Source organism: Xyrauchen texanus, chromosome 26 (genome assembly GCF_025860055.1).
Source record: "Xyrauchen texanus isolate HMW12.3.18 chromosome 26, RBS_HiC_50CHRs, whole genome shotgun sequence".
Lineage (NCBI taxonomy): Eukaryota > Metazoa > Chordata > Actinopteri > Cypriniformes > Catostomidae > Xyrauchen > Xyrauchen texanus.
This window is the reverse complement of record NC_068301.1, coordinates 13,698,597-13,842,775: the sequence shown is the minus strand read 5'-3', so window position 1 is coordinate 13,842,775 and position 144,179 is coordinate 13,698,597. Positions and strand designations below refer to the sequence as shown.

The window sequence follows — 144,179 nt, the reverse complement described above, 5'->3', positions numbered from 1 at the left end:
CGTTAAAGTGGACTTTATATCGACATTTCCGTGATAACGAAATGACTTTTCTCCTCACAGGACCGTGCCGACGGGCTTTCGAGCTCCTCTCCGAGCGGCCGTCTCTCTCAGCTTTCCTCGCTAAACCAGGCTGCCTATTCCTCGGCTCCCCCTCTCTGTCACGCTCCGGCCTCTGACTTCCAGCCGCCCTACTTTCCACCTCCATACCCCCAGTCCTCGCTTTCTTACTCCCAGAGTCAAGACACCGGATATCCGCACTTATCGGATCCCTATCCGTCCATCAACTCTCTCCATCAGCACCAGCAGGCAGCGTGGCACTCTCAGCGCTCGCGCTCGGAGGACGCGGGGCTTCTGTCGCAGTCACATCGGGCGCTGGGTTTAGACCCGCGGCGGGAATATCCGGGCGTACCGCGGCTGCTCCATCATCATGGACTGGGAGAAGGAGCAGCTGGGCTGGGAGAAGGCCCTCTGGGAATGCACGCAGTGGGTCATCACGGTCTGGACGACATTCAAGTGAGTTTAACCACTTTCATCTGGAAATGTCTCCCGTTTAACAGACGATAATGTCAACTAGCGTAGGAGTGTCACTAGCTAGACATAAATATCGTTCTATCAAAACACAAACTTGTAAATCCTGGAATTATTTGTGTTGTTGAGATTAAAAAGAGAAGTCAAATCATCTCGGAAGTAGGCCTAGGTATAATATTATTATGTAGAATTATTATTATTATTATTTTAAGTAGCATATTAGTAATTCAACAGACTTTAATATATTTAGCCTATTATTTGAAAGATACACAGATTAGATTTTGTTTTTTGTAATATACCTAATTTTATGTATTTAGGCTATTTATTTTTATTTAAATAGATTAGCCTATTCATGTAGCCTAACTTTTTCTTAAAGGAGTATCTGCGTGTTCAAAAAAAAAAAAGTAAAAAAACGCGTAATGGAGAATAATAATTATATTTACGTTTTCATAAAATGTAAATTAGGACTACATGAAATGGTTAATATATATTTAAAGCAAAAAAAAAAAAAATAGGCTAATAATGTATTTTATAATTGTATTTAATATAAAACGGTTACTAAATGATATTATCCTATAGTGCCCCTTTTTCTTTATCGTGAAATTTTTTATATATATATATATATATATATATATATATATATATATATATATATATATATATATATATATATATATATATATATTTGCACGATGGCGGATAAAACCTTTTAGCGAATTTTGTTTAGTCTTCAAAAGCCGGTAAAAAAATACAAATAAAAACAAATAAAAAAATAGGGCACCAATACAATTAAAAACCCAGTTATTAGAAAGACTAAATCACAGATCCTGTGAAAACAAGAAATAAAATTACAGAAAACAACGTGCAGCCTAAAAGATTCAGCATCAGATTCAGATTTAATTCAATTGATTTTAAGCTGTTGCTTTATGAATTATGGCTGTTCTTTCACTGTTGTAGGCAGGTGCAGAATGAGTTAATGCACTCTATCTGTCAGGAAACTAATAGCGCGTCCAATCGGTTTACACGGCCAATTATTCAACAAACAACTCGACTCCCTTTGATGATATGCAGCAGCATTTCCGAGAACTGAGTTTCGACGGGAACAAGTGTCATAGTTTAACTCGCCATAAATAAGATGCAAATAAGCGTATAGCCTATTATTAGCTACTCGGTGAGTTGTGCGACTTCAAATGCGACAAATATTGGCAACAAATCGAAGTTCCTATTGTTTTACTCAAACAATGTTTTATATTAGGCCTACAGTATAATGTGATTTAAAAGAACATATTAGACCCGCTGTACACATTATGTTTGCAAAACTAGCAGTATTTTTTTAGGTTAAACAAAGGAACACATTGTCGGCTATCTTATATTTTTATCATTGTTATTTTGTCTTTAAAATCACGAAAGTAATATTTTGTCCTCTAAAAATCACATAAATTTGCTTTAAAAATAATATTTTCTGCACAACAGGATTCAGTAGCCTATAAGGGCTGTATGATCTATGACTCTAATAATGGACATAAACATGTTCATAGTCAGTACTTTTATGGAAATATTTTATACTTTACTGAGTCTTACCCATATATTCACCTCATATCTCAGTCTCAAATGCCCTCATGTGTATGTATAAGTGATAATTTAACAAATTGATAGTGACTCTGCCACTGAAGAATGACTGTAAAATCATAAAACTCTAAGAACCTATGGCATGCTATTTTGTTTTAACAGGGTATGGAAGAAGCCTCAGCTTTGGGAATCCTGGATCATTCTGTTATCAAGAAAGGTGAGAGTTTGTAGTGCATAAAGAGAGGGTGACCTCTGCAGCTAAAATAAGATTTTATGTAGTGGTGCTCAGCCATGATACATTAAAGGATTCAGTCAAACACACACACACACACACACACACACACACACACACACACACACACACACACACACACACACACACACACACACACACACACACACAAAATAATTCAGCTCTGCAATTTCATTTGAAGTCAAGAAATCCTGTAGCACTCTCTGCCTCTGCCTTCACCCTTAAGGCAGTTGCTGTTAATGAACTGTTCATGGTCATATGAGAGAAAGAGAGGGATTAGAGAAAGACGAAAGGGAGGTGGAGGAAGAGGGCAGATAATAAAGTTATGAAGAATTCAATGTATCACTATTTCTTTCCACTTTAAAAGAAAAAAATATATTTTTAATGCAGTCAATGGATAGTTAATAAGAATTGTTATTTAAAAACACTTTGTTCTGACTCAGTGCAATACAGCATGCTTTCATCAATTACCTTTGCATTGATTTCAGAGCAGTAGCCCCATAAGAATAACGCGTATTTAAGCAACAGAATGGATCAGTTGGATGCTCATGGGTGTATGGAGATTTCTCTGTCGAGAACAAACCAAAGCCCACATGAATAAGCGGATCTGCTCTCGGAGCTTATATGAGACGCATCCATCTCCGCAGCAGTGCGCTCGGAGCCCGTTTGTGTCCGCAAATCAGTGCTGCACAGCAGGGCGTTGCGAAGACGCGCACACCGCCCACGGAGAGTAGAAAGCCAATACTACAGAGCATTTTACCTCTACAATAAGAGATATAGATGATATAAACAGTAACACCATGCGTCATGTGCCAATCCGCGCAAAGGGGGAGGAGATATGCTCTGTGCACACAGTAAAAAATCATGCATGTACACCCATACAGCTGATTGTCCTAATACACGCGCAAGCTGCATTTTCACTATTGCTATTGAAGTGCGTTTGGAAATCCAGCCCACACAGATACGAAAAGAGGCGATTAAGCGGCTACACACGGGCTAATCTCATAAAAACTGATGTTTGGGGATGATGTAACAAAGATGTTTGAGCTCAAATTAAAAGCCAATGGAACTCTGTTATTCTGTGACTACTAATCGTTATTAGAGTTTCAATGAAGGTTTATGTCATTAAACATTTAATGGCTGAAAAAAAATCTTTATTAGAGGTAATGATTATAGCTATATACAATCCGCTTAAAAACGGTTAAATAGGTAAAATAGCTAAAAGCATCATTTTCTGTTTCTATTTTTCTTAAGTAAATTAGTTATTTTCTATAATAGAATCTTCACTCTTCATCTTTTCTATAATAGAATATTTGGCTTCATTTAAAATTCAGAATTGTAGTAAGGCAGAAAACTTAAATCACAAGTGGAACAAAACATCAAAATGGTTGTGTGTCCAACAGATGGAATAAAGCTTTTCCCCAATGGTAATGCAACACACGTTTGAAAATAAGAGTGAGAAACAGAAATTAAACACTGTCATTGAGACAACAGATGTCAACCTGTGGGAGAGCACACAAATATCCTACAGAGTCTTGCGACTAAAAAGGTTTCCATAACAGAAGGCTGAACCCAAAAGCACAAATTATCACATTTTTATAAATCCCATCACTTTGTTTTAAATAAGATAATTCTGGCACACATACTTAAGCAGAGTTTGGTGTAATTGGATTTCAAAGTATTTAGTTACTGTAATCTATTTACTTTTAGGGCACAACAAATATAAATCAGATTACAGATAATGACTTTCAATTTAAGTACTTTTAAGTATATTATGTGGGTTACAAATATTACAAAATATAGCCTATTATTTATGTCATACAGTAGAAATGTGAATTTATTTGTACGTCAGTTTGTGTTTCTGTGACTTCTGAAGACAATGAAGTAGAAAATATAAATTTTTCATTTTTGAGTGGAAAAACAAAATGTTTGTGAGTGTAGTAGAAAGTAACGTAAAAGTAAAATAATTAGTAATCTGATTAGGTTTTCAATTAAGTAATCAGTAAAGTGATTACAATTTTACTTGTTGTGGATTACTTTTTATGTACCCTACCCAACATTGTACCTATATGACTTTCTATCTCTTTCTACAGTTCCTGTCCCTTCTAAGTTAAATGGCTCAATGGTCTCTGCCTTGTCCTTCACTAAAGAGGGACTCGGCTTGGGTGGTGTGTCCAACCCTGCAGAAGTTTTCTGCTCTGTTCCTGGTCGCCTGTCCCTCCTTAGCTCCACCTCCAAGTACAAGGTCACAGTCGGAGAGGTGCAGAGGCGCCTGGCCCCACCTGAATGCCTCAATGCCTCGCTGCTTGGAGGAGTCCTGCGCAGGTAAATGGAAGGGAGGAAGGAGGGGAAGTCAGGCAGAGAGACGGAGAGAGAGAGAGAGCTCTGGGAATAATGCATCACTTATAAGTAAATTATGAATTAAGGGCATCAGACTCAAGGAATACAATTTTCAGTATCATTATCAGCAATGAGTCCCAAATGTTTAGTATAGTCATTTATAACACATGTATTATAAACATTTATAACATACATATACATGTATGCATATGTGTACATATACACATATACATGTATACATTTATATTAAAAACATGTACAATTCACAGAAACAAGGGATAGTTCACCCAAAAACAAATGTTTCTTTCACTATCTCTTTCTCGTGTTGTTCCAAACCCATTTGACTTTCTTTATTCTGTGGAACACAAAAGAGATGTTTGGCAGAATGTTAGCCTCAGTCTTTTTTCCATACAATGAAAGTGAATGGAAACTGAAGAAAATGAGGAATTAATGATGACAGGATAATCTATCCCTTTAAAGTAGCATTTTGCAAATATTGCACAAAAGCACACAGGTCTTCTACCATGTAAACATGCGTAGATTAGCAATAGGTAGGACTGTTGTTTTATTTTGTTTCATTTATGGTTTTCTTAAAAAAAATTATAATAAATTGCTCAGTCAATTGATTACCAGACCTACTTTAAACAAGTACATATAGTCTTTGAAACAGTAATGTTTTCAAATATTGCGTAATTTATATCAAATCAAATATTATAGTGGTAAAACTTCCCAGATGTCTTCTACAATAGGCCTACAATCTAAATAGTAGGCCTATTAAGGTCTCTATTTTGATGTTGTAAGGACATAGGTGTGCTGCTTAAAGACATGGCAGATGTTTAAGATACATCTGTGAGGTGTTAATCTTTTTACTTCTCTTCCCTCAGAGCCAAATCAAAAAATGGAGGCCGCTGTCTGCGAGAACGTTTGGAGAAGATTGGACTCAATCTGCCCGCCGGTCGCCGGAAGGCAGCCAATGTCACACTCCTCACAGCTCTGGTGGAAGGTAACAAAACATTTAATAAAATCCAGACACATTTATTATCAGATTATCTCTACAGCTGGCATACTGCCTCATACCTGCTACAGTAATTTTCTCAAACACAGCATACGCACTACATTATCAGTCACTTTGGTAAACAGATGTAGATGTTCATGTAAATGTGAAACCATAAACTTCCAGGGAGTGTTAACATATAAATATAAATTGTAACACAATGCAAGGAGTCATTTTCTAATGTTAGAGCCTATTATCACCTCAAGGTTTCAGTTAGCATGCTGAAGTTTCATTTTTCTATCTTCGCGCTCTCTTCTCAGGTGAGGCAGTTCACCTCGCACGGGACTTTGGGTATGTGTGCGAGACCGAGTTTCCTGCCCGGGCCACAGCAGAGTATCTGTGCAGACAGACAGACCCAGATCAGTTGCCCACACGACGCAGTATGCTGCTGGCCACAAAGTGAGTACTAGTGATAGCAGTAGGGGTTATATCACACTTAGTGAGTGGTGGTGGCGGAGTGGGCTAAAGCACATAACTGGTAATCAGAAGGTTGCTGATTCTATCCCCACAGCCACCACCATTGTGTCCTTGAGCAAGATACTTAACTCCAGGTTGCTCCGGGGGGATTGTCCCAGTAATAAGTGCACTGTAAGTCACTTTGGATTAAAGTGTCTGCCAAATGCATAAATGTAAATATAGTTTTACTTAATCAGGGTTTTTTTTAGGGATGGAAGGAATAGGATTTCTCTATAAAGCTAAATGTTGTGTGCTGCCATTAGAAAACTTAAGAGGAAGAAAAACCTTTTTTATTTGCATTAAGTAATTTAAATGGTATCCTAGAGACATATTTGAATGTTTAGATTATTTAAATAGAAAACCCCCTAAGCAAGACCTCTTAAATACTGACATCTTTTAATATCACAAAACAGTATTTAAGCTCAATATGAAACGACATCTGCAACCCATTTTACTTCCATAATATGACATATTTCCAAGTGCAACAGTATTCAACTATATATATATATATATATATATATATATATATATATATATATATATATATATATAAAATTTAGATATACAGGTATTTAAACTATTATTATAACTATTCACATTATTTTCCGGTATAAATGCCAAGGAAATCCGAAAACGAAAATCTTTTCAGAGGTGGGTCAAGTTGTTACATTTTGATGAAGATTACAAAGACATATATATTTTTCTTGTACAATACATCTACTGATGAATTGTGCACAATAAGACCAGGAAGTTGGTGTTTTGATATCATAGTAAAATAACTCAGGACTACTTAATGGGTTTCGATTCTCTAATTGCCACTTATGCGTTTGCAAATCATTAGCAGGCCATCTTTCAACATGCAATAATAATTTCTTTGTTATAAATAACCACCAGTTTAATGGTGATTTTGGGGGTATTGCAGTGGCGTACACACTCTCACTTCTCTTTCCATGTCTACAGGGAGATTTGCAAGGAGTTCGTGGACATGATGTCACAGGACAGGTCACCGTTGGGTGGCAGTCGCCCCACCCCCTGCTTGGAGCCCGGGGTGCAGAGCAGCCTGACCCACTTCAGTCTCCTCACCCATGGTTTCGGCACGCCCGCCATCTGCGCCGCCCTGTCGGCCTTCCAGAGTTACTTGCTAGAGGCCCTAAAACTGATGGAAAAAGGAGAGGGAGGAGGGAAGGGCCACCACGACAAAGAACTGAAGCACCGTAAATGAACAATTCGGAGAGAGACAGTCCTCCCTCACTTTTAGGAGTGTATGAGTGTATTTATGTGTATGAATGTGTGCTCTTCTGCCGATTCATATCTGGGCTCATTTATCAGTCCTCCACAAGATTTCGAGACACAAGTTTTATGGACTAGTTTTATTTGTCTGATGAAATCTGGGGTCTCCCGAGAGCTGCAGAAAATGCCACAATTCTTGATACGTGCCACATGTGGACAACAAACTCCCTCCGGATCTTTGGTGACGAGATGACTGACTTGTACAAGGCCTACATGGGGTCTCTATGTGTTCTCTGGAGACCGCAGCCCAGAAACCAATCAAATGAAAAGAAAGATGGTACAGACTATTAAGAATGAGGGTGGTAAAGTAAATTAGGTTTTGACAAATTCATTTGAAAAATTCATTTTGTACTTCATGTTGTATGTTTATTATCAATGTTACTGTTATTCTTATTGCTGTATTGCAATGTAAATGTAATATATTATTAAAGCAAAACAAACAAATGTATGCAACTGCCCTAGAATGTGAATCTTAAACATACAGCGGGGTCCAAGATCTAAGGCACATCCACACTAATCAGTTTTCTAACATCGTTTTTCAATGTATGCGGTAATGGAGAGCGTTTTCGAAATATTTCAGAGAGGTATAAACGTTAGCAAAAATCAATGCGTTATTATCAGCATAGACAAGTTTGAGCAAAACTTGATCCATTAGCAGAGTATCTGTGCAGACAGACAGACCCAGAACAGTTGCCCACAAGACGCAGTATGCTGCTGGCCACAAAGTGAGTACTAGTGATAGCAGTAGGGGTTATATCACACTTAGTGAGTGGTGGTGGCGGAGTGGGCTAAAGCACATAACTGGTAATCAGAAGGTCGCTGGTTCTATCCCCACATGACTTGAGAATATTTTCCTAAATACCTAGGTGGTTTTTATTGTGTATAAATTGACTTGGTGGTGTGGTACAAATCTAGCGTGATTACAAAATTAGTGTGATGCAAATTGAACACCCAGGGGAATGTTTGAAATTTCCATCCCCATTTGCTAAAGGCAGGGTGACATTACCCAAACCTCAATGTGACACAGTGGCAAAACCAGCAGAATTACCTCTGAGATAAAACAGACCACACCACTTACCCCCAGGGGTTCGACAATCACTACAGTTGCCGAATGCATCTAAACAGTTGCTAGTCTCTTTTACCGTTTCAGTCTCCTCTCACCCCATCTGTCACTCTACTTTTCTTCGTCTGCTTAGGGGCCTACATCTCCATACCTGCCCCCCTGCCGGCTCTCTCACACACAAACACACATACCATCCTGAGTGTCAATTCCCTGCTCCCCCTCTCCATGATCCCCCTCCCTCCCTTCATCTCACTGACACTCAGCAGGGCTGCTCTGCATTTCTCTCTGCCTGCAGGCAAACATATGCTGCTCGCCCCTTAAGATTCCGGTGTGTTCAGGATAGAGGGATTGTTTAATGTTTATTAATCACCTGTATGTGGAGGGGAGAGAGAGTGCACGCAAATGAACACGAATCAAGTGTAAAAACACTTGTGTACAAAAGGAGTGTGGAAACAAGTACACAGCCAAAGATAGCATAAGTGCACATCTCTGATTGTGGAGTACTTCTTTACTACACCACTACTTTACTACTTCTTTACTCAGATCTAAAAAACTTCAGAGATGGTTTTTGTATGGCAAAGTGCAAGCAGTGGTTCAATCTACAAAATCAAATTTAATCTAAAGAAAATACATAATGCTGAACTCGTTAAAGGGATAGTTCAGACAAAAATGAAAATTCAATGACTCTCTTCTGTGGAACACAAAAGAAGTTAGGCAGAATCTTTCATTGCATCTTTTTTCCATGCAAAGAATGTGACTGAAAATAACATTCTATTTGGAACATCATGAATTTTCACTTTGGCTGTACTATCCCTTTAAGAATGAAAGAAACACGTAATAAGAGGGGCATATAACTAACATGGGGTCGATGTTTTATTGGAGCACAGAGGGTTAAATTTGCAGTACAAAAGAGTGTGGCTAGAGGGGAATAACAGTAGCTGCTCATTTGGGGCCCACGGGAAGCTTCTCCATGTCATGGATGCCATCCTTGTCGATCAAACGGACAGTGAATGAAGGCAGGTTCAGGATGAAACGTTTGCTGAGCTGTCGGAGAAATATATATAGAAACAGTTACTAAAGGTTACACACAAGACCATATATTATGTAACTATAAACATGTTTATAAAAAAAAAAAAGCAGCTCAAAAGATAGACCATTTACCCAACTAAAACTTCCTTTAAATCAATTTCATTTCACACTGCAGATGATAGTAGTCTTTTCAATTACAATCTGAACCACTTTTATATGTTAAAAATATTGCATATGTGGGGGCCTGCGTAGCTCAGCAAGTAAAGACGCTGACTACCACACCTGGAGTAGCAAGTTAGAATCCAGGATGTGCTGAGTGAATCCAGTCAGGCTTTCTTAACAACCAATTGACCCGGTTGCTAGGGTGGGTAGAGTCACGTTGGGTTAACCTCTTCATGGTCACTATAATGTGGTTCTAGCTCTCGGTGGGGCACATGGTCAGTTGTGCATGTATGCCATGTAGAGCGTGAAGCCTCCACATGCACTAGGTCTCCGTGTTAAAGTGCTCATCAAGCCATGTGATAAAATGCGCGGATTGACTGTCTCAGATGTGGAGGCAACTGAGATTAATTTTCCACCACTCTATCACTATAGAGTCACTATACCACCACGAGGACTTAGAGCGCATTGGGCATGCCAAATTGGGGGAAAAGGGGAGAAAATCCAAATATATATATATATATATATATATTGCATATGTATCAGTCAGGTCAGAATTCAATCAAACTCAATATGTGTCATAATTGCGTAGTTGATTTACCCTTGGTAACATAATGAAACGCATTATATTATTAGTCAAAAAGGTGCAAAATCTACATAAAAAGATAATATATTGATTAATTAACTCTCAACACTTGCTTTGAATATTGATGAGTGAAGTTAAAATCTTAATACTAATGATCCATAGATTTAAAACCAAGGCCTCATCCACACTAATAAATTTAGTTTAAAAAAAAAAAAAAAAACATGTTAATTTTACTATGTTTCCGACTTTCATCCACACTAGAACAGTATTTTCCTTCATCGGAAAATTAGCATTTAAAAAAACACTCTCCATTACCGCACAATTTTGAAAATGATTGTGTTAGGAAACTGAAAACAGTGAAAACAAATTAGTGTGGACGTGGCCTTGAAGTTCAAAACTATTTCAATGTTCATATAACAACAAAATGTGATATTATTTTGAGATGTCTTTACACAGCAGTGTTAAAGGTGCTGGAAGCAATTTGAGCCATTCAGGAATTTCCACAAGCTGAGCCATAGGATTAGCCACGCCCCCTCTTTCCACACTCAAAATATACCAAATCAGCTTTAAGACAGACACTGAGCAGAAGCAGTTGACAAAAACAACAGCAGCAAAATAGCGCCCTCAACTGACAACTGTTATGAGAACAATGGCAGAAAAATGGCATTAACGGATTAGTTCACCCAAAAATGAAAATCCTCTCATAATTTACTTACTTTTAAGCCTTGCCAGATGTGTATGACTTTCCTTCTTCAGCAGAACTGAAGTGAAGATTTCTATAAGCACATTTCAGCACTTTTTGTTCATACAATGCAAGTAAACAGGTGCCATTTGACTGCTGGCTATTTGACGGTCCAAAAGGCATATTTAGGCAGCATAAAAGTAATCCCCACAGTCGAACGATTATCATCTTCTGAAGCAAATCGATAGATTTGTGTTAAAAAATACATAGATAATTACAACTTTAAAATAATCACTTCATCCCAGCAATTGATGCATCAGTGGCTTAAGCACAATGGCGCGATCAAAACGGAAGCGTGCGCTTTGAATACAAGAGAGAAATGAACATCATGCAAGAGTTAGGTCATTTCAAACAGCAATCCAACACTGGCTGGAAGCAACAATTTAAAGTTGAAAACATTTTAATTATCCATTTTTTCATTATTTTTTTAGTCGTGTGGATACATTTTATGCTGCCTAAATGTGCCTTTTGGACTGTCAAATAGCCAGAAGTCTAATGGCACCTGTTTACTTGCATTGTATGGCTTAAAGGCAAGTTAATCATGAGAAGATTTAAATTTTTGGGTAAACTAACCTTTAAGACTCATTAATTCACTGCAACTACAATACTATGAAAACACGCAAAATAATTGGCAGGCAGAAAGCATCAGAGACCGCGGACACATTTTTGTTTACAGAGTTTAGTGCTGTCACAGAGACCATTGAGATATCTCACAACACTTATGTCATTAACATCTTTCAGGGGTTAGGAAATATTTTTTAACATACTTTTCCATGAAAAAGAAAATGCTCTTTGTAGCAGTTTTTTTGCTTATAATTCTGTGTAAATTTGCAATACCGCATAAAAGCCAGACTAAATTATGCCTGCTCTGACCCAGCTCATGCCTTAGTATCAAAGGTAGTTTTGATGCTGCTTTGGTTCTGTCTAAATAAAATGCAACATTAGAGCAGCCTTAAACTTAGTTGTTGTTGTCATGATGGAGCATAGTATAGTTTCTTATTTAAAAGTCCAAATGTATATTTTCACTCACTTGATTTTTCTATAGTCATCATTTTATATTTAAATCATGAATCTCATAACAATATTAATGCAATTGTAATTGCAGTATAAATACATTCATGACAACTCTATAACAAGACAAAGTTTCTTGGAATACATGCCACTTCAGATGCAGCTTCTGTGCTTCCTTTGCAGTGTAAAGCTGCCTTTTGATGATATAATTCATTTTGTCAAATGTTTAGACCAGTATCTGATATGGGTCAAATTTAAAAGGTTGTGTGCACAACTTAAAACATTAACAGAAAATCAGAATTGGGCATTTTTGCTTTAGGTGTGAATGATGTGGTACAGATGGTATTATGACCTGCTAACTAGAATGAGAGGAGTTATGAACTCAACTATGTGGAGGAATAGACCAGCACATATAGACTGCATCTTACCTCCTCTAAACATTTTTTCAGCAGATCCATGGCCTCTTCACGAGTCAGATCTGAAGTAAAAAACATAAAAAAACAGAAGAAGGTTTAGGGTTAAAAAAAATACATCTACAATAATTTGACCCTCTCAAGTGAGAGTGTAGATCCACCTGGTCTGTAGTATCGGTCCAGGATGGAGAGGGTGAGGAAGGCACCGTATCCATGTGCAGCAAAGGGGGCTTTGGCAAGTGCTGACAGGTAGTCCATGTAATACAGTCCTGGACCATCAGTCTCATCATATCCTGCCAGAAGCAGGTTCACATGGTATGGAGTCTGAAAAAGACAAAGAGCTTTGAGTTTTTCCACTGTATCAACAACTTGTTAACAAATTAATTCAATAAATCCAATATGTGAGGGATAAATGTACAGTCAGACTGTCATTTTCACAAAAATAAATCCCGAAATGAAGGGGATGCATCTTGGATCACCCTAAAGGGTTTTATTTAGCAATAATGGTCGACTGACGGTAATCCAGCTAATTCCACAGCTACTTAAAATAAATAAATAAATAAATGGACATGACTGATATGAATACTGATTCGAGCTGAAACTATTTTATTATGCGAGTAGAAAGTGACTGTGGAGTGATATGAGAAACCGGCACAGCCATGTATGAAATCATTTGCCTGAGACAACGGTCAATTACACATTTTATCGGCCATTGTATAAATGTATTTGGCCACATAATGTCGCAATTGACAAATCAGATTCAAGTATTCCAGAGGGTGGTGTAATAAAAATAAAAAAAAGGACAATTGTATTAAATGGAAAATAAACATATTGCATACCCAAACTCAACACACATTTACTCTAATTGTTGCAAATGTGATTACAGCGATTCAAAATTAAATCATATACTCAATCTGAAAACGCCATCAACCGTATCAAGTTATCACCGGATGTTGCAGTAGAAGGGTAAGATGGAGAGAGCAAGTAAGAGGAGAGAGAAAGAGAGAGAGGAGACCAAAGGGAGGGGTGTGAAACAGGCGAGAAAGGGGAGCGAATCGGAGCAAAGGGGAGGAAGGGGAGTGTGGAGTGGTCTGAAGGGGGTCGCTGGTGTCACCAGCAGTGTGACATCTGCAGGAAGACGGCACCCCTGCTGCCGCAAGCACCTACCCACCTCCTCTCTCCTCCCCTCCGTCTCCCGCCCTCACCCCGATGCCCTGGAGCAGTGCCAGCTCTCATTAAAACTTCTTTTAGTCCTTTCCTCCCTCTATCTCGCGCTCTATATCTCTACTTAAACTCTGTTCAGCTAAAACTACATTCCCTTTCCCACATGTACGCAGTCGGCACAGCTCTCAGAATCTGAGATTTCAATCCACCTCCACTGCAATCGGCAGCTTTTGTGTTATTGGGTAACTTCAAAGGTGAGGTGTGTCAAATTTTTGAAGTTAAAATACTTTTACCCCAGTTTGTGCAGTCCAATGAATCAACTTCTGGTTTAACCATTGGTGTAAGACTGTGAGGGGACTATTGGTTTGTTTAACCAATAGCAAATCGGAGAATGGTGTTTGAAAACAGTTACTGTTTTTGCCACTGGTTTTGGTCTAGTGGTGGAAAATTAAAGTTGACATGAAATCGTTCGCAAACGATTTGATGTATTTCGGATTGAAAGGATATTTGACCAAAAAAATCAAATGTAGGGTGCAAATTGATTTTATATATTGGTAATTGATTGCATTGTGAAAAGTGGCCTCAATTTGACAGGTGGTAAATTGGACAGGAGTTGAAAAAAAAATCATCCGAAAAGGAAAGTCGTTTCAGAGAATTTTTCTTGGAAAAGTGATTAAAGAAATAACTTTAAAGTAAAATCATTAGTAATGTGATTATTTTATAGATTAGGGGATTTCTTATTTTGATTAACTTACTAACACCGCTTGTTAGTGGCAAAATGTCTCATTTATGCATTTTTTTAAGTTCGCATTGTAACCAATCATAGAGAAGTTGACCTTTTTTTGTATAATTTATTCCACATTTGAATAACAGTTCTGTTTAACATGCAAGAGGGCTAATGTGATGACACTGTTTTGATTTATTAATATACAAACACATTCACTGAGCACTTTATTAGGAACACCTGTACACCTAATTATTCATGCGATTATCTAATCAGCCAATCATTTGGCAGCAGAGCACAGCATAAAATCACGCAGATACAATTGGGTTCAGCAGAATGGGGGAAACATTTTGTCTCAGTGATTTCGACTAAGGCATGAGTGTTGGTGCCAGACAGGCTGGTTTGAGTATTTCTGCAACTGCAGATCTCCTGGGATTTTCACATGCAACAGACTCTAGAGTTTACACTGATTAATGGCCAAAAAAAAAAAAAGTCAAGTGAGTTTCAGTTCTGCGGACAGAAATGCCTTGTTGATGAGAGAGGTCAACGGAGAACAGCTAGACTGGTTCAAGCTGACCAAAAGGCTACGGTAACTCGGATAACCACTCTGTATAATTGTAGAGAGCAGAATAGCATCTCAGAATGCACAACACGTCGGGCCTCGAGGGAGATGGGCTACAACAGCAGAAGATTACATCTACCCTCAGAACTTAGAGAAGTTCAGTCTTTTAGTGTGTTTAAACCATGTCTAAAAACTTATTTTTTCAAAGAGGCTTTTAATTTATACTATTGTATTTAATACTTTCACTTTATTTACTGTGTTTTATCATTAGTTGTTTTGAGGTGCATGTTTTATCCATTTGTATTAAGCTCTGTATTGTTATATTTGTATTTTCCTTTCTATGTAAAGCGTTTTGAGAGGCGCTATTAAAGTTTATTATTATTATTTAATGAATATGTCAATGTAAATTCTACTATTTGAAATCAATTGCAATTACAGTATCAATGAAAATAATCAACAATTTAGATTTGTCATAATCGTGCAACCCTAGATAGAATCAATTACAATAAGATCAAGAATAAATATTTGGAAAATAAATAGGGTCGATTTTGAATTTAATGCCAGGGTTTTTATTTAAGCGGAATAAAAATGAATCATTTGCACTAGGTCCAGTTTCTTCCTGTTCTATGGCTGAGACTAAAGCAACTCCACATCAAACACACCTGAGAGGATTTAATCTGATCCGGGATGTCCCCTTTTCTCCGCAGGTCTTTGGGGACACGTTTGAGTGAGTAAACACCCCCTAGAGAAGCTCACCTGTGCAATATGCTTCACTCCCAGCAGGGAGGGTTTACAGGAACAGGGGGCTCGTTGAAAGACAAGATTTGAGTTTGTATGAAATTCCCTGGAGTGTCATCTACCCTTATCTGTATAAACTCAACACCTGTTTCATGCATTCTCCACCTGCCTCATGAGCTACTGTTCAAACACAACAGCCTTTCCTCTTAACTTAGTCCCAGTGTTGAAAACGAAAAATCAGAGGGGCACCAAATAAAAGCTTTGTCTGATGGGCACCGAGACTGATAGAGTATTGTATCATTCATCCTGCCTTTGTCTTTTATCCTCTGTTCCTGTGTTCCCATCCCTTGCCCACTGCCACAGGACATGTTCTTCTCTTCGGAATCTCTGCCCAATCTGCCGTATTAATTGTTCATCTGTAGCGGAACAGGGGAATGCCTTGCAATATGGCATCAGTAATTATTTGTGCCAGTGTGCTGGGAGAGAATAGGCTGCCAATAATGTTTCTCACGTGCCAATAATGGCAAACTGTTGCTAGACTGTTTTGTGGATAGCTTCAAGTAAACTCAGATGCAGCAGTAATTTCAAAACAAAAGCAAAACGCATAAAACAACCACCGTAAATTTGGGGTTGGCTGTAAAGGGCACGTTAAGAACAGTAACTCCCATATGTTGGTCTCTATGTGGATTTAACCATGGACAATGAAGCTGGCTCAGGTTAATCAGAAAGTTTCTAGTAGCCTACCTCTTCTTTTTTTGCCCCTACCATTCTCTTTCTCAGTAAAGATCCATCTGAGGACAAATTCACACTCCAGGGGAGCCCAGAGGCCCAGTTGTTTTTTTAGAAACCTGGCACTTAAAGCGTGCATGACATCTCTCTCATTTAAACATCCCAAAGGGTTTAAGCACAAGAGTGAAATTGGGTCTATACATAAAATCCTCACTTAAATAATAAAATCGTAGCATTAGTTTGCACGATTACCAATCATTCTCCATTTAAATAAGATTTTAAGAATTTAAGAAAAAGAAAACACTTCTGTTGAATATTTATACACATCAGGGATCACAGCAGTATCCAAAAATCAATATGTGAATAAAAGGATATCTACTAGCAAAACATTCACCGCTTTAAGGCAAATTAGAGAAAAAAAAAAAATATTGAAATGGACTAATTTATTCTTGCTCTGTGGGCAAGCATGTTTTAAGTTAAGAAAGGAAAAGTAGGCTGAGGCGAACTAAAGCGTGCTGACTTATGAACTTGAAGCACTTCCTCTGCCCCAAGAGACATCCCCTTCCACCCTCACCCCCCTTTGGATTGTACTAATTGTTTTTTGTAATCATTTTCTCCACTCTGCTATTGTGACAGGAGGCAGTTACACTCTTCCTAACAAATTAACACACACTACTAGACAAAAAAAGCTTAGATGGCGACAAGCCCATTTTTACACAGATGGGTGCACTCTATGTTGCCCTGAGTTTAACACACACACACACATTTGGAGAAAGGTCGTCTGAAATAGGCAGGCTCACATTACAGAGTAGGCGCAGGTGTCGACGACCTCTGAGACTCTGATATCACCACTAGTCATTCAAAACATATTGGCATCTGTCTCCAAACACAATTTACACCAGTTACAGGGAGGGCACTTGTTCAGACACACTGTGCGGCACACAACCCTTTGCTGTCTACATAGTAGAGATGGATTAGAATTGTTAACTAATGGGTTAGTGAGGTAGACTTATGCATTTATCTAGGTTTAAAAAACTTCTTGGCAGCATGTTTTTAAGGTGATGAATTTAGAGATGTACCTCTGAGAGTTTCATCATGCTGTGCTTTAGAGTGCCAACAGTAGCTATTGTAATTGCCAGCATGTTAAAACCCTTTTCAAGAAGTACCATCTCTAAATTCATCTACTTAAAGCACTGTTTGGTGAATCAATTGCGTTCAACAATAAATCAATTTAAAACAATTACTGTTGGACTTCAATTCACCAGCTGTGAGTGAAATTTTTGTTATTGTACATAATCTACATGTGTGAGAAGAATTATAGTTAATGTACTATAAATGGTAAGTAATTTAGCCTCTTTATTTGTGGATCCAGCAGCAATTTGGTGATGATCCATGCATTTTCCAGCATGATGGAGCACCATGTCACAAGGCATGAAAATGACCTCACACACGGAAATTGCTGCAAAGAATATTGCACCTGAAAGAACCATTTACTGGATCATCAATAACTTCAAGGAGAGAGGTTCAACTGTAGTTAAGTAGGCTTCAGGACGTCCCAGAGTGTCCAGCAAGCACCAGGGCCATCTCCTCCTGAGGAGTCAGCAACGGAATAGTGTCACCACCAGTGCAGAGCTTGCTCAATATTGGCAGCAGGTTGGTGTGAGTGAATCTGCACACACAGTGAGGTGAAGACTTTTGGACAATGGCCTGGTGTCAAGAAGGGCAGCAAAGAAACCACTTCTCTCCAAGAAACACATCAAGGACAGACTGAAATTCTGCAGGAAGTACAAGGATTGGACAGCAGAAGACTGGTGCAAAGATATTTCCTCTAATGAAGCCCCCTTCCGACTGTTTGGGACATCTGGAAAATCTATAGAAAAATCTTCTTCTGGAGAAGAAAAGGTGAACGTTACCATGAGTCCTGCGTCGTGCCAACAGTGAAGCATCCTGAGACAATCCAAGTGTGGGGTTGCTTTTAATCCAAGGGAGTGAGCACTCTCACAATTCTGCCCAAAAACACTGCCATGAATAACGAATGGTATCAAAACGTCCTGCAAGAGCAACTTCTTCCAACGATCCAGGAGCAATTTGGTGACGATCCGTGCATTTTCCAGCATGATGGAGCACCATGTCACAAGGCAACATAATATATAACATAACAACATAATAAACATAACAGTGATAATGAAGTGGCTCGGAGATGATTACATTGGAAATTTTGGATCCGTCGCCAGGCAAATCCCTGGATCTTAATCCCATAGAAAACCTGTGGTCAAACCTCAAAAGGCGAGTGGACAAACAGAAGCCCACAAATCGTGATCAAATCAGAGCACTAATATGTCAAGAATGGATTGCCATCAGTCAGGATTTGGCCCAGAAGCTGATAACCAGTATGCCAGAGCAAATTGAAGAGGTTATGAAGAACAAGTGTCAACACTGTATATATTGACTCTTTGCATAAATTGAATGTTTTTGCCAATAAAAGCTTTTAAAACGTATGAAATGCTTATCATTGTTTTCCAGTATACCATAGAAACATGTGAAAAAATAATCTACAACCATGAAGCAGCAAACTTTGCGAAACACAAAATTGATGACACTGCCAATACTTTTGGCCACAGCAGCACATGTGTGGATCAGAACTTTGAAGCTCCAAAAAGGAGATAAATTCAATATAAAAGTAATCTATATGACTCCAGTGGTTAAATTCATGTCTTCTTAAAGAGATATGAGGATGAGAAAAAGATCAATATTTAAGTCCCTTTTTACCATCAATCTCTACCTTCACATTTTTCTTTGTTTTGGCAATTTGTATTCTTCGTGCATATCGCCATCTACTGGGCAGGGAGGACAATTTATAATAAAAACAACCTTTTTTTATTTTCCCCCATTTCTCCCAATTTGGAATTCTCAATTCCCACTACTTAGTAGGTCCTCGTGGTGGCGTGGTTACTCACCTTAATCCGGGTGGCAGAGGACAAATTTCAGTTGCCTCCACTACTGAGACCATCAATCCGTACATCTTATCACATGGCTTGCTGAGTATGACACAGTGGAGACTCCGCATGTAGAGGCTCATGCTACCCTCCACGATCCATGCGCAACATTGAGAGCGAGAACCACTAATCACGACCACAAGGAGGTTACCCCATGTGACTCTACCCTCCCTAGCATCCGGGCCAATTTGGTTGCTTAGGAGACCTGGCTGGAGTCACTCAGCACACCCATAAAAAAACAGACTTAAATATTGATCTGTTTCACACCCACACTTATCATATTGCTTCTGAAGACATATATTAAACCACTGAAGTCTTATGGATTACTTTCATACTGCCTTTGTGCTTTTTAGAGCATCAAAATGTTGGTACCTATTCACTTGCTTTGTATGGACCTACAGAGCTGATTTTTTATTTTTTTTTCAAAATATCTTCATTCATTTCATATGACGCAGAAGAACGTCATACACATCTGGGAAGGGTGAGTAAATGATGAGAGAATTTAAATGTTTTGGGTTAACTATCACTTTAAGACAGCCTAGTCATTCAGGCTGTAATTTACTATTTTCCATGACAATACTACATATTTTGTGTCATATCAAACATTTATGGCTAAGGATCAACTAGCAAAAAAAATCTAATTGAAAAATGAATATTGGATTTTATTTGTGGCATTGTTTCATCTGTAGAATGATGGAGTATGAAAATTTAAAAAATGAAGCTAGCAAAATTTGAATAAGAGGTTCTGTACTCACTCGACTCCTCAGATAGTCTGCAAGGTTTTTCCTTGTGAAGTTTGCAGCAGCTGCTGGGCTGAGCTCATATCCTGATGAAGGAAAGTTTAAGGTTAAATCAGAATAAATCCATAAAACAGAAGAACTGCTGGAGCAAGTGGAAAGATCTATGCTATAATATTATAGAATAAAAAATTTAAAAAGTACACAAAGACTATACATTTCTTCAGTGTAATGAGAACTGTTTTATCAAATGCACAAGACATTTGCTACACTGAGTTGATTATGATTAATAATGCGACAACGTGTGTGGACATACCGACACATGAAATAGCTTTTCATTATCGGTGTCGCAAACAGCATAAACCGATCGAAATGGGTAGATTTCTGCCCATTACCCCGATTTCACCGCAGTTCTGACTGGCTTATCCAATGAATCCAAATTAATGTATGCATGCCTCTTCATGGTAACATGGATTTCTTCCTTTGTCGTGTTTTTAAATAGGGCTGAAACAATTAGTCTACGTTAATTCTCGCTGTTGAATAGTCGTTTGATCTCATTTAACGTAACGTGAGATCACATTAAACTCATATGATGGCGCATGAGAGCAGCACTGCAGTTCGCACCTGACTGAGTAGAGGAAGAATTACACAGCGTACAGTCCAGATGCACTCTAAACTTTCACAGCTTCAGGTGATGTAGATTGCAAAGTATGAGGAAATTATAGTGCAAAAATATAAAAAAAATATAAAAAAAAAAAAAAAGTTAATTCAGGAGCACTCTCGTTGTGGAATAAGCAGCTTTATTAAAGTTCAAATAATACGGAAGCAGATCATGTAAATAACTACAAACTACTAAACAGGCACTTCTCTGTGTGGTCAGCGCCTCTTCTATGAGTTGCGTGATGTGTCCTGATCTAAGAGAGATCGGAGAGATTGAAACTGCACCTGGCTGAGGCACACACTGTCATGGGGACGCTCATCCTAAGAGCGTGCACACTTAATGCAGCTAGATTAAACGTGATGGCTCACAACTTAGTGAATCATAATGTGTCACTACGCATTTCTTTTCGTAAAGAAAATTGACAATACACAGCTTTATAAATAAGATAGAGTTTGTTTTTTGTGAGTTAAAGATGGATTGAAGTGAACAAAAAGGTGAGAGAGGTTGTCTTCGACCCATTATACACTGCAACAAAATAAGTTTGATTTGTTTTTGTTTTGGCTTGTTTTCCAATATAAATATCTAAAACTCATTTAAAACTATGTACATTTTCTTTAGCAGCTATACCGCAGACGAAACAATTGTTATCCGAAAATGTTGAATATAATATAAAAAATACAAATATTTTAAAATATCTAAATTATTTTTAAAAAGATTCATTCAACTGAGAAGCAGCAAATAAGATCTCATAAGACTTGCATTTAGAGAATAGATCTTGAATACAAGTATATTTTGTCTTTACAGCACTCGCAGAAGTATGATCAAGTGAAAAAATACACTTATATTTAAGATACATTCTCTTAAAGTCTAAATATCTTATACATTGCTTCTCAAGTAAATGTATTTTGTATTTTAGACCATTTGAAATGGAAAACAAGACAAACACTTGATGACAATAGGATTTTTGCAGCAAATTTCTTTACTGAATTAAACTTAGTAAAAAGTATGTTTTTCTTATAATTAGGTGAATGCCATTTAGAGGTATATTTAAAAGATGACTTTGTCCTCTTTATTGTTAGTAAACACATTTAATACAACATTTTAAGTCAGGGCACAAGCTGAATAATCGGTTAAGAGCTAATTATTAATCATTGCAATAATCGACGTATGGTCAAATATTCGTTCTAATATTCGTTAGATTAATCGATTTTCAAAATAATAATTAGTAATTGCAGCCCTATTTTTAAAATTAGCTCATTTTGGGAGTTATGAGCGTATTGGAGTGAATGTAAATGGGCTCACTGAAATAAACAGAACTTCACAGGTAAATGATGTAAAGAAAAAATAAATAAAAAAAAGATTACAGCATACTTTCCACTACAATTAATAAATAACAGTTATACTTGAGCAGGAATGAGAAAAAGTAATGCTTACCATTTCTCATTTTGTAAAGCTGGACATTTTTCTGAATGTATTCTGCAAACTGTACCGTATCACCGGCTTCACCCACACACAGGAGCAAGATCTTTTCACTGAGCTTGAACATCTTGTCATAATCTGCCAAATACACATAGGTCACCTTAACATCCTCATTTGTTTACTAGATGATCAGTTTCTGCAAATACTCTACAGCAATTTCATTTTCAAGGTATTAGTGGTCTTGTTTAAAGATATTAGTTTTCCCAGAGGTGCTTAGTAGGATTATTTGCATAATTATGTGAACAAACTCTTTAGTTCTTTTGCAATTTTCTATACATTATTCAGCAAGTTGTCAACTTAAAAACATCAACATATTGACATGGAAAATGAGTGGTAGAGACTTGGCAACTTGGGCTGGACTGAAGTGTAATTGATGTAAAGTTAAGTTTAAATGTGGTAACATCACCATATGGATACACATTAATGTTTCCTTATGGTAAATCCTTTACATTTTTTTATTATTCTATGTAAATTTAATGTCAGGGAGGATTGACGCGCTCATACTTTCAATTTCAAAACAGAATCGCTAACTCATCCACTTATAACTGACACTCGAGAACAAAGACAGAAAACAACTAACATTTTGCTCCCAATTAAGGTTAAAATATAGTCTAAATAAACTTAAGCAGGCTAGGAAACCCTTGTTAAACCTTGTGCATCAGTAAAGAATAAATTACTCAGAGGTTCTTAGAGGACAAAAATGTCCATGTAAAACAACTGCCATAGTATTATACATTCATATTATTTTCCACTTTCCCTGACTTTATAACCAACATCAGTCCTGACCATAACTCCCAAACATTTATTCATTTTCAGGATTTTAACACTTTAAATGTTTGTTTACATAATGCCACTGTTGTGTTTCTGCACACAATGACATCCATACTAACACACCTAAACAATTTTAGCTTCATAATTTATTCAATTGGCCTGCAGTGCTCTATAATACAGCAAACAGAAAATAGGAAAAAAGCATGCATTTGCTCCATAGACTACATATGTGAAAAATGGCGTCATCTAGAAGCTAGGGCTCTGGAATGAAAGCATAAAATCATGAATTCTATTATATTATGCTTTAATGGCACTGATATCAAATATTGCAGTTTTAATGGTTTTCAATGGGGGCATTTTTGTCCTTAAAGACCTGAGTGTAACTATTTTGTGTACACAGTGTATTATTAATATTATTATTACAGCCAAAATGATCGAAAAGACAAAAATGATCCGAATGTAGCACAAGGGTTAAAATAAAATACTATGTAAATCAATTCAAGGCACAAAACGTGTTAGCAGAGTGCTAAGATAACTCGGCTAAAACTTATTCACAGTTCCTAACTATTTTTAAATGGAAAGACATTTAAGTGAAAATATTAAATAAATGTATAAACAGTAAATGCTGTTAATACTTCAAATCTGTAGCATTTGTATCGACTTATTTAAGTCGTTACCTGTCTGTCAGACGGGTTAGCCCGCTGCTAATATGCTGATACACATATGACAAACTCACCTTGTTTCATCTTGATTATACTGCTGGCGGCTACATTATCTGCTGCAACCAGAACAAAGTCTGGTCCTTGAATCCCGATCAAGTATTCCATGCTGTGATTTGAGTTTAAAATAAACCTTTAAATACACTCTGTTTAGTAAATCGTGTTGCAAAGCAGCTCAATCAGATATTACACAGCAAAAGCTGAATGGAGGTCAACATCGGCGCTTTGTTTAGACGTCATCAGAAAAGCGGCGATATGTCGCTCCACTCTTACGTGCTCCAAATCTGATTATGGACACGGCAAACTGGTCCTGAATGTGGCTCTAGTCTAAAAAAAGTGAGTTTCTAATACTATTGTATATATTTCGAAAACGTAACAGGGTTCCACTGGCACGGACAAGGAATAGGCTACCTGGGAATTTTACGTCTGTGATTTCCAAATCTTGAAAATTAATTACATCTTAAAAGGTCATTGATATTTCTATAGTGAATTGAAATTCAAAGCTCTAAAATAAAGAATTGGCTAGAAATTGATCTTTCACAGTGCAATCTCAATTCAAAAAATATATTATAAGAAAATCCTTATTCCGTAATTATTGATAATTCACTTTGAAGTCCTGGAAATTTAATTGGCATAAGTGTGGGAACCTATATCTTCTTTTTCATTAATTTGTTAGAGTAGATAGCTACCACAGTGGCAAGAAAAATGTGAACTCTTTGGAATTTGCTGGTTTCCTGCATTAATTGGTCATGATCTCAACTTCATCAAACTCACTAGTCTAGACAGACTCAATGTGCTTAGGCTAACAACACACAAATACATAATTTAATGTCTTTAAAGAACACAATCCTTTCCCCTCTAATCCAATACACTTTTTGTCCAATTGTGCAAATATCTCCTCACAGTCTGCTAGCTGTCTGTTCTGTAGGTGGGATGAAACAAATCTAGTATTTGTACACAGCCCTGGTACTATAAAAGGGACAAAACAAAGTGGATCAGATGATCCACAAACACAAATCTAGTCAATCAGCAACAGGGGGTGGTTCTTTTGGTCAGCAAACCAAACTGTTACTGTTGTTCCCGACAGCAGAGTTTCCATATGAGCAATGAATGGAGGGTGTGTTTGTTTTGGCAGTTGAGTTCGAATATCAGCAGTGTTTCTCAGGAATCACTGAGTGCACCTGTAAACATTCACAGTGCAGTGGAAAAAGTAGGTGAACCCTTGGATTTAATAACTGGTCGATCCTCCTTTGGCAGCAATGGATCCTTTACACAGACCTGTTATGATCAGTGGCGGCTGGTGATAATTATTTGGGGGGGGGGGGGCTTTTTTGTGGCCGAAAATAAATACAAAGGCAGTACCAAAAAGCATGTTGACCACTTGAACATAAATTTTGCTCTCCTTTCTTTCTGGCCAGCAAATTTCTCAATGACTCTCTGATTAAAGTCAGTCATCTCAATAACAAGTCTCTTTTCCATGGAGAGCAATGCCAGTGCATTCTGCCTCTCCTGGGTCATGGTGTTTCTGAGAAACGTTTTTATTCTTATCAAGGTTGAGAAGCACCTCTCAGCTTCAGCCGTGGTCATGGGTGTGGTAATGAGAACTTTTAGGAGAGTCACAGTTTAGGAAAAGATTTCTTCGAGATTATTCTCCGTAAACTTTGATTTGATTTGATTTGATTTGAAACAGCTGGAATAGGTCCACAGCACCACGGCAGGCTTTGAATTCTTCCTTGCTGTAGATGAGACTGAGCTCTGTCTTCAGCTTGCTTCCACTGAGCATCGGGTACGCTTTCATGGTGCTGCTCAATGCATCTTCAGGAAAGGTATCCTTGTACTCATCAAACCTGTCCCCCTGCAACAAGGTGGCACAGACAAGGTGGTCTGTGAAGGAGAAACGCTCCCTAGTGTGTCCCAGGATGGTGTCACAGACCTATAGAGTTAATTAAATATATATATATGTAAATGTAAGGTAGTAACCTGGAGTATGCCACTAGTTGTCACAGTTGCAATGACTTTCAAAATAAAAATAGAGCCATTTGTGTTTTTGTCCCATACAAGACAGTAGTTTTTGGTGGCTATATATTTCATTTAATCATTTATTTTTATGTTGCCAATTTATTATTTTTGGGATGCTGTTGTATGATATTAAAATTATAATTTTTGTAAGGATTTATACCAAACAAAAATGTTTTCTTGAGTCTGTAAAATATGATATGTGGGCAGGACATCTCTGCAGCACAACAATAATGTAAATTGGTAATTTGACTAATTTCTAAAACAAACTCACCTCTGCTGCGATTCTTTCGTGCTCTACTGACCTAAGGGCCCGGCGCATCTGTATTGGACAAGAACAACTGCTTTGCTCACCAATGTTTCTTTTTTTTTTTTTTTAGCGAACGCCTTGTGAAAGGTTTTTTTTGTAAATCAGTGACAGAGTTTGGTTTAGCTGCTGCAATTATCTCTGCGAAAGTGATCATCCTAGCAAAGTTTTGTCGGAGTCGCCTGCGCACTCGCAGAGCATAGAGCATTAAGTTGAATGACAGGTAACGAGAACCAATCAGATTAGATAAAATAACATGTATCCAATTCTGATTCGCCAGGGACGCAGCGACCTGCGCCCAGAGGAGAATCTTTAAGAAACCAATTAGAGACCAGCTTCAGGTCACATGCTGCCCGAAAATTTAAGGACTCAGATAGACATCCATTTGTCCGGCGTCCCTCGCCCATTAAACCGCATGAAACATATTGAAAAACATAGAAAATAGTTAACCGATTAAAGCCAGTTTTTATTAAATGCTGAGGCTCTTACTACCAGCCTGCAGATTGTACGAGTAAACTATTTAATTTTTTATTTTTTTTTATTTCCATTTTTATATAATTTTTGTATTCATGTATATTTCTGGAATTTTGATGGGGGCGGCGCCCCAGCGCTCTCTATTGACAAGCCGCCACTGGTTATGATGCATTTCCAACTTCTTTAACAACATAAATATAGCAAACTTTTATATTTCCAATTTTAGTGTAAATTTATAACATTGTACTTTTTGCTATATTACACATTTTAAAAAATCAGTTCCCACAGCTGCGATGAGGCTTCTAATACATCTGCTGAGGGAATGAGAGACAATTTGACCTGTTTCTCTCTTGCCCAATGCTGTATATTTTTATCTTCTTTTGTAAAAGCTGTAAAAGCATAACATTTTTTTCTTTTGCTGTTGGAGCAAACAGGTAAGCAAAACTTTTATTTGCTATGGTCCCCCATTCACTGTCATTCAAGTTTAACCAAATATGATGACTTCCGCTTCGAGAACGTGGACATGTGAAAAGGGTCCATAACCTCAACCAAGCATTTCCGGTAGCTGCGGTTCAGACCTGCACAAAGTTCAGAAGGAATTCTTGACCATTCTTCCTTACAGAACTGCTTCAGCTCAGCCATATTCTTAGGATATCTGGTGGAACATCTCTCTTGATGTCATTCCACAGCATCTCTATTGTGTTAAGGTCTGGGCTCTGACTGGGCCACTCCAAAAACGTGGATTTTCTTTTTTTTATACCATTATGTAGTGGATTTACTTCAATGTTTAGTGTCATTGTCCTGCTGCATCACTCAACTTCTACTGAGCTTCAGCTGGAGCACAGCCACCCTGACATTATTGTGTAGGAAATCTTGATAAACTTGGGAATTCATTTTTCCCTCGATGATGGCAAGAGGTCCAGGCCTCAAAGCAGCAATGCAGCCCCAAATCATTATGCTCCCCCACCAAACTTCACTGTTGGGGTGATGCATTCATGATGGTATGCAGTGCCCTTTTTATGCCATACGTTGTGCTGCTTGTTCTTCCCAAACAATTCATCATTAGTTTCATCAATCCACAAAACATTTTCCCAGTAGCACTGTGGAGTGTCACGGCACATAGCAATGTTTTGTTGGAAAGCAGCAGCTTCCTTCATGGTGTCCTGCCTAGGATACCATGCCTGTTTAATGTTTTCCATATATTACACCCATAAACAGAGATGTTAACAGTAACAATGATTCCATCAAGTCTTTAGTTGTCACTTTTAGGGTTCGTTTTAACTTCACTGAGCATTCTTTGGTGTGCCCTTTGAGTAATCTTGGCTGGATGGCCACTTATAGGGAGAGTAGCCATAGTACTAAATCATCTCTATTTATAGACAATTTTTCTAACTGTGAACAGATGAATATATAAGCTCTTCAAGATTACTTTTGAACCCTTTCCAACTTTATGCAAAGCAACAATTCTTGATTGTAGGTCTTCCGAGATCTATTTTTTGCGAGGCACGGTCAACGTCAGCAGATACTTCTTGTGAATAGGAAACTCAGAACATTGAGCGCTTTTTATAAGTCAAAGTAGCTACAACCTACACCTCCAATCTCGTTTCTTTATATGGATGTCAAGTGTGACTTCCATTCATGTTTATTACTTTAGCTCCTTTGTGTCCCTTTTCTTATACTGTGGTGTTCTAAGCCATTAACACACTTAAAGCTGCTGAAAATTAGCTGGATGTTTCTATAGTGAGACATACAGTGGAGTTCAATTGATCTAATAGGCAAAGGTCAGATTTCCTTGCTTCCACTGAAGCACACAAGATGCTCTTTGGAACATTCTCAAAATTGATCATCAGGTTTTGCACAAACTTGTTGAGTTCATGCTGTCATTAAAGCAAAATGAGGACAAACCAAATACCAATAAATCCTGAAATTCCTGTTCGTTTTTCAATTAGAATTTGTACTCAAAATGTTATGCTGATCATATAATTAGAAAATGAGAAAAACACGATATAGAAGCATTCTCAAAAGAGAATCCAACTGTATAATATTTTTTTTGTCTGGGAACTTACATTCTTTACCAATTTGTTCATAAGCTGCAGCTGTTTTTGTAATTTCACTGTAACATTTGTTATTTCTTTGGATGGTATATTGTGTATCCATGTGATGAAAGTATTTCTGTCTCTCCCTCTCTTTTTGCAGTTGTCACTGGTTCAGCCTGACTGCTTCGTTAGTACTCATCATTTGCATTCAGATTAATTATCTAATTACCGACAAATGTCCAGCGGCCACCCCGCACTCCAGCTCGTCAGTTCTCTGCCTGTAATTATTTTAATCATTTACTTTCATCTGGAGTGTTTCTGCCATACTCCTGTGTTTAGAGGCCATTCTTAATTACCCTGCCAAGACACTCTTCCACTCTTTTCAAGTGAGGCGAAGGGGCATAAAGGGAGAGAGAGAGAGAGAGAGAGAGAGAGTAAAGAGAAAGAGAGAGGGGGGTTGCAGAGAGAGCTCGATGGGGACAGAATGCAGGAATCTTGACAGCATCATAAAAGCTCAAAGCTCTGCTGGTTGTTCCCTCTGTTTTTCCCCCACAACTTCTCTCTCTCTCTCTTTCTCCTTTTCTCTGATTCCCCACCCCTCTGCCAACCCACATCCTTCTCTCGTTCTAACAATTTCTCTCTCCAAATCTCGTTCTCTCTCACTCCCCTCACCCCTCCTTCACTTCCTCTAGTTCCCACTTTATCGCAAGCACACACAGGAATCGCCTCCGGGGCCCAGTGCTCCGACTACTAATACACTCTCGCACACACACACTGTGGCATACATCATGCACCACGCTCCCTGCATACTATCTATTCGTAAAATCTATACACCTCACTGTCTGCAGCCTCTCTTTATTGAGGCACCATCAGCCTGGTTCATGCTTGCATCTGGTTTGTGTCTGGTTGTTGTTGGATCAGTTCCCCTCATGGCTGCTCTCACAATTGTGCCCTCTCAGCAATTGTGAGATACACTGCACTGGTGCAAATATATAAGCTGTAATTGGGACCCCTGGCTGTTTATGGTTTATTCCAACTTTGGAATAAATTTTATTTCCTCCCTGTTCATTGTCGCATGTTCTTCAACTGTCACAGAAATACAAACAAACGTAATACTTTATAAACATTTGATTTCATATTTTAAATATATTTTAAATAATATTAGTTTAGAAATATCTGTAACCACATTAATGTACTAAAAAGTGATTGCCTTAATTTACACTTAGTAACTGCAATCTGTTTACAAGAATCTAAAATGTAATGTGTACTTTTTTACTTAAAAAGTAATTTGATTCCAATAGATATTTACTTTGTTATCAGATTACACCCAACTGCTGTAAACTCTTTCTTCCAAATGACTCTCTTTCTTCTGTGGAACACAAAATTTAGTGGAAAGTTGCTATTTTTCATGCAGCCACTGTCCTTGGTCTCCATCCACTTTCATTGTATGAAAAAGAAAAGCTTGGGCATTCTACTAAATGTCTCCGTTTGTGTTCCTTGGAAGAAAAAGGCATACAGTATTGTCACAATATGAGGGTTTGAAAAGGATGATGGAATTTGAATTTTTTGAGTTAACTATTCCTTTAACAACATACACGGTCATACTGGTTTTCAATGTATTGTTAACAGAAAGCACAGTCACTGTTTCATCTAGATAACATTTGTATTTATTCACTCTATTGTCCTAATTTTACATCAATTCTTCACCCATAGAGAATCTGCAGAGAAAGAGCAGCACTGAGCATTCAGAGACATGTTGTTTCTGTCATGGCTCCAGAGGGACTAGTCTGAGTTTGGGGATTATGGACTCGTAGCCCTGGGGTACTTTGTTAAGAGTGGGGCATGTTTTGAACTCAGATTAAGGTGGTGCATACTGGGGAGAGACCAAATTAATAGTATTCATAGGTTTTGTGTGGGCCCGCTTCAATCAGGGAATGATAAATCTGGAGGTTGCAATCTTCAGTGTGATACATGGCTCAAAATGCATTGTGTGGGGGGGATGAGCACAATGTGTTATTGTCATACATTCATGTTTCTTCTTACTTTATCTTCACAAAACTTTAATACTGAATAGGTTTTATAAGGTACATTTCACCAGCATTAAAAGTGTGTTCGACATTGCAATTTCCACATTTGCATTCTTGGAAGAACGCTACACCGGTGTCACCGACATCGCTTTTTTAGTTTAATCTGCAATTTCACGCTGCTGAGAGAGAGCCGGGTTGTATGCATTGTTCCGGCCTGTCGTCGTTTAGCGACGCTTTGCTTTTGTTAAGTGGCAGAGGGCGTCGATTGGACTTGGGCACGAGAGGGACCACTTCATCTGAAGGGGTGAAAAAGAGCAAGCTAAATGAAAGTGACAGCCTCTGAAAAATTCTTTCGGCAGCTGGGAGGATTTGACATGGCGAGCTCCCCCACCACTATCGGCCCTGTGACCCCGGTGCCTGGCACACGCACCTGCCGCTCTGAGACGCGCTTTCACCGGCAGAAAGATTATCGCGGGGCGTGGTGTGGTCGACCCGTCTTCTATGAAGTCCTGTGAAAAACCCCTTATGCGTGAAAGAGCCCCATTCAAGCGCCTTTGTTCAACAGATTTTTATGGGAAAACATTGGCCATTATGAGGTTGCGAGATTTACATGGGACTCCATAGAGGGGTATAATCCTTTCAAGCAGCAAACGACTAAAAGTTTAAACCTGCTGTTTTCATATTTATTAGCTGGTTAAAGAAGACGAGGCAGCTGATCCCACTTCAGCTAACAGTGGACCAGGCTCAAAACCTTTATTTCTCTTCAATCCATAAATTCTTCAAACAGAACCAAAATCTTGAATCAATGACCTTAATCTTGAATTCATTTGTGACTCATCCAGTCTTAATAACATCAGTATAATTTTTAGCGCTAGTTTGTGGCAAAACAAATATTGTAATCTAGCCATCCATCCATCCATCCTTAGTCCCCAGACATGTCTTTCTCATGCATGGACCCCAAGGCTCTCAGAATCCCCCTGACTTCCTGCCACCCCTTCTCTGTCCAAGCTGATTGTTTCCATGCCAGTGGAGTGCTAGGGGCTACTTCACTGTCACACTGCATCATGAAGAGGGAAGGATGAAGAGAGAGGTAAAACAGACAGAGAAAGAGAGAGAGCTACAAATCTCAAGTCTTTGAGGGCAGACATGAGAATGGACATGGTTACCAACATTCACTTATAACTGTTAATGCCCCCTAGTGTTAAATAGTGTTTAATGCATTCAACAAGTGCAGAGGCTCGTTCAGTTTTACCTTGGTATATTAAAGGGATAGTTCACCTAAAAATGAAAATTCTCTCATAATTCACTCGCTCTCGCGCCATCCCAAATGTGTAAGACTTTCTTTCTTCTGCTTAATACAAACGAAGATTTTTTGAAAAATATCTCAGCTCTGTAGGTCCATACAATGCAAGTGAATGGTTGCCAGAACTTTTAAGCTCCAAAAATCATATAAAGGCAGAACAAAAGTAATCCATATTACTCCAGTAGTTGAATCCATATCTCCAGAAGTGACATGATAGGTGTGGGTAAGAAACAGATCAACATTTATTTACCATAAATCTCCACTTTCACATTCTACTTTTATTTTTGGCAAGTCGCATTCTTTGTGCATATCGCCACCTACTGGGAAGGGAGGAGAATTTTGTTAAATGAGTAAATGATGGGACAATTTTCATTTTTGTGTGAACTATTGCTTTAAAGCAGTGACACCTTGAATAGTTTCCCTGAGGAATAGTTTAACCTGGAATTGTGGCATTTAAACCTCTGCAAAAAGCCTTTAGTGTTGCAGTGTTAAAATAGCTACTTCTACACAGTGCACAGAAAGTTTTCTGCTAAATATTTCTACAAAATGGGCTAATAAGTATATTTTGGGAAATATGGTGAAATTTGTTACATCAAACATTTATAGCATACTTGGTAAAAGCGACTTTTCCTTCTTTTCCAAAAAAAATAAAAAATGAGGTTATGGGGCACTTACAATGGAGGTGAATGGGGTAACATTTTTGAGAATTTAAAGGCAGAAATGCGAAACAATTTTTTTTTTTTTAATAAAAGCACAAATTAATTCTTAGGTTAAAACTTGTGTAGGCCTATTATTTGATCTGAAAATTTGTCTAAAAAGACGTTTTTACCATCGTTTGAGGGTTTTAGGGCATTATGACAATGAAGTTGTAAAACTGGATATAAAGTTACAAAGAAAAGGTAAGCGATGTTATACCCCAATAATAATAATAATAATAATAATAATAATAATAATAATAATGTTAAGATGTATGTTGTTTACGTTTTATAGGCCTACTTTTGAAAACGTTTACGGATTGGCCCTATTCTCCATTGCAAGCCACTGTAACTCTGATATTTCTCTTTCTTTCTTTTAAAGAAAAGTAGGGACAAGTCGAATATTTGTGGTAATCTACATTATGCCATAAATGCTCTCGATTAAGTTTTTGTCGAAATAACTTGAGAGAAGTGATGCGTATTTACCACAGTCTTGTGCTTGCCTTCTTGACATCTGTGTCTGTAACCCCAGTTGAGGTAATTTCTAGAACATAACTAACACAACTTCGTGCATTGTATCTCCCCACTTTTTAAGCACAAAATCAGCAGCTCCACACCAGGAGAAACACATCGTCTCATCCTGTTGCACGCCCGTTTTTTATTTGATCTCCTCGGGTGTGTAGAGACGTTCTCACCGGTGCCGTTGCTCAGCAGTTTGTCCTACATTAAACAGTGTGGCTTTTGACTTATTTATTTTTTTTAATGTTTTTCTGGGTGACGACACACAGTGTCAAAAACACTGGTGAACTATCAACAGCTCACCCCACTTTGTCCTCACAGATAACTCAAGAGCAGACGCTACAGGAATAAAAGAGGCATAAAAAAAAGGCAATTTCTTTCAAATGGATCGGAGAGTTTACTCGAAATTGGTTAGCCTATCAAATAAATGTATCTTTCAAACTCCTAAAATGACCTTCAATATCCCGGGTTTAATACAAGTTAAGATCAATCGACAGCATGTGTAGCAGAATATTGATTAGGGCCTACCACAAAAAAATATTTTGACTTAATTACCACTACTTTTTTATATAAAGGCAAAAATCTGGTCGCCAGTGGGGCACATAATGGAAGTGAATGGGGGCCAGTCTGTAAATGTTAAAATACTCACTGTTTCAAAAGTGCTTAATTGCCATGACAATAATGTCAATAAACACTAAAAACAATTTAAAAAAATGTACAGCTCAAATAATAGGCCTACAATAGTTTTAACAGAAGATTTAATATAAGTGCTTTTATAAAATTATCAGCTTTAAACCATCCAAACATTGGCCCCATTCTTTTTTTTAAGAAGTCAAAATAATTTTTGCGGTAACCAACATTATGCCACACGAGCTGTCGACTGAGCTTAACTTCTACTGAACCTTGAATACTCCTTTATTTCGTCCAGTGTGCCGCATTTACTCAAATTAGCTGCTAGCCTAGCTATTTGTTAAATGAGAAATGTTATCCCTTGTAGCAAACACGTTTTCTTGAGCATTTTACTAGCTTATTCTTGCAGAACACTGGTGCTCCAAGACAAAAACGCTTTCAAAGACGTGTAATTCTCTCAGCTCGCACTTTTGGTAGTGTGATATTGAGCCAAAGACGAAACACCAAATCACTAAACATGTTAATTCTTCAGTACCCTACATTTGCGCAAGGGTGTGATAAGCGCAAAACGTTAGTCGCATATAACTCCCCGCATTTGGTGAGACACCGACGGGATTATCCCTTATTTCGCCTCGGGGTTTTGGCTGCTGATCCTGACTGGACCTGCAGGCTGCTCACCGGGCCGGGTTGGACCAGGCGCCCCGAGGCGCGCACTGTCCAAATCCCTCAGGGACACGAACCAGTGCAACACTCACCCTGCAGCACTGCTTTGACTGTGGATTATAGGACAAACGCTGGTATCTTCTTAAACACTCAGACACACACATTCACACACACAGAAAGGCAAGACGCTCTCAGCCCGGGGCAACAAGATGTAGTGCCCATGCAATTTAGATTGATGCAGGCCACTTTGGTTTAAAACTCTCACCCTACACTTTTCCGTGTGATAAGAAACAGTTGAACATTGTGTGGTTCTTAAAGAGAACACTGTCACTAAAGGTCAAACTAAAAACCTTCTTCTGGCACGTCTTATGTTGAAATAATAAATGCCTTGCATCACAAGAATTGCCAAATGCTCTTATTTAAGATGCCAAAAACTTGTTTCAGTTTATTTTTCCAAACTGGCTGAGATGTGCGTTGATATTTAACTTCTTTTCATGTATGGAGTAACATGTGTGCCAAAATTGTGTGCGCGCAAGTCATTTTTAACGCGAAAGTTGATATCTTGATATCTAGCTTGAACTCAGTTTTGTAAAGCAATGTATCTTCTTGCAAAGATGAATAAATGTTTTGTATGTGCAAGAACTCACTCATGTGCAAGAACTCACTCATGCACTCTAAGTTTGCTTATCAAACCCTATTCCGACAAGTCTCTCCTGCTAGGTCTGGATTGGCTATTAGGAGCTGCTTACAAGCACTCTGTGATTGGACAGTTGAGATAGCTACAGTACCAATCGATACCTGGATCGGTATCGGCTTCGATACTGACGTTTTTAGATGGATTGTGTTGGTCCGACGAGCCCGATCCAAATATGATACTGTGTGTTAGTCATGTTCGTTACTGTCAAGCGCCAAAAAGACATAAAAGAACCATAAAAACACCATTGAAGTAGTTCATATGACTACTTCAATTTATGATATAGTAGCCTGGGATCATGCAATGCAAAGGAGTTCTTTCTGTTTTTTTTTTTTTTTTTTTTACTTTTTGCAGTCTCAAACAATTAATGTTCAATATACTGTACATTTAATTTACCCCAAACTATGACAGGATACATAATTAGCCTCTTTTCCGTTTTTTCTCATTAATAATTTATGCCATAAGGGTTGTGGTAGAATGCATAAAAAAATAAAAACTGAATACTGAACATTTCAAGATACCCTGCAGCTTTAACATGCAAACATAAACAGCTTTTCTTATTAATAATCAAGAATAGAAATGTTAATTTAGGTAATAGTTATAATATTCACAATACACAAAGCTGATGAAAAATGGGAGAGGAAACACTAAAGAATGTGGACAAAATAACAAGTTTATTAAAGAAAATAATATTTCATGTAATAATAACAAAAAGTTGTTGATTCAGTTGTTGCAGATCCGTGGTAGACTGTAAACTGGTCACGTTTATTTTAATAAACTGATCTATCAGAATGTCCTTTGGGATAGATAGAAGTAAGTTACCCCAAAACGACACCTTTATGTTTTACGATGTAGTTGTACACATTGGAGAGATTATATTCATATAATTCAGATAAAAGTGGTAGCTAACATGGAGTAGCTACGTTGGTAGATAATCAAATATTAGCCAAGAGAACCAATTACTAATATAGACCAAACTAAGAGAGCTAGAAAAATATATTTCATTAAGGTTAATTAAAAACAGTTAAGTCAATGATGTGGAAACATCTAAATGAACTGGTTTCATTCAAGTCAAAAATGTTTTTACTAATTAGTTTACACCAATGAAAGTAATTTTTATGGGGTACATCAAGCAGAAATTCTTGAGGTAACATTGCAGGTTGCTACTTTTTCAGTGTGAATGTCAGATCAGGTAGAAAGAGCTCCTTTAAGGTAACAATGGCAGATGTTTATGGAGTTATATATGTGCCACAATTCTGACTGACAGACTGCCATAGGGAGAACCGGGACTTTTCCCAGCTGGCCGCGAATCAGGGTGGAACGGCTGAACTTTTACTTACAAATCTGATGTACATGGGATATAAACTTAGTAAGATTTAAATTAACATTTTATATGAACATTTTGAACTTTCCTCATAAACACATTTTGTTTTTGAGGAATTTACCATACATGACAAAATATCAACAAAAACAGTGTAAATAAACTTGCAAACCATTATGCTCATTAATTATTCAGTGAATGCTAGGAACAACAGCTTTGAAATGTTAAGTAAAATTTACTTATTTCATTTACCTGTGAAATTTACTCAAATGTTCTAATAAATATGACAAGGTTTTCTACATTAAGATGTAGAATACACACATATATGAAGACACATTGTAATTATATTTTAATATAAAAATAATATATTTAAAAAAATACATATCAATATTTTAAAGTTCACACATTAACTTATTTGTTTGTAGAAAGTACTTAAATCTTTTTTGCTATATTTCCTTCACCACTATATATATATATTATGTAAAGAATGTGCTTCATGTGGTAACATCTAAATGAACTGGTTTAATTCAAGTCAAAAATATTATTTAACATCAGTGAATCAACCTCAACACATAAGCTTACTCAACAGAACTAATTTTAAGGGTTAGATCAAATAGAATTAGCTCTTTAATGTTACAATTGCAGGTCACCACTTATTTCAGTGTACTTTCAGTGATGTCACCCAATTTGGTCAGGTTGATTCAGTCATGTTAAAATATATATTTAATTGGAATAAAACTAGTTTATTTTGTATATTTTATTTGACAAAATATTTTATATAGTGTATCACACATTTCAAAAAGTACACAGAGCTCATTAATTGTTAAATATAATTTATTTTTATATTTAATTTATATATATTTTTATTTTGCACATATGATATATACTGTATGTAATGTAATTATTTAAACATATCAGATCTGGAAAAGTTTGGAAACATCATTGACCAAGGTGGATGTTTTAGAGGATGCTTAACCATATTTATGACAGTGATAAAACATTGTGGAACATCGGGGCATCAGAAGTTCAGAGACCAAGGAGGTAATATGATTCAAAATAATAAAAGAGATGCTAAGATTGCTTTTCACATGACACTGCAATTAGTCATTTGCTTCTGTGATCAGCTGGTCTTATGACTTTTCCTCTGTTATTGGGTTGCAGTGGCAGCACCCATGCGCAGCAGCTCTTTCCTGTGTGTAAGAATGATGTCGAAGCTGGATTGGAGGCGGTTCTGTTGCTCCTGGACCCGGTTTTGTAAGGTGCGAACCCAGCGGAGGAGGGCCAGGCGGCGGTACATGGTCAGTTGGACCTGATGCTTCTCCATCTCCTGTGCCTTAAACCTCTCCCGATCCTGCAGCGTCCAAACAGCCTCCATAAGGTCTGGCAGCTCGGTATAGGGGTCAGTATCTGATTCTGATGAGCCATCTTCAATTGGATCAATACCCTCCAGACTCTCCTGGCGCCGCTCTGCCTTCTTACCTCCACTGTGGTTCTGATTTTTCAGTTGGTCTGCGGTTGAGTTCCCATTGTCTGTCATTGCACGTCCATGGCAGATTTGATCCCAGATGGAACTGTGGGCTCCTGCACCCTCTATGTCACCACTCTCCATGCTGAGTTGGGAAGAGCTTTCAGATCTGTAGCTAAATTCAAACTCTTCATTGCTATCCACCCAGTCGATCACTCCAAATTCCTCTTCCTCCTCATCCAGTAGTTCCTCTGCTTTCTCACTCTCCCCAAAAGCCTGCTCCTTTTCATCATCCATCACTTTCCTCATCTCTTCATCCACCTTTCCTTCTTCTGCGCCGTCTGGGGGCACTCTGCCACCCATATCATCTCCACTTTCAATCTCAGGCAGAGGCTCCAGTGGGCTCCAGCAAGGCAGACGGGACAGTGGGGAAAGAGGCCCAGACCCATAGTGGCTGGAAGAAATGGATGAATCACGACCTAGTGGGCCCAAAGCTCTTGGACGCACCTGGTTGCGGTTTTCATCTCCCATACGGGCATCATCATTTTGGCCCAGGAAGTTAAAGTTGCCATCCTTCTCACATCTCTTCTGACTGTTGGAATGCATACGTAGGGTTGCCGGTGGCCCTACCAGCTCCTGACCTCCAAAGACAGGGTTCACGGCCCGATTTTGCTGAAGCATTTTCAGTTTTGTTCGAGATTCACTCGCTCTAAGGAAAAGAGAGACAAGAGATATGAGAATTAAGTTAGTCAGTTGACCAAAAGGTCTTTATAGTATCCAAGGCAAAATGACACATCATATTGTTATATTTTGGCAGTGAATATACTTTGACAAAACAGGAAAGGCCTCAAACACAGTAAATAATATCTATGCCTAAAATCCCTCGCTAATAATGGTTGAATTATATACATGAAATATTTAGTGGTGCAATTCCACGACATGGTCTCCATTTCGGTGACATGAAATATTAAAATGTCCTCTCTCAAAGATATAGTCCACGAAATAACTTCGGGGGCCTGTCAATCACTCGGCGTGACAGGCGCTGCGCGGCCATGTGGTGCTGAAGAACAGCAACCAGCGATTCCGGGTTGCGCGCCTCAGGCAGAAATAATAATCGCCTACAAACGATTGAGGACATAAAATGTGCAAGTAGTCCAAATTTCGCTTTGGCTATTACGTTTCGAAATGTTTATATGTTTTAGATCGAAATTGCTTAAAATTCAAATGAAATAAACTCGATGCATGAAGGAATTAAATTAACGTTAAGCCACCAAAAACGCAATTGTTTGAGCTAGATGCTCGATCAGGTTCCTAACAAGCAAACAGACCAAATAAACAAAAATTGACGTGTAAAATCCGCATAAATATAGGCTGGGTTACATAAAAGCGCAGTTACAGCTGCCTCACCCCATCTCTCGGCCGAAAAAGCAGCGACACACCGCGCGCATCCACAGGGAGCGTAAACATCGCTCCAGTTTTATTTACCAGTTACATAAACCACTGATTGACAATAACGTTCGAGAAGCAATAATTAGAGGGCATTGTCTTACGGGTTGTTGTCCTTTTTCGTCCGCGAATAAGATACAGTGTCCTCCCTGGTTTCCCCTCCTCCGAACGACCCTATCTGGCGATGTTAATCTGAATCCTCCCCTCCTCTTCCTCCCTCCCATCCGCTCGCTTTTCCCGTGTAACTCAACGGACCACTGGCCTACCATGACTCACTTCCTTTGGGAAGGGACCACATAACTTGAAACTGGTGAAATGAGCGGAAAATAGTCTACTTGGCCATGTATATCTTTTCACTCAAATAAGGAAAGACTGCGATTATATTGGTATTGTGGCATGCATTATCCCACCAGCTTCATTTCCCTTAATGGCGCAGCAGTTTTTGTTTTTCTGATGGTTTATCATGAGGCAGAGTGTGACTTTTGGTGCTTGCACATCAGACTCAATAAGTACTTCCCTCCCTATCCCATGACAAGCAATTGTTAACGGCAGAAGAGAACTCTCCTCTTATCCTCCCCCCCCACCCTTCGCTCTGTCTAACAACATCCCCATTCAAGTGTTGCACCTTCAGGCTGTCTCTAGTCTCTCCCCCTTCCATCTCTCAATAATAGCCTTAACACATGAAAAATACATCAAATAAAAAGCCTGCCTGCAGCTTCGTCACATGGAAAAGAAACAATCTACATCAAGCAAACAATCCGGGGAATGAGCGAGGATAAAGATGAGCAAGAGATGCTTGAAAAAGTAGCCTTGTAAAATGAGTTAAGATTTGCTGTATCAGTTCTAAAATGTATTACCGGTAAAATACTACAGGTTGAAATTGAGATTATGTTGCCAGACAGGGTAAAGCATATCCATAACTTGCAGTGCCAGAAAACAGAAACATTTGCTTGAATGTGAGCAGTATGCAGTTATGACCCATTTCCCTCAGTTCAGTTGCATGTCTCCACTCCCAGTTGTATGAGCTGTAACAGAGTCCAAAGGGACTCACCCCTGTCAAAAGCCTCTACTTTTCCACATACACAGGATACAAAGCTTGGCAGCCACCATGGAATTAGATTTCTAGTTCGACAAGGTAAATTATCTTCAATAGAGCATGTTTTTAAGAGATCACGGGTTATAACAGAATGCGTGATATGGAGGCTCAAGATGTTGCAAGAACTGAGCTCTCATGAAATTGCATGTTACAAATGAAGCCAGAATCCTGCAGTAACTTTTGAGAGCCGGCATTTAACAGATCTCAGTATTCTCCTGACAATTACAGCCAAAAATCAGTGGCTGTGTCCACCCTGGAGCAAGGTTGACCTATAATATATATATATATATATATATATATATATATATATATAAAAAAAGAGGGAGAAGAATTAAATTTAATGAGGAACCCTGGCTCTTCTCCCTAGGAGCTAAAAAAAGAGCTGATTAAAAGCACTCTCATTAGGAGTTACAAATACAAAAAAGGCAGTCACTCAAACTGTGACTGGTTAAACTTCAGTTAAAGCACTGCAAACTCGAGAATTTCAGCAGGTGGAAAAATGGATGAATTCATGGCCTGAGGGAGTGTGCTTCGAGGTCAAGGGTGGTCTTCTCAGTGATCCTGAAACCCCACCTGCATACTTTTATCAACATGATGCATGAGAGCAAGGAAACTGAGGCTGTGAGATTCTGTGCTTAAACATGAAGTACTGGCAACAGAAAAATGCAGCAAATATGATTTAAAATAAACTTTAATTTAAATTTTTATAAAAACAGAAAATGTATTATTTACATTATATAAATCTATAATCTAAAACCAAGGACAAGCCAAACCTCAAACACAAAGTCATTATGGGATTTGAAATGGCTGGGGAGACCAATAATTATGAATAAAACGTCCATAATACTGGGGATGTCAGAAGCAACTTCAGTTCTCCAGATAGCTGAATATACTTCGTGGTGGTCCTGGGGCTTTGAGGGAGTTTCCTAGACATGGTCGCTTGGCAGCAGGAACCATGGAGTCCATCTGTCCTCGTTTCTTGATCTGTGGAATAAGCAGTTAATTTACTCAATTACAACTGGACATTGACCATTTCATACAATGAGTAGGCACTAATACATTTTAATATCTCAATATACAATAAAAACATGCATTTTCTGTTCCTTAGTGCCGATATACCATACTTCTATCATTCTAAGACTACAGCACCATCCTGTGGTAGAGCTATTAAATACATGAACTGTTCAAGGAAAACAACACTTTCTCTCTAAAAAAAAAAAAAAAACTTTTTCCTTTTGTGAAGAAAAAAAGTTCCTTCAAAGTTTCCTCAAATATTATGATTCTATTAATAAGCAATTCCAAAGCAAAATTACCTGTTTTTTGGGTCCCTCTGATGCAGGCGTCTCTTTTTCTGGTGACAAGGTTTGGAAGAGGAAACCTCGTGAGTTACGAGGGGCCAAAGGGTTTCTGTCAGAAATGTTGGCCAACTTCTGCAACATTGCTCGAGGCTGACTGAGTAACGAGCCTCTTTTGACCTGGAGATACAGTCACAAATTAAAATGTGTTAAACTATTTTCATCTTTAGAACAATCTGAGAAAACTGACAGTGGTATTGCGATGGAAAATAAGCTAATACACTCTACAATCTATGACCACTGCCCAACGTGAAGTCAAGTTTAGGTCACACAGAAAGCATAAAACAGTAAGAGTGAGTGTACAGACCACAGTAGGCTTTCTGAACTGGTTGGAATTGAGAGTTGCCTTCTCTTGTATAGGAACAACTACAGTATCTATAAAAGAGAAAGGAGAAACAACACATACCTTTCACATACTTTTTTGAATTTAAGTAAAATGTTGTTGGAGGAAAAAAAAAAGGTTTATGTACACGCTGTTTGTGAACTACCAATGTGTACAACCTTTCGTTTGAAGGGTCTTGGCAATTAGCTTCTTGGCCAGCTTCATAAATTGACTGTCCTCCTCGCCAAGCTTTTCTTCATCTTCTGCATCCTCCTTTTTGGCCTTAGCTTCAGTCTACAGAACAGGATACAAGTCAGACCAATACACACAATATCAGTGTCCATTTTAGATACGCACGCACACGCACCTGCTCTCTTATCCACTGCTCCCTCTCTAGCCGCTCTTTACGTCTTTGTAACTCTATTTGATCCACTTCTTCATCCTCCACTTCCTCATCTCCATCAGGTCCCATTCCACCAATCTCAAAGTTATCATCTGGTCAAAAGAAAACACTTTAAAAAACTAAATGAAAACACTTCAGATACATTTTCTCCAGTTGATTGACACACAAAAATAAACTTTGTATGCTTATATTAAAAGCGGCAGAGGAAGACCTCACCAATGTTTTTCCAGCGGAAGCGGCGAGCTCGTCCGGGTCCATCAGAATGCAGGTCTCCATCAGCAAGGTAACGCTCCTGATACAGTCGCAGTCTTCTTTTATCATCATCCAAGACCTGTTTCCTATAGAGAAAACATCTTAATGAGTTACACATTCCTACTGAATGGGCATTTTAATGATCATGACTGTTTATGATCAAGTGCAGTTATTATGTCTAAAAGCAATCAGACTTTAGACAAAAACACTTTGAGAATAAATAATACTGTACAGTACCAGATGAGATGTCCCCATCGATCGGCTGCTAATCAAAATTGGCCAATATTCGCCTTAAATCCGCGATCGTGCCTAGATTTAGGTCCGATCTTTTTTGCAGCATGCAGGCAATCACACATACTGTACAATGCTCCTCTAATGAAGGAGTGCTTTCTCAGCCCTTGAAGCATGATGGAATGGCCTATGGAGGGTGAGTTGTTGGCAATTCTAAGCATTCACGAATTCAAACTTTCAGACATGTAATTGAGATGAATATGCTGGTTTGTTTTTAAAAATGTTTAAGAATTACATGTGTATGAATATTAATTTGGCCATTTTGTAGAGTTGTTACGGTAGTAATTCTGACTCGTTGCACAGTGAACAGGGAGGATATAAAGGCTGCTAAAGAATTAAACATGCAAATGCATGATACATGATGCGAGTTGTGAATCAGATGTTGTGTTGAGTGATAGAGACTGTTTGAGCAATCATGGGGGCTTTTAGCTTTACTCTCTTTAACATGAGTGCTCTCTGTGTCAAAGACGTGCACTCATCAGGTGCTCTTGATATCTCATCAGTCCCTCATCCCAATTTAAAACAGATTTAATGTTGGTCACAATACCACTAAATAATATATATAACCGTTTAACCTTCAATAACGACACCGCGTCTTTACTCATTTGCTTAATAATTTGTGTTACAGCAAAACTCAATGACAGTAAATAAACCATAGATATTAATGATCTCTCACTGGAGCAGTTTAAGAGCTTGTTATGAATATATTTTTCTTAATTGTGAATGCATCTCTGCGGTGTGTGATCCTTTCATGGTTTTTGCTGATTGTCAGTATGTCACAAATGGCATTTTGATATGGACAACAGAACTATTAATAACGGTTTCATTATTGTTGAACTTGGGCCTGTTCAAGTGTAACTGTTTACAGCACTTAAGTGGAATTGTGAAATTTTGAATTAGTTTTTATAGAATACATTTTTTGTTGTAACTATCCAAGTCAAGCTGTTTACACCATTTGTAAGTGCATGTAAGATTTCCATTCATCCATACAGAACTCAGTGGATTTGTGATTTATTTTTGTACCTGAATATTAAAGTTAAAATAAGCCATTACACCATTCTAAGTAGAAGATGAATTTATATGCGAGTTTAATAAAAATGCTAGCTGCACCAAGTTAAAGCTGAAGACATCTTTTAGTTACTTTGTTTACTTAAGTTATTTTTGTAAACAAAAAAAGTGTGTGTGTGTGTGTGTGTGTGTGTGTGTGTGTGTGTGGGGGTCAAAACAGCTGATCGGGACAACCCTAATCCCAGAGGCACCAAATGTACCAAACGTAGATTGGTTAAATATCTCCCTCTTGTGGCATGTTTATGTTGCAACAAATTCTAAAGCTGTGGCAGCATTTGTGCATTGAACTGCAAAAGGCAAAGCATCCAAACAAGCATCTCAACTGCTTTGTCAATTAGTTAAAAAAAGTACTCCTCTGTTTCACCTAAAACATTAAATGAAAGTCAGTGTAGGATAAAGATAACACTTACATGTGAATTTTGTTGACTTGGTCCATCAGTTCCTCATCTGATGGCAGCTCTTCCTGTAGGTCTTCCTCCTCATACTCATCACCACCATCATCATCATCCTCATCCTCACTGCCCAAATCACTGCCAGAAAGCTCTGCCTCTGATTCCACAAACTCTGCCAGGCGTCTAATGAAATGAAAATGTAATTTTCCATCAAATTAAAACAATCGATTTGTTGATTTCCTGGGAAACCCTAAAAACTCTTTGTAATATCAATCAATAAAAGATTTCTTAAATTCTAATAAGTAGTGCAAATGTCTAGATTATTCCTACATTTTCTTTTTGCCAGGACGTGGCCCAAAAACTGCCTCTCTCTCCTCTTCATTCTCCTCTTCTTCAGTGTCTGATTCATCCTCATTTTCCTCCTTAATTTAAAAAAAGATTATTAATAACACTGAGCAGGGCAAGAACAGTATCAAAAGCATGCAGACAGTAAACAGGGTTGCTGCAGAATTTTTCAAAATCAAATTGAAGACTTTACGAACTTTAAGTCCTGAACAAATAAAATTAATACTGTATCCCCATACCAAAACAATCTCAAAATAAGTCATGCATCACAGACTCTTAAACAGGCAGAGGCACACATTCAACATGGTCTTAACATTGTTTATCAGTAAAACAGTTTGCCACATAAATATCACACTAAAAATGGTTTATGTACCAATATAAATAGACAAATTAGAGGTCGCCTGATATTGGATTGAGCAGATTCGAAAATGTGTTGAAATTATAATCTGCCTATAGATTGAATTTCTAATTGGTAGCCTATATTAAATGTTCTTAGTCTTTTCGTCAGAACAGAACGAGTGAAAAGCAGCGTGAGACACTGGTTGTGCATGTTCTAAAAATATATTCAAGAACTCACAAGATGATACAGTATTTGACAAAAACCGCATATGAATGCACACAACCCGACTGTCACAAGTGTAGACTAGATTTTAAATTATTGTTGCAATCAATTATTTGACGCAATCTGGAGCAATGTATAAACAATTAAAAGTAAATAGTCATATTTCATCAAAACCATCATCAGTTGATCTATAGTGATTGCTTGTCAAAAATTTCCGATAGGGCTTAACGAACTGCTCCGCAACAGCTGAAAACATTCACAAGCCCCCGAGTGCTTGGAGAAAATACAACAGTGCCGTGTTTTCACTTTGAAGGATGCAGCGCATGCATTTATTTAATTAAATCATATTCTTTTGAAGTAATGATAATCACATTAGGTCATATCACGAGTTCGGTATTTCCACTCCCATATTTAACAACTCTTTAAATAAAAAGTCAGACTTTTGTTCTATCATTTTAGATATTTAAGTTTTACATTTTGAAAAAAATAATACAAGGCTTTAAGACTTTTAGGGATCCACAGGAACCCTGGAAAAACACTGTATTTTCTGACCTTTTCGCTGAGGCTGTCTACATCTGACAGGAGCCGGAACTCACAGTCACCCTCCTCCCTCCTCCCTCCTCCTCCTCCTTCCTTCTTCAGTTATGTCTTTTTTCCTGTTCATGGGCACAAATTAAGAGTATAAAGCAGGGTAACTCAATAGGTGACCTGCGGGCCACATCCGGCCCGCGAGAGACAAATGTTTGGCCTGCGCTAAAGGCCTGTTCACACCAAATCCGTGACAATTATGAGAGACAAACTTCGACGAAAGGTCTATACATCATGCATAAAAAAGAAAGAACAATTTCACCCTTGTACATTAGGCTGTGTAGCTCTTCTACAAAAATTTAGACCATTCTCATACCTGCACCTTCATATTAGCACATGTACAAGTATATTCCAAACGGACTCCTGAAGCCAAATACTCTTTTTATAATGCTACACAAGATACTGTGATACAGATACACGTGGAATAGTTCACATTAACAATAACATTGAATCATAATTTTGTCTGTACATTGTCTAATATAAAAAATGTATAAGAAAACATTGGCTCATGGTCTTTTCTTTATTTAAATTATTGCAATACTTTGTTATATTATCCTTAAGAACAATAACAATATTAATGCTAATAGGTCTAACGATTGAATCTGCAATTAGGGGAAGTGCAGGAGATCCAGTTTGGAGACTAGCAGGAACAGTTGACTCGCATGGAGATCTAGATTGTTCATTAAAGTTTAGTAGCGTAAAGTTTGTATTAGTAGTTTTGTGTATCTGTATACAAAGAAAATGCTCATAATGGTTTGAATAAATAAAACAGGCTACTAATACAAAAACTAATAAAAACATTTGAGTATTTATGAGTGGCACTTAATAATTAAAAATTCAATAGTAATAATAATAATAGCAGCACAAAAAAAAAAAAAAAAGTGTCATTACATCGACAGCAGTGGCCCTTGACTTTGTATTGTTGACAGATTTTGGCCCCATGTTAAAAACTAACTGGGGAACCCTGGTATAAAGCAAATTTCATTTGGAGTGACAAAATACTAGTAAATCTGCAAGGCTTAACAATTAATTCATGTAAATTTGTTTTAGTACCTGCTTGTTTCAGATGGCTTTTCAAAGGTAGCACTGGAGATTGATTGCAGTGATGAAGCAGCTGAAAAGTATATATAAAGAATAGTTATACAAGTAAAATAAAAATGTATGAAGAAGCTAAACACTTATACACTGGCACATGTAAGAGACCAAAACTTACATGGGCTGCCTGTGAACTTGCCAGAGCAGAAAGCCAACAGCTGGTCCATGTCTGCATCTGAGCTGCCATGACTCTCCCCTTTTTGCTCTTCTGGCTCAAAGGTCTTGTTCTTCTCCATGGGCCTGAATTCTGGTTTTCCAGGTTGTGTAGAAAATGCTCCAGAGCACAGCCCCAGCAGCTCATCCTCTGCCCCAGGTTGGCACTGCCCTGACCCATAGCAGAGTCCTAGGAGTTCACCCATGTTAGCGTCCATGGCGTTTTCATCAAGGCTGTCTAGAATTAGCTGCCGCTTGTGGGAATGGCTGGGTGCGCCGTGAGGGCCAACATTTAGGAAGCCATCAGCATCCAGGAGTTGGGAGTGGGTGTCCTCCTCCAATGAGAAGCGACCCTGAGAGTCCCCAACTGGAGGGAGGGCAGACTCGCTTGGGGAAGATGGAGCATAAAGGTCTTGAGAGTCCTCTACCGGAAGGGAGAGGGAGGGCTCGGACACTTTACCTGAGCTCTGAAAAAAAATGGAAGGAATGAAAATACACAGGTTTAATAATAAATGCTTAATCCAAAGATTTAACGGGGGTCCCTGCAGCAGGTATCAGAAAATGTAATTGAAACTTTGTAATAGGACTGCTATGGATACAGATTCAATTCAGATTAAATATCAATGCATATGGGTACATTTCTGTTACAAATGTAAAATTTGCTTGCATATAGAATAAATTCTCTCTCAGCTAATGCTCTTAAATTATAAAAAGGAACCTTCTAGGTACAAGTCAAAAATATTAATTTCACAAATTATATTGTTTCCATAAAAATTTGCTTTTGAAAATTTTTCAAATTCATTCCATTCCATCAATGTCTTGAAATTGCATATATATTTTTGTTACATTTTTATTATTTACTTGCATAATTTGTACTATTTACAGTATTTACATTGATAAAACCCATGCTTAATCAGCATCAGCCAGCAAGCACATTTAATAAGAGAAGATGTGTGTGGTTTCACACATCCACGAGTGATGAGATTTAAAAAGTTTTATTGTTGTGGCTTTCAATCAACAACTGACTTTAAAAGAACAGAAATGGTATTAAAAGGGACATTATTCAATTACATTTGGATCCATTGATCTCGTCTTTGGGCACACAGACAAGTTTCACCAAACTTGTACTCTCAACTCACAGTGAAAGGACCTCTGTGCTAATAACTTCTCTACTATACTAATTCGCTGGTGAGTGAAATTTACTAGCCAAATGGCAACTCATAGACATTTTTTGGTGCATAGCGTGAGATTTGTTTGCACATGTGAGTGATTTACTTGCATTATACAGAGGGTTGCCACAGAGTGAAAGAGAATCTTAAATCCAAAAGATCAATATTTAGTTCAAACGAAGATCGCGATACATTGGAAAATCTATATTTTTACTCAACTCTACTTTGTAATGCAGCACATATTGTGTAACTGTTATTAAATGTTGTAAATATTCATCTTTAAGATGAATAGCTCATTTAATATTGTTCCTTATTCTGTAAGTTGCTTTGGATAAAGGCATTTGCTAAATGTGAAATGTAAAAATGTGATTTCTCATTTGTCAGACAGTTCAGATTTATGATTGGGTTGTCTAATTCTATTTGATTTTACTTATTGCTATGGCACAAAGTAAAAATTATTAAATTTGTAAACTTTCTAAAAAACTATATTTATCATGTGTGGCATCTACCTTTATTAAAGTACTTTTGAAGTTTTACAACATTTGGTATTTTCATCTATAGTAACACAAACACTTAAAATCTCAGAAGTTCAGTGGTTGTTTTATTTAATTAAGCACAAATGAACTTTGAAAGTCACATTCTCTATGGCTTATTTATTACCCAAGTCTTCAATGTTATAAAAAGAGGCAATAAAATGAAATTTCAGATTCAAAAATGGTGCAAATCCACACTTCATATGGAAACTAAATCTAATACACACTTATACACACTTGTAAATCTCACCTTCGAGGCAGAGCCAAGGAAGCAGGGTCTGAAGAAGCAGGGGGAGGGAGAGCGAAATGCTCTGGCTGACAGGCCCCTGCCTGCAGCCCTACTGACTGGCTGATATGATGGGATCATTGAGCCCATTAATTCAAAGCTGCTGTTATGACTGCTGTCCTTAGCCAATGAAAGAGTGTCATCCTCTTCTGTGAAAACAGCAGATTTGTACTATTGTAAATCCACATACTTTCAGGCAAAATACTAACCTCTTGCAGCAAGTAAAATAGATTTATTTGCACTCACCTATTTTATTGTCAGTTTCATGGCCAACTGGTCCTGATCTTCTCACATCATCTCTGGACAGAAAAACACATTTAGTGAGAATGTTAGAGTTTGTTTGTAATATAATCCCATGCCAGCTTCCTTGGCTATTTTCATGTCAAAAACAAGTATAGTGATTAAAAACGCTATTTTCATTAAACTCAAACTGATTCTGGACTTTTCAAATGTGTCAGCTGAATAAAACCATTTAAAATCAAGAATTTAGCCCTAGCACAATCCAAAAAATATGCTTCAGTGACCGTGGACTCTGGCATGAGATGGGATGCAAAATCATGAAAGGTGAAAAAGTATATATATATTTTTTGTTACATTTAAAGCTTTGAAAGTGTATAAGCTTAAAGTTACCCTTTTAAGTTATTTCAATAATCAGTTTAAAAAGGGGACTAGCTGAAAAATGATTAGTTTGCATCCCTGACGAGGGAAATACTGGTGAATCTTCTTGTGATATTACAAACTTGTGTAAGCCAAGAGTGTCCTATTCGGCAGAGGTAATAAATGATCTGGTCCTAGCGATTAAGGTAGAAAGACACATTTTCTACCTTAAACTACAGGATTGATTTAATGTAGTTTGTTTGGGATGCATTGATCCCAATTTAAAGGGTTTGAGATCAAGGGATGAATTAAGCATTTCTTTTTTTTATAAATATCAGGGAATGCCACTTCTTTAGTAGTAGTATCTGCTTGCTCATTTCATGCGATCATACAATGGCCAGGTACCCAGCAGTTGTAGATATTAAAATTCTGTGCACTAAAGATATAGACTGCAACACATTCACACTTAATAATAATAAAAAAAAAAAAAAATAAATAAAATAAAATAAAAAAACACACCCAGTGCGGGAGCAGGAGTTGCCAGCAAACAGCATCAGTGTCCCATCAGTGTCTGCTGGAGTAGGAGAGGGACTCTTAAAACCTGGGGAGGGGCATGTTTTCAGTGAAACTTCATCTTCATCCTTCTCTACAGCCTCTTTTTCTTCCTCCTCAGAATCACCACCCCCCAACAACTCCTCAACACCCTTAAATTGAAATGAAACCAAATTAAATATAAATACATTTAGTACACATCTATTTGTAAAGTCAAGCAAAACTAAACAGTCTCTTTAATGAGCATTAATGTTAATTGAAAGTCCAAAGTAATGCCCATTACTGGTACCTCTTCATCCTCTGACTCAGTCATCTCTGCTTCCTCTTCCTCCTCACAATCCTCATTGTCAAGGCGATACAGAGCAGCTCTGCGCTCCCTCTCCTCCTTCCTGCGGATGGCCATGGCCTGCTGCAAACGAGACTTCAACAGAACCAGCTTCTCACCTTCAAAAGAAAGATAAATACATAATGAATTAATAAACGAAAACATCAAAAACAGTGTCTAGAGCTATACATATACATTTACAGGAGTAGTAGTAATTGTACCTGGTTTGGCATTTGCAGGCTTCTCCTCTCCCTCATTGATGGTGTATGTGATAGATTCAGCGTGCAGCTCTATCTGTCCAGAAGTGGCACTGTCTTTTCTCACGACACTGAGCTGCAATGTGCGCTCACCTTTAGCACGAGCAACAGGCAGCATATGCTTCATGAACCGTTCCTGTAGTGCTCTCAAAGCTGTGTCGTACACGCATACAAAAAAATAAATACAAAAAATCGTCAATTGTGGGAAAAATGACTAAGTATAAGCAAAACTACATTTTCGAAATCATCTAGTCGCCTTAACTAGTTGACTAATTTGAGGTATTAAGGAAGCCCTGCATAAATAGGCTAGTTTCGGGTTCACGTGACCCTGATCGAACACGCTCCATTTGATTATTGTTTTAATTCAGAATCACCATCATGCCATTTCTACAATCTCACCTGGGTTTTCATGAGGTGGCTCCAGCTGAACAAAAGCCCCATCAACTGCACAAAGTTTTGCCACAGGAGGGGGGTCTAGACCAAGCTCTCTTAGCCTAGCCAGCTTATCTTTATGAGGTTTCGTCACCTGTGGTTCAGGATTGATTATAGGAGGTCCTGCCTGCACAGAGTGCTCGGCACTAGTCTGGGCCTGCTCAGCTAAGAGCTGTTGCTTTGCCTGGTCTGAAAGTTCAACTTCCTTGATTTCTTTCTCAGTGGGAGAGTCTCTCACTTTACCTACAGGATTGGGTTCATTAGTGCTTATTTCAGGTTCTGCATGTGCTTCATTGGAGTTAGAGGTTTCTGATTCTCCTTCATTAGTAGGAGCATCTTGGGGAGTACTGGTGGTTGTGCCTACTAGAGGCAGGGATGTGGTGGATGACTGGTTGTTGCACACCACAGATGTGTCTGTCTGAGGGCTTAGGTCCTGCTCAGGTATATGTTGGGATTTTTTGGCTTGATCTAGAGGTAATTTTGCACTGGCTTTTAAGATACAAGCCTGGTACTTTGCAGACCTTGAAGACCGATAAGAAAAGAATATCTGGGTTACTTCCTTTGAATATAAACAGGGCAAACTTGAGTGAAAAAAGCAGTAATGTAGCTAAAATCATACTTGAGCAAAGCCATGGCAGATCCCTCTGGATGAGGTCTTCTCTTGAAGAACTGGTCAATACTCTTGGGCTCTGGCATGTGATATGGCAGACTGACCATGGACTCTGCAAAAGTAGGAAATAAAGTAACAACAATTTGTCAGACTTTGCAAGTGTGTTCCACATTTAGCAGATCTTTTATTTTTGTGAAGGGATGGATCACTGACCTCGCACTAGTCTCTGACTCTCACTGTGGAGCTGTTTGAGGGCCTCCTTGCTGGCTTTTGCGGCTTTCCTTTCCTGAGCACACAATTTATTCAGAAAATAAATATTTGGCATTTTGGTAAGCCACACAATAAACAAAATTGAGATAGCATCACCACAACTAAAACCCCACCTTGCGCTGTGGTTTATTCTCTTGTTCCTCATCACCACTGAACTCAGACAGATGAGGCTATAGATAAAGAATAACAAAATAAATCATTAATTGGTGCTGCAAGGCTCTAGTGGCAGATCGAATCATGTGGAGGTAGTCAGGGTTACAAATAGTCAATTGAATTCTGCCCTCACTTTGCGTTTAGCCTTTTTTTTAACAGCTGATCGGATAGTATCCAAAGACTCTTCCTCTTCTTCCTCCAACTGTTGTTCAGAATCTTCCTCCAGCTGGGCATCAAATAGATCAGGGTCTCCCAGCAGACAACCACTGTCATTAAGTGCTTTGAGTGGAGGGGCATCCTGAAAACAGAAATCATCTAAATGTTAGTCAATTATAAAAAAATACAACAGGAATTTATTCGGTAAACACTGTGACCAGCCATAACATTAAAACCACTAGCCTAATATGGTGTAGGTCCTCCTTGTGCCACCATTGTACAGAGTGGTTATCGGAGTTACCGTAGACTTTGTCAATTCGAACCAGTCTGGCCATTTTCTGTTGACCGCTCTAATCAACAAGGTGTTTCAATCTGCAGAGCTGCCGCTCACTGGATGTTTTTTTGTTTTTGGCACCATCTGGAGTAAATGCTAGAGACAGTTACAAAAATATTCAAACCAGCCCGTCTGGCTCCAACAATCATCCATAATATTATCTAATCAGCCAATCATGTGACAGCAGTGCAGTGCTATTGGACCGTGGCACAATATTAGGCAGGTGGTTTCAATGTTGTGGCTGATCGGTGTAGTTTATGTGCAATTCTTCTTATCTAATAAAAATGTATCCACCTCAAGCGAGTGTATTTTATGGACATTTGGAGATTTTATTCACATATTGGCATTTCCATCCAGCAGTTTTTATGCATTGTCATAAAATGCGCATTAAAATACATGGATGGAAACCCAGCAATCAAGAAATTCTTGTCCTCTACAAACACTCACTTTTGTTTTTTCTTTCAGCCGCTTCACAAGGTTAACATTGCGCTTCTCTTTTTCTTTGCGTCTTTGTGACTTCTCCCTCTTTTTCTTTTCTTTTGGCTTGACTTCAACATCTTTCTCTGGCTCACTCTCAGCACTATCCATTGAGATGCGGGATATTCTCTTCCCCCACTTCTTTTTGATGTTCTCAGTCTCATTGGTCTTTATCTCCTCATCGCTACACTCCGACAGGAGTAGAGCATTCGCCATTCCGACCTCTTCCTGCTCTCCATCGCTGTCACTGTCCTGCAGTGCCTTTCGACTGCGTCCCTTCCGACTCACTGCTATGTCATCATCCGAATCTAGGTGACACCAATCAGAAGTGAAAAGAGAGAGCAGGATATCTCATTATCTAAGATTTTGCAACTGGATTGTTGGAATGAATTCACATACAATGGCGGGAGGCATGCCAACAACAAATTCACCTTCAAATGTGCTTCTGTTAAAACCTAAATATGTTTTCCTAACTCTCACCTTGCTGATCTTCAGTGACCATGTTGGTGCCTTTCAACGCCTCCTCCATTGGTGAGCTCATTCCACTGTCTGAATCACTCTCAGCAGTTCCTCCATTAGCCAAGAGATCTACCGGCTATAAATGACAACATTCATTTTAAATGATCTGAGAGATTTCTATTGCAAATAGAACACAAAAAAGGTTTAATTTATAGAATTAAGCGTGCTTTGCAAATCACAAGAGTATACAAATACTACATTGGTGATGATAACTGTAGATATATTAGGAGTGCCACACTTCAATCCGAAAGTACACAATAATATAAACATGCATTAGAAAAATAATTCTTACATTAGTGAAAGACGAGAAAAAGAAAAACACATACATTATTCCTTCTCTGGCCTGAAAGACCGTTGCTTGTTACAAAGGACAGGATGAATAGCTAAGCTGGCTAGCCAAGTACAAAATAACCTAGTCAATTCATTCAAATATCTTTCACCTGTTTGAGTGAATTAGTTATCTAATTTAACACGTTCAACAAATGCAGTTATTTTCAAAATACAATTAAAGTTATTTTCTTATACCATGTTCAGATACGTTACCCGCTCAGAGAGAAGGGAGCTCATCTTTTAGGTCGAGTCTTGAGCTTTATTCGGTACAAAACCACATCAACCGCACAAACCAGCCACGCCAAAGACAAATGAACGTAGACGAAGCAATATGTATATTTCAAACCTCATAAAGTCAACTTGTAAATGCTGGTTTATAATGCCAAAACGTATATATTCATCTCCCGCCCTATAGCTGTAAACGAACAGAGCTTCAACTCTTCGCGCGCTGGACTTGAGCGCTTTTCTTGAACTGCCTCCGTCATCTTTTCGAGCCTCGCAATTGGATGAACGGTCTCTTAAGCTGTACTGATTGGACAGGGCTGTCAGAGAACAACCACCAACAACGCACCGGATTGGTCAATGCTGACTTGTAAATGGACAACAACAGAGTTCCAGCAAACAAGGCTAGTTACTTGTCTAGTTGCTAGAACTTTGTGTATACGTAATACGGACTCTTAAATTACACACACACACACATTGGTATAGAGAGTGAGAGAGTGAGAGAGAGAGTGAGAGAGAGAGAGAGAGAGAGAGAGAGAGAGAGAGAGAGAGAGAGAAATCAACAGCAGTGGGATTTTGAAAAGTGAATGACAGTGCTTTTGCCTATTCATTATTACTTTGATATTAGTAAATCAAGAGTCTATTAGAACTGAAATTGTCAAATGAAGTAGTGTGTGAACAGCTGGTTTAATCTGGATTCAGAAAAAAATAAACAGTTAAATAGGCATGCATTTAAAATATATCATAAAATATACATACCGCTTGATTGAGAGCCAGTGGATCAGTGTACCACCAAATTCCTTAGTACTACTACACCGCCCAAACCTTTATAATTTTCCCTGTGTGTGTGTGTGTGTGTGTGTGTGTGTGTGTGTGTGTCAACATGCGCATCCACCAACCGGATCTCGCGTCCCCGCACATGCGCACTTGCAAATCCCATGGATCCGCTTTAAATCACTCAGAAGACAACGCAGGCAGAGCATAGCGCTGCACATCCTTCCATTTCTTAAATTAGCCACTTTAAGCTTCGAGATACCGCCACCAATTTCAGTGTCGGTACGGAGCCGCCAGGCCGGGACTGAGACGGAGAGAGAGCCCTCGGCCATGGAAGCGCTCGGACCCGGTAAGTGATCAAAATAAGCCAGTGTGACAGCGTAGTGCGGTCCGCGGCAGCGCGCTGGTTAGGCCTCGACGAAAAAAACGAAAACAATTACCCCGTGTCCGCTTTTCAAACCCATATTTGTGGCATAAACCTGTTGATAATCTTACCCTACCCCGGTGAAATTGCATTTGTGAGGCTAACAAGTGTGTTTATCACTCTGGATTGCAGTGTGTTTATCGAACCCAATCAGTGCGGAAGACAGGACGGCATTGTTTGCTGGTGGGGATTTAACCACACATCTTCCTTCCGTGTCGTCTCTTCACACGTCTGTTGTAATTGAACCAGGTATCGTAACTGCATCATGAATAACCAGTAAACACATAAAAATACATTTTCAGGGCATTTGTAGTTAGGAATCCAAAAATATCGTTATGGATGAGTTGCGCGAGCTCGAAAACTGAAATAGGCAAAGCTCACGTGCTGTGTACATAAGGGCTGGTCTGTTTGTCATTGTTGACGCTTTGTGTGATTCCCCATGTGCATTTGTTTATGCCTAAATGCTGACCATTCCACTGGATAACTGTTGCCAGGACTTCGCCCCACTGTCACGGACTTGGCTATATAATGCACAACAAACTGGCTGTAGTCATTGTAAGTGAATTCGTTAACTTCTGATAGGCTTTTCATCGATCCCTAGACCTTGACATGAAATCGTGATCTTGAATTATGATTTTTTTTTTTTTTTGTTATTTCGCTTTCACATTTTTTAAATTCTATTTCATTTGGAATTCAAGCTGCCACAGTGACTATTTGGCAACAAAGAACCTTCTTGGCAGTGGTTGGTGTTTTATAGCCAGATATTGTTTAGTAGAGATGGGCCACTACTTTTAAAATGAGGTAACTCATCATAATTTATGATACCAGTATTGTCAGATTTTATTGCTGATTTGAAATATGTTCTTTAATCGTAATCTTGACAAACTGTTTTTCTTTTTTTTTGCTTTTTGTTGTTGTTGAGATTTTGGTCTTTCTCCATTGAAGTAGATAGGAGCTGCACTGGCATGACTGGAAATAGCCTCCCAAAGATGGCCAACAGTGGACTGACTTGCTAGAAAGACTTTTATAGCCCCCTACTCTGCCTCATGCATGTGTTTTCGTGATTTGTGCTTGCAAAACCAACTATGCAGTGCTTTTGAAAGCATCTGATGTCTCCTCCACCTTGCCTCTTTTCTCAAAGGATGCTTTTCATTAACCTTGTAGGTCTTCTGGCTAATTATTTTTTATTCAACCAGCTTCGTGTGTAATAATGTTTGTTGACTGGACCAATGTGGAAACCTTTTAAACAAATAGATTTATTAGCACTTTGTTAGAGCACACTTAATAAGGGAACAATGGAAAGCATTGGCTGCATGCTGTAGCATTATGCTGTTTGACATTCTGATGATGTGTTTAGTCATGCAAAGTTTTTTTCAAGAATTACAATGTTTGTTGATGATAATTTTAAATCGTTACACAACCCTGAGCTCTCACACACTCAAGCTCTATATGGTTGTATTTGTTGACATTATTTGGGTGTAAGAGTCTTGTGGCCTCCAACATCAGTCTTGTGTTTTCAGGATTTTGATCTTCAATTCTGATTTAAAACTTACTACAGAAAGGTTTTATATTTTTAGATATGTTGTACTTTAAAAAAATAAATGTTGGGAATGTGTATGAGTAATTGGTTGGTCGAGTACTCGTTCAGCGTTTTAAATTTCTGACTAATAAAATCAATATTTGAATAATTAAATAAAATTTTCCTTTGCCTGCCGTGTGCAACAATGAAACCTACTTCTCTCACCTTATTTTTGCCATTACAACTGGATGCATGGCATTGTTAAAGGAATAGTTCACCAAAATACTAATTTAATGTAATTTTATTGCTTCAGAGGACTTTGAATGTTTCTATGTGTGAGTACAAATATTTTTTTTTGGTCATTTTTTAATCTAGATGTTATGCATGGTGCTAATATTTTCATAAGAAAAAAAATTGGTTTTAAGGTTGAACTTAAATTTGAGATTTCTTGTAATCTAGTTTTTGTGTTCAAGTACTCTCTTTGAGATGGTAAAGGCCTTTTCAGATGTGATGATGAGAGAAGAATCGCTGATGAATTGCCCAATGACACACGGATCAGCCACACCATTAAAACCACCTGCCTAATATTGTGCAGGTACCCCTCATGCCGCCAAATGGCAACAACCAACAATTGTGTTGTGAAGAATAGTACCTCATCTTTTCACGCAAAAAAGGCAGTTCTGTGGATAGAAATGCCTTGTTGATGTGAGAGGTCGACAGGGAATGGCCAGACTGGTTTGAACTGACAAAGTCTACGGTAACTCTGTTAACCGCTCTGTACAAGTGTGGTGAGAAGTATATAATCTCAGAATGCTATTCTGAGATGCGAGTTGCCGCTGATTTGGTGGCACTAGGGCAGTGCTTCTCAATTATTTTCTGTTACGCCCCCCCAGGAAGAAGTAAACATTTCGTGCCCCCAACTCTCCGCCGCGACTGTAAATAGTATCATTTGTCTATAAAATTGTTATAAGTACACCTCTGCATAACATTGTATCCTTATTAACATAAAAAAAGAAATATAGATCAACTTACAACAAAGAATAACATTATTAACATTGTTTTTTAGTCTGTAACAGAAAAGACTTAAAGTGCATCAATTTGCCTGAAATAAAAAAAAATGCAATCCTTATTTAAACTGTAAAAATGTTTTGACCATTTGATACAATTTTTAATTTTTTTTTATATAATCAATAAATAATAATAAATTCAAATTGATCAGCAACATTAACTCAGGAGCACAATATATAAAACACTCTGACCTATAAAACAAAAATGAATAAAACAATTTGTGCTGATTTTGTATTTTTATCAAAATGAGGAAGTCAGGATTAATGGCTACTATGAGCACGGTTTGCTGAAGTAGCATTCACAAAGCGGGACGATTGTTGACAATATTCGGCACGTTTTCGCTGAAAAAACTCAAGTGGCTTATCAGCGTGATTGGGGTGTAATGTCTTTAAGTGACGCTTAATTTATTTGGCTTCATGCTGTCCGCTGCCAACATTTTTAGACACAGTAAACATACCATTCGTATACATAACATAACATTCCTCGTCTCCCAACGTAGTCACAGTGAAGCCAAGCTCTACATACGCTTCGTCATATTTGCTCGTCTTAGCTTTCGGGAGACTTATGTTTTTCTCATTATCTCCGTCTTTCTCCGCCTTTCTTTTAATCCCCGTTAAATATTTTTCCATGGTGTCTCACGGGTTTGTTATTTGCACTTCATATCTCCTGATCTGTGCTGTGTGTTGTTCTTCGTTGCAAAAAAAGCATGTTCCCCGGGGTCACACGCGCCCCCCCCTGGCATCGCTCCGAGCCCCCTCAGGGGGGCGCGCCCCACTATTTGACAAGCACTGCACTAGGGGGACTTGTACAATATTAAGCAGGTGATATTAATGTTGTGGCTGATCGGTGTAAAGGGACATTCACGCCTCTACAATAGGTGGCGCTGATCGACAGTCAATTTTACCCCTGTACAGTACGTGGTGCAGCGCACCTTTCTGCTGGTCTGCCTTCCACGTCACTGATGAGAAGAACTACTTGACAAGTTTGCAAAATAATCATGGATTCACATAATGAAAGAATTGATTTCTAGAGCGGTCAGAAAAAAATCGTTTCGGCGATTCATACTCGAACGATTCTGAAACGATTATCAAAAGAATCAAGAACGATTCTGAATCTACTGTTTGCAGACCAGCTGTATCAAACGCATGACCATTTGTGCCCGAATGAAACAACGATCCCGAAATTCTGTCACAATCCCACGCAAATTGCAATGGATAGTTTATTCGAGATTAAGAAGTCAACAAACAACATGAAAGACGAGCTTGCACCCATAATTGCACTGATTTGCACACAACGGGGGACAATTTTCTATACTCTTTCACGCTCTCCATTTCATTGGCTTTTGTAATTGCCGGTAACTCGTTTGTCAGGACAGAACGCAAACCTGATTATAAAGGTTTTATCTTCTACTTGCAGATAAAACAGTGCATACAGGAAGCTTGATACATTTCTGAAGCAACATCTGCTCAATTTAAACCGCTTTAATATCACCTGTGCAGGTGAGGAGAGAAGCTGACAGCTGCGCTCTCATAGAAGCAGATATATCACTCGTTCTGGACCAGAAAATTCCATTTGTGCTTAAAAATGAAAGGGAATAGCATGGCATACTATTAAATGATTTACAATGCTTCAAATAATAATATAATCAGTTGAAGTAATAGTATTCAGTGTGTTTTGATGGAGAACCAATATTTTTTTGTGCATTGAAGAGATTTATTTTTTATAAGATTCTAAAGAAAGAAACTGAAAAAGAAAGATATTGAAGGACAAGATGCATCGTGATGCATCGAATCCTTTATAATCGAATCGTTACACTTTGAATCGTAATCTAATCCTTTGACCAGTGAAGATTCACACCTCTACTGATTACTTTAAAAGCTGCAGCAAGTTTTTTTTTGTTGATGATTAAACATTCAAGACACTGTCTCAAACTTTGTTTGCCTGCAGGACAGTCGATTGACAGTATGAACATGTACACCACAGTCTGAGGGGTGATTAGAAAGAATCAAGTGTGTAGAATAAAATTAACTGTTAAAACAAATGTTATCAATTAAAACAATACTGATAATATGCCTTTGCCATGCACAACTACTAGTGTTCTGTACATTATATTAAATCACTGACCCATTATTAAATACTTTCACTGCGGCCAAAAGTTTGGATTTCGCTGTTTCAGAAGGAGATTGTTACTTAAATTCACCAAAATGGCATTCAGCTGTTCACAATGTATAGTTGGGACATTGCTGATGTAAAAAAAAATAAAACAGCACATCACAATTTGAAAAAAATAAATAAATCATTTTTGATCAAATCTAAACAGACCCCATTTCCAGCAGCTATCACTCCAACACCTTATACTTGTTCTCATGCTAAATTGCTAATTTGGTAATAGAAAATCACTTGCTATTTATATCAAACACAGTTGAAAGCTATTTGGTTTGTTAAATTAAGCTTAACATTTTCTTTGTGTTTGGTTTTGAGTTGCCACAGTATGCAATAGACTGCCATGTCTTAAGGTCAATATTAGGTCAGAAATGGCAAAAAAGAAACCGCTTTCTAGAAAGTTGTCTGTCAATCATTGTTTTGAGGAATGAAGGCTATACAATGCTTGAAATGGCCAAAAACTGAAGATTTCATACAAAGGTGTACACTACAGTCTTCAAATACAAAAAACAACTAGCTCTAACAAGGACAGAAAGAGATTTGGAAGGCCAGATGTACAACTAAACAAGAGGATATGTACATCAGAGTCTCTAGCTTGAGATATAGACACCCCACATGCCCTCAGCTGACAGCTTCATTGAATTCTACCTGCTCAACACCAGTCTCATGTACAAAAGACTCAGGGGTGCAGGCCTTATGGGAAGAATTGCAAAGAAAAAGCCACTTTTGAAACAGAAAAGGTTATAGTGGGCAAAGAAACACAGACAACAGATAATTGGAAAAGGGTGTTATGAATCTTAACTCCATTGAGCATTTGTTGGATCAGCTAGAATGTAAGGTGTGTAAGAAGTGCCTGACAAGACAGCCACATCTATGGCAAGTGCTACAAGAATTGTGTGGTGAGATGTCACCTGAGTATCTGGACAAATTGACAGCTAGAATGCCAAGGATCTGTAAAGCTGTCATTGCTGCACATAGAGGATTTTTTTGATGAGAACACCTTGTAGTTTAAGAAGTTCTAAAAATGTTTTTCAAATTATAATTTTTAAAGTTATTAATGTCCTGAATATACATTATGATCAGTTGAAGGCCACTTTGGTCAATAAAAGTACCTATTTCTTTCCATAAGAGCAAAAGTTGTACATTAATCCAAACTTTTGGCCACCAGTGTAACTGTTAACAATAGCACACCAATAACAATTACATAAATTTGTGGACAAACCGCAAGGTTTTTTTGTATACAAAGACACTTTGATAAAAAGACAAATACACACCGTAAAAAACAACCTTGTCGATATGCATATGTTCGCCCCAGGTGTGAATAGCTCCTTAAGAATCCATTTTTTCGATTCAATATTTTAATTGCGGTGTGACATTTGCATTTGGTGTGAAAGGCCTTAAGGGTGAGTAGATGATGAGAGAATTAAAAACATTTTTGTGAAATATTCCCTTTAATCCAGTGTGCTGGGAACATGGGTCCTGCACATAGTGTTATGTCTAGCATCCTCCTGTGTAAAGGCCAAAGTTGACTTCAGTTACCCGCATTGCTAATCGCTTCGCGGACAGTATGTGTGACACATTTCCTCATCAACAGAGTCTAAGCGGACTCCTTGTGCAGCCCAGATTATCTCAACAGGCTGACAGTCCTCGTCTGTGTGCATTGTGGGCGCATGAGCCTGCCATTGACAAATACTAAAATAGTATCACAAAGCAGTGGTAGTGCGAATGCATTTGAATTCACTCGCAGTAAAAAGAGTATACTTTGAAAGGCGATGCAGTCCGATCCGGAATGCGAAAAACTAATTATACCTGGGCCTTAATCCAGGTGATCTGCCTGTGTCATGGGACTCTTGTCATTGCTGAGTCATCACTTCGTTCAGATGCCCCTCAGTTTAAGCCTATCTTGCCATTTAGCCTGCTGAGCTCATGGCTCGACACATTTAGCCCAAAAAGCGATCCAGTGCCCATTTGTTCACGGGTTGCCTTACCCATAACTCGATAGGAAACATAAGGATACCACAGGAAGCCCAGACACTATTATGAGTGCCGTGAGACACTGATTGCAGACTTAAGGTAATAGCTGCCCACTTCCAGCATTCTGTCTGCCAATTGTGTCTGACACCCCATCCTGGTGTGAAACCTAACAGCTGAGTGGCCTATATATAGAGCCCTTGCTGTTTTTGATGAATGCTGGGGACTTTATGCCTGTTCCCCCATACTAATGGGGTTTGTGCTGTAGTTGTCTGTATGATCGGAGCTCTTTATTTGAAGCATTTGAAGGAGGGGGAGCAATAGGCAGACAATACATGGAATGGTCAGGAGAGCGGTTTAGAGGCTCCCAATTGTTGTTCTGCTGCTTGGCTTGCTAACTGGAGCATGTAGGTCTGTGAGGGGCTTGGACCCCTGCAAACAACACAGCGGTTTGTCATGGTCACTCACGCTAGAGCTGCATGATTAATCTTTAAAAGATTATGATCTCGATTCAGACACCCTCGAAACAGACACCAATCTCATTTCTAAATGACAATGATTCTGCATTGTATATTAACATTCCAGTAGGGCTGCAACTAACTTAATCTAATGATTATTAGAACAATTATTGCAATGATTATATTGCCAATTTTCCTCACGTTAAGAAATGCACAGTGACACATATACTGTGTTATGATACAATAAGTCACGAGCCATCATGTTATAATCTAGCTGCATTAAGCGTGCATGCTCAAGGGATGAACTTTTCTGTGTGTGTGTGTGTGTGTGTGTGTGTGTGTGTGTGTGTGTGTGTGTGTGTGTGTGTGTGTGTGTATATACACACACACAACAACAACAGTTTTAGTGGTTTGAGTGAACCACACTTTTATATCCAGTTTCCTTTTCAAAAGAGTTTATACAAAGTACATATTACATCCTGCTTAAATGTCCCTGTTTGTTTGGACAATTTTATTTTCGTGAAAATTCGTATGTTCTTATTTATTGTTCTATTTTATTTAGGTGTAATATTGAGAAAATAACAAGTTTTCAGTAATGCAAAGATATTTAAGTTTGTAAAAATATTTTTATTTGAAAACACTGTGGATTTATAGTTGTTGTTGCTAGTTTGTATGTTTGTCTTGAGAAATACACATTTCAGCATTATCAGTAATCTATTTGTGCATTTTCCTTGATAACCAAGCAAGTTGACTCATGATACCATTTGTTTATTATATCGCATATCGCAATATTATCCTCAATCGCAATATGACTTTTTCCCCAAATCGTGCAGCCCTAATAAACACTGAAGGCCTCATTGTTCTAATTTAAATTGTTAATATTTATTAAAAAACAAACTTTGTAAAATAAGTGTTTTATTGCATATTTGCTTACAAGTGAATACCAAGTTAACATAGAACTGTTAATGAAGCTTTTTTTCTGCTCTTTTTGCTTTTTACTTGGCATGTGAGAAATCGGTTAAATCGTTTTTTTTTTTTTAATAATCGCAGTGCATTCGTTGCATCCCCTTGTGGACTTGGGATATTTTTAATGTATATATTTGATTAACAACTTTTTTGCATAGGTTGAAGCGGAGAACATTTTGTCAGAACCTCTAGTAAATTTTTACTTTTAATATAAATTGAATACCCTTAGGTCCAGGTTTTGTAAATCACTGAAGCTTTTTTATTCAGAATTGGGAGAGAATCGTGATCTTTATTCTAACCAAAAAAATCATGATTCTCAATTTATCTAGAATCATGCAGCTGTCACACTGATGGGGCCAAGTATCATCCCCCAGTACGTTCCCTGGATTATACATTTTGCAATAAGTGAAGAATCTTAACTTGGTCTTTTGCATATCCTCAGGTTGTTCCTGCTTATAGAAGTGTCTAATATGATGGAAATTTATGGAAGGTTTTGATATCAAATTTGGCATTTCAAAGTATTACAGTATAAGGTTGCGCGGTACTAAAGAAATATTGAGACACCAAAACATTTACAACTGTACAAGATCAACTTGTTCATTTCAGTACCATAGTAAAGTATGCTTATATTAGCATATTGTAATGTTTTTTAATGAGTTTTGAGATGAAATCAAAGACCATTTGAAAATTATTATAAAAGTCTCTATGGCCAAGTGTGATCATTAAACAGCAGAAGGATGTTGTTTATTTAAATAATATACAGTCACATGCACTGTGCGCCACAGAATGAATGAGAGGTGCCTCTATGCTTTGCCATCTCCTTCACACACACAAGCAGGCGTGCACACAAACGCAACACGCACTAATAATGCTTGATTTTCATGCAGTGTGTCCAATAGCATCCAGCTGCAGAGCAGTGTATTTTCACCTTTGCAGTTTTCAGAGATTTCAGTTCACGAGTCGCGGGAAGCTTGATATTATGAACCCTTCACAAACAGCAAGAACTTCAAAGGTCTTTCAAAATAAAAGTCCAGCTGAAATAAGCGCTCCATTCAACCACATGCATGAAATTGAAGACATTGCGACAGAAAAATAATATGGTATAAAAGTGAAATTGTAGTCGCAATAAGACTCTTAATAACAATAATAATACTATTAAATGGTTATATTATTATTTGTAAGCAATATCACAAAAGCTAGTGCACTGAATTTTTAATTTGCAAAGTTCAAACCTGGCAGTTGACAAAAGTGCATTCCATTTTAAACTAAACGGCGTAAAATTATAAAACCAAAAGGATCTCAAGTAAAGAAAGTAAAATGAGAAACACTTTAATAGACATTTTGTTGTTGAAAGGTATACTGATGACCTAGTACTACCACTAGAGATGTAATTGTATGGAAATTTCATATCACTGTTATCGTGACCAAAACTATCACAGTTATTAGTATTATCACGGTATTGTTAAAATATGCTGAAAATGTAAAAAAAAAAAAGTACTGATACACACACTGAAATAATTTAAACAGGTATTTTATTTGAAAATCAAGGGAATAGCAAATTAAGTATAATAATAATAATTATTATTATTATTATTGGTGTGGTTGCATTATTATTATTACTGGTGTGGTTGCATTATTATATTATTAAATTACACATTTTAAATTATGAAAATATGTGGTTGGGTGACTAAACTACACAACATGTTATTACATAGCTTTCTGAAATTCTTGATTCTGGTCGCTCATCCTGAAGCTCTGGCTTTTTCATGTCTCACACTCTACTTTTCATATAAACACAACTGGTGCCATCGTGCGTCTCTTTTATAGTTCCATCCATCCATCCATCTTCAACCGCTTATCCGAAGTCGGGTCGCGGGGGCAGCTGCTCCAGCAGGGGGCCCCAAACTTCCCTATCCCGAGCCACATTAACCAGCTCTGACTGGGCGACCCCGAGGCGTTCCCAGGCCAGTGTGGAGATGTAATCTCTCCACCTAGTCCTGGGTCTTCCCCGAGGCCTCCTCCCAGCTGGACGTGCCTGAAACACCTCCCTAGGGAGGCGGCCAGGGGGCACCCTTACCAGATGCCCAAACCACCTCAACTGACTCCTTTCAACGCAAAGGAGCAGCGGCTCTACTCCGAGCTCCTCACGGATTACTGAGCTCCTCACCCTATCTCTAAGGGAGAAGCCCGCCACCCTTCTGAGGAAGCCCATTTCGGCCGCTTGTACTCGCTGACCTAGTTCTTTCGGTCATGACCCAACCTTCATGACCATAGGTGAGGGTAGGAACAAAAATTGACCGGTAGATCGAGAGCTTTGCCTTTCGGCTCAGCTCTCTTTTCGTGACAACGGTGCGATAGAGCGAGTGCAATACCGCCCCTGCTGCCCCGATTCTCCGGCCAACCTCCCGCTCCATTGTCCCCTCACTCGTGAACAAGACCCCGAGGTACTTGAACTCCTTCACTTGAGGCAAAACCTCATTCCCTACCTGGAGTACGCACTCCATCGGTTTCCTGCTGAGAACCATGGCCTCAGATTTAGAGGTGCTAATCCTCATCCCAGCTGCTTCACACTCGACTGCCAAGCGATCCAGTGAGAGCTGAAGGTCACGGACCGATGATGACATGAAGACAACATCATCTGCAAAAAGCAGCGATGAGATCCCCAGCCCACCGAACCGCACACCTTCCCCACCCGACTACGCCTCGATATCCTGTCCATGAATATCACAAACAGGATTGGTGACAAAGCGCAGCCTTGGCGGAGACCAACCCCCACATGGAATGAACTCGACTTTGTGCCGAGGACCCGGACACAGCCCTCGCTTTGGACGTACAGGGATTGGATCGCCCTAAGAAGGGACCCCCCACCCCGTACTCCCGCAGCACCTCCCACAGTCTCTCCCGGGGGACCCGGTCATACGCCTTCTCCAGATCCACAAAACACATGTAGACCGGATGGGCATACTCCCAGGCCCCCTCCAGGATCCTTGCGAGAGTAAAGATCTGGTCCGTCGTTCCACGGCCAGGACGAAAACCGCGAAACGAAAAACTATATCTTTTATAGTTATTGTATTGAAAATGAAATCGGAGGACTTCAGTATTTGTATTGGATGATTATTTTGTAGACTGCAACCGATTTATAAAGTAGTTAAAGAACAGCTAAAATTTTAAAACATTCATCTCAAATCACTATTTCATGTCCCCGTAATTATTTGACAAGCCGTGTATTAGTGGTGTAAATGTACATTTAAATTTGGCTTGTATTTGATATTTGTTACTGTCTTGTTTGTTTTTGCTCAAAGTAATGCACTTGCTAGGAACTTTTTCTTTGCGGAAGCTTGAGTTTTTTACAAGTGAGAAGAAATTATTTCAACCCAAATAAATATTGTGTCCAACTATTTACTTTTTCCTCATACTTTTCCCCAACTCATGCACTGAGCTAAAAGTTAATTTACCTTGCATGCACCATAAAGTGATGGATGGATGGATGGATGGATGGATTGGACACGTTGCCCCGTTTCGCTCAACTTTCCTCTTGCAAGCTCTGCAGACAGGGTTACCATCTTCTAATTTCCCCTCAGTATTCTTATAAAATCCAAAATATGACCACACTTCTCATTTGTTTTTCTTGGAAGGTTGGAAATTCTCCCGAGCACTGTCATTGACTTCCGCCATGTTTTCACACAAATAAAAACTACAATAACAATGTTGCATGTTGCGCCCATGCATCAGGCTCATGCTGGGTGTGTATGGACAGCATTTACCATGAGTTTTACAAATCATGATAATCGCACACTGTTTTAATAATTAAATGTGACACAGTAATGTTAATCATCAGGGAATTTTATCATGGTTTACCGTGAAACCGGTAACGTTTCATCTGTAACTACCACAGTACTTAAGCTTCTAAATACCAGTGGTATCACAGAACGGGGGGATCTTGAGATGTGCTTTTTGAAATTGAACTCCTGTCTTGACACCGCTTTTTAAAACGTTTTACTTATGCAGCAAGACGCTGATAAGAGAGCAAGTTGGGACAGCCAAAGACCTCCTAAGTCATTGCCAGTACTTGGCACACATGTAAAAAATGTTAATACACCATTTTGACATTTGAATATGCATTTTTCAATTTGATGAATATTCAAATTTACGTTTTTTACTTGACAGCCTTGGAGTACTGCACTTTTATTGATAGCAGAATGCATAATCAAATTAGCCAAAATATTAAATAAACAAACATGCAAGGGGCAAGGGATTTGAAGAACATTGTGAAGGTTGGGCGTTCTGTGCATTCTTCAGAAATCTTTGTAGCTGAGCCATGTGCACACAGATTCTATGTGGGTGTACTTATGAGTTAGTGTTCTAGAAGGCAAAGGTTTCAGTCACAAACAACCTTCATAAGGGTTGTGTGGGTAGTGCCTGCATAGACCCAAAATGCATAGCCCTTCCCCCAAATTACCCTGCTGCTGTCTGTCTGCAATGGACACACGGTCCTTTGTTTGGATGGTTTGTGTGGGGCAGCCTGGGCTGGGACAAAAATTGTCCGTTATTGTTGCATTTTGTTGTATTGTTTTTTTCTCCATTGGTGGGTTAAAGGTCAAGGACCTTTAAGTTATTGGTGTTGTCATTGACTGTGTTTCCCTGTTCATCAATCTGAAAGCCTGATATTCACCCTATTGTGATTTTCATGAAAGAAAAGGGCATATCAGAGTATGGTAGATGTCAACTCTAAATCTGCAGGCGCTACAGAGACATTAAGTGAAATGAATATTTAAGCCATTTGTCTTCATTAAAGCTAATATGTCAGTTTTTTTTTATATAAAAAAATGCAGAGACAAAAATAAGCAATTTGATTAATGATTTCCACAAAGCTTTATTACTGTGGCTCAGTGGTGCCATTTGAACTTTGTTCTGTTTGAGTGTCCCAATAGCAACACTCTGTGTCAGTTTTGTCTAACCAATGGCAGACAGGGGAAGCAGTCTGAAAACAATATTTAGTTTAACAATTCTGTTTGGTGGTGCAGAAATGTTTAGACTTCAGCTCTAAGAAAAAGTGTCTTCTAATTTTCTTCTGAATTAATGCGTTTCTTTCAGGCCCGCCTGCCCCTACCTCCCTCTTCCAGCCACCACGCCGACCTGGCTTGGGTACGGTGGGGAAGCCGATTCGCCTGCTGGCCAATCACTTCCAGGTGCAGATCCCCAAGATCGATGTTTACCATTATGACATTGACATCAAGCCTGAAAAGCGACCTCGAAGGGTCAACAGGTGAGTGGGCTAAAGATGGTTTAAATGATGCTTAAAGTATATAGGAGTTATGGTCCTTTTCAAACAAGATACATTTTATACATCGTTAAAATACGTACAGCTGTCAAATAACATACAGTCTTTGAGTGCATTAATATGGCGAAACAAACCGTTGTATGTTTGAAACATTGCAGATTCTGAAAAATAGACCTATGAATCTGTTTACAATCTCTGAATGTATTTTATTTCAGAGAGGTGGTAGATACAATGGTGAGACATTTTAAGATGCAGATCTTTGGGGACAGCCAACCTGGTTATGATGGCAAGAGGAATATGTATACTGCTCACCCGCTACCCATTGGGAGAGACAGGGTAAAGAAAGCATGAACACATGTTTGATATGTGCAGGAAATTCAACTTCAAGTGTTCCAAATGTCTAAACATTGTAGTAAAAGAAGAGATGTTCAATGGTCTTTACAAAAAAACTTTTTTCTGAAATGCTAAAAATGTATTGTGTATTTGTATGTAATAAGTTTCATGTTCTTGCCGTGTGATGCAGGTGGATCTGGAGGTAACATTGCCAGGTGAGGGGAAGGATCAGACCTTCAAGGTGTCTCTGCAGTGGGTGTCAGTGGTGAGTCTGCAGTTGCTTTTGGAAGCTCTGTCTGGTCACCTGAATGAGGTTCCTGAGGACTCTGTACAAGCTTTGGATGTCATCACTCGCCACCTGCCCTCCATGCGGTAAGCCACAGTCTTTGTCTTTTTGCGATATAATGCACTTTTCTTTTTTTTTGCCTTAAAGGAATAGTTCATCCAAAAATGGTTACTCACCCTCATGTTGTTCCTTTCTTCCATAGAACACAAAAGATGTTGGGCAGAATGACAGCCTCATTCACTTTCATTGTAAGGAAAAATATTCTATGAAAGTGAATGGTGATTGAGGCTGTCAGTCTGTAACATTCTGCCTAACATCTCCTTTTGTGTTCCATGGAAGAAAGTCATGGGGGTTTGGAACAACATGAAGGCGAGTAACCAAAATAATTTTTGGTGAACTCCCTTTAATTGAGATCTTTCTACTTTGTGAATGACTATACACAATTTCCTCCATATCTTTGTATGGCATTTGTGTTTATTTGTCTAAACTCCATTTTAAATCATGCAGAAAATGACCTACTGAACATTCACATCTTTTGATACAGATACACTCCCGTAGGTCGTTCCTTCTTCTCTCCACCAGAGGGGTACTATCACCCGCTGGGAGGTGGGAGGGAGGTGTGGTTTGGCTTCCATCAGTCTGTCCGTCCAGCAATGTGGAACATGATGCTCAATATAGATGGTATGAGTTTTGTCTTCAGAACTCCTATTCTTCTGTATGTGTTTCTATGTATTTTGAGAATATGCCCAAGTTCAGCTCTACTTTTTATTTTCACATGCTTCAGTGTCTGCCACAGCCTTCTACCGAGCCCAGCCCGTCATTGAGTTTATGTGTGAAGTTTTGGACATCCAGAACATCAACGAGCAGACCAAGCCTCTCACAGATTCCCAACGTGTCAAGTTCACAAAGGAGATCCGAGGTGAGGATGAGGGCAAGTTATTGTATGGTCATGGGTTTGCATTATTCTTTTTTTTATATATGTTTATAGTCAACTTGTCAAGCCCATTAGTCGAGTCGAATTCGACCAGTCGTGACCTCATGGATGGAATAAACATCAACCATTTTGTTACCCCCTTGTAAGCACCTTTTTATTAGAAGTGTGGAAAAATAGGTAGGCATTTGTTGAGAATCCAGCAGGGTTCTTGATGTTTGTGCTCCAGAGACAGGAGAGCAAAGAACAGAATCCCATGCAGCTTCTCTTGATATTGCAGAGCAGACCACAAAACCAAAGTGATCCATTTGAATTCTACAATTTTCTGTTTCTGAAACCGCTAGAGAGCCCGACATTCTAACGACTACTGCAGAGGAAAACCACTACAACACTGTGTCATGCGGCAAAATAAAGTGTTTTTAAACCACATCACCCTTACTAATATTTTGTTCAAATGATGTTTGATATTAGGAAACAAACAAGCAATGTTTGCCTTCAGATATTCTCTATAAAGATGACTAAAATCATTAAAAAAAACAGTATATTCTTTGTTGATGCTGATTTTCTTTAGGAAAGTTTATAGTAATAATATTGGTCAACAACATATTTGACTTAAATTTGGCAAGATGTCAAATTTAGCATTATGGTTAGGTTAATTTAAAACCAAGTTGTAACTATTATAATGATTTTTTTTTACCATGTTCCAAATAAAGCGAATGTGGTATCAGAGGAAGTAGTTTTCATTTTTTAAATATTTAATTCACAGACTGGATTATCCAAAAGTAGGCATTACAATAGGGTTATTTAATATACAAACCAATTTTTATTGATTTTCCAGATTTTTTTTTCTTTTACTATATTGTGATTTATATGGTATGTCATTAATTATGATTTGAAATTACTGGTCATGATATAAGATTTTGGTCATATGGCCCACCCCTGTTAGAAAGTAATTTTCACCAATTCAACAAATTTCCTCCTCTGGTTATCTAACAGATTATCTAAATTGATAAAGAGTTTTGTGTGTGTTTTGAGCAGGACTGAAAGTGGAGGTCACACATTGTGGTCAAATGAAGAGGAAGTATCGTGTGTGCAATGTAACACGTCGTCCAGCCAGCCATCAGACGTTAGTGCTTTTTTTTTTCTACATTTTATAGGAATTCACCCAAAAATTAAAGTTTCTTCATAATTTACTCACCCTCAATATCTCGTTATTGCATTGAAAAAGGAATAACTCGTTATGTTATTGTATTGTATTTTTAATACAATAGCAGGTGATAGCGACTCCCTTCAAAGCTTAATAAAGTACCCAAATGTATAATAAAATAATCCATGCATCCCATGCAGCATATTCCAAATTTTCTGAAGGCATATGATAGATTTAGATGAGAAACAACCTGAAATGTAAATAATGTCTGTTGAAAGAAGCTCATTCACAGTGGCATGTGATTGTATGAGTATTGAACAACATGAGGGTGTTTAAGTAATGACAGAATTTTCATTTTTGTTGTGTCTTTAAAAAGTCTTTAAACTATGTAGTCCTTGATGCATCCAACAGTTTGTTGCAATGCCTGTTATTTTCTGTCTATTCCTGCAGATTTCCTTTGCAGCTCGAGAACGGACAAGCTATGGAGTGCACAGTTGCACAGTATTTCAAGCAAAAGTACAGCCTGCAACTCAAATACCCCCATCTGCCCTGCCTCCAGGTGGGGCAGGAACAGAAGCACACCTACTTGCCCCTTGAGGTGAGAGCCCCATCATATGAAGAGTTTCCCCAACTCTCACATTTTCCATTATTGTGTAAACAACTGCATTGCATATGTAATGACTTTTGATCTGTTCTCCATAAAGGTTTGTAATATTGTGGCAGGACAGCGTTGTATAAAGAAACTAACAGATAATCAGACCTCCACAATGATCAAAGCTACGGCCCGCTCCGCCCCAGACCGACAGGAAGAGATCAGCAGACTTGTAAGTGACCTAGACACAATGAAAGTGAAATTTGTTGATTTGTAATGTAACTTGAGTGTTTTCACCATTAAAGCCCATTTAAACCCTTTCAGGTCAAGAGCAACAGCATGGTGGGCGGGCCCGACCCTTACCTGAAAGAGTTTGGCATCGTAGTGCACAACGACATGACCGAGGTGACCGGGCGGGTCCTCCCAGCGCCCATGCTTCAATATGGGGGCCGGGTGAGTACAGACACTGGGAGGGACTGTAGCAGGGTGAGTACTGGGGCTCGGGTGCAGGGTGAGTACGGGTGGGCTGGGATCAATGGCATGTGTGGTGCATGGCTGTGTGTGTGAGTCTCGTGGTGGGATGAATGGACTAACCAAGAGAATGATGATCAGACTCCACTGCTGTGTTTCAGTCAAGTCTTATACATGACTGCAACCGCAGTTTTGGCATAATATTTGTTGATCGGATCATTGAGAACCTCGCTAAATACCACACACATATCTTAATTCTACAAAGTTTGTTAGTGCTTAAGACTACAACAGAATAATGATCCATAGATATGCATCTTAATTATTTAAACTTGTGCAAATGGAGCTTTTAAGGTGTTTCTGATCCCTGAAGCCCATATATTATTGTACATCATGCTTTTCACCATTGACATCTGCCAATAGAGTCTTATCTTCATTCCAATGAAATTACAGTCTCTTGAAGGATTGCCCCTCTCTTGGCAAATGGTACAATTTGATATGCAATATTTTTTTTTAACTCTTATTGAAGATAAATTGGTGTATGTAAAAAATATCTGCAACCTTTACTAATTGTTAATTCGGGCAGTGAAAAGATTATTTTAATTGTAACTAATTGATTTAATCTCGCTTTTTTTTTTTTTTTTTGTTTGCTTGCCATGAATGCTTTTTAAATGAAATGTTAATTACTTACTGTTGTAACCCTAACACTATGATGCTCCAGTCTTCGGGACCTTTTCTATTGTCTTATTTTGGTTACCTATATGTAATTGAGCCTTGTAGTGATTATATAAAAGAAACTCAATCGGTGTAAATTATGCTCTAACATTGATTGCTGAGAGCATGAGATGTATCCAAGTCCGATATTGACACAGAATGGTTTAGTCTGCCATAACACCAAAAATAAAGAGTGCCATGGATTTATTGGCAGTACTAATTTTAAAACCAGCATCCGACCAGCATTAAAAACCAACCATCAGCTTTGCTCATGATTTCCTGATTTACTCGTCATGTCACAATGTAGAACTGTGTTACTGACTGTGAATCTTTAAAGGGGTCATGACATGGGGTTTTTTATTGTATTATTATGTTCCCTTAGGTGCAATTATAGTATTAATATATTTTTTTTTAAGAAAAACTTTTAAAATCTAGTGATTTATGACCTTTTCCCACCCTGTTTCTCATCCTCTGATTCAAACAGTCTGTTTTGGGAGCGTTTTCCATTTAAGACTTCAGTGTTAACGCCCACTGTTATGATTGGCTAACGTCAGTGCCTATGTATCAATTATTGGCGCTCCCAGCCAGAACAATATGCAAGTAAGCTAAGTAAAAACACTGTGATTATTCATAATGAATGAAATTGCGCTTTAAAAAGTAGTTTAAAGTTTAAAATAGATTACTTACAGTTTGCGTCGTCGTTGTTCCCAGAATAGTCGGCACGGACTTATCTTTGAGCAACAGTTTTCTGGCAAAGCCAGCATCATATTGAGATTTGTTCTCAAAACAGTCATCCTTAAAATGTACAGAACAAGCGCTTAAGTTAACACTGCCGTGACTGGGGCGTCCGCAAAAAATAAACTGCATCCATTTTTCCCTGGCGTCTGGATCTTTCGGCAGCTTATTCAGAGGTTTTGTTTGACCACAGCCAGGAACAGCACATCTGTGTGGCATCGTAATTTTCCTGTGCACAAGTAGTCTCTGTCAGAGCTCGCTGTCCATCGACTGAACACTTGTGAGGCGCACGGCGATACTGAAATGAGCGTAGTTATCTTGTGCTGGAGGCGGTCATATGCAAACGCTGGTACGTCACTTCTAACCGTCACGTCACTTCTAACCATGAATCCAGAACGAGCTGTATTTTGAGCTTGATTAAATAAATGATTCGTTTAGAATGGGGAGGACGTCTTAAAATATTAAACTTGCAGGACGTTTTAATGATACAAAGACCTCTTATATACCAAAAGATCAAGGCAAATTTGGTTTCTCATGTCATGACCCCTTTAAGATTACAGTATTGCAATAGACCTGAACACTGGAGTTGTACTGTTTTCTATTTAAATACAATTAACTACACGCATATGTTTACAACATGCTGCTACTTTTGTAATTGATTTAATTGTGTTGTTGCATTGATTTACTGGCTTAAGACTCATGTTTGCACTTTAATGGCCAAAACATACTACACGCAAGTACGCAAATGCAGACCTGAACGCTTGCCCAATGCGTGGTCCCGTTGTACACACATTACGTGTGCTCTTGCGTTGCCCCTGGCGGTTACAAACCTCAGACCACAAGAGGGCAATAGATTTTTAGGGGTGACCACGAAACCGGTGCTGCGTCCGAAAGCACGAAAATTCTGCCTAAATATGCTTCTGCTAAAACTATTAAACCTTAATAGTTCTATTAATTCAAAACAGCTGTCAGTTAAGCCATTAACTGATTAGTCAGTTGCCTATGTTTTTGGATGCAGTCCGAATGTGGTTGAGGTATGGGGAGAGACACAGAGAAAAACAAGTTCATTTGAGTGGACTGGGTAAAATGTTGTATATGTTTTTCGTAAGGTTCAACTCTAATTGCCTCCTGGGTCCGCCATGACAGTTGTTGATTAAAAGAAGATAAACACTGAGAATGCAGCACACACTTGCGTTCTGTAATGAATTGAGCGCTTACACATTTCACAATTTGTGAAATCAAGCTTGCGTAGCAATGTCTGCATTCACATACTTTAGTTGAAAATGTTTGGGCCTTAAGGTTAATGTGTATTGCAGTTCTAGACTAAATTCTGAATTCTTGCTCTTCACTATGTTTACTTTTAACTATGCTTAACCATTGGGGAGGTTGTTAGTGGGCCTTTTTCTGCATATTCTGCTTTCTGCCAATAGCCCAGGCCTGCCAGAGATGGGTTGGGTTTGTTTGGGTTGTTTGTAAAGGGTATTTGGCATTGTCTGCATCTCGTGACTAGACCGAGGGGTTCACTAAGGGTGTAGGGACTCTCTCCCCAGAACAAGACGGTGGCCACTCCCAACCAGGGTGTCTGGGACATGAGGGGAAAGCAGTTTTATGCGGGTATAGAGATCAAGGTGTGGGCTGTGGCCTGCTTCGCCCCTCAGAAACAGTGCCGGGAGGATCTGCTCAAGTGAGTGCAAGCTGTTTCAATGCATCTTTTTCTCTTTCACCTTTTATCTTTATTGACTTTTACTATGTTTCTCTTATACACCTTTGCCACTGAAGTGGTGCTTGTGTTCGTGTCACCTACAGTTCACGTGCGCTGGTGCATAGCCTCTCTTGTAACCTCTTGCGACTGACTTAAGCCGAACAATGACCTAATTGACCACAAACAACATAGTGCATCATAATCTTAGAAAATAAATTGGCTGGAGCTGCTGTGCAATACAACATTAAATTGTCAGACATCCCATTCCTATACATGTTGCACCTCAGCATCTGCTGTTTCCAGTGTAAGCAACTGTGGCAGCGGGGGCGTGGTCAAGCGCCCGTCCGGGAGAGAAAAGCGGTAAGGGCGCTCACATCTGAGCTAAATGATGACTAACACCTGTGTCTGATTTCAGTAACATGAGGAGAGCGGCATAAAAGTGCAGCAGCGACGGAGCATGGGAAGCCTGACAACCCGTCCAAGAAAGACTGTGATAAATTTATATGTCTATATTTAGTAAAAATAAAAAGCTTACCCCTTAAGCTGACGCCTGTTCCCGTCCCTTCCTTTGGCGTTTGTCACATTGGTGCAGAAACCCGGGAACATTTTATTTTTTTTTGTTATGGAACAAGAACGCCCCATAGAGTCCTCCCAGCTGGTGGAAATCCTCCAGTCCCTCGCTACTCTCCATCAAGGCCACCAACAATCCCTGCTTGAGCTCCGGCAGGATCAAGATCGGCGGTTCTTCGAGATCATGCGGGCTCAGGCAGAGGACTGACTCGCTATCCGGAGCCTCCTCAGCCAGGAGGCTGCGTCGGCCCCAGCCGCGACCCCGGACACCCACGCTACGCTGCCCCCGCCCACGTTACAGAAGATGGGGGTAGCAGATGATCCTGAGGCCTTCCTCGACTTGTTCGAGAAGACGGCTGAAATCTGGGGCTGGCCGCCCGAACAGTGGGCAGCCCGTCTAATTCCTCTCCTGTCCGGGGAAGCACAGCTCGCGGCACAACAACTGCCGGCGACGAACCTCCTGGCTTACTCTGACCTGAAGAAGGCCATTCTGCAACGGGTTGGTCGGAGCCCGGAAGAGAATCGCCAGCTCTTCCGGAGCATGAAGCTTGAAGTCCGACCGCCTGTTTGCGTTTGCTCAATGGCTCCGGGACGCCTGTCGGCGGTGGCTGCTCGCGGGGGACCGCGACATCGAGGGAGTCATCGATCAGGTGGTACTGGAGCAATTCGCGCAGCGACTGCCCAGGAGAGCGGCAGAATGGGTCCAGTGCCGTCCGCTGGAGGCAGCTGTTCAGCTTCATGCGGAGGATCACTTGGCGGCGATACCGGGCGGATGAGCCCTCCCTCTCTCTCTCTCTCCCTTCCCTGTGTCTTCCCTGCTTCCCCCCGTTCCCTCTCGCTCTGCTCTCTCCCCAGGGCCCGTTCCTGCCCCCGCAGGCGTGGAGGATACACCAGGCCAACTTCCCGGCCGTGGGAGAACCCGCCTACCCCTTCCCGTCCTTCAGCCGCTCTCCTCCTCAGGTGGTGGCGCCCGCCAGCACGGGTGCGGCCGTGTCGCCTGGGCTGGTCTGCTGGAGGTGCGGAGACCGGACCACTTCCGGGATCAGTGTCCGCTGATGGAGGTGGGGACGGTGGTGCTGGTCTCCGATGTCCCGCAGGCTGCCCCGGTCGGGCTGGAGCGTGCGGGTCCCGGTAAGGATCCAGGGGGTACATACCAAGCATTGATGGATACCGGCTGTAATCAGACCACCATCCACCAGCGCTTGGTTCAACCGGGGCTTTGGGCACAGCTAAGCGGGTGAGGGTGAGGTGTGTGCATGGGGATATTCACAAGTACCCCATGGTGACTTTAGCGATCAAATTCGGGGAGAAAAACATAGTGTGGAGGCAGCGGTTAGTTCCTGCCTCACCCATCCGCTAATCTTGGGTACTGATTGGCGAATTTTAGAAATGTATTAGAGGGAATTTGTGCGGATGGGTCCTGCATGAAAGTGAAGAGGTGTGTGATGTCGCGATGCTTTGGCAGGGGAGGCGGGCAGGGGCCGATCCTCGGCTGCTCAGTGGTGAGGGAAGGGCGAGGGGTCACCCTCCTCTCAGGGAGTTCCCTGAGGGGACTTCCCCTTGGAGCAGTCGCAGGATGAAACCCTTAAGCACGCTTTTGACCAAGTGAGAGTAATCGATGGTCAACAACTCCGGCCGGGTATCGCCATTTCATATCCGTATTTTTCAGTTATTAAAGATCGGTTGTACAGAGTGGCGCAGGGCGGCTCAAACAAAGGAGGTGGTGACACAATTGTTGATTCCACGGAGCCGCCGGAAATGGTTTTCCAGGCGGCTCACTATAATCCTATGGCGGTCACCTAGGGGAGCGGAAAACACTTTTTCGTCTAATATCCCGTTTCTATTGGCGGGCATTGGCGGCGGCGTCCGCAGGTGGTGTCGCGGCGTGCAGCGTATGTCAGCTGGTAAACCCACGGCCACCCCAAAAGCGCCTTTGCGCCCCCTTCCATTGATCGAGGTTCCCTTCGAGAGAATTGGAATGGACCTCGTCAGGCCATTAGAACGGACGTCATCCGGACATCGCTTTGTGTTAGTCCTGGTGGATTATGCAACGCGGTATCCGGAAGCAGTGCCTCTGAGCAACATCTCAGCACGTAGTGTTGCCGGGGCACTCTTCAAGATAATCTCCCGGGTGGGGGTTCCGAAAGAAATCCTCACCGACCAAGGCACTACTTTTATGTCACGAACACTTCGCGAACTTTACGAACTATTGGGCATTAAGAACGATTTAATAAAACACTCAAAAATATGATTCGGAAATTCGTGCACGAAGACGCTAGGAATTGGGATAAGCGGCTGGACTCCCTGTTATTCGCAGTACGAGAGGTTCCGCAAGCCTCCACGGGATTTTCCCCATTTGAGCTGCTGTACGGACGACGCCCACGTGGGGTCCTCACGTCATCCGTGAAGCTTGGGAGGAGGGACCTTCTAATGCTAAAAATGAAATTCAATATGTTCTTGATCTTGAGCAAAACTCCACACACTGGGGCAATTAACACAGGAGAATTTGCTCCAGGCTCAAGAACGCCAACTCCGGCTGTATGACAGGGGTGCTCAGCTACGGAATTTGCACCGGGAGATAAAGTGCTTGTATTACTCCCAACATCGAGCTCGAAATTACTCAGCCAAGTGGCAAGGACCCTTTGAGGTCACACAGCGAGTAGGGGACCTCGATTATGAAGTTAAGCGTACCGATAGAGGCGGCGTCAAATATATCACCTCAACCTCCTGAAATTGTGGAGGGAAGAGGCGGCCTCTGTGGCGTTAGCAGCGGTAGTTCGGAGAGGGTGGAGCTCGGACCGGAGGTAAACAAAGTCTGCAATCCTAACACCCGGTTCCTTGTGGAGACCACCTCTCACCACGCCAACTCGCAGAGGTTTCCGAACTACAAAAGGAGTTTGCAGGCGTGTTCTCTCCTCTACCGGGCCGCATAGACATCATACAACACCACATCGAGACCGAGCCGGGCGTAGTGGTGCGTTGCCACCCTTATACGCTTGCTCGAACATAAAAAGAAAATAGTTAGGAAGAATTGGACGCGATGCTTGACATGGGAGTAATAGAAGAATCTCACAGCGATTGGTCCAGCCCGGTCGTCCTTGTTCCCAAGAGCGACGGGTCTGTACGTTTCTGTGTGGATTATAGAAAAGTCAACGCGGTGTCTAAATTTGACGCGTACCCAATGCCCCGTGTTGATGAACTGCTCGAACGGTTAGGTACTGCTCGGTTTTATTCGACCTTGGATCTAACGAAGGGTTATTGGCAGATCCCCTTGACACCAATATCCCGTGAAAAAACGGCCTTCACCACGCCGTTCGGATTACACCAATTCGTGACGCTTCCTTTCGGTTTGTTCGGGGCACCAGCCACGTTTCAGCGCCTCATGGATAGGATCCTCAGACCGCATACTGCTTACGCCGCTGCCTATCTAGATGATATCATCATTTATAGCAATGATTGGCAGCGGCACTTGCAACATCTGAGGGCCGTCCTGAGATTGCTGCGGCGGGCGGGCTCACGGCAAACCCGAAAAAGTCGTGTGATTGGGCGTGTGGAGGTACGGTATCTGGGGTTCCACTTGGGTCATGGCCAGGTGCATCCCCAAATTGACAAGACCGCGGCGATTGCGACTTGCCCTAGACCCAAGACCAAAAAGGGGGTGAGGCAGTTCCTGGGGCTGGCTGGCTATTACAGACGGTTTGTACCTAATTATTCGGATGTCACCAGCCCGCTGACTGATCTTACTAAAAAGGGGGCTCCAGATCCGGTCCAATGGTCGGGGCAGTGCCAACAGGCGTTTACACAGATTAAAGCTGCACTTTGTGGGGGGCCGCTTTTGCATGCACCTGACTTCTCTCTCCCTTTTGTTTTGCAGACGGACGCTTCAGACAGAGGGTTGGGGGCCGTACTTTCGCGAGGTGGTGGAGGGAGAGGCGCCGGTGCTGTACATTAGCCGGAAGCTCTCCTTAAGGGAGACTAAGTACAGCACCGTAGAGAAGGAGTGTCTGGCCATCAAGTGGGCGGTCCTCACCCTCCGATACTACCTGCTGGGGCGGGCCTTCACCCTCTGCTCAGATCATGCCCCACTTCAGTGGCTCCACCGCATGAAAGATACTAACGCCCGGATCACCCGTTGGTATCTGGCCCTCCAGCCTTTTAAGTTCAAGGTGGTCCACAGACCGGGGGTGCAGATGGCTGCCGCTGACTTCCTCTCCAGAAATGGGGAGTGGTAGGCAGGCCGGATGACTCCCGGCCTGAGTCGGGCGGTGGGGGTATGTGGCAGCGGGCGTGGTCAAGCGCCCGTCCGGAGAGAAAAGCGGTAAGGGCGCTCACACCTGAGCTAAATGATGACTAACACCTGTGTCTGATTTCAGTAACATGAGGAGAGCGGCATAAAAGTGCAGCAGCGACGGAGCATAGGAAGCCCGACAACCCGTCCAAGAAAGACTGTGATAAATTTATATGTATATATTTAGTAAAAATAAAAAGCTTTCCCCTTAAGCTGACGCCTGTTCCCGTCCCTTCCTTTGGCGGTTGTCACAGCAACCAAATAATCAAATTGCATTATAATGGAACTGATCTCTGTCTTACTAGACTGAGCTGTTGTGGTTTTGAAAACATGTTTTAGACATTATGGTGTCCCCTGAACCTGTGGTGGGTTTTCTTTAGGTTCAAAACCTGCAGGTTTTAAATTTTCTGTGGTAGAAATTCACAGAGTGGTTTAAGATTGGTCACTGGTTCCAGCACCCTGTCGGTGGAAAAGGGGATTTATATTTTCGATGATTTTCACTTGATTCCACCACTCCTTTAAACACCCATTCAACAACCAAGGGACATGACCATTCTAAGAGCAGCTTAGCAATTTTTTAGAAGATAAGCTTGGTAATTTGTATGTATCTAAATTATGGTAAGAGGCACCTTGTGAAAGGTTATTCTCTGCCTATTTTAAGGAGTTTCACTGACCAGCTGCGCAAGATCTCCAAGGATGCAGGGATGCCCATCCAAGGCCAGCCCTGCTTCTGCAAGTATGCCCAGGGAGCAGACAGCGTCGAGCCAATGTTCAAGCACCTCAAAATGTCTTACGTGGGACTACAGCTCATTGTGGTCATTCTGCCTGGAAAAACACCTGTCTATGGTAAAGGATTTATGTGAAAACTTTAACAAAGGATAGGCCTTCTTAATGTTAGAATATCAGTACAGTATTGTGTGGTTAAATTGAGATGCTTTGAAACATCAGTCCCCACCTTTAGCACTTACAGTTGATATTGCTTGGTAACACAACAACTAATGTTGGTTTGGGATCTAGGAAAGCATTTGCAAATGTAATACATGATACCCTTTCTTTTCAGCGGAGGTGAAGCGTGTGGGAGATACTCTGCTGGGAATGGCCACTCAGTGCGTGCAGGTGAAGAACGTGGTGAAGACATCCCCTCAGACACTGTCCAATCTCTGCCTCAAGATCAACGCCAAACTGGGAGGCATCAACAATGTGCTGGTGCCGCATCAGAGGTGATTTAAAAATGAACAATTCCAGTCTTTTTGTGGTTCAAAGGCTCCATATTTTTTTATTGTGATTTTCAGATTGTATCTTAAAGGTAAATGCTGAGAGTGGGCCCAAGCAATGCTTATGTAAAATGTCAATTTTTAGTCCACTCAAAATCACCATGTTACCTAGCATGCCTAGCAAGAGGATTGCCAATCAAATGCAATTTTAAAGAGCTGAGCCTTTTTGTGCAGAAACAACTGAATGAAACTTCGTTCTGTCACTTAAAGGGTTTGTTCACCTAAAAATGTTTGTTTATCATTTACTCAAACGAGTTTGGAACAATATGAGGGTCTTTCACACGTGTGATGCAAAAATGTTTTGCAGAATGATAGTCACGGTCACCTTTCACTGGAATTGTATGGAAAAAGATGCAATGAAAGTATATGGTGACTGATGCTAACATTCTGCTTAACATCTCCTTTTGTGTTCTACAGAAGAAAGCAAGTCATGTGGTTTTGGTGCAACATTGAGGGTGAGCAAATGACACAATTTTTGTTTTTTGGGTGAACTATCCATTAAACGTCCTTGTTGCTTTGTTTCTGCACCCAGGCCCTCCGTGTTCCAGCAGCCAGTCATCTTCTTGGGGGCAGATGTCACTCACCCTCCTGCGGGTGATGGTAAGAAACCATCTATTGCGGCTGTGGTGGGAAGCATGGATGGGCACCCCAGCCGCTACTGTGCCACTGTTCGAGTGCAGACCTCGCGCCAGGATCTGTCCCAGGAACAGCTCTTCAGCCAGGAGGTCATCCAGGACCTTACTAACATGGTGCGAGAGCTGCTCATTCAGTTTTACAAGTCGACACGCTTCAAGCCCACACGCATCATCTACTACCGTGGAGGAGTGTCTGAAGGACAGATGAAGCAGGTGAGTTAGCCTTGAACTCTTTGTCCCAGTGAATTAATGCAAATGGAGTATAGGCTTGTGTGTTTTTTTTTTTCTTTTTTTCTTTCCTCTCTGTTTCATGTATTGTTGTATATTGCTGCATATTAATGAAAATTGAATAAATATCATCCTAGTGTTCATTTAGTGAAAAACTGCGGAAAACATGTTTTATTTTTAACTAGATTTTTACTTCACGCATTAAGCATTTTGAATCTGCTTGGCTACTCTGACTGTTTGAAATGATGTTTCCTCTACTTATTATTGTTTTGTTTTATTTTTTTTCCTTAATCAAAGGTAGACCGATACATTGTTTTTTACAATTTAATCAGTATTGATACTTGTTTTTTGGGACAATCAGTTATTTGCAAAAACAAATGCCAGTAGTTGCAGATAGTTTAAAGTTTTTTTTTTTTTTTTTTTTTTTTTGTGGCTGGTGCCAGAGGATTCTACAGTTAGAACAGCTTGGTTCTACAGATTGACAGCGGCCTATAGAGGTGAAACAAAAACAATCATTGACTGATGATATTCACTCATATTTTTATTCTCACTTCATTGCATAATTGGTTCTGTTAATTGTTCTGAATTAAAGCAAGGGCATAAAAAGAGAAACGCGACCATTTGGATATGTTCCCCGTCAGAACATACCTGTACATTTGCATCTCCAACTTGTATCTTCTGAATAATAATAGAAAAAAAATGAATCTGGTGAATTATATACACACACCGATCAGCTACAACATTAAAACCACCAGCCTAACAGCGCCAACCCACATCTCTGCATAGCATTCTAAAATACTATTCTTCTCACCACAGTTGTACAGAGTGGTTATCTGAGTTACCGTTGACTTTGTCAGTTCGAACCAGTCTGGCCATTCTTAGTGGAATTCTCTCATCAACTAGGCAGTTTCCATCCACAAAACTGCTGCTCACTGTATGGTTTTTATTTTTGGTATTATTCAGAGTAAATTCTAGAGTCTGTTGTGCATGAAAATCCCAGGAGATCAGCAGTTACAGAAAAACTCAAACCAACCCATCTGGCACCAACAATCATGGCATGCTCCAAATCACTGAGATCACATTTTTTGATGTGAACATTAACTGAAGCACCTGACCTGCATCTGAATGATTTAATACACTGCTGCCACATGATTGACTGATAAGATAATCTCATAGATGATTGCTGGTGCCAGACGGGCTGGTTTGAGTATTTCTGGAACTGCTGATCTCCTGGGTTTTTCTCGCACAACAATCTCTAGAATTTACTCCGAATGATACCAAAAAAAAACATTCAGTGAGCGGCAGTTCCGTGAACGGAAACGCCTTGTTGATGAGAGAATTCAATTGAGAATGGCCAGACTGGTTCGAACTGACAAAGTCTACTCCAACTCTGATAGCCACTGTGTACAATTGTGGTGAGAAGAATAGCATCTCGGAATGCAATTCTGAGATGCGGGTTGGTACTGTTTTGGCGGCACGAGCGGGACCTACACAATATTAGGCAGGTGATTTTAATGTTGTGGCTATAAAAAGATACATTAGGTAAATAGTTAAATGTCGAGTTTTGTAACGGAGCCAAATCTCTGTCATTTCAAAATAAGAGATCTGAAAGAATGTCTATTTCAGGCTTGTTCATAGTCCTTCATTATGCTCCAAATATAAATTTTTCTTCTGGTTCTTATTGGGAATTTGGTTGCACAATTAACAGCATCCAGGATTGTATTTATTCTGTACTCTTGGTCATAGTAAGGCTATGAGTTATTTATTATATATTTTTTTTACATTCTATAAATACATTTTATAAAGACTATCTGCCTTTTTCACCACCTTCGTTATCGGTATCGGCAAAATCCATTATCCACCACTAATATTAAGCCATTTTGGAGCAAATACATAATTATTGAGATTTATATCTCAAATATGATCAATGGGCTAAAAAAATATTTTTCAAATTATTTCCCAGCCCAGTAGTGGGAAAGGAAATCATAGGTTGAGGGAGAGAGAGGGGACTGGGCGGCACTCGAATCCAGGACTCCCATGAGGACTCTCACGGACCACAAGGCCACTGCTTAGACTAGATCTATATCATTTAATTTGTATAGTTGCTGTCCTTTTTGTTCCGGTTTATTTTTTAATCTTCTCCTTGCTGGTACATTTGTGAAGGTTGCATGGCCAGAGCTGATCGCCATTAGGAAAGCATGCATCAGTCTAGAGGAAGACTACAGGCCGGGAATCACCTACATCGTAGTGCAGAAGCGCCACCACACCCGACTCTTTTGTTCTGACAAAGCCGAGAGGGTGAGTTTACAGAAGGGATCATACAAGACCACACAACGATATACATTTTAACTGAATGTACTGTCAATTCTGTGTGGGTCTGAATAAGTGTTTGTTTTGTTTAAGCTCAAACAAAGAAATGTTTGTCACCAACAGCAAAATATGACTTTCTCACATGGAGCCTGGACAGATTCACTGCTGGTTATCAAATGATTATGTCTAATGTCTTGATTCCTGTAGGTCGGTAAGAGTGGCAATGTTCCAGCAGGCACTACGGTGGACAGCACCATCACACACCCCTCAGAATTTGACTTCTACCTGTGCAGCCATGCTGGTATCCAGGTGAGTCAAATGTCAGTGTTAATCACTAATTCACCTGCTTTTCTACTTGTCCATTTATGTCAATCTTTATGCCTTCTTTCTTCCCGTAGGGCACTAGTCGTCCCTCGCACTATCACGTCTTGTGGGATGACAACTGTTTCACGGCAGATGAACTGCAGCTGTTGACCTACCAGCTGTGCCACACTTATGTGCGCTGCACCCGCTCCGTCTCCATCCCCGCGCCAGCCTACTATGCCCGGCTTGTGGCATTCCGTGCCCGCTACCACTTAGTGGACAAAGACCATGACAGGTTAGAAATCTATAGCAGCATTAACAAATGAGGTTCTTGTTAATTCTTGTGGAGCTAAAGGAATAGGATCTAGGACTGAGTTTGAATTATCTCGATTCTTGTAACCCATGACTGATTTTTCACTGCGCAACCCTCTAGAATGCAAGTAAATTACTAACATATGCAACTTAATTTTGCTCTGATGGAAAATGTCTGTGATTTAGCTTCTTGTTGGGAAACTTTAAGGTTTTACTTACCATTGATTGAGTAGTATAGAGGCGAAGAAGTTTAGCACCAAGATGATTTTACTTCGTGTTGAGAGTAAAAGTTTGGTTTGTGTTTGTGTCCAGAAATTGAGATCCACACGATTAATTTGTCATTGCATTATAATGTTATTGTAATACCCTTTCTGTTGTTTACAGTCAGTTGATTTTAAAAACAACAAAAAATAAAACAATTTAATTCTAATCACAGCATTGATGTGCTAAAGAGAATCATCTTCTCTGGTTAAACTGCGGTCACTTATTGATGCCGGGAGTTTTAAAGAGACCATATTATATGCAATTTCTAAACATTTATTGATGGAATAAACATTTTTTTTTTAAAAGCTTAAACATGACCGAAAAACTGATCAAAATATAATTGGTAAAATGTATATTTTTGACTGTACCTTGAAGGGTTATCTAGAAGGTTAGAAGGTGTCTTGTATTCTTAACAGCATTAGCTAAGTGAGATTTACTTTCATGCTAAGCAAAATGGACACTGTAACCAAAATATTTCCATATTAATTGATATAGGATCAAAATTGAGAGCTTGTGAATCAAAATCTAATCTAATAATAAAATCTGTATCAACACCCAGCCCTAACAAGAAATGTAAGTTGTTTCAGTGTCAAGGACATACTGTAGCTTGGTGTGAACAGACCAACATTTTTACTCGTTATTCACTAACCAAGTTTACATGAACACCAGAAGGTGGCTTATTGTGAGAAACCGGGGGATTGTTGTGAAAAAGCAGCTTACCTGTTTACATGCACTGTATAAGCGTATATACTGCTTTTGGAGGGGGTGAAATTCCCTGATTACCGATATGGTGGCCAATATAGTTGGAATGAAAACGGATCTTTTCTATGTGGATTGCGCACCAATTTTGCACTGATATAACTATGCAAAGGTACTCAGAAGGCTGCTTTCTTAAACAAATATGTAAAGATTTCCACTAAGGATGACACGGCAAACAGCGTTCTTGGCTTCAAAGGTAATACTTTTTAATTCAGACACGCTTAAAATATACAATACAACAGTTCATCCACTTCTCCTGGTGGCTTTCGTGTCGGTGTGTGTGTGTGTGTGTGTGTCTCTCTCTCTCTCTCTCTCTCTCTCTCTCTCTCTCTCTCTCTCTCTCTCTCTCTCTCGAGGCTCTGTGGCTGCTGCTTTTTATGCCGCTCTCTCCCCATGCTTACTACAATTAGACACAGGTGTTAGACATAATTTAGCTCTGGTGTAAGCACCCTTACCGCTTTTCTCTCCCGGACGGGCGCTTGACCACCCCCCCGCTGCCACATACCCCCACCGCCCGACTAAGGCCGGGGCGTCATCCGCAGCCATCTGCACCCCTGGTCTGTGGACCACCTTGAACTTAAAAAGGCTGGAGGGCCAGATCCAACGGGTGATCCGGGCGTTAGTATCCTTCATACGGTGAAGCCACTGGAGTGGAGCGTGATCCGAGCAGAGGGTGAAGGCCCGCCCCAGCAGGTAGTATCGGAGCGTGAGGACCGTCCACTTGATGGCCAGACACTCCTTCTCTACGGTGCTGTACTTGGTCTCCCTCAAGGAGAGCTTCCGGCTGATGTACAGCACAGGGCGCTCCACCACCTGCGAGAGTACTGCCCCCAGCCCTCTGTCTGAAGCGTCCGTCTGCAATACAAAAGGGAGAGAGAAGTCCGGTGCATGCAGGAGCGGCCCCCCACAAAGTGCAGCTTTAATCTATATAAACGCCTGTTGGCACTGCTCCGACAATTGGACCGGATCTGGACCCCCTTTTTAGTGAGGTCAGTCTGCGGGCTGGTGACATCCGAATAATTAGGCACAAACCTTCTATAATAGCCAGCCAGCCCCAGGAACTGCCTCACCCCCTTTTTGGTCTTGGGTCTAGGGCAAGTTGCAATCGCCGCGGTCTTATCAATTTTAGATGCACCTGGCCATGACCCAAGTGGAACCCCAGATACCGTAACTCCACACGCCCAATCGTGCACGTCTTAGGGTTTACTGTGAGCCCCGCCCGCCGCAGCGATCTCAGGACGGCCCTCCATGTGCCGCTGCCAATCATTGCTATAATGATATCGTCTAAATAGGCAGCGGCGTAAGTGGTGTGTGGTCTGAGGATCTTATCCATGAGGCTTTGAAATGTGGCTGGTGCCCCAAACAAACCAAAAGGAAGCGTCACAAATTGGTGTAATCCAAACGACGTAGTGAAGGCCATTTTCTCACGGGATATTGGTGTCAAGGGGATCTGCCAATAACTCTTCGTTAGATCCAAGGTCGAATAAAACCGAGCAGTACCTAACCGATCGAGCAGTTCATCAACACTGGGCATTGGGTATGCGTCAAATTTAGACACCGCGTTGACTTTTCTATAATCCACACAGAATCGTACAGACCCGTCACTCTTGGGAACAAGAACGCCCGGGCTGGACCAATTGCTGTGGGATTCTTCTATTACTCCAATCTCAAGCATCGCATCCAATTCTTCCCAAACTATTTTCTTTTTATGTTCGGGTAAGCGATAGGGGCGGCAACGTACCACCACTCCCGGCTCGGTCTCTGTGGTGTTGTATGATGTTTGTATGGCCCGGTAGAGGAGAAAACACATCCGCAAATTCCTTTTGTAATTCGGAAACCTCTGCAAGTTGGCGCGGTGAGAGGTGGTCTCCACAAGTAACCGGGGTGTTAAGATTGCGGGTTTTGTTTACCTCCGGTCCGAGCTCCACCCTCTCCGGAACTACCGTGGCCAACATCACAGAGGCCGCCTCTTCCCTCCACAATTTCAGGAGGTGGAGGTGATATATTTGACGTGTGCCCCCTCTATTGGTACGTTTAACCTCATAATCGAGGTCCCCTACTTGTTGTGTGACCTCAAAGGGTCCTTGCCACTTGGCAAGCAATTTAGAGCTCGATGTTGGGAGTAATACAAGCACCATATCATCCGGGTCTCCACACCTCCAGCAGGCCGGCCCAGGTGCCACGCCCGCACCTGTGTTGGCGGGTGCCCCCACCTGAGGAGAGCAGTGGCTGAAGGACGGGGAAGGGGTAGGTGTGTTCTCCCACGCCCGGGAAGTTGGTCTCTGGAACAGTCCGTGCCTGCGCGGGGCAGGAACGGGCCCTGGGGAGAGAGCAGTGCGAGAGGGCATAGGGGAGGGGGTGGGAACAGGGGAAGACACTGGGAGGAGAGAGAGAGAGAGAGAGAGAGAGAGAGAGGGCTCATCTGCCCCTGGAATCGCCGCCATGTGGTCCTCCGCAAGTCCTACGGCTGCCTCCAGCGACGCCGGGCGGTGGCACTGGACCCACTCTGCCGTTCTCCTGGGCAAGCGCTGGATAAACTCCTCCAGTACCACCTGGTCGATAAGTCCCTCGACATTGTGGTCCCCCGCGAGCAGCCACCTCCGGCAGGCGTCCCGGAGCCGTTGGGCAAATGCGAACGGGTGGTATGACTTTTCGAGCTTCATACCCCGGAAGAGTTGGCTTTTTTTTTTCTTTCATTCGGGCTCCGACCAACCCATTGCAAGATGACGCCCCGGACGAGCGGAACTAGGCGAGCTGCCCATTGGTCATGCCCCGAATTTCAGCGGTGCGCTCAAACAGATCCAGGAACGCCTCTGGGTCGTCGGCCGCCCCCATCTTCTGTAACACGGGCGGGGGCAGCGTGGTTGAAGCGGCCTCCTGGCTGAGGAGACTCCGTATGGCATGCCGGTCCTCTGCTTGAGCCTGCATAACCTCAAAGAAGCGGTGATCCTGGTCCTGCCGGAGCTCAAGCAGGGATTGCTGGTGGCTCTGGTGTAATGTCGCGAGGGACTGGAGGACCTCCGCCAGCTGGGAGAACTCTATGGGAGACTGTTTTCCATTGCTTGGAAGAATTAATCCAATTTTCTTTCCTGGGTTTCGGCACCAGTGTAAAGATTTCCACTAAGGATGACACGGGAAACAGCGTTCTTGGCTTCAAAGGTAATACTTTTTAATTCAGACACTCTTAGAATATACAATACAACAGTTCATCCACTTCTTCTGGTGGCTTTCGTGTCGGCCTCTCTCTCTCTCTCTCTCTCTCTCTCTCTCTCTCTCTCTCTCTCTCTCTCTCTCTCTCTCTCTCTCTCTCTCGAGGCTCTGTGGCTGCTGCTTTTTATGCCGCTCTCCCCATGCTTACTGCAATTAGACACAGGTGTTAGACATAATTTAGCTCAGGTGTAAGCGCCCTTACCGCTTTTCTCTCCCGGACGGGCGCTTGACCACGCCCCCACTGCCACAAAATATTTTTATCAAATTTGATATTATTATTATTATACATTGTCAACCAATTCTAGAAAAGAACACTGCGAAAGTAAAGAATAAATAAAAATACAATAAATGGCTAAATAAACATCAAAACCATGTTTGGCATCAGTCAGTGGCTGACCGTTTAAATAAAGAATAAATTAAAACTATAGCTAAATAAACCTCAGTACTGTATGTTCAGTATCAGTCAGTTGCTGACCATTTAAATATAGAATACATTTAAATGAAATAAATAGCTAAATAAACATCAGTAGTACTGTTTAGTGTCAGTCAAATGTTGATCATTTAAATACTGCCAGTCAATTAGGGACAGGTTAAAAAACAAGAAGCATTTACACCCGAGTCAAGAGATAAACAGTGGCAGCGGTGTTGCACCATATTCTGCTATACAAGTTCAGGGGAAACATTCAACAGTGGAAAACCAGACACACATTACACATTCGCTTCCACTCAGCTGACAAGCTATGAAAGTAGCTACTTGGTTGGCTTGTTAGCTTTTAGCGCGTTGTCGTGGAGAGTAAAACATCAACGTTGTTTATTTACTTCCCAGCATTCCATCTCGCCAACTAGGCAACAATGTAGCGTAAAATCGACGCAATCCACCACCGCACCGTTGTCTGCTGAGCTGCAAAAAGATGCTCAGTTTACCTTTCAATCTGCTAAATTACTGACAAACTATAGCTGGCTAACATAGCAAACAGATGTGATAAACATGAGTGACATGATTAACAAGGTTAACATCATATTGAAAAGGGAAAATGATGGGGTCTTTGTTTATTAACATTCCAGTTTGTATTTTACAAACTAGTTAGCAACTTCGCACTGTCTGCAGAATCATGTCAGCTCTGTAAACAATGGAGTCGCAGTGCGCTGTGCTGGTCAAACCATGTTATGACGCCAATTCTAAATCTTTTCAGTGAATAACGACTTATATTTTTGTCTGTTCCTCCCACAAAGCTATAGATAATAGACATCTTTGATTTTTAATGGGAATGACAACGAGGCTGTGAGGGATAGACTTAGTCTCTTCAATGGCATGCATGGTACAAAGCTGTAAAAAAAAGTCTTAATCACAGTTTATTTTGTATGGAGTTTGTCTACTGAATGTTTTTGGAATGTTTTTTTGTTTTTTTTCTCTCTCTCAATGTTTTGTCCATTTAAACTGCCAATTGAAGAGACTGTACGTCTAACCCTCACAGCCTCGTTGTCATTCTCATCAAATATCAAAGATGGCGCCGTTATGAATAAGGTCTAAGAATATAGTTCAAATTTGTATTGACCATTTAAATTATGACTTTTCATTTTTGGCTGAATTATCACTTTTATTCTTAAGTAATGGATGTTGATGCTTTTTGTTTCTGCTTCCCATTTTCTCTGCAGTGCTGAGGGCAGTCATGTATCAGGACAGAGTAATGGCAGGGACCCTCTGGCTCTGGCTAAGGCGGTCCAGATTCACTATGACACCCAGCACACCATGTACTTCGCCTGATGTCCACCAGCAGGAGACGCACCTCTAATCTCCTCCTTCAATCTCTCTTTCTCTTCCTTTATCTCTATCGCGTCTTCATCTGCAGCAAAGCAGTTTTAAAGCCAGGGGGCCCATCTGTCAGTCCAGTTGAAATTATGGTCTGCCCCGAAGAACCAACTTTTACCAGCAGTCCTGCACTGAGAGGCTTCCGACCTCCAATGCACAGAAAAAAAAGAAATCCAATGGAGCCATTTTTAACTTTTTATTTGTTTTGATTTTTGAATGTCTTTTTTAATTTGTAATATACACTGAGTGTGAGCAAACCTGCGCCATTGGTCAGGGCAGCTCTGGCTCTCTCAGCTAAGCTGGACTCTGTCTACTTTTACCTCAAGCCGCCATTGGCTCAATCTTGTCATGTCTTTTGGGGAGGGGTGGGGGCTTGCATGTAAGTGAGGGGAGGGGTTGACTTGGATGGATTTGTTTTTTCTCCTTTTTATGATCGTATTTGGACTCTCCTCTCAGTCTTATTCAAACGAGGTGACCTGAGTGTACATGCCCATTACCTGCTCCCATTGTGTGTGTATTTGTATGTGAAGTGCTTGGGGGGTGAATGGAGGATTGTGTAGGCATGTTTGTGATTTTTGTGTGTTTGTGTGTATTAATGTCTCATGGCAGGCCACTGAATTGTAAAGGGAAATCTAGGAGCAAACTGCTGTAAATGCGTTTTTTTTTTATATATATATATATATATATATTAACACACGCATAGATATATAAAAAGTATATAAATATTTACAACTCTATAAGCATATTCCATTTGACTGTTTAACAGGCTTTCATAAGCTGGTGGTTTTTTGTAGCAGTAGCATTCCCCATAGTCTCCTCCGCTTGACTGTTGGGAGTGTTGGACCTGGGTTAACAAGGCGTGGTACAGGTGCCATTCCACCTGTGGCAAGACTTAAAACGCATACGTCTTGTTTGAATGGTTAATTTACAGGGTTTAAAGGTATGGCCATTGCACAGTTACAGGCGTAGCGTTGTTCTGGCGGCGCTGTCTGAAAGGCTTGCAACATACAGCACTCTCCCTTTTATGCATTTATACATAAGATTCAAATCAGATTTGTAAGAATTTAATATAAAGGCTTTTTTTTTTTTTTTACTTTAGAGTAGATAATCGTTGTTCTTGTCATTAATGATTATATTGATCAGTTGTCTGAAAATCAGTTGTTACTAATTAATCCAGGAGTCATAGTTGTCGTAAACAAAATCAGAATGTTTTTTCTTACAGCTTAAGTTCTTGTAGCTGTTGTGGCTGTGGAAATCAGGGCCCAGTTGCTTTGGTTTGTCCTTTTACAATTTTTGATCAAAAGTTTTGGCTTATTTCTATACAAAGCGCATCGACTGATGACAAAAGAAAGAGTGACAAATCAGAATTTGGGGAGGGGCGGTACTATCAATGTTCAACAGTTCTATGAATTTTAAAAGGGTGTTTATTACGTCTGTGTGTGTGTGTGTGTGTGTGTGTGTGTGTGTATGAACTTGAATCTATAATATAAATCATAACCTTTTTGTTTTTCTCTCCACGTATTCAAGATAGGACACCATACATTTAAGACACAAGCATAAGCACTGCCTTTGGACTGAACAGCATCTTGCTGAGCACAGTCAGAAGTTACTAGGCCTCACTCCAAGATGGTGTGGTTCGAAGGGTCTCCAGCGTGCACGCCTCTTCAGGGGGTCTGCTCTGCAAAAACCATTTTGTAATAAACCATCCATTAAACAGCAGGTTTGCTATGAATGAGTTTGAGCACCAGCCTGTCGGTGGCGTGGACGCTGGGCCCATGAAAGAAGTGGGCAAGAACATCACATGCAATAAGCTGGATTTTAGCATTGGACATGTCGAATGCTAAATAGGTTACTTTTGAAGTCGTGGCTTCCAGATAATACTGCGTTTGACTGTAGTATATGTGTCTTTTTTTTATTATTTTTTTATTAGGCAGTTTACTAAATTGTTAAATGGCATTAATTCCAGTTTCTATCATGATATCATTGCAGAGCAATATAACCTGAAATTTAGAACACTTTTAAAGCTGTAATACTTTTCGTCAATGTGGCTGTTGGTTGGATTCCTATTGCCGTTTTTGTTTATGTACTTATTTTGCTTGTATCAATCAGTGGGGATGTGCATATTTGGACTAGCTCTTTAGACTCTGTGGACAATTTCAAATTTATACTGTGCTTGCCTGCATGCCGGAGTATTGCTCTAATCTCTTATAAAATATTTATTACAACACAGAGAGAATTTTTGTTTTCTATATGTAATTAAATACAGTGAGACTGTTTTGAGTAGCGGTGTTGTCCAGTCTCTTTTACAAGATTTTAATATTCCTCCGAATGCCAGTAACTCATCGAGGGCCAGATGTGGGTGCCGAAGGGGTGAGGGGCACCGGTCTTTTGGGAGCTCCACCCTAAACGAGGTACTTTCTTCAATCACAGGGCTACTAAGACTGTGGCTGAGTTCGGAATGACGTATTACCATACTACTCTTACAATTTCTGCCATTGACACAAATGGCAAAAGTAGTATGGGTAGTATGACATTCTGAACTTAACCTTTCTTCCTCACCCCTTCCTTTCTTCACCTGTTGTTTGGTTCCCTCTTTGCTCTCTGGCTCTCCAGTGCTATGGCACCGCCCTGGTGGCACCTCCACACGTGCACTTTCTCTGCATGTGGTGGGCCCGAGGGGTCACTGCACAAGGATTACCTCTAACTTTTTTTTTTTTTTTTTACTCTCTGCCCCAATTTAAAGAGAGCATGAGTTTTTTTTTTTTTTTTTTCAGTTTTTATTATTATTCCTATTTGATATATATGGCTTTGTTATTTGAAAATTGTGTATTGTAATTAAAAAAAAAAAAAATCTCTTACTGGTGCGTAGCCTTTTTGTGCTGTTCTGATCTGTGATTCGTCCAATAGCAATAGTGGGCACTCTTTCTTTGACCTGCTGGGGAATTACTCCGGACTCCTGTAGCTTCTATCCAAGTGTCCTGTCAGTTGCTGTATTGCTTTGTGACATTTTAAAGAGAATCTCCCCTTTTTTTTTAGCCTGCAGGGAATATTTGTGTAATTGTGTAAAGTAATAAATTGGTATTTTACGCCCATAACACATGTATGTGTCCTGTCATTTATTGCAGTTCTAGTATAGTAATTATAACTATTGTTGGCATTTTTTGATTTTTTAAATGGCAAATAGGCTTTTGTTACGACTGAGCTATAAACCACAATTTGCTAGTTATAGTTAATATTAAAATAAAAGTAACATTTTGTCAGTTTAGAAGTACAGTGGCCAGTGTCTGAAAATATTTTAGATTATATTAAGGGGCAATATTTTCCCCTTTTTATTATTTTAAGCATTTATGAAGGCATTCCATTTAAAACAAGTCTCATCTGTTCATATCAAATAATTATATCATAAATAATTTACACATTCTTAAAATTGAGAATTTAGTACCTCCTTACCTATACATATTTTATGCCATAACATGTATAACTCTGACTATAGTAGAATATTATGAACCATATCATATGTTAAAAATAAAATAGGGAAAAAAATTGATTTTTTTTTTTTTCCACCACAGTTTAAGTTTTAGGGTCATTTTAGAGGCATTTTTTGCCTTGACACCTACTTGATTTCTATCACCGACATAAAAATGGATACAAAGTGAATAGCTGTGAACAAAGTCTTTAATTTTGATTTCATGGGGTCTTAAAGGTGCACTCATTTAAAAAAGTTTAACTCCTAAAAACATTAATTGTAATTCTGTAATGCATGTAGGAAAGCATGACCATTCACATTAAAATAAAGTCTTTATTCATATCAGTAACATTATAAAAGCTGTTTTATTCTACATGGAGAGGGTCCAAACATGGGGATGCCATGAAATAATCACATGACCAGCCAAATACTACTCGCTTAATCTTCGTAACCATCCTGTTATTTGACACTTTCACTCATTGATTAAAGCAATCATGGTTGACTGTGAAAACTACTATGGCATCTGAAAGTGAAAACTATTGGTTTTAAATTATGCTACATCCAAGCCGTTAGGTCCAAGATTACATGGTCAGAAGATACTGAGAGCACCTTTTAAAAGCCACTAGAAGGCAACACGTGCAAAAAGATAAAACCAATGCTCAAGAGTCAGCACCAGACAGTTTGAGTAGTTTGATGACTCCATTTTCCAACAATCAGCAAGATCAACACTTTGAGCAAATGATTATGATCTGTCTGATTTATGTACTAGACCTCACTAAGAAATAGAAACAAAAACATATTCTCCTTTATAGAAAAGCTGTAATAACAAAAATTCAGTTTAATCTATTAAATTCTCTAAAACATATCTGCATTTTACTTTGTATTTGATCATTTTAAATATTACCATATATAATATCTGATGATGCTTATAAATGACCTGTTTATTGATCGTTGTCAGTCTTACATTTTGGTATTACACAGCTGTACTATTTAATTGCTGTATCCTTTTGTTATTGTAAAAAAAGCACACTAGAGTTTCTCTGTACTGTGGGCCATCATCCTTCTGTCTGGGCTCCCTCTTTTGTGTGCCCCTCGCTTTCACCCCTCCCCTCTCATTTCCTGTGTCCTGTCCTGTTGTCATGACCACAGTTGCCAAGGAGAGGCAGCCACAAGAGAAAGGAAATTTAAACCAGAGATCCTGTAGCCATAATGCTTTATTCATCAACATAGACTTGTGTCTGGCCGTTATGGAGAGAGCAAAATGACAAAGCAACTGTATTTAAAATAAAGCTTTCATAAAAGTTATATTCTTGATCAATAATTACATTTTAAAACTTATGCCTTTTTCTTTCATAAATGTAGCCTGAGAGAACAGCACTACCAATTTATTTAATTGCCTTGCAATCTGATCATATAATGCAATAACTTTTACCATTGTAAAATATTCCTTTACATCTTGAGTGCTGTTTAAATGTACAACTCTCCTCTAAAAGTCTATTTTGTTCCCCTCTTATACTGACACTGAGAATAAAATAAACTGATTGTCATACTAATGCAGTGTTTTCTGAATTTACTGTTGCAAAGAATTTTCAGTTAGTCATCCCAGCCACACATACGTGAAACACCCTCACAAGTCCTCTCTTTTAAAGCAGTCTCACAAAAGAAAAGCTAAAAAAAAAAGTCCATAACAGCCCTTTTAAAAGCACAGAACGTTTTTAAGCCCCATTGTTGAAGGCCCCTTGATTGTCTTGTTTTAATTGATCCTCCAACACGCAACTCTTGCCCTCCCCCTCTCTCTGTCTGCCTCCATACACTGCCATTCACTACTTCCCTTTCAGAATGAGAGCATTTTTGGTCAGCACAGTTTCTAAAGATGGATAAGACTGATACACTTGAAACACCTGTAAGTGTTATCGGGCCGCCCAATAAGCGATCATAGCTCAGACAGCAGACAACCAACCAAAGAAGGTTTTGTTGCAGAGAGGGAAAGTACATTGCTTTTGTCTTTGCCCAAGTGGCCTGAAGCACATCACCCTTTTAGTGTTCCGTACACTCTTGATTTCACCCTCCTGCAAATAAGAGCATCTTCAACGCTATAGAGAACCTTGAGAGAAGAACACGTCTTCGCACTTATGGGTTCCACACTTACAGAAAATATTATGTGCGGTCCCATCTGAAGAACCTTTTTATCAATGGGATTTTACTTCAAGCAAAACTGCAAGATAATTACGAAGACCTGTCTATTTTGCTGTTTTCAGACATTTTGTTTGTGGTCCACTGCTCCAGTTTGGGTTGTGTTTGACATTTGTTTGGAGGTACTACATCTTTGACAGCCATTGCATCCTTGTCACAGTATCCAATTTATTCCGTGTGACCTATTTGGGTAAGGCAACACCATACTGGGCAGCAATAGAAACACATGTCCCAGCGATAAGAGTAGATCTTTCTTTACAGAGAAGAGTACAGTGGTGTGCGAGAGACTGACTTCTGCTCTCCGGACGTAGCCTGTAATGGTGGTACTTCAGAAGTTCAGTCAATCCCATGTGGTTGAGCTGAGACAAGTGCCAGCACTGTTCTGGGTTCTTTAATTATTCATCAACTCAAAGAAAGACCAGGTGAAAGTGAACACAACTGTCTGAGAGAGATGAAAAGAGAGTCTGTAATGAGCGTCAACAATATTTTGTCTTGAGGAATTCGAAAGACAAATCTGACAGGTTTGACGAGCAAGTTTCAAGAAGACAGAAGGATTCAGAGGAGACCAAGAGATTTTGGTCTGTTGGCAAGGAAGGTCGGATACAATTATCCATAACTGGACCAACTGCAATCGGAAAGGTGTCGTCGAGGTTGTGGCCCGAGGAAGCGTGGTACTCAGAGGGTGGCGAAATGGTGAACACTGGCATGCAGTTGATCAGCTTCACCTGTGCTGTGACGGGCTGGGTGATGGCTATAGCAGTGACTGCGCTGCCTCAATGGAAGGTCACGGCCTTCATAGGCAGCAATATCCTCACCTCTGAGATTGTTTGGCAGGGGATCTGGATGAATTGCATCTACCAGACCACCGGCCACATGCAATGTAAGACCTATGACTCCATGCTGGCCCTGCCGCCTGATATCCAGGCGGCACGTGCGCTGATGTGTATTGCTATCTTCTTGGGCTGGTTGTCCTGCACAGTCTCTTGCTGTGGCATGAAGTGCACCACTTGCGCCGGGGATGATCGCCATGCCAAGGCTGGCATAGCACTGTCTGGTGGGGTGCTCTTCATCCTGACGGGCCTGTGCGTCCTAGTACCAGTTTCCTGGACAGCAAACACTGTGGTGCAGGACTTCTATAACCCCAATGTTCCCCTACAGCACAAGCGGGAGCTAGGTCAGGCCATTTACCTGGGATGGGCAGCAGCGGTGATCCTTATGATCAGTGGGGCAGTGCTGAGCAGTACCTGCCCACACATCGAGAGAGGAGGGTACAGACGAGGGTACATTGGCCGTAGTTTTGCCAATTCAAGGCCTTCTGCACCTGATCTTCCCAAGCCGATCACCACCAACAGCCTGCCTCTTAAGGAGTATGTGTGATGAGGAGAAATGAAAGATGATGTTAATGATGCAACCTTGGGCCAATTTGGAAATATCTGCATGAAAATGGAAGGAAATTAAAGGTGCACATTTGTTTCCTCTCTTACTTTTTCTGTTTGAACTGTTGGATCATACCCATGTTGATCCATGCCATCAGTCTTGACTATGCTGTTGGCTCGGGCTCCTTCATAATGTTGTGTCTTTATAATGTACTGAATATTGTTTGGTTTGCTTGTTTTGCTTAGATTATCTTTTATGTTTCATTTTTGTAAAGTGACTTGAGCACTGGAAAAGCATAGTAAAAGGATAGTTTAACTAAAAACAAAGATTTTGTCATCATTTACTGACCCTCATCTCATTCCATACCTGTATGACTTAATTTACTCAGTGGAATACAAAGGGAGAGATTCAATTTCACTTCAGCTTTTTTTCTCTCTCCATTCAACGAAAGGTAATGGTGAGTGAGGCTGTCATTCTCCCCAACATAGTCTTTGTGTTCTACAAAAGTTTGATACAACATGAGGGAAAGTTAATGGACATAATTTTCATTAATGGGTTAATTAATTCAGTCAAATTGCAAGTCATGATTGGTCGTGTGGCAAGATAGCGGCCCCATAAGTGGGTGACCTGCCACTTTTTTTAATCTGCTGTGAGTAATCATTTTAATCCTATTTGTTAAAATTACTATTATTTATTATTAAAATTATTTTATGTGGAAATAAGTTACCTAGTGCACCTTTTAATGTTAAAAGTTTTATAGCAGTATTTAGTAGGTCCAAGCGTTTCAGAAACTGAAAAGCATTTTCATCCTTTTTGTTTGTCAGTCCCTCTGTCTGTTATACTCTCATAGGAAGTGTTGATTCAGTTACACTGTGCTATTTTTGAGTACCTAATTAAGATGAGTTTTACCACAAGTCAAATTTGAGTTTTGCTGAAGTCTAGAAGCATTAACTGTGGGTTTAGTGTTTTTTGTGTGTATGCTTACCATGACACATGTTTGATTGCTGTGAATGATGTGTTTTCATTGTATTTATTTATAAACTGTGAGCTTTGAACATTTATTGAAAATCTGTGAGCTTTGGGGAAAAATAAAGTGTGATGTGGCTATTCAGTATCAATAATGAAATCATTTCACCAGGGTAAATAATAAAAAGCATTCATTAAATATTTTTTTTTAAATGGAACCATATGAGTCAAAACACTGATTCTCTGTGAGTAATGTACAGACATGCCCCCTTGTAGTGACACTGATATACAGCCCTTGTCTTAGTAGTGCCCACAACAAAATTAATTTAGGGAAACAAATTCCTCCATTACCATTCAAGAAGATTTACTGCAGGAATTTAGTGTATGTAGGTAATACACTGCCTCTTTCAAGGTCCCTGGTGACCCTTTTATGCTTTGGTGCCATGCTGAGAACAACATCAGGCAAAATGGCACAACAATGGCTTTCTAATCATCACAATGCTGACATTCATTCAAGGTCCATGAAGAGGGATACTTGACACAGTGCATCTAAAGAAAAAAAAAAAGAAATAAATAAAGAAAATATAAAACAAATGTATTTTTCATGTGTGCTCAGAGCTTGGCAGAGCAAACAGACAGACAAAAGTCATCTTTAATTTTGAATACTTTAGATTTTTTTTTGTTATAAAAAATGGCAATTAAATTAATGCGCCCCGTGACTGCCTGACATGATAGTTGAGGATTCATCCACCATGTGCATGAGCTGGGTTTAATCATAATCAATGTATGCAGAAAAAGACTCCTGAATTTCTATATCTATGGTTACAGGTCTGTGCAGGTTAAGGCTGCATGATTATGACAGAAATCATAATTGACGATTATTTACCTTGATATTGTAATTGTGATTATTCATTTTCTATTAATTTACTTTGTGGGACAACTGCATGCCATAATCTTTATTAGGGATGCACCGATCCGATAATGAAGCTTTTAGACGGATTGGTTATCGGTCTGACGAGCCGATCCAAATCCGATATGGTGCGTTAGTCATGTTCATTACTGTCAAGCTCCAAAAATGATATAAAGAACCATTAAAACACCATTATAGAAGTTCATGTGACTCATGCATTTTATTCAAAGCCACTCGAAGAAGTGCAATAGCTCTGTGAATCACAAAAGGTGAAGTAAATAAATAAAATGCATGCGCAGCTCCAGCACGTCGGTGAATGCCGCTGCTCTGTTTACACACACAATGTTTTTAGACTTCACGTGGTGTGCAATATTTGAGCGCTTCTCTCGACCAACATCTAAGATGTAGATGCTCAATAGTTTGGTTCACTTATAATAAGCATTTAGAATGGCATTGGTGGTGTCTGTTTTTTTTTTTTTTTTAACAAACAGACACACTTACAGGACTTCCTGGAGAGTTCAGAATGTCAAAATAAAAAGCGTAAGGTTCATAAGTTAAAGGAGCATGATTGAGATATATTACTATTATAATTGGTTTACAAATGATAATAATATTTATGTTGAATGGGTTCCAGAAAATAACTGGGTGAATGAAAAGTGAGCTGATATCTGTTTATTTTTTTTCGATTTTCATATACTTTTTGTTTCGAATCAAAATGTATAATGATGTGATTCAATCTGAGCTGGTTGGTTTGGTTCATGGCTCTTCAACTCTTTAGATTTTGTTTTTGTTTTAAACTCATGGGAAAAAATACTTCCGGAACAGAGACTAAAAAGTGGGCAGGTTGCACTCTATTGTAATCACGATTATTTTTTTGATTCATAGTGCAACCCTAGTGCAGGTCACAATGTAACCGCAAATAATATTTTGTGACACTTTATCAAATTATAAAAAATAAAAAAAAGCAAGCATACTTCTGATCAAAATGCATAAATTAACCACAAAAATAAAAATATTAAAAACAAATTAATTTATTTTTGGAGATGTGATACAAAATCTATTAAACATGATATCTCATAATGGCTGGCTGGATGGAATACAATAGAAATACCTGCAATTATCTCCTCTTTGCTGGATGAATGTAGATTCCCATCTCTTTGGTTCTGTTCCCATTAATGTAAAGTCAGTGGGCTTCAACATCAACAGTAGTTTCCTTCTCTGCAGTAATCGAAGCACAAGAGCAAAGGAAACCCATGTGTTGTTGGGGGATACAGCCAAACAAACATCAGGCAAGTACTCCAAATTCAACAAATTCATAAACTGTGCCCATAACACTTTTTACATATGTAATGCTTAGAGAAGGGCTGTCACATACACTGGTGGCCAAAAGTTGGAATAATGTACAGATTTTGCGCTTATGGAAATAAAGTGGTACTTCTATTCACCAAAGTGGCATTCAACTGTTAGAGTAGTATAGTCAGGACATTAATAATGTGAAAAATTACAATTATAATTTTTTTCAGAACTTCTTAAACTACTTCAAAGAGTTCTCATAAAAAAAAATCTTCCACTTGCAGCAATGATAGCCTTGCAAATTCTTGGCATTCTAGCTGTCATTTTCTCCAAATACTCCGGTGACATTTCACCACCATTCGCTTCCTGTAGCACTTGCCACAGACGTGTCTTGTCGGGGACTACTCACGCACCTTACAGTCTATCTGATCCCACAAAATCTCAATGGGGTTAAGATCCATAACACTCTTTTCCAATTATCTGTTTCTTTGCCCATTCTAACCTTTTCATTTTATTTTTCAGTTTCAAAAGTAACTTTTTCTTTGCAATTCTTCCCATACGGCCTGCACCCGAGTCTTCTCTTTACTGTTGTACATGAAACTGTTGTGGAGTGTGTAGAATTCAATGAAGCTGTCAGTTGAGGACATGTGAGGCGTCTATTTCTCAAACTAGAGACTCTGATGTACAGTGCATCCGGAAAGTATTCACAGTGCTTCACTTTTCTACATTTTGTTATGTTACAGCCTTATTCCAAAATGGATTAAATTCATTATTTCCTCAATTCTACAAACAATGCCCCATAAATTAAATAAAATCACATGTACATAAGTATTCACAGCCTTTGCTTAATACTTTGTTGAAGTACCTTTGGCACCAATTACAGCCTGAAGTCTTTTTGTGTATGATGCTACAAGCTTGGCACACCTATTTTTGGGCAGTTTCTCCCATTCTTCTTTGCAGGACCTCAAGCTCCATTAGGTTGAATGGGGAGCATCAGTGCACAGCCACTTTCAGATCTCTCCAGTGATGTTCAATTGGGATCAAGTCTGGGCTCTGGCTGGGCCACTCAAGGACATTCACAGAGTTGTCCCATTGCCACACCTTTGTTATCTTGGCTGTGTGCTTAGGATCGTTGTTCTGTTTGAAGATGAACCTTCACCCCAGTCTGGGGTCCAGAGCGCTCTGGAGCAGGTTTTCATCAAGGATGTCTCTGTACATTGTTGCATTCATCTTTCCCTCGATCCGGACTAGTCTCCCAGTTCCTGCAGCTGAAAAACATCCCCACAGCATGATGCTGCCACCACCATGCTTCACTGTAGGGATGGTATTGGCCAGGTGATGAGCAGTGCCTGGTTTCCTCCAGACATGACACTTGCCATTCAGGCCAAAGAGTTTGATATTAGTTTCATCAGGCCAGAGAAATTTGTTTCTCATGGTCTGAGAGTCTTTCAGGTGCCTTTTGGCAAACTCCAGGCAGGCTGTCATGTGCCTTTTACAGAGGAGTGGATTCCTCTTTCCACAGAGAAACGCTGGAGCTCTGTCAGAGTAACCATCGGGTTCTTGGTCACATCCCTGACTAAGGCCCTTCTCCCCCGATCGCTCAGTTTGGCCGGGCGGCAAGCTCTAGGAAGAGACCTGGTGGTTCCAAACTTCTTCCATTTACGGATGATCGAGGCCACTGTGCTCATTGGGATCTTCAATGCTGCAGAAATTGTTCTGTACCCTTCCCCAGATCTGTGCATCAATTAAATCCTGTCTCAGAGATCTACAGACAATTCCTTGGACTTCATGGCTTGGTTTGTGCTCAAACATGCACTGTTAACTGTGGTACCTTATATAGACAGGTGTGTGCCTTTCCAAATCATGTCCAATCAACTGAATTTACCACAGGTGGACTCCAATCAAGTTGTAGAAACATCTCAAGGATGATCAGTTGAAACAGGATGCACCTGAGCTCAATTTTGAGTGTCATGGTAAAGGCTGTGAATACTTCTGTACATGCGATTTATTTTTCATTTTTAATAAATTTGCAAAGATTTAAAAAAACATGTTGCCATTATGGGGTATTGTTTGTAGAATTTTGAGTAAAATAATGAATTTAATCCATTTTGGAATAAGGCTGCAACATAACAAATTGTGGAAAAAGTGAAGCGCTGTGAAAACTTTCCAGATGCACTGTACTTATCCTCTTGTTTAGTTGTACATCTGGCCTTCCACATCTCATTCTGTTCTTGTTAGAGCCAGTTTTCCTTTGTCTTTGAAGACTGTAGTGTACACCTTTGTATGAAATCTTCAGTTTTTTTGGCAATTTCAAGCATTGTATAGCCTTCATTCCTCAAAACAATGATTTCTAGAGAAAGTTGTTTCTTTTTTTGCCATTTTTGTCCTAATATTGACCGTAAGACATGCAGTCAATTGCATACCGATTCAAAAACAAACACAAAGACAATCTTAAGCTTCATAACAAACCAAATAGCTTTCAGCAGTGTTTGCTATAATGGCAAGTGATTTTCTAGAACCAAATTAGCAAATTTAGAATGATTACTCAAGGATAAGGTGTTGGAGTGATGGCAGCTGGAAATGACTTTTTTCAAATAGTGGTGCTGTTTTTTTTGTTATATATCAGTAATGTCCTGACTATACTGTGTGATCAGTTGAATGCCACTTTGGTGAATAAAAGTACCAATTTCTTTCCAGAAGAGCAAAAATCTGTACATTATTCCAAACTTTTGGCCGCCAGCGTACATGCGCACAATTTTCAATCTACTCAACTGATGACAGAAAGAGTTTTGCAACAGTGGCAATTACTAGTGAGAGTTGGAGGATACTGGAGGCGGTAGTAGCAATCTGCGTCTTGAAGCCACTCTAACATGTCTGCTATGGAGGGACAGATGGCTGATCTAGAGACACAACAAGCAATGCCAAGAGTGTCAGTGTTCTTCTCATAAAACTGGAAGACAGCAGACACCTGTTTAAGGTGTGTACACACTGCCAGCAACATTGCGCGCGACAGCGACTCAATACCATTCATTTTCAATGCGAGCACAGCGACTTTCCGGCGACGAGCTGTCGCGACCGTTTGCGCTAGATGTGGGCGTGTCCAGCGACGCGACAAAGTTGAGAAAAGTTCAACTTTGGAGCGACTAACGGAAGCGACAGCCAATAGGAGAGAAGACGGGAGAGCTCACGTGATCCTTTCTCTCTCGCTCAGCTCCTGCAGTAACAGAAAGGTGGATGAAAGGCTAATTCTTGCTGTTAGAAATTTTCCAGTGCTTTATATGTCTCTTCCCACGTACAAGGACATTTTTAAGAAAAATACTGCATGGAAAGGTGTAGCTATCTGAGATCGCGGGGATTTTATGGACCCAGACAGACCGGCATTTGCATTTTCGCCGCAGATAAACAGCCGCTATGGCAAACAGCACGCCTTGTTTCTCATTCATCTTTGATATAAAGCATTTTATGTACTGATTCCATTTATATTTAGTCTTTTCCCTCCAAAATGTTTGTTTTTAGTGGCAAGAAAAGAGATTCGCTGTCAACAGCAATGGAATGACATCCGTGAATGTCATTTATAAACGTTACTAGGCAACCAGTAGTGGGAACACCCACTAGCGACTTCACCGCCAGCCACTGGCGACTTGCAGCGACAAAGTCGCTGGCAGTGTGTACGCAGCTTAAAGGTCTTTCTGGGTCCATAAAATCCCTGCGATCTCAGATACACCTTTCCACGCAGTATTTTTCTTAAAAATGTCCTTGTACGTGGGAAGAGACATATCATAGAGCACTGGGAAATTTCTAACAGCAAGAATTAGCCTTTCATCCGTCTTGATAAGAGAGAGAGAGAGAGAGAAGGGACACGTGAGCTCTCCCGTCGTCTCTCCTATTGGCTGTCGCTTCCCTTAGTCGCTCCAAAGTTGAACTTTTCTCAACTTTGTCGCGTCGCTGGACACGCCCACATCTAGCGCCAACGGTCGCGACAGCTCGTGTCGCCGGATGTCGCTGTGCTCGCATTGAAAATGAATGGTATTGAGTCGCTGGCAGTGTGTACGCACCTTTACTGATGGCATTCCTTACAGTCTGAAGAGCATCCCCGCCAATAAAGAAATTATAGTGATGAAATTGTGTTGTTTTTTTGTGTGCATAACAATGATAACCACATAGGACTCACATTTTCTCAACTAGTTTTCCCAAAACTGTATCCACAGCAAGTTACAATTTATAATGAAGGCGTTCTTGTAAACTTAGGAATTTAGCAAGTTTTTTAGTGCCTTTAACTGCACTGCAAGGTTTACACCCGGCTAATACACTTTTCCAAACGTTTTTATTAACTTTTAAAACCTCAAAGCATTTTCTGAGTTGTTAATGCAACGACACTAAAACTGGATTTAGGCATTTCTTTTCAAATCTTTGACAAACACCTTGACTGCATTTGAGAAAAACTCATTTATAAAGCACCTTCACACAATATAATTATAAAACATATATCCAAAAGGTATCACTGTAATAATGCACATCTTAAATTGTTAATGTATGTGACAAACCACAAAAACGAGCCTGTGAGAGTTTATAAAAGCGTTCCGTAGCGAGCGTAAAAAAACACACATGTGTTAAAACCAGGCAGCTACTTCCGGGTAAACGCAAAACTATCCGCCAATCCGGTTCTTTCTTTCTTCAGCTGCATCAGTAAAACTGTCAACCATTGGTCAGATTTTTAATTTCAGAGCGGTTGCATTTTAGTGGTCAAGATATGGAGCGTATTTTCTTAACGTCGGCCAAAGTTGCTTGCTGATTGGCTTAGTTACATAGAAGCGTTAAATTTGAAAAGGCTCGAACTGCTGAACTGAGGGCGACGGTAAAACAGAGGGAGAGGATTTTTAAAGTAAGATATATAGAAATACGTATTGAAGTAATGTCTAAAATTATTTATACTTAATCTAAATGCTTACTTAAATATGTAAGCTCGCAGTTGGTTTGGATTTACTTGAATTAAGGACACTTTACGCTTTTGTTTTTCAGAGTCATCATGGCACCCAAAAAGCGAACCCAGAATACAAAAAACAAGAAGAATCAAAAGACTCCCAAGCTTGAGGCTTTTCTGCTTGATTTTGACGATGAAGGTCATTTAATTATATTTAAGTAGTTAGTCGCCTGCACAAATCTCACGTTTAAAGTGTTTTTATAACCGTTCAGATTTTCAACGTTATGCATTTATTCCGTGTTTGCAGTTCATACCATTGTTGAAAGACTGAAGGAAAAGACCAACAACCTTCTGAAAGATGCAGACAACCTTTACAAGACCGCTCTGATAAAGCTGCCCATGGCAGTGAGGAAAATGAACTGGGTACAATATTGCAGTAAGTTTTTTTCTTTTAAAATTTGTATTATGTGATTATTTAAAACAGTGACATTAAACCGTGATATCATGTGTCACTTTCATTTGCAGACATTTAGATTCTGCACATTGCTAGTTGAGAAATAATATGGCCATGCACTTTTTTAAACAACGATTTTAGTAGCTATAATTGAATATATACATGCTGTAAGTGACCACTACTTCTGAGTTTGACAACACTTTTTTTTTTTTTGCAGTTCACTTAAAGGGCTAGATCACCAAAAAAATAAAAAGATCCTCTAATTTACTCACCATCATGGCATCCCAGATGTTTATGACTGAATTTCTTCTGCAGAACAGAAATGAAGATTTTTAGAAGAATATTTCAGCTCTGTGAGTCCATACAATGCAAGTGTATGGGTACTAACATTTTGAAGTCCCAAAAAACACAAAGGCAGCATAAAAGTAATCCATAAGACTCGGGTGGTGTAATCCGTGTCTTCTGAAGCGATCCAATTGGGTTTTTTTTGGTGAGAAAAGACCTCAAATACAGCAAATTTTTCACCATAAATTTTGATATCTGCTGTCTCCTTGGTGATCATAATTTTAAGCTTGAATACACTTGCTAGTGTAATCAGGTTTGAAATCATGATTGTGCCTAGAGAGTAAGGAGTTCTGTTTTGGTCTTTTCTCACTCAAAATCAATATGCTTGCTTAAAGGGATTGTTCACCCAAAAAATGAAAATTTTCTCATAATTTACTCACCCTCATGCCATCCCAGATGTGTATGACTTTTTTCTTCTGCAGAACACAGAGTTTTAGAAGAAAATCTCCACTCTGTTGGTCCTTATAATGCAAGTGAATGGTGACCAGACCTTTGAAGTCCCAACAAAGATGTAAAAGCACCATAAAATTAATCCACACGACTCCAGTGGTCAAATACTTGTCTTAAGAAATTATGTAAGTGTGGGGGAAAACAGATCAATATTTAATTTTAACAAGTCATTTTTCACTATACTTTTCCCTCCCTGCCCAATAAGTGGCGATATGCACAAAGAATGCAAATTGCAAAAAACATGTGAATGTGGAGATTTGAAGTAAAAAAAAAAAAAAAAGGGCCTAAATATTGATCTGTTTCTTACCCACTTATGAAGATTTAGATGTTGTGTAGTTCACTTTTGTGGTCTATGTGATTTTTGGAGTTTCAAAGTTCTGGTCACCATTCACTTTCATTGTAAGGACCAACAAATCTGAGATATTCTTCTAAAAATCTTTGTGGTCTGCAGAAGAATGAAAGTCATCCACATCTGGTATGGCATAAGGGTGAGTAAATTTATGAGATAATTTTCATTTTTGGGTGAACTATCTCTTTAACTGGAATGTGGACTATTTTATGTGCTTTTTGGATATTCAAAAGTTTGTTCACCATTCACTTGCATTGTTTGTACCTACAGAGCTGAAATATTCTTATAAAAATCTTTGTGTTCAGCAGAAGAAAGTCATACACATCTTGGATGCATGATGGTATGTAATTTGGGTGAACTAATATTCCAAGTAGTCACTTATGTAGTAATATTAAAAAATCTGCATGTATAATTACTCAAATAAGTTTGATATTCTGGTTTAATGGCTCTCATTTCTCACTCTTCCCCCTCAGATTTAGACAAGCCAAAGTCACCAGTGGATGATTCAAAGGTACTTGGATTAAACAACTTCTATCATTTGGCCTTGATTTTATTATATTCAATGCTTTGTCAATATTTTTATAAAATTTATCACAAATTATTCATGCTGTGTGCAGATAAGGGAGGAAGCAGCCCAAGTGGAACTTGCTATTGCTGAGAATCATGCGATTCCTTCCAAGTATGCCACAAAAGGTAAACTTGTTAAACTGTTTAAAGCTTTTCACTTTGTAAAATCTTTCACCCCCACACACACACACACACACACACACCTTTTTTTATTTTTTATTTTTTTTTATCTCCAGAAGCCAAAAATGGTGCAAATTCGGAAGAGGAAAACATTGCGCCTCTCAAGTCTGCAGTGAAGGTCAGTTGTAGAGAGAAATTATAATCCAAGGAAACTACCTTATCAAAGTATTGAATTTGACCCCTAATTAGTCAAGTTGAGATGTGTAAAGTGCCTTTGATTGGGGGGTTCCTCTACTGTCAGGCTCCTCTGTGTGCATTATGTCAAATATTTTGTTGTTTTCAAAATGATCACACAGTTTTTGACAGCTTTAGAGGCAATTGTCTTTGTAAATGAGTCATTGGGCTTTAGTGTGTTTTGTAGCCTGACTCCCTGTCTCACCTTAACCATATTGCTGCAGAAAAAGGCACCGAAGAAGGCACCTTCAACATCCAAGAAGGCCAGGGCTCTCTCCGTCAGCAAGCAAGGCAGCACCATCCGAAAGTATGTAACTTAAATGGATAATTCGATAATTTCCTATAGTAATACACAAACAAAAAAGACTGTTCAAGAGCCAGACGTAGTTTTATTTATTTATATTAAAATTCTTAAATAACTTTGATAAGTATAAGATTGATATGCATCGATACTGTGGTACTTTGAAAACATTTATCTGTTTGTATGCGCATCCCTACCTGTCTGATGCAGCTCAAACAACGGTGCAAGTTTGGGGCGGTATTATCCGTTTGAAACAGTCTTTTTCAGGTTTCGTGACACTAGTGGTGCAGAAATTATGCATTTTTCCCTTTTTTGCCCCTTGCTTTGTCTAAAGTTTCTTTCCTTCCTTTTTTTATACATAGGTCTACAAGAAAGCCTCTGATCACCCCTGCTAGAAGTTTTCTTGAGTCTTCAATTATTGGCGCAACACCACTTATCACACCTCGCTTTGACCCAAGGTAAATGCCACCAGTGTTCCCGCAGGTCCTTAAAGTCTTAATGTCTTAAATTCAGTTTTATAAAAATGTAAGGTCATAAGTTTTAAACATCTTAATAATAAATACAGTGGATATAAAAAGTCTACACACCCCTGTTAAAAAGCCATGTTTTTGTGATGTAAAAGAATGAGACCAAGATAAATCATGTCAGATCTTTTTCCACTTTTAATGTGACCTATAATGTGAACAAAGCAATTGAAAAACAAACTGAAATCTTTGTGGGGTGGGGGGGAATGAAAATTAAAAACCTTACAATAACCTGGTTGCATAAGTGTGCACACACTTAAACTAATACTTTGTTGAAGCACCTTTTGATTTTATTACAGCACTGTCTTTTTGGGTAGGAGTCTATTAGCATGGCACATCTTTACTTGGCAATATTTGCCCACCCTTTGTAAAAGCGCTCCAAATCAGTCAGAATGCGAGGACATCTACTGTTGATTAGTTGTGACAAGGTGTGTGTGTGTGTGTGTGTGTGTGTGTGTGTGTGTGTGTGTGTGTGTGTGATTTAAAATGTATCTAATTAATTACATGGTGTCCCGATTAATTAATCGCATATACAAATATTTGGTGAGAGAGCCCCTCATATAACAATAATTCAATAGATTATGATGAAAAAATGATACATAGTTAACTTTAAATATTTAACATATATATATATATATATATATATATATAAAATGTTCAGATAATTAAAGTGCATTACATTCTTGTGGCAGAAGAGATAAGACAATACAAAAAGCAGCTTTAGAATACAATGTATTGTTTACTACTATATTATTGAACATAAGACAATCATTTGCACACAGTTCACAGCAATCCATTTCACAAGTGAATTTGTCTATCAGAGATTTATTATGAGGGCTTGTTTAAGGATCCGTCAATTTACATTTGTGTCATACATGCTTGTGTAGCGTCTCGGGTGCGTCGCATCATAAACATACAAATTTTTAGGTCACTGTGTCAAGTTAAATACAGTTTAATACTCAATCTTTAAACATCTTGATCACTTAGTTCGGATTTTACGCTCCAAATGTTTTGAACACAAGAACGTAACGTGTTTGTGTTGTTGTTGCTGCTGAAGGGTTGTTTTCTTCACTGTTTAAATGTTCGTTTTCACACCGCTGAAGTTTCACTTACTGCCCTCCTGGAGTAAACAGGTGGTACTACAAGTTTGCATTTCTCAGAAATCTTCCTTAGACGGGGGCATGCGATTAATATATATGTGTGTAAAAAGCATGTCTTGACTAAACTTGCAGAGACCCAGTTTTGCTGAAAAGCTGTTTTAGAAAGTCTAATGCCTTGTTAAATACGTTCCTCAATCTGTTTAATTAAAAGAATCTGATGTGTGATTTATTTTGAGATTTATGTGGGTTTGTAGTGTATGGGCATACAGTATTAATTTTATTTGTTTAGGTCTTAAATTTGATTTTAAAATGTATTTGTGTATAAAGCATTACGGTTCTCTTGGGCAGATTGCCAAAGACTCCAGCTGTGAGAATGGCACGGCACAAGGAGAAGCTGTACAGCATGTCTGTTAATGGCTCACCCATTGCTGGGAGTGCAGAGGACATCGTCATTAGCGTTCCACTTGGAAATGGAGAGGTGAGTGATTGCCTTCTCAGCATTAGATCTCATTTAATTTATGCAAAGCACACTGAATGTACAGTATGTGTGAATGCATACAACACAACCCTTCTCTTTGTTATTTCAGTGTATTCAGCTGCTGGCCCATGAGATGGACTCTGTAGACCTGAGTCAGCTAGATGAGAAGGCCATACGCAGTATCAGAAACCTGCAGGTATGTGTTGCTGCGTTTATCATTAACCAGGCCCACACACACAATCTGTGCAATAAGAATTCCAAAGACTTAGATTTTCCCTAAAATTTGAATGTCCATCATTAACAAAGTTCTATATATCCTTCACCCCTTTCATGTTTTTTTTTAATTAAATATTTACACTTTGTTCAGGGATGCAGAGTACGCTAAAGTCACCTGTTTTGAAGCTAATTTTCCGAATTGTTTGGTACATTTAACTTAAAACCACCTGAAATGGGTACCAGAGCTTTAAATTAAAACATTTAATCTTTAAATTCAACAAACATCAACCAAATATATGCCCCTGGAACACCTGCAATGACTTTCACCACTCATGTGTTTACATCCCTGTGGATTATGCTCTGTTTTAAGCATGTTACCTTGTTTAAAATTAATTCTGCAAAATTCTAATAATACTAAGAAATGCATATCATTGTTTACCTTTTAATATTAATTTCTTGTTTTCTGTGCAGAATCGGCTCACAACTCTTTGTGGAACAGCAAAGTAAACTGACTGCACACCAGCTTTGTACCTGTAATTTTACTACAAACCATCAGCATTTTATATTTGTCAGCCTCCTTTTATTCCTGTATTATAACCTTAGGTGGCTAAGGGGAGGGAACCCCCCCTCCCCCCATCCTGTATGTCGACTGCATGAGCTTTTTAATGGCACATGTAAATATGATTAGTAGTTTTGTAGTTCTCATCTTTGATGTACCACCTTTTGTAAATATGACTCTTAAAATAACCTGATACAACATCTTTACTGTTTATTTTTTTTTCCACACACTTTTTTTTAAATGTTTGTATTGTTTTTAGACCTCTGTATTCCAGATTTTGCATGATTTGTTTAGAGACATGACACATAGATCCGTGCTGCAGCATTGCATATGAAATGGATCCACCTTAAAAGAATGGTTTGCCCAATAGTAAAAATTCTGTCATGTTCTCATCCTCATGTCAGACAGACTTTCTTCTGTGGATCACAAAAGATATTTTGAGCAATGTTCACTCTATGCTCTTCCATACCATGAAGTATACAGTGACCAAGGGCTGTCGAGTTCAAAAAGGATCTTTTTAAAGCTCCACAAACTTAGTTTGGGACTTGCTCAATTAAATTTAAAGTCTTAAAATCATAAGGAAGTCATACGATAGCCTTGTGTGTGCTAAAAGTCTAAAGCTTGTTATTTACTGATTATCTTCCCCTTAGCAAGATTGAATGTTTCAATGCATGCATGAATTAAATTTGAGAAATGAATTTGAGTGATTAAAGACATATGAGCATATGGCTTCAGAAAACTTCTGATATAGTTTACAAGTTATAGGCACTCTGTTTTGTACCATGTATAATGCTTTTTGAAACTTTATAGTCCCTGATTACTGTTTGTTTTTTTTTGTATGGGAAAGAGCAGTGTTAGCGTTCTTGATTCAATAGTTTTTCATAGAAGGAAATCATGATTTTGGAGCTACTCTTTCACAGTATTGCTCAAACTAGTTTGCCCTCTGGTGGCAGTACTAAAAAAAGAAAAAGAAACTGGTGGTAGGTGGACTGATCTCAGTATCAAGTTCAGTTAGCAGAATGGGACTATGGGAATTACGTTGTGACTACAAAAATATCCCAAATAAATCAAAACTGTTATATTTTAGCATCTTCAAAGTAGTCACCCTTTGCCTAGAATTTGCAGAAATGTACTCTTGACATTTTCTCAACCAACTTCTTGCGTTATCAACCTGGGATGCTTTTTAAACAGTATTGAAGGAGTTCCCAACTATGTGTTGGGCACTTATTGGCTGCTTTTCTTTATTATTTGGTCCAAGTCATCAATTTCAAAAACTTTTTTAAATAATATTTTATAATGAAATAAATTAATTTGGTGGCACAATTATATTTTTGTGTACAAAACTAACTTCAAACATGTAACCAAAACCATCAAAATCTTTCAAAACATCTAACCATCATGTAGATCAAAACATTTTTAAGATCATGAGAAACATTTCAGTCAGGTGTTTCAAAACTTTTGACCAGTAGTGTGTGTGTATATAATTCTTACTGTCTGTTTGAGTGAAAGCTCAGGTGAGTTGCTGTTTGTATTCTGCATAAAATAAAAACACCTGCTGTTTTTTTTTATTAGAGAGTCTATTTACTCTATTTGTATTTATCATTGGTGTTGCAAAATACCAATGTCACTAGAGGGCAGTGTACACATGTTCATAAAGTTACAGTATATTGACTCAAGCCTTAATAAACTGAATTTGCTCAAGGACAAATCAGAACAGTAGACACTTAACTGCAGCTACTTTCCAAAGATTCTGTTCAGTTTAGTCAATGTTTAAGTTAAGTGCAAGAAGAAACGAGTTATATAAAATGTATTCAAAGAATGAGAGTGAGACACAGAATGAATTACAAAATAAAAATACTTTCATGAATCAAAGCTGATACAAAACACCTTTCCCTCTTAATCTTTCTATCTCTCTCTCTTTGTCCCCTGCACCAATCAGCCTACAATTTCATCTCTGCCTCTTGTTTCTGACCTTCAGGGTTGGGAAGAGCCAGCAAATGCATCCAATTAGTGCTTGTTAATGTGATGGCCTCATTACGGCCTGAGAGAGCAGGAGATGGGTTTAGGATCAGCTCTACGCTGAACCCTTATGCTGATTAACCGTTTTTGACAGGCTGCATCTCCTCCAGTGCACCCATTTTTAAGGCTAAGGCTAGTATAATTCTCATCCAGCGTAGTCAAATTCACTGTTATATTAAAAGATCAGTGCTGGAGAAATTTGGAGCTCCATGGCTGGATTCTCATTTATGGGATTGAACAGATGTTGTACGCAGTGAGGCATTGAGTTTAGATCCCCTGTTAGCAAATGCACAGTAGCACACCTGCTTTATGGACCACATCCATACCACTGTTATGGTTTAGCTATTGAACTGGAAAATGTGCTCACTGTCTTTTCTGTCTCTCTCAATAGATGCATGGCTTTATTACTAGAGTCTCCTCTAGTAATAAAGTCCTGCAAAAGCACTTCAGTGGACTCATAGGTTGTGTACGAAACTAAACAAATGCTGTCTGCTGCCTAAGTTGTAGCAGTCATACCTATTGCTCCTGAGTATACAGTAAAACTTCACGGTTTTGCCTAGAGTCGAAGTACATTTTTGCTAAGCCGGTTACTTGTTTAATTATTTTAGTTTCGTTTTTCACACACACACACACACACACACACATGTTGTGTTTCCATGTTTTATGGGGACTTTCCATAGACATAATGGTTTTTATACTGTACAAACTTTATATTCTATACCCTAAACCTAACCCTACCCCTAAACCTAACCCTCACAGAAAACTTTCTGCATTTTTACATTTTCAAAAAACATAATTTATTATGATTTATAAGCTGTTTTCCTCATGGGGACCGACAAAATGTCCCCACAAGGTCAAAAATTTCGGGTTTTACTATCCTTATGGGGACATTTGGTCCCCACAAAGTGATAAATACACGCTCACACACACACACACACACACACACACACACACTTATTATATCAGCGCAAATTTGTTTTTCATTATTAACAATCATGTCTGACACATCACAGTCAGTTGTTTCACACATGCATCATTCCTTCTGAAATCCAGAGGAGATGGGTGTCTAATTATGCTGCTGGATGGAGGAAATTGCCAAATTTATGGAGAGATGGATTACCTTGGCACAGCTCTCACCAGCCAAATGAATTCGTCTGTTTGCCCTGTCCCACTAACAGAACCATCCGTCAAGTAAGTCCTCTAATTGATTTATTCACAGGCACTCAGTCTGCCACAGTGGCACCCCTTCTTACTTGCTTTAACTAGAATACAGCCATATGTGGAGCTGAAGGTTTGGTGAATTTTTATGGTGTGCTGAATGGGCATTATTGAGCACATTTACATGCACAATCTTACAATGATTATGCTTAAAAAGCTGATAACAAGAAAGGTAATGTAAATGCCTTCAACGGTTTTACTTCATTGGGAGGAAAGCCATAAACAGTTTGAGCATAACCCTACTGACACAGGTAGTAAAACTAAACAGAGTACTAAACAGAGAATAAGCTAATTGTTAAAGTCTTATGCATACATATGTTTTCATGTGTATGCAGGGTTTTACGGGGTTAACCAGCTCTTTTCCAGCCAATGAGAAAGGTCATGTGGTCTGATGAGTCCAGATTTACCCTATTCCAAAGTGATGGGTGTGTCAGGGTAAAAAGGGAAGCGCATGAAGTGATGAACCTGTCTTGCATATATTGCCCTACTGTACAAACCTATGGAGGCAGTGTTATGATCTGGGGCTGCTTCAATTTGTCAGGTCTAGTCTCAGCAATGTTATAAGGCAATAAAATAAAGTCAGCTGACTACCTGAATGTACTAAATGACCAGGTTATTCCATCAATGGATTTTTTTATTCCCTGATGGCACAAGCATTTTCCAGGATGAAAATGTCAAGATTCATTGGGCTCAGATTGTGAAAAAGTGGTTCAGGGAGCAAGAGGAATCATTTTTACAAATGAATTGGCCACCACAGAGTCCTGACCTTAACCCTATTGAAAGTCTTTGTGATGTGAAGACTTTATAGAGTGGTTTGACTCTCCCATCATCAATATAAGATCTCGGCCAAAATGAATGCAACTCTGAACAGAAATTAATGTGACATTGCATAAGGTTGTCAAAGCAATGCCACGTCGATTGTGCTCCGTAATCAAAGCTAATGGCGGTCCAACCAAATATTAGAGTATGCAACCTTTTTTTTGGCCAGGCAATGTATGTGGACAGCTGGGCTAAGTTGTGAAATTTGAAATAATACCAATCTATAGAAAGTCTAAACATCAATTTTTAGACGCTACAGACTTCACAGAAGATTTTCTGTAAAACTGCTTTGGAAATATAGGGAAAAACAGTCAAACATAGAAGAATAGCCAGTGCTGAGTCACTTGACTCAGTCTGTCAAAATTGAACCCATTACTAACAGCCCAGAGTCTCCTGAACTGAGTTCAGTTGGTTTACAGTAAATTAAAAGATGCGTTGCATATAGCGAAGCCAAAATACAATGTCCACACATGTACCTGTATATGCAGGATTATACAGGGTTTGACCGGCTCTTTTCCATACAATGAAAGTGAATGGTGATGACGGCTGTGAAGCAAGACTTTCATGAAAAATGACTTAAATTTCATTCTGTTCCTCACTGAAAGCTATCATATGGCTTAAAAAAAGACTTCATGCACTACATTTGTATTTATGCACTTGGCAGATGCTTTTATCCAAACTGACGATCAGTGCACTTATTACAAGGACAACCTGGAGTTAAGTGCTTTGCTCAAGGACACAATGGTGGTGGCTGTGGGGATTGAACTGGCAACCTTCTGCTTACCAGTTCTGTGCTTTTGCTTTTGTCATGAGTTCAAATTCAGGGCGTGCTGAGTGACTCCAGCCAGGTCTCCTAAGCAACCAAATTGGCCCAGTTACTAGGGAGGGTAGAGTCACATGAGGTAACCTCCTCGTGGTCCGTTTAGTGGTTCTCACTCTCAATGGGGTGCGTGGTAAGTTGTGCGTGGATCGTGGAGATTAGCATGGGCCTCCTCATGAGGAGTCTCCGCAGTGTCATGCACAACGAGCCATGTGATAAGATGTGTGGATTGACTGTTTCAGAGGCAACTGAGACTTGTCCTCCACCACCTGGATTGCGGTGAGTAATCACGCCATCTCAAGGACCTAAGTAGTGGGAATTGGGCATTCCAAATTGGGGGAAAAGGAGATAAAAAAAAGTGTAGGTTTAGGGTGACATGAGGGTGAGTTAATGAAGACAGAATACAAATTTTGGGGTGAACTTTCTCTAATTCTGAAGCTTCCATGGAGACAACTATTGACTTATGGTTTAGTTATGAAAGTCTGGTCAGCGCTCTTGCCCATACCAACTGATGGCCCTTGTAATCAGATAAAAGAGGGTGAGGCTCACATAGACCAGAGCCTGATGATATTGCACCAGTCTGGGCACGTACCAGCTGCCAAATGGTTTGAGCCTTAATAGTGTTTTGATGGGCTACCTCTCTGTCACTGTGAACACAGGGTAATATGGAAACAAGGACATCTGCTGCTGTAAAGTTGTACTCTTTTACAATCAACTTTGCAAATGAATGTAAAGAAGCCATCAGCAGACTCTAAGGACAAATTTTGCCCTCTTGGCAAGTTCAGTATGTTGCTTTATCAGTCAGCAACACTGTTTGAGACACAGAACATCAAAGAGGCAGAAGAAGGCCCTCAGAGGTTCTGATATAGTGAAACAGAGCTCTGGAAAATTCTTCTATGCCAGCCTTGGTCTCTGAAGACTTCCTATTATTTGAGATATGTGAACTGCATACAGGCAAAGACCTGCCCAGAAGTGGCAAATTAGCATTGGTTTTATTTTTTGTCTATATTCTAGTATTTTGGATGGGTTTGGGTGAACATCCTTGCTTGACACTGACAGAGAATAAAATTCGGTTTTAAAATGGTACTTGCAGTTATTAAAAAAGCTAAGCCTCCTTAGGTTCGCAATTGTACTTTGGTTCATAGCCTATTTTTCTCTAAAGTGCCTCAATAAAGTCTATCACCCTATTTGCGAAAGTAATATGGCCCAGTGCGATCCCAAATTACATATAAATGACACAGCAAATTGGAAAATTAAGAGACGAGGAAAGGGTAATTTGCAAGCAAACAGGGTAAAACCAATTTATTAGCAGAGCAGGGAGAAAAATAGCCACAGTTACTGTTGTCCATAAAAACATCAAAAGGTTTATCTCAGATATCTTCCACAGGCCAAATACCTGCACTAAACAAACTGTCTGTTACATTTATAAGGATGCCATTTAAATAAAGTAAATTGATGGAACATAATTAGATTAGTGAAATCATTAAAACATAAAATAAGATGCTTGAAAAACATGACCTGGTTTCTCTCAGGTAGTGGTTATGTTTAGTCTGCTTTCTGAATAGATGAGAAATCTGAAGGATTAGCTCTCACTCTCACTGTTTTACATCACTTCTATAACTCATTTGGCACTTGTCCTACCTCTTACGTGAAGTTCAAATCTCTGGAGAGGGCACATCCGTCAAAAGTGGAAAGCATAAAGCACACTATGGCACATAGAGACTAGTTTGTGGTACATAATGAAGTAACCCAAAAGTATTTAGACACTTAAATGAATATTCTGTGTTCAATACAAAATTAACAGCATCAATTAACAACATTTGTGGCACAATGTTGATAATCACAAAAATGAATGTAGACTTGCAAATCTGGGTTGCAGTGAGGCACTTAAACCCTCCAAAAAGATTTTTGCTTTTCAAAAGAAATGGAGGGATTTGGTTGTTGATGTGGTAATCAACATTATACCACCAACGCTGTTGATTGAACCTAACCCGGATTGAACCCGTAATGTTCCTTTAAAGGTACAATATGTAATATATTTACTGTACTAAAGCATACATTTATAAAAATATGTTTTCAGAGATTTAGAAAACATGCTAAGCTGAAATACTAGCTTCTCCGAAAACAATGATTCAGCCAATATATTCTACATTTAAATGTCCATTCCAGGCCGGAATTTCTGTTTGTGTTTTGGTCTGTGTGATCCCCGCCCACTGTCCATTTCCCAATAGTATTTTGACACCCGGGTTGCCAGATCTAGCTAACATTGACAGAGTTATATAAAATCCACATGAGCTAGTTTATAATTTGCAAACAATAAAAGACTGCATTAGCAATGATCAATTTACTGTGTAAGGATCATTACTTGCCATTGTCAGTTTGCTCATTCCTGCTGCGTGTCCTCAACCTGGCAACCCGCTTGAGCTTCGAGACTGGGGAGGAGGGGGCGGGGGAGAAGCTCTTCAACATTTTGAATTTGGACTGCAGTACCCATTATAAACGCTTGATGTCAATGTTTCATATTGCTCCTTTAAGCCACACATAATGTCATCAATGCCACTGCATTAGAAAATTAAATATCAAACCAGCATTTATTTTAAAGATAGCATAAGCAAAATATTTCACAAAAAATAAAATGAATAGTTATAAATAGAAAAAAATAATAGATATACTGTTCAAAATTTTTAAAAAAGAGAGAGAAAAAGAAGAAGTATTTGAACATTTAGTTTTTGGTAACATGACTGGATCATTTGTGTGAAGATGCCTCTTGGTTTGATATATTTAATGGAAATGTGTATGTCTTAAGTGTCCAACTACTTGGATATCGCTGAAGTATTCATGTTTATACACTGTATTCACCTTTTTATTGAACCAATTACTGCCTTTAAATGTTCACACAAGGTCAGTTGCAAATGGATTCCAGTTACATTTCGGACTGATTTTAAAGCACTATAACTCATTTATAAATCACTTAATGGCCTTACATTGCAGATATGTTTCTTGAATATAAACCTGAAAGACCTCTTAGATCATTAGGATCTAGAGGTCATGTTAGAAATACTACACTGAAAACACATCTGTTTCGCTATGCATTTATTGACTGAGTAATATGCTGAACTTACTGATTGCACTGCATCATCCTTTTTTCTAAATTGTAATAATTGTATGTTTTTATTTATTACTTTTTATGCTTATTCCTTGTTCTTACTTGGTTTTAAAATGTATTTTTTATGTATCTTGTATTTTCTTTATAATTTGTATGTAAAGCACTTTGATGCTTGCCATTGTTTATAAAATTAGATATATAAAAATATATTTTTTATGTATCTTGTATTTTCTTTATAATTTGTATGTAAAGCACTTTGATGCTTGCCATTGTTTATAAAATTAGATATACAGGTCCTTCTCAAAAAATTAGCATATTGTGATAAAGTTCATTATTTTCCATAATGTAATGATAAAAATTAAACTTTCATATATTTTAGATTCATTGCACACCAACTGAAATATTTCAGGTCTTTTATTGTTTTAATACTGATGATTTTGGCATACAGCTCATGAAAACCCAAAATTCCTATCCCAAAAAATTAGCATATCATGAAAAGGGTCTCTAAACGAGCTATTAACCTAATCATCTGAATCAACTAATTAACTCTAAACACCTGCAAAAGATTCCTGAGGCTTTTAAAAACTCCCAGCCTGTTTCATTACTCAAAACCACAATCATGGGTAAGACTGCCGACCTGACTGCTGTCCAGAAGGCCATCATTGACACCCTCAAGCAAGAGGGTAAGACACAGAAAGAAATTTCTGAACAAATAGGCTGTTCCCAGAGTGCTGTATCAAGGCACCTCAGTGGGAAGTCTGTGGGAAGGAAAAAGTGTGGCAAAAAACGCTGCACAACGAGAAGAGGTGACCGGACCATGAGGAAGATTGTGGAGAAGGACCGATTCCAGACCTTGGGGACCTCGCGGAAGCAGTGGACTGAGTCTGGAGTAGAAACATCCAGAGTCACCGTGCACAGGCGTGTGCAGGAAATGGGCTACAGGTGCCGCATTCACCAGGTCAAGCCACTTTTGAACCAGTGGCTACAGAGAAGCAGCACTGGACTGTTGCTCAGTGGTCCAAAGTACTTTTTCGGATGAAAGCAAATTTTGCATGTCATTCGAAATCAAGGTGCCAGAGTCTGGAGGAAGACTGGTGAGAAGGAAATGCCAAAATGCCTGAAGTCCAGTGTCAAGTACCCACAGTCAGTGATGGTCTGGGGTGCCATGTCAGCTGCTGGTGTTGGTCCACTGTGTTTTATCAAGGGCAGGGTCAATGCAGTTAGCTATCAGGAGATTTTGGAGCACTTCATGCTTCCATCTGCTGAAAAGCTTTATGGAGATGAAGATTTCATTTTTCAGCACGACCTGGCACCTGCTCACAGTGCCAAAACCACTGGTAAATGGTTTACTGACCATGGTATTACTGTGCTCAATTGGCCTGCCAACTCTCCTGACCTGAACCCCATAGAGAATCTGTGGGATATTGTGAAGAGAAAGTTGAGAGACGCAAGACCCAACACTCTGGATGAGCTTAAGGCCGCTATCGAAGCATCCTGGGCCTCCATAACACCTCAGCAGTGCCACAGGCTGATTGCCTCCATGCCACGCCGCATTGAAGCAGTCATTTCTGCAAAAGGATTCCCGACCAAGTATTGAGTGCATAACTGAACATAATTATTTGAAGGTTGATTTTTTTTTTTGTATTAAAAACACTTCTTTTATTGGTCGGATGAAATATGCTAATTTTTTGAGATTTTCATGAGCTGTATGCCAAAATCATCAGTATTAAAACAATAAAAGACCTGAAATATTTCAGTTGGTGTGCAATGAATCTAAAATATATGAAAGTTTAATTTTTATCATTACATTATGGAAAATAATGACCTTTATCACAATATGCTAATTTTTTGAGAAGGACCTGTATAAAATAAACTTGCCTTACCTTGCCAAAGGCAATTTGTTTATTTTAGTTTTGCTTTGCAGTGTCAGAAATACTCAGACTATGTGTAGAATCTAACTCAACCTTCACCCTTCTGTGAGCCCTCAGATCCTGAAACAGGCAAGTTTCACATTGTACAAGTCAGTCCAAAAAGTATAGAATATATACACACTTCTGATGCACCATTATGTTAAATCAAATGTCAAGACAACATTAGATATTTTTCAGTTATGTGTCCTTCTGTGGATCTCTACAGTCTGTTTCTGATGGTTATAATAATACCCAGAACATATAACAGGTCTCTTGACTTTTGGGTTTGTCATGTTGAAATCAGCAAGTGCACTGTAAAGAAAGACCTAACTTCAATGCAACCTTTCACTCTGTTAAAATCAAAAGCAATTTTAGCAGCACACATGTGATCAAAAAGCTGACACAAATTTGTTTAATTCTTTGTAGGATGTTTTAGGTTGCTTTTAGCTACTCAAACCAGAAAATTGGTAACACTTTGACCAAGATCAAAAATGTTTATACTTGGTTTCAAACATACTATAATTTTTTAAAACACATTTTATTGCTTTTTTCTCTCTTTTTCTGTCTGCGACTGTATTCCTGTACTTCCATAGTACAATATGTACAGAATATTTGTAGTTTTGGATACTGGTTTCCAGCATGAGTGTACTGGTGTGCGAGTGTACCCACCAGGCTTCTTAACTACGCATATTGAGACTGCGTTCTTTCTCTATCACACCACTTTATCTAGTTCTGTCTTCCTGCCAGGTGAGTCTCTGTGCTCCATACTGCATATAGAGGCTATGAAAGCTGCAGACAGATAGCCAGTGAGTCAAGAAAGTTTAAGGTCCCTGGTCTGAGGTTTCTGAACATGAAATGGGCCCTTTGGGCTTCACTGGAGAACCGACCTCTCACACACCGTCTGTCAGCCTGTTTCTGAGTCCCTCACCAGGGAAACCTGTCCAGTCAGTGAGCAAAGGGCAGCCATGTTGGATTACAGCAATTCCCATGATGGCCTAGTAGCAATATATTGTTCTAACTACACTATATATTTTGGACTAATTTGTACAAATAATGGATCAAATATGCTGTTCTATCTCTGAATAAGATGTCTTAACAGTTTTGCTTTTGCATCAGGAAGTCTAACTGGAGGACATATGTTTATTTCATCAGACTGCAATCTAATGGCAACCAAATTAAGGCTGCTGCTACAGACAGAACTCTCTCTGTAAACAGTGGGAAGAGATTCTAAAAAGACTTTTAAGTATCATATTGACGTCACACTCAATAATGTATATTTTTCTTCTCTCTCTCTCTCACTCTCTCAAAAAGTTCTTCGGATGTTGTTCTGACAGTCTGTCTCTTCTCAATAGGCCTGTAAAAAAAATCAGTAAGTGGATCGATATAGAGTGAACTTCAGAGTTCCCTGCTATCAGGCCCCCCAAGTTTCTCTCACTACATCACCTTTGCCCGCCTCTGAGAAGAATGAGTGCAGTGATAATTGCCTCAAATTTCCCTTTGTTCCCTCGAAGACTGGCCTGTTCCCCCCAAATCTGTGATGACCTTATCTTGCTCCACTCGCTATAATCAAAGCAAAAACATGGCTTCACCATGGTACACCACAGACATCATTCAGCTTGGCCTGTGAGACCCTTTTATTGCAAACACGTATCAGAGCATCCATATTCTTACATTCTTTACCAGACATACTGAAAGATAGCATTTCTACAATTACGTTAATTTACAGAAACAGTAACCAGGGAAACAGTTACACATAGCAGGGTCTGTTGACCACAGTTGAGGGTATAATTAGACATGATGATGACTGATGAGGCAAACAATTGGCCTATGCACGTATATGGATGAATTACAAAACAGAGCATAGATTATTATTGCTATGCATTTCAGATATTTGAGTTTATAATTTTACACACCTAGACAAAGGATCTCAACAAATCGTACTCTGATAAAATGGGTATATGACAATACACTAATCAAAAACATATTTTAAACATAATTTTGCTAATTATTTTATAATTATTATGCATGAAGATTGATATTGTTACATAAAACTGAAGACATGAACCTCTGAGACTGCATCGAAATTGTCTGCTCTCGTTCTGCTGGATTTCTCTGCTGCTTTTGACACTGTAATCCACCACATTCTACTGTCAACCCTCATGGCAAAGGGCATCACAGGATGGTGCCAGATGGCCTGGTTTTAGTATTTCTGTAAATGTTGATCTCCTGGGATTTTCACACACAACAGTCTCTAGAATTTACTCTGAATGGTGGCAAAAACAAAAAACATTCAGTGAGGGGTAGTTCTGAAGATGGAAATACCTTGTTGATGAGAGAGGACAACAGAGAATGGCCAGACTGGTTCGGACTGACAAAGTCTACGGTAACTCAAATAACCGCTCTGTACAATTGTGGTGAGAAGACAGTTGGCAATGTTTTGGCGGCACGAGGGGGACCTAATGTGGTTTTAACATTGTGGCTGATTGTGTGTGTGTATATATATAGGCTATACAGTATCTCACAAAAGTGAGTACACCCCTCACATTTTTGTAAATATTTGATTATATCTTTTCATGTGACAACATTGGAGAAATGACACTTTGCTACAATGTAAAGTAGTGTGTACAGCTTGTATAATAGTGTAAATTTGCTGTCCCCTCAAAATAACTCAACACACAGCCATTAATGTCTAAACCGCTGGCAACAAAAGTGAGTACACCCCTAAGTGAAAATGTCCAAATTGGGCCAAAAGTGTCAATATTTTGTGTGGCCACCATTTGCTGTTTGAAAATACATATTTATAATCTTTCACCTTCATCAATATGTTTACTTCACTAAGTGATTTTGAAACTTATATTACAGCTGGTTGCTTCCTACTGTCTCCTTTGGGATGAATAGCTTCAAGTTGAACTCCTCATTTGTAAGTCACTCTGGATAAAAGCATCTGCTAAATGAATAAATGGAGAATATTTTTCTTTTAAAAATGTATTTGTCAAGACCAAAGCAAGACCATTTTAAATGAACTATAATGAAGGCAAAAGGTGTAGACAAACCAGTCAGAGGAACTGGATATACAGTTTGTCTTATTCTTTTGTATAACTTTTACCCTAAAATATAATGTTAATTGACATATTACATGTCAAGTACCCATATATGAATTATTTTTTAATCATTTAAATCAGGTCAGACAGAGCGGTTACTAAGGAAATGTTGCCGCTGGGATTTAAAAGATCAGGTTGATTTTATAGTTAGAGCAGACATCTCAAAATTAAGAGATCTGAAAACAACATAAGCAGCCCTCTCATTATAAATATTAAATCAAGTAGAGAGAGAGAGATGTGCAAAAATCTGTGTTCCGATAAGGAGCGCATGGAGACCGATGGCAGATTGGGGTGATGCAGGGTTACTGTTTATTCTGGAAAGGATGCAGTTCTAAGAAAGATAAATAAATTAGGATAAGGCATGGATCAGGATGGCAAGAACCAACTTCAAGCTTCAGCACATGTTCATGGAAGGTGTGATGGATAGGTTGTTGCACAGCGTGCTTTTCTTTGTGCGCTCGACATACAGTGAGCAAATTATGAACGGCGACAATTGAGGATGAAGGTCACCGCTATCTCTTTGTGAAATGCTCCATCTTAAGTGTGAAACTGAAAACATTTCTGTCAGAACACATGATTCAATTCTGTAATTCTTATCCTGTTGTGTGGCATGCCTGTGAAGCACAAGGCGTTTATCCAGTTTATTCAATGTTTAGACTACAAAACATGTCACGTGCACACATTTTGATGGCAGATTTGTAATATACATTTTAATTTTATCTATAAAATGACAGTGATATAAATTTATATTAATACAATATCACATGAGCAAAAGTGTGATATGGCCCTACATCAGTAATGCAGTGATTCGTCCGCAGGCACGAGGCCACAGGTGATCACAGCAGTGCTGATTTAGAGCTATATACCACGATTGTGAGTGTGATATTGCCTATATACAACAGTTCAATGAACAAGTACATTTTTAAAAAATGCATTTGTGCATGGAACTACTTTCTTACGTGACGGATCAGAATCTACTGTTGCTGGTTCAAACCAAAATATGCATCCAAGCCTTCGTTAGTAATTCAAAAATGTCACTTCAGAAATAGTGTCACGGCTTGTGCTGTTTCGAACAAGTTACTGGATAAACAAGGATGGATGTGTGTGTGTGAGTGAGAGAGAGAAAGAGAGAGAGAGAGAGAAGGAGAGTGTGCGATCACCTGTTGCCACACCCAAGCAGAGATGCTGTCAGCTTTCTGAAGGTCAGCTTTCTCAGTGGAAAAATAGTGTCCAAGTGGGGGTATTTCACTCTATTTCACGGTAGCCAGTGTGCAAGAGTTGATCAATATAGTAACCGCAATGTCCACCGCCATTTTTAACAGCACCATTGTGGAATTAATGAGTCTGTTGTGTCTCTCCTCTGTGATGAGCTGTAATGCTGAAGTTGTTGGTTTAAAGCTGTTTAAAGCTATTTCCTAGCTTTAGTAGTAGTAATACAAGTGATCACTAAGAGCTGTTGTATGTAAATGGCTGACACGGATTCACTTCACGTCATCTAACTGGCTCGTATTACACAGAAAAATGTTTTGACACCACCTGCTGGTTAACATATGTAATGTAAAAAAATTAAAAAAGACAAAACCGTAGCTCTTAACAGATCTGCACTGTTCTTACACTTTAATTTAGAACAGTATGAACACAAGGAGAGTGATACACACAGTGAAACGTCGGAGTGCTGATGGTGTCAGACCATAAGTGCTCATGGAATGTCTCTCGTCCAATCAGATCAGAGGACCGGAACTAACTGTTGTGTATATATAGATATATATATATATATATATATATACACTCACCTAAAGGATTATTAGGAACACCTGTTCAATTTCTCATCGCAGTCCTGTGGGCGAAAATGCCTTGTTGATGCTAGCGGTCAGAGGAGAATGGGCCGACTGATTCAAGCTGATAGAAGAGCAACTTTGCCTGAAATAAACACTCGTTACAACCGAGGTATGCAGCAAAGCATTTGTAAAGCCACAACATGCACAACCTTGAGGCGGATGGGCTACAACAGCAGAAGACCCCACCGGGTACCACTCATCTCCACTACAAATAGGAAAAAGAAGCTACAATTTGCAAGAGCTCACCAAAACTGGACAGTTGAAGACTGGAAAAATGTTGCCTGGTCTGATGAGTCTCGATTTCTGTTGAGACATTCAGATGGTAGAGTCAGAATTTGGCGTAAACAGAATGAGAACATGGATCCATCATGCCTTGTTACCACTGTGCAGGCTGGTGGTGGTGGTGTAATGGTGTGGGGGATGTTTTCTTGGCACACTTTAGGCCCCTTAGTGCCAATTGGGCATCGCTTAAATGCCACGGCCTACCTGAGCATTGTTTCTGACCATGTCCATCCCTTTATGGCCACCATGTACCCATCCTCTGATGGCTACTTCCAGCAGGATAATGCACCATGTCACAAAGCTCGAATCATTTCAAATTGGTTTCTTGAACATGACAATGAGTTCACTGTACTAAAATGGCTCCCACAGTCACCAGATCTCAACCCAATAGAGCATCTTTGGGATGTGGTGGAACGGGAGCTTCGTGCCCTGGATGTGCATCCCACAAATCTCCATCAACTGCAAGATGCTATGCTATCCTATCAATATGGGCCAACATTTCTAAAGAATGCTTTCAGCACCTTGTTGAATCAATGCCACGTAGAATTAAGGCGGTTCTGAAGGCGAAAGGGGGTCAAACACAGTGTTCCTAATAATCCTTTAGGTGAGTGTATATATACAACAGTTAGTTCCAACAGTTAGTTAATTATTTAAGAAAAAGTTTTATATATATATATATATATATATATATATATATATATATATATATATATATATATATATATACAGGTATATATATATATATAAAAACAAATCTTAAATAATTGCATTTACTGATACTGATACATTTTCTACTACAGGCAGCAGATTGTGTGACCAATACTGCTATACAGTATGATGTTGGTGTTGTAATAATGACAGTGCTTCTTCAAGAGATTTCTTCAAAGTTGTGTGCAACAGTAGTGTGAGAAACAGGTTCAACGTTTTCTTCTCAGAAGTTTCTTGCTGTAATATGCAGGTTGCATTGAAGTTAAGATATTATAGTGGTCTGGCTTAATATCGTGATATGACAGTCAAATTAGTCTAATAATAATATGAATAGATATTATTGTGTTTTTTGACCGAGTTTAGGCCTTAAACTTCCTGTCAGTAACTGGCAGTGTTGCTAATGTTATTCTTTTAGAAACTGAACCCAATTTCCAATTTTGTTTTTATAATTTTCATTAATGACTCATTTGAAAATTGTCAGTAGATAACAACAACATTAATTTAGCTGGTTTTGTAGTGTAGCCACAAAAGAAAATGTAGGAAAGCGAAAATGTATTCAACGCATCCATTGTTTCCCACGTTTGAAAATCAATTTACATCTATTCAGGAAAACAATATTTACTGATTTTATGTTTTTATTATGTCATTGATTTTATTTAAATCCATTTAAGTTATTTTTATATATTTAAATACTTGACTTTATATTTGACCTACTGTATAAATATGACAATTTAAGTACTCCATTAGGTAAAATATAGCTTAATATCATGCAGATTGTTTTTCCTCACACAGTATAGGGTCTTTATGCATGAAAATATTTAGCTGCCTTTATATTAGGAAGAGGTCCCTCACAAGGGGATCATCATATATCACATTATAATCAAAAACTGTGAAAACCCTTGGAAAACTCGCGTTACAGTACCTGAGTAAATGTTTTAAGTTTTTTCAACTTGTTAAGTGCTAAATGTGTTTATAAACTAAAACGTGCTGTGCAAGCATGACGGAAGCCTGCAGGTCACAGTATCGTGAGGAGCTTGAGTAAACTGGCGCTGTTGTCCTCTTCTCTAGCTTCCAAGACTTCTCTAGCTGCCCTGTCAATATTCAAGAACTGTAATACTGTAATTTTCTGCATATTTCATTTTATTTGATAAAGGAGCCATTCATTCAGGTACGAGGGTACTCAAGATAATGGGAGACAGGTGTTAGAGATTATTACGACCCAGGTGACGAGCCTTACCATACTCCCTCACCCGCAGACCGACATATGACCACGCCCCCATGCCACATTCTGTTTGATTAAAGTTTTATGTTGACTGTTCAGCTGGTTCCCGCCTCCTCCTTGCCCATCTTAAGAACTTACATTTACATTTATGTATTTGGCAGATTTCATTACACTGGTGCCGAATCCCAGAAAGGAGGAGGGATGCGTTGTCGTGGAGTCCTTGCTGCCGCTGTCCTCCAGGTAACAGAGGAACTGCTGCTGTCCGCCAGTGGATGGAGGAGTTGCTGATGTCCGTCCGGAGCCTGAAGAACCACTGCTGTCCACCAGGAAGCGGAGGAGTCGTTGCCATCTGCCAGGGGAGAATCAGCTGTCGTCCGCCAGGTTGCAGAGGAGTGGCTGAGACCAGGTGACAGCGTGTCTGGGGACCAGCGAGCCACTTTTCTCTCTCTCTCTCTCTCTCTCTCTACTCTCTCTCTCTTTCTCTCTCCCCTCGTCTCTCCCAGGGTCCAAAGAGGCAGGGAAAACCTGCCGGCAGAAGGAAGGAGGGGAGTACATCAAGCCCTGACCTGAATCGGGTGGTGGAGGAGTGTGATGAGGAGAATGACGTGACCAGGCCGTGAGGACGCACGCCCAGCACTGAATCATCCTAATCAGCTGGAGTAAGTGTTGTTAAAGAGAGACACACGAAGATGAATGAAACAGTTTACTTACGTTTTTGAAGTGTTTTAACTGCCCCATCCTTCAATAACTGTTCCTTTGCAAAGTTTGAATCATATTTTGACAGTTCCCAAACAATCGTCACTGACATGAGCTGGTAAACACGAACACATCGTCATAGTCTATAGAACACACAGAAACGGGTAAAGAAGTCCATTGTCCATCATCAAAGACGTCCATTGTCAAAGACGTCCTATGTTTGCATACACCAACAATTAAAAATAATGCAGATGGGCAAAAGAACGCGCCCATGACAGAGGCAGCTGCTGAATGAGAGAATTGCTTCTCACTTTCAGAGTTGTAAATTGACACTGCATCTTCTAAAAGCGGCGAGATACATGACAGCGGTCAAAGACTCTGCGTAGGTCATGTTTATATAGAAAATAATTAAAAATATTCCAGATAAGTCCCCTTTTGTATTATGGTAGGATTCAGGAATAGTTAGCCACACAAGACCTGCCATCTTGACTTGAACTGCGTGCCAGTGGGCGGGTTAAAGGGTGTAATGACACATGTTGTGGGATGTGTAAATACAAATGAGCAATGTTTCGTGATGTCACGAACAGACATATTTCAAAACGAGAAGTTTCAGCAGGGTGGCAACTATAAATGCTTGTTTTAGACTGGGGAGGAACTTTTGTGTTCTGAAATTTACAGTATGTTTTTATAGCAGTTACCTCATATCTCTAAATATCAATGAAATTTTTATTCTCCATTTCATGACCCCTTTAATATGTATGTTTCTGTTTGTGCCCTTACTTCATTTAGCAGCTGCCTGATGCACATCTAATCCCACTGAAACTTTTGGCACCTGTGGTTTCAGGCCTCTCTCAACACCCACCCTCAAGCTCAAATAACACAACTCCATTAGATAAAGGAACCAGATGAAGGAATGGGGGCATGTCATTCCTTTAGAGGAGAAACCTCCCAAGGCGTCAGGGAAAAAAGGTGCTTGCTTTGTTTCTTTATCATCTAACTATTCAGCAGATTTTGAGCAGATGTTCCATTCTCATATCAGTGTATGGCCCCATTTACACCTTGCATTAACATGAGTTTCATATCCAGATAGTATCTGGATATTCTTTAGCTGGATTGCATTTACACCTTGCAGTCAAATGTGTCTCCACCGTAATCAAAATTAGATTTGGGCTGGGTAAAAATATTGATTTTCATATGCATTGTGATCTTCATTTGAATGGTCTCGATATCGATTCTTAAATCCCAAGATTGATAATTTACTTTATGAGGCAACCCCATATAATGCACGTAAATCACTCGCATGTGCAACCAAATATCACGCTATGCACCTAAAAATGTCTATGCTTAGCCACTGGCTAGTAAATGTTCAGATTTCACTCACCAGTGATTGAATAGTATAGTGAAGAAGAAGTTATTAGCACAGAGGTCTTTTCACTGTGTATTGTGGTTAAAAAATTGGTTGAACTCTTTCTGTGTCCAAAGGCGAGATCCATGTATGTTTCAATAATGTCTCTTTTTATACCCTTTCTGTTTTTATAGACAGTTGTTGATTAAAAACAAAAAAAATAAACATCTAATCTCACATGGATGCACTAAAGAAATTACGCATGTCTTCTCTCAATATATGTGCTCACTGGCTGATGCCACTATTCTTAAAGATACAGTACCGATTAAGCACATGTTCTACATATCAATGTAAATACTTGTAAATAATACAAATGATGCAAGTAAACAATACAAATTTTATACAAAAATATATATGCAACATAATATATGCAATTTCAAAACATTAATTGATGGAATAGTCTGAATTTATTAATTTTTTTCAAAAGCTAACGTGACACATTTAATGAAAAACTAATGATAAAATATAATTTGTAAAATTAATATTTTCAAATAGTTTCTAGAAGGATTGCCTAGAATTAAGAGAATTAGCTGAGAGAGAATTTGATTTATATGTAAGCAAAATTATCATTGTAACAGAAATGTACACATCGATGTTGAATCGGCATCGAATTGGGAAATCTGTATTAATACCCAGCCCTGTATTACGTCATCTGAGGCATGTGGTAACTGAAAATTCTCAGTCTTTTAGAATTTTAAAAACACTGATGGATAATTCAAATGCTTTCATCACCAATTGACAGTCAAGGTGTTTTTCACCCCAAAAAAAGCACGCCGCCAAAGCTAAATTTCGGGTCACCGAAGCAAATGTAATGATATTCATCTCACGTTCTGCGCTTTGTAAGTGCTAAATATGCTTCTCCTCTGAAACAGGCGAGTGAAGTCTGGTTTTAAGTGAGTGTTGTGTGAGCCACTTAGTGATTAGAAAACGGGGAGAGATGTGAGCGAGTGGGTATTTGAGGAGACAGATGAGAAATTTCAAATGTATTCCAATGGAATGATTAATAAGATATTGTTCATTGTTTGGGTGACAAATTTACAAGACAGCAATGTCTGTTGTATTCTTCACATTGCAATGGCAGAATAAACAGAATAAGGGACGAACAAACAACACAGTGCTTTAACAACAGATGGCTGGAGTGCAACCTCATCACATAATTATTTCCTGATGCAGTTCTATCCGGATAACGAAAATGCGTGTGCATTTACACCTTCTTTCAATGTGGTCTGTCCCTGACCACCTCTGAATGTCGTTTCAGTGATCCATTCACAATAAGTCTTTGGTGTATTTACACCCATCACTTAATGTGGTCAAGTGCTATCCGATAGCGATCAGATCAACAAAAACGCATGCTAATGCAATCTTTTCCATCTAATCACTCTGACAGAGTTTTGTATCGGCTCTTTTTCTTTCTGCTTGGCATTTATCATCCTCTTCTCAATTTTTCTGTTTCCCACCCTACCATTATTTTGATCTTTCTCTTTGTCTAGGAATCCATTTTGGCCCCTACTCCTCTATCTGTTTTTCTTCTTTCTGTCCCCCTCTTCTCAATCTATTGATGCACAGTAAATGCTTACTCTTCTGTTTCCTTTTCTCTTTCCCCCTCACACCCCTACCAGACCCCTAATGGTTAAACGAGCTCCTTTAATTGCCCATCATCAATTAAATGTTGACTCATAAGCTCCAGGGCGCAAGGATAGATCTAGTTATTCTGCTGAAGACCCCTCCATGGACAACGTTATTCAGATTCTTGCTTAAACAGATCCTAATGGTTGTCTGGGTTGGGTTGGGGGAATCTCACCCCTAGGGAAACAGAACTTAATGTGTTTTTAATGAGAGTAGTCTGCAAAGTGACACTGCATAAGTAGATGATATGACGTGTGCTTCCGTATTTGTGTGTGGAAGTGTGTGTGTGTACTCAAGTTTGCTTTGTTTCCAGGTGTTTACACCCCCTGCCCTCCCCCTATTCTCCATTGTGATTCAGCAGTGACCACTTTGAACATCCATGTTATTTCCCTATTAATGGCTGCTGTATGTGTAATATCTCTCGGCTCAGCTCCGCATTGGAGGTGCATAATAAGAGAGTTATTTTAATAAGATGACAGTGATTAATATTCTAATTTCTCCAATCTGCAGAGAAGAAAGGGCTGAAGCATGGCCTCCGGTGTAGCATATATTACAGTCTCTGCGCTTCATCTAATATTAATACGGGTTGGTTGGATATTTTAATATGTCTTTGGCTAAAACGACGTACGCAAGAAAAAGATAGATGGCTGACAAAAGAAAATTTTGCTGCCTCATTACTGTGGCAGTCAATTTAAAGTAATGAAGTTCGCGGACATGAAACAGGTCTGATATATGAACTGAGTGACTCTTTAGCCCCTTCATCATTGTTCGGGCCGCCTGAACAGCTCTCTCACACACTTTAATGGATCAGTCAGCTGTCTGTACACTGCCTTTAGATCTCCAGTTAGCTGCCAGTTCAAATTCTGTTGTTAGAAAACTTGGGACTTTGGGACTAATATTTGGCTCTGAGCTGGTTGTTGACCACTTTGGATTTTTCAAAAGCCAATGCTAATACCAATATCTACATATAAGGCCATTATTGTCTATACAAAATATAATTTAATGATGGCAAATGAAACATAAATTGCTGAAATTAAATTTTACTTTTACTTTTAACAAAAAAACAAAAAAAGAAAATGTTCATTATCAATTGACGAGTCTTTTGAAGTTGACACAAAAGGAAGTACCGCTATTGTAAATTGCCCACATGGGTATGGTTATTGGCCGTACCCAATAATCCTAAAATGGCCTAATGTTGGCCAATTAATTGGCCTGGCTGATACTGGTCTATAACTAGTCTGTGCATCACTCCACTAAAATATGGCAAGCTCTATCTAGCCACCTGAGAATGTGAAATGTTTTACAATTGACATTATTATAGATTTTTGTTCAATTAAATAACCCTGTGAAATCTTTATTCAGGTCTCGAAACTCTAAAGATATGTAGGCCTAAAAATGTAAGTGATTTATCCTGTGAGTTTAAGAGCAAGTCAAGTTCCAGGTATTTTCAGTCTTTTCTGAAAGTATGCCTTCACCTTACTCCAATGTTTATGATTATTTGTATCTCAATAGCACAAATAAATAGGTTGGAGTAGGTGTAGATAGTTTTTCCCTTGACCCATTGTAAGATGGCTTTTTTATGCTGCTCACTGCTTAGGTTAAGGAAACAATTTGATGGAATTTATTTTAGGGCAGTGGTTCTCAACGTTTTTTTGATGAACGCCCCCCTACGTCATTTTGTCTGAACTCTACCAAGGAGATCGACGTGTTGCGAATTAAGCGATCGAGTTTTGCACTCTTGCGGTGCTCTGTATCCACCTACAGAGCCATACAGGTGCATTAGCGAAGGTTGTGAGTGACTTCACCTGTCTATTTGACGCTGCTAAACCAGATACTTCAGATGCATTGCTAGACTTAAAAATCAGATGAACCATGCATAAAAATGCATACCAACCCTTATAAGAGTCCAGATAAACATTTTAATGCAAACAGGAACTTGACGATAGATCTGATTAAGATGACTGATAAACGCCCCTCATTTGTATCCTAACGCCCCCCCCCCCTCTACTAATTTGCTTTCAGCACCCCCTGGCATCCTTTGAATGCCCAGTGGGACCAGTATCCCTGTATTTAGGGGTTGTGGGCACAGAACTCCAGGTCACATATTCAATTTTACACCTGCTCTCTGGCAGAATATGATTTACACTGACGGATCCTGACCTTTAGCCTCAAGAGTAGCCATTTCAGTGGAAATGTACTTCTTTGCATGCCCTTTTGCTCTGTTTATCTGAGGGAGAAGAAACAGCAACCTTCTCCAGGTGTTCTTCTGAGAACCCACAGGTAGTGATGAATGCTGGGGTTTATGTGTCATCAATCAGCGCCACGCATATCTGTCTCTTTGGGAGAGTCTTATGTGACTTAGGTTGTGTCTCAAATAATGTACTATACACTGTGTACTTACACTATAGACACTGTATTCAGCCATGTAGTTTATTACTTTTCGAAGAGTAATATCTTCTCAAATGTTTTTTAAATACAGACAGGATCCGAAATGAACTTTTAGCCTACCAGCCAAGGTGATTTCTTGCAAGCAAATTTTTATTTGTTTTATTGCATTTTAAAAGTGGATTTGTAGACATGAGAAGTTAATAATAAATACTGTATGAATGTTTAAAAGTGAGCTGATTCTTTAAATAATAGTACTATTTTATTATTTATGAAATATTGGTTTCAGATTATTCACTTACTATAACAAAACTAAATGTTACATACATATAACACAGTAACAGTTCTTGGGTTATTTTGAGTGAGTCAATTAATTTAGTCACATTTATCCAGTCAGCTCCAACAGATTCATAAGTCTTGTAAAACTCACTGAAAAGAACCGGCTCATATTAGTCTTTCGTACAGGAATTGGACAACACTGGTAGCACTGTAGTTGTTGATTCTCTAATAAGAACTGGCTTAAAGAGTCATTTGTTTGGGAATCGGACTACACTGGTCATGCTTTATGTCTTGCACTGTAGTATCAGTAGCAGTGTTGCAGCGCTGAAAAATTGTCTGTTTATTTTTGTCCAGTTTTTTTTCTGCATTGCTTGAAGCATCACACATGACTTTATTGGACACTTTCATTCATGGATTAAATGAATCCTGGCTAACTGTGCATAGTTAATTTTTACAATGGCATTAGTAAAATGAAAACTACTGTATTTGAATGATGTAGCATCCAGGCCACAATCAGTATCCAGGCCACTTAAAATATTCTTTGACAGCTACACCGATTTCATGTTGCATGTGCAGGAAATATCTTTACAAACAATCTTACCGGCTTATCCGATATGCGCACGTTTTGTGCACATGCCTGTTTACAAATCTCATGTAAATACGGTTTTCTTGTGTTGTCTGATTTTTGAGTTTTTATGTTGTAAGTTTTGGTAGTTATAGATAAGTTTACTTCTGTTACCATGGTTCCCTGAAAGGAGGGAAGGAAATGCTGCATAAGATGGCTGCGCTATTGAATCTTCACTACAAGGACCGAGTATTGCTCTGCACCCTTCAGTTGAATATTCTGAGGGGATAGCACTGTGCGCAGGGGCGTTTCTAGAGCCTCTGGGGGCCCTAGGAAGAAGGGACCTGGTGACCCCCCCCCATAAGGCACATTAATCATTCATCCATACAGATAGATGATTATACAAACAAACCTTTTATTTTCCACAAAATGTAAAACGCTTTCTTTTCAATAGAAATAATATAAATAAATAATTGAAAACTTTGCATACATAATATAAATAACTCCAAATATACAAACAATACAAAAATATTTGCTTACAAATCCATTGTGCACATTTTATAGAACTGCTGCTTTCTGGCCTTGGCTTCAGCAAATGCAACCACTATGTCTTACATGTCTAAAGACTTTCGAATACCACGTTCGATTGATATCAGTGCCAGTCCTGTGAGCCTCTCCTGGCACATGGTTGACCTCAAGTAGGTTTTTATCAGTTTTAAAGCTGAAAAGCTCCACTGACTAGAGGCAAAAGAGACTGGAAGAGTCAGGAGGAGATGCAGTGCAATGCATAGATTACTGTACAGATCCAGAAGCTTCTCACTGAATATGTAATTTAGCATGTCATTTGGGCAGGTGGAGGCGTGGTCAGGGAATGTATGGACAGCAGAATTGATCTCCAGTGCTAAATGATCTGCTTTAATGTCATGCAGTATTTGCTCCAAGTTATTGCACCTTCCATTAAGTTTTCCACTCTTTTGGTTTTGCTTCAGGACCCAGATTTTACATCGTATACAGCTGCAACACTAGTTTAGACAAAGTAAGATAGTTTACTGATTAACTAGCTGTTGTTAGCATTTAACTGACAAATGACAACTTTTCTGATGTGTAGTGGGACAAATTAAACCCCTTGACATTACTACTTCATTCTTTTTCCCTTCCTGTTGCTTTCATTTCCTTTTAATATGCTGGGTAAATCCACTTCATGGTCCATCATTTAATTGGTGCTCTGAAACTATGTAGATTTTGACAGCAAGCTCTTGCATGGGGGCCCCTTAAGGGTGGTGCCAGACGTTTCATTGCAGTGTCTTGTACCATCAAAGAATTTAAGGGTGTTCCATATTGTCGTTGATGTGGTCCAATGTAATCAGCCGTCCTCGAGGGAGCCCCCTTCCAGCTCGTGGCTCCAGGCAAGAACCTTGTTTGCCTACCCCGTTATAACGTCTCTGACTGTGCGATGATACGCGCGGGGAGGCGGAGCACAAAGCGTTACAGGTTACACCTGTAGAGATAAACTCAAGCCTCAATAATGATGCAGCACTGAATTGGCCAATTTGAAAGGCAACAACATTTTGGTGATAATGTAAATTAACTCAGTGTCCAAAATTCCACATTTCTTTTTACGTAGAACAAGTAACATCTGGGTACTCATAGAACAGATCTTGTTGCATTTTTCAGTGTGAACACTGTGCCCTCAATAATTGTACTACAAAATGGCGTAGGAGTGTCCAGAAGTATGTGAAGTGGACCAACCTTCGGCCACAACCCTGCTTGATGAATGGCATTGTGCCATTGCTAGGCCTCTTGCTGGGAACTGCAGGTGTGAGTAATGGGACAGATTCTGTTCATGGACTTTTTGTTTTGGAAGTCCTGAACAACATGAATCTTTGTCGAACTAGCCATCCGTCCTTGAGAGAACAGAGACCTTAACAGTCAAGCAAGCAGAGAGAGAGCGAGAGAGAGAGAGAGAGAGAGAGAGAGAGAGAGAGAGAGAGAGAGAGAGAGAGAGAGCTAGACAAGATGAGAGAGGCATAAAGCTGTACAAGTAAAGACAGTAGAGAATTCGGAAGATGAATTGAAAGAGAGACATGAAATCATAACAGGAGGGGTCAGTTGAAGGTGGTAAATCTGTCACTGCACTGGGTCACACATAGCTGATCAGGTTCCCCCCTCTTTTTATTCTACAGCAGTGAAAGAGAGTTCTGCTTCATGGAGTATGAACGGTGGTAATGTACCTTGATAGCTCTCTTTCTGTCTCTTTGTCTCCCTGCTGTTCTCATATGTTCTTCTCAACACCTACATGCCTAACTACTGCTGCCAAGATGACTTGTAGCCTCCTCTACCCTGTCATCTGTCCTGTGTCTTTTGCTCTCTCCCTTTTGATTATTCCTTATGTTGTCCCCACCTTTACTAACGTAAAAAATACCAGTTAAAATGAAAGCTTCTCTGTGTGTGTGTGTGTGTGTGTGTGTGTGTGTGTGTGTGTGTGTGTGTTTGCATGTTAATGAGGAGCCATAATGTTCTGTCCAAGGAAATAAATCAGCCTCTCTCCTTGACTTTGCTGCAGTGACAGGACATGTACAAGATAAGAGAAAGGCAGAAAGAAAAGAAAAACTGAGAGAGAATAAGATTGAAAGATGAATTCATGTGCAGAGATAAAATGATGCTATTACTATTTTCTTTACTGTTTCTGCTCAATGTGTTTCTTACCATATGCATAACGCAAACTCATCATATGCACGTGAGCTCATCTTATTGTTCATAAAAAAGATGTGACAGAGTACAGGGTTAGTAGGACTACAGAAACCACAAATATGTTCTCTTTTTCACTCATTGCACATATAAAGCTCTGATTTCAGAAAGTAAATGGCCTAGGTTTTGGACCAATTTTTTTTCATTTCTTGTAGTTCTAACAGAAGTCCAGCTCAATTCATAGATAAATTAAATAGATGATTAAGCGCATTAAAAATTGATAACTCAGCTCATCCTTGGGGCTGTCCCGTAGCACGTTATCATTTGAAGAAATATGTGCAAAGAAGAACTGTCCCTTTGCTGCAGGGAGAGAAAGTGAAAAAGAGAAAATAATTTAGCTCTAAATATTTTAGGCCTTCTGGGGTTTAGGTTAATGAGTCACACTCTAAAACTTGGTATTTAAATTTTCTTCAGAAACTTAAAAAAAACCCCATTCAGCTAATGATGTCTTTATTGTGCTTTTATTGTATCTTTTTGAATACACTTATCGATTCTAGTGGGAATTGTATGTATATGTACAGTATACTGTAGACATACATCCGTTGTATATATATAAACATCAGTGTGACTACATCAGATAAATGTATCTTAAGGGAATTTTCAATCCCTCTGGAATTCATTTATTTACTCAAAGACTAATTTTATCAACTCACTCTTTCTATCATAATCTTTACTTGCCTCAAGCAATATAATACATCTGAATAACTTGAAGATATGCTGCTAGATAAAACTTTAAATTGTATCAGTTTTCATCCAATTGCTTATACAGTGGAAAGAAAAGTATGTGAACCCTTTGGAATCGGTGGTTTTCTGCATTAATTGTTCATGAAATGTGATCTCATCTTCATCAAAGTCACAAGTAGATGCAAAGCTAAATGTGCTTAAGCTAACAACACACAACCAGTTATAATCTTTCATGTCTTTATTGAACACATCCTACTAAACATTCACAGTGCTGTGGAAAAACTAAGTCAACCCTAGTATTTAATAACTGGCCGTTCCTCCTTTGACAGCAATAACCTCAACCAAGCATTTATGGTAGCTGCGGATTAGACCAGCACAAAGTTCAGAAGGAATTTTAGACCATTCTTCCTTACAGAACTGCTTCAGCTCAGCCATATTCTTAGTATGTCTGGTGTGAACGGCTCTTTTGAGGCCATTCCACAGCATCTCTATTGGGTTAAGATCTGGGCTCTGACTGAGCCACTCCAAATGGTGGCATTTATTTTTTTGAAGCCATTCTGTAGTGCATTTACTTCAATATTAAGGTTACTATCCTGCTGCATCACTCAACTTCTACTGAGCTTCAGCTGGCACACAGCAACCCTGATATTATCCTGTAGGGTCTCTTGATAAACTTGTGAATTAATTTTTCCCTCGATGATGTCAAGAGGTCCAGGCCCCAATGGAGCAATGCAGCCCCAAGTCATTATGCTCCCTTCACCGTATACACCGTATTGCATGTATGCAATGATCTTTTCATGTTGGTATGCGTGCCCTTTTTATGCCATACATAGTGCTGTGTGTTCTTCCCAAACAATTCAACCTTAGTTTCATCAGTCCACAATTTCTTTTCCAGTAGCATTGTGGAGTGTCAGGATGATCTTTGGCAAACTTCAGGAAGGCAGCAAACAAAGTTGGAAAGAAGCAGCTTCCTTCATGGTGTCCTGCCATGGACACCATGGCTGTTTAATTTTCCTTATAGTAGACTCATGAACACAGATTCTAACCAGTTCATTCATTCAAGCCTTTGGCTGTCCCTCTAGGGTTCTTTGTTACCTCACTGATCATTCTTGCACTGCATTGCATACACCTTTCAGTCAAAAGCACCTGAACTGTGATCTGATTGAGAACCGATCAAAGTTACCAACGCAAATTAGAAACTATTTAAATATTACATCATCAGAGGCTGTTGTGACTGAAAATTCTGAAAAGTCTTTCAGCAAATTTTTTAAACATTGATGGATAATTCAAATGCTCTCCATCACCAACTGACAGTAAAGGTTTTTTCTTAATACAATTTTTTTTTTGCAGCCACTAAAGCTACATTTTGTGTCACCGAAGCAAATTGAATGATCAACACTTTGTAAGTGCTAAATATGCTTGCACAAACCACATAGTGATTAGAAAACAAGAATGTGGTGAAGTGCAATCCGATAGCGATTGATCGTCAAATGTGCACGTTAATTCGAGGTGTAAATGGGGCCTTAGAATCCTCCAGTTGTTGTTAGATCATCCTGTCATGTTTTGTGTGCAACCCACTGCCCCTTGAGCACTGAAATCTAAACACGCTTTGTGTTTGTTGCTTTAGTTTTCTTTTGTGTTAAAAGGCCCTCCAGTGTTTGCCAGTAATCTCTCTGTCTCTTTCTCTCACTTTCTCCGTCTCGTTTTGTAATAGCTCACTAATCATAAACTACAATAAAGCACCTTAGAATTGCAATTTGTGAAGCCATGTGGGAGGGGGGAAAGCAGCGTGTGAGATACTGGTTGACATTGTGCAAATTAACTTGAGTGGAAAAGAGAGAGAGAAGATAAAAAAAACCTTTCCTAAAATGCTGCAATTACTGAGCTGATTGAGAGATCAAAAACTGATTTTAAGTGACTCATCTTGATTGCTTAGATAAAACAAAACTTTTGGAAATAATGTTTTGAACAGACTACTTGATAAAAAAGGACATAGGAGTAAAATATCCCTATCTTTAACTGGAAGGTGTATGACCTTTTTTCTCAAATTTATATTCAAAGCCTTCTTACATTTTTTATCTTTTCTTTTTCTTTTTTAAGCTTTTTTTTTTTTTTGTTCTATATTTTCTAGTTTCAATCAGTTATTAGTGGTGATTGCTAAAACAAGCATCACGTTTGTTATTGCCCATCCTTGGTATTAGTGGTTTAGAACAAAACGTCATGGTTACTGTTGTAACCTCTGTTCCCCGAGGGAAGGAACGAGACGTTTTGTCGAATGAAGTGACACAAGGGGTCTTCCTGGGATGCCAAACGTACCTCTGAACCTGAGAAAAGGCCAATGTCATGTTGGCAGACGGAATTTGCATGCCCCGCCCTGGACATACGGGTATAAAGGGAAGCGGGGCAGGGAGTGTCAGTCAGGATTTTGCACCGAGGAGCCGAAAATAAGGTACGGCCGTTTACAGTGGTAGGTCTAGTGCTGTGGTAGGAGGGACACAACGTCTTGTTCCTTCCCTCGGGGAACGGAGGTTACAACAGTAACCATGACATTCCCCTTCTGTCACTCACTCGACGTTGTGTTGAATGAAGTGACACAAGGGGTCCCATCTAAAAATGCCACACACTAACCGTGTTACGTGAACTGTCGAGACAGGTGAAAGCAGGCTGCTGCGTGCTAGGGGCAACTGTGTCTGCTGCACGTAGCCCTCCCCAACACCCCCAAAGAGATGTCACATACAGACTTAGGTTCCCCGGGGGGAATAGGTGCTACATGACTAGCATGGGAGCAAGCCCGGCAGCCTTGGCCTTTTCTCTCACTATGTCTCTCACATAGAATGTGAAGCGCCTGGGGCTTAACGCTATGAAATGCTTCGGGGAAGGTGGCCTTTCCCAGTCCTATTCTTTCAGGGCGAAAAGACCCAGCGGAGGCCACATCCTGCCCAATCTAGGGGGAGGTAACATGTGGCAAATACACCACGAGGGTTGTGAAGCCGTACGTGGGAATGGCGCAGTGGTAGGTCCAGCCTAATGAGCGAGGACTCTACAGCATGGCGTCCGGAGCAGCGGGGCTAACCTGGGATAGAAGGCGCACTGGATCAACTTGGTGAAGGGTGCTGTGTTCAAGCGGAACACCCGGTCGGTTGTGCTGCATTATCGAGTTCTACCGGCTCGGACCTGACAAAACACTGGACAAGACAGACTCAACCCTGAGATTGTAAAATCTGGCAGAGGTATTGGGTGTTGCCCAGCCCGCTGCTCTGCAGATGTCTGCTAAGGAGGTGCCATGGGCCAGTGCCCACAAGGATGCCACATTTCTCATAGAGTGTGCTCGAACCCGCAAGTGGGTGGGAACGGCCTGGGTGTGATAGGCTAAGGAAATAGCATCAACGGAGCTGAGGTACCAGTCGTCAAGCCGCGAAGGCTGTGGGGAGGACGGAGGGTTCCAGTACAAGCCCACGGCAAGCATGTTGGCCATTGCGCGTCCATCTCGGACTGGGCAGGCTGGCCCGAAGGTGGCAGCAGAGTCGAGTCTTCTGCGTCAGACACCTGGACGCTCTCTGATGCAGCGGTGATGTCATCATCCAATTCCAGGGGCTCAAGGGTGAATGCCGGCTGGCTGTGAGGCGAGGCGCACTCATCCCGAGCTCGGATGGAAGCGAGCGGGTGGTTTGTGGGGATTTACCCGGGCAAAACCGAGCCAGTCGTTAGCCCCATATTGCCTTCATCGCCAGCCGGGTCGTCCACAATTCTGTGGGAAGAAGGAGCAATGCGGGGGGCGGCTGAAGTGTTATTCACCTTGAGGAAGGAAAGCCGCGGCCGCAACGCTGCCATGGTCATGTTCTTGCTATGAGTACATGAGCCTTCCACGAACGCTGCCTCAGTGTGATCGCTGCCCAGGCACACGAGGCAGCGTCTGT

General features: G+C 39.6%; 7 protein-coding genes and 1 pseudogene across 13 annotated transcripts in view; 4 read left to right on the top strand and 4 right to left on the bottom strand.

Annotated features, from left to right (window-relative positions):
- Nucleotides 1-8,411, top strand: part of tfap2e (transcription factor AP-2 epsilon) — a 10,688-nt gene extending 2,277 nt beyond the window's left edge. For both annotated transcript variants that reach the window (XM_052093401.1, XM_052093402.1), the window contains exons 2-7: nt 61-513; nt 2,260-2,314; nt 4,444-4,675; nt 5,575-5,693; nt 6,005-6,143; nt 7,161-8,411. In XM_052093401.1, coding sequence (XP_051949361.1) covers nt 61-513; nt 2,260-2,314; nt 4,444-4,675; nt 5,575-5,693; nt 6,005-6,143; nt 7,161-7,422 — 1,260 coding nt within the window. In that variant the 3' untranslated portion in view covers nt 7,423-8,411. The remainder of the gene's footprint in view (nt 1-60; nt 514-2,259; nt 2,315-4,443; nt 4,676-5,574; nt 5,694-6,004; nt 6,144-7,160) is intronic.
- A 145-nt stretch (nt 8,412-8,556) lies between these two features.
- Nucleotides 8,557-24,007, bottom strand: psmb2 (proteasome 20S subunit beta 2). 2 transcript variants are annotated; one of them, XM_052093403.1, is made up of 6 exons: nt 23,791-24,006; nt 22,239-22,361; nt 20,162-20,232; nt 12,655-12,817; nt 12,509-12,558; nt 8,557-9,597 (listed from the first exon to the last, which is right to left on the bottom strand). In XM_052093403.1, the coding sequence occupies exons 1-6, from the start codon at nt 23,879-23,881 to the stop codon at nt 9,496-9,498; spliced, it is 600 nt and encodes a 199-aa protein (XP_051949363.1). In that variant the 5' UTR covers nt 23,882-24,006; the 3' UTR covers nt 8,557-9,495. The 2 variants fall into 2 exon arrangements, with proteins under 2 accessions (XP_051949363.1, XP_051949364.1); XM_052093404.1 differs by lacking the exon at nt 8,557-9,597 and adding an exon at nt 11,059-11,103 and having other exon boundaries at nt 23,791-24,007.
- Nucleotides 24,008-37,274: 13,267 nt separating this feature from the next.
- On the bottom strand, nt 37,275-39,704 carry LOC127620212 (uncharacterized). Of its 2 annotated transcripts, none has more exons than XM_052093353.1 (2): nt 39,474-39,704; nt 37,275-38,632 (listed from the first exon to the last, which is right to left on the bottom strand). In XM_052093353.1, exon 2 carries the CDS (start codon nt 38,602-38,604, stop codon nt 37,606-37,608), a length of 999 nt encoding a protein of 332 aa, XP_051949313.1. In that variant the 5' UTR covers nt 38,605-38,632; nt 39,474-39,704; the 3' UTR covers nt 37,275-37,605. The 2 variants fall into 2 exon arrangements, with proteins under 2 accessions (XP_051949313.1, XP_051949312.1); XM_052093352.1 differs by lacking the exon at nt 39,474-39,704 and adding an exon at nt 39,331-39,456.
- A 1,540-nt stretch (nt 39,705-41,244) lies between these two features.
- LOC127619481 (claspin-like) lies at nt 41,245-54,721 on the bottom strand. Its single transcript, XM_052092326.1, has 25 exons — nt 54,487-54,721; nt 53,923-54,037; nt 53,413-53,750; nt 52,609-52,773; nt 52,436-52,492; nt 52,266-52,338; nt 52,062-52,164; nt 51,410-51,963; nt 50,975-51,163; nt 50,718-50,872; nt 50,396-50,580; nt 49,526-49,578; nt 49,244-49,428; nt 47,257-47,758; nt 47,097-47,157; nt 46,096-46,111; nt 46,008-46,064; nt 44,879-44,970; nt 44,567-44,731; nt 42,762-42,883; nt 42,510-42,637; nt 42,322-42,436; nt 42,128-42,195; nt 41,779-41,940; nt 41,245-41,449 (listed from the first exon to the last, which is right to left on the bottom strand). The coding sequence occupies exons 1-25, from the start codon at nt 54,526-54,528 to the stop codon at nt 41,333-41,335; spliced, it is 3,819 nt and encodes a 1,272-aa protein (XP_051948286.1). The 5' UTR covers nt 54,529-54,721; the 3' UTR covers nt 41,245-41,332.
- Nucleotides 54,722-55,465: 744 nt separating this feature from the next.
- LOC127619860 (protein argonaute-4) lies at nt 55,466-93,499 on the top strand. 4 transcript variants are annotated; one of them, XM_052092873.1, is made up of 19 exons: nt 55,466-55,636; nt 55,844-55,960; nt 68,951-69,122; nt 69,353-69,473; nt 69,661-69,842; nt 70,301-70,437; nt 70,541-70,675; nt 71,726-71,813; nt 72,285-72,432; nt 72,539-72,658; nt 72,751-72,879; nt 75,894-76,027; nt 81,565-81,749; nt 81,964-82,123; nt 82,710-83,025; nt 85,204-85,338; nt 85,558-85,659; nt 85,749-85,948; nt 91,855-93,499. In XM_052092873.1, the coding sequence occupies exons 1-19, from the start codon at nt 55,618-55,620 to the stop codon at nt 91,961-91,963; spliced, it is 2,709 nt and encodes a 902-aa protein (XP_051948833.1). In that variant the 5' UTR covers nt 55,466-55,617; the 3' UTR covers nt 91,964-93,499. The 4 variants fall into 4 exon arrangements, with proteins under 4 accessions (XP_051948833.1, XP_051948832.1, XP_051948831.1 ...); XM_052092872.1 differs by having other exon boundaries at nt 72,751-72,912; XM_052092871.1 differs by having other exon boundaries at nt 72,751-72,912; nt 75,879-76,027.
- Nucleotides 93,500-98,357: 4,858 nt separating this feature from the next.
- Nucleotides 98,358-99,044, top strand: LOC127620353 (claudin-4-like). Its single transcript, XM_052093563.1, has one exon. It carries the CDS (start codon nt 98,358-98,360, stop codon nt 99,042-99,044), a length of 687 nt encoding a protein of 228 aa, XP_051949523.1.
- A 1,478-nt stretch (nt 99,045-100,522) lies between these two features.
- On the bottom strand, nt 100,523-106,645 carry LOC127619480 (ribosome biogenesis protein C1orf109 homolog; annotated as a pseudogene).
- A 380-nt stretch (nt 106,646-107,025) lies between these two features.
- Nucleotides 107,026-114,375, top strand: LOC127620127 (borealin-like). The gene is made up of 11 exons (XM_052093231.1): nt 107,026-107,095; nt 107,233-107,333; nt 107,442-107,570; nt 109,206-109,243; nt 109,350-109,425; nt 109,536-109,597; nt 109,878-109,960; nt 110,317-110,412; nt 111,927-112,056; nt 112,166-112,252; nt 112,744-114,375. The coding sequence occupies exons 2-11, from the start codon at nt 107,240-107,242 to the stop codon at nt 112,777-112,779; spliced, it is 831 nt and encodes a 276-aa protein (XP_051949191.1). The 5' UTR covers nt 107,026-107,095; nt 107,233-107,239; the 3' UTR covers nt 112,780-114,375.
- Nucleotides 114,376-144,179: the final 29,804 nt, after the last annotated feature.

What these genes read in the sequence shown, in the direction of transcription:
- LOC127620212 (XM_052093352.1), bottom strand. Translation starts at nt 39,371, where the DNA reads ATGCGCGCGGTGTGTCGCTGCTTTTTCGGCCGAGAGATGGG. An exon ending in TTTTTCGGCCGAGAGATGGG is followed by an intron (nt 38,633 to 39,330) that starts GTGAGGCAGCTG and finishes TCTTTTCCTTAG; the next exon opens with AGCGAGTGAATCTCGAACAA.
- psmb2 (XM_052093403.1), bottom strand. Translation starts at nt 23,881, where the DNA reads ATGGAATACTTGATCGGGATTCAAGGACCAGACTTTGTTCTGGTTGCA. An exon ending in CAGACTATCTGAGGAGTCGA is followed by an intron (nt 12,818 to 20,161) that starts GTGAGTACAGAA and finishes TGTCTTTTTCAG; the next exon opens with ACTCCATACCATGTGAACCT. An exon ending in TGAAAAAATGTTTAGAGGAG is followed by an intron (nt 9,598 to 12,508) that starts GTAAGATGCAGT and finishes TTTCTCCGACAG; the next exon opens with CTCAGCAAACGTTTCATCCT.
- LOC127619481 (XM_052092326.1), bottom strand. Translation starts at nt 54,528, where the DNA reads ATGAGCTCCCTTCTCTCTGAGCGGGTAACGTATCTGAACATG. An exon ending in GCCTGCAAATGCCAAACCAG is followed by an intron (nt 50,873 to 50,974) that starts GTACAATTACTA and finishes TTTCTTTTGAAG; the next exon opens with GTGAGAAGCTGGTTCTGTTG. An exon ending in CAAGTTCACAGGCAGCCCAT is followed by an intron (nt 47,158 to 47,256) that starts GTAAGTTTTGGT and finishes TATACTTTTCAG; the next exon opens with CTGCTTCATCACTGCAATCA.
- LOC127619860 (XM_052092871.1), top strand. An exon ending in CGCCACCTGCCCTCCATGCG is followed by an intron (nt 69,843 to 70,300) that starts GTAAGCCACAGT and finishes CTTTTGATACAG; the next exon opens with ATACACTCCCGTAGGTCGTT. An exon ending in CATGATGCTCAATATAGATG is followed by an intron (nt 70,438 to 70,540) that starts GTATGAGTTTTG and finishes CACATGCTTCAG; the next exon opens with TGTCTGCCACAGCCTTCTAC.
- LOC127620353 (XM_052093563.1), top strand. Translation starts at nt 98,358, where the DNA reads ATGGTGAACACTGGCATGCAGTTGATCAGCTTCACCTGTGCTGTGACG.
- LOC127620127 (XM_052093231.1), top strand. Translation starts at nt 107,240, where the DNA reads ATGGCACCCAAAAAGCGAACCCAGAATACAAAAAACAAGAAGAATCAA. An exon ending in GCTTGATTTTGACGATGAAG is followed by an intron (nt 107,334 to 107,441) that starts GTCATTTAATTA and finishes CCGTGTTTGCAG; the next exon opens with TTCATACCATTGTTGAAAGA. An exon ending in TTCCACTTGGAAATGGAGAG is followed by an intron (nt 112,057 to 112,165) that starts GTGAGTGATTGC and finishes TTGTTATTTCAG; the next exon opens with TGTATTCAGCTGCTGGCCCA.